The 142,797-nt window shown below is 48.5% G+C and overlaps 2 protein-coding genes and 1 long non-coding RNA gene across 4 annotated transcripts; 1 reads left to right on the top strand and 2 right to left on the bottom strand.

The window, feature by feature from the left end:
• Positions 1 to 29,643: 29,643 nt before the first annotated feature.
• Positions 29,644 to 31,481, bottom strand: FOXL3 (forkhead box L3). The gene is made up of 3 exons (XM_054212882.1): positions 31,367 to 31,481; positions 30,476 to 30,644; positions 29,644 to 30,123 (listed from the first exon to the last, which is right to left on the bottom strand). Exons 1-3 carry the CDS (start codon positions 31,471 to 31,473, stop codon positions 29,644 to 29,646), a joined length of 756 nt encoding a protein of 251 aa, XP_054068857.1. The 5' UTR covers positions 31,474 to 31,481.
• A 29,376-nt stretch (positions 31,482 to 60,857) lies between these two features.
• FAM20C (FAM20C golgi associated secretory pathway kinase) lies at positions 60,858 to 121,423 on the bottom strand. Its single transcript, XM_054212559.1, has 10 exons — positions 120,888 to 121,423; positions 118,825 to 118,997; positions 109,660 to 109,738; positions 75,745 to 75,837; positions 73,861 to 73,976; positions 65,329 to 65,509; positions 64,617 to 64,726; positions 62,970 to 63,051; positions 62,818 to 62,877; positions 60,858 to 62,010 (listed from the first exon to the last, which is right to left on the bottom strand). Exons 1-10 carry the CDS (start codon positions 121,406 to 121,408, stop codon positions 61,758 to 61,760), a joined length of 1,668 nt encoding a protein of 555 aa, XP_054068534.1. The 5' UTR covers positions 121,409 to 121,423; the 3' UTR covers positions 60,858 to 61,757.
• Positions 121,424 to 132,445: 11,022 nt separating this feature from the next.
• Positions 132,446 to 139,680, top strand: LOC128914266 (uncharacterized). 2 transcript variants are annotated; one of them, XR_008468226.1, is made up of 5 exons: positions 132,446 to 132,528; positions 132,750 to 132,833; positions 135,179 to 135,349; positions 135,449 to 136,108; positions 139,311 to 139,680. It is a non-coding gene; the product is annotated as an uncharacterized LOC128914266 (long non-coding RNA). The 2 variants fall into 2 exon arrangements; XR_008468225.1 differs by lacking the exon at positions 139,311 to 139,680 and having other exon boundaries at positions 135,449 to 137,778.
• Positions 139,681 to 142,797: the final 3,117 nt, after the last annotated feature.

The raw sequence follows: 142,797 nt of genomic DNA, 5'->3' as shown, positions 1-142,797 counted from the left end.
AGAGTTCATGAGGATTTTCAAATGAGCTCAGAGGAGCTTGTTCATGAGAATTTGAATCCTTGGCAAATAGCCCATAATAGCTGATATTTTTCCAGTTTATGGGGGAGAGTGTTTTCCAGCTATGTGTATTTTTTATCTCCCATAAGCAACACATTATTTTAATGCTAATTCTTCTGCATCCCCTTTGGAACCACGTGCACTCTTTGGAAGGACACATGCCCCTGTCTGAAAGTTTCATGGTCTTTTCACATGGGTGTCCTCTCAATCACTCCCATGTACGAAGTTTGGCTCCTGGGTAACCTAACTGGGTTGCATGGGAAGCGGAGCTGCCACAGGTTGGCAAAATAGAAGGGTGAAACCTCTAAGATGCGGGTTAATGATACGTTGAAGTTAATAGATGAAGGACCTGACATGCCCGATAAACAAAAATAACAAAAGAAGTGAGAGGAGGAAGAGGAAGCAAAATTCAGGCCCCTATCAGGCACGTGTTGACATTGGTCTCCTGACCAGTTGGCTGTAGATTCCATGAACCTACTGCCCCTCTGCATCCACACCTCAGTATCGCCCAGGCCGCATGGTGTTGTCTGAGTAAATCTTGTTTCTTTTGTCTTTTATAAACATTGGGGCTATTATCTGCAATATTCCGCTCTCATGTCATTGAAGAAGAATGTTCTGAAAATGACCCGCTGAAGACTATAGGCTTTATAAATACCAAGAGCCAAGAGTCAGCTCTCGCGTAAATCCATTGCCTTGGATAGAGTTACCGCAAGGGTGATGCCCCCCCACCCCATCTTAATCAGTACCATTTCACTCTAATTTCTGTAATAGTTTGGAAGTAGCGCTGGGAAAGGCTCTAGCTGCTTTTTTTTTTTTTTTTTTTTGGCAAAAACATGGATTCAGTAACATGAAAACGTTTTGTGAATTTGCCTCATTTCTGCTGAATTGTTCCTGCTGAGGCAAACAAACAAACATTCAGAAAAAGCATCCTTCAAAACAGAATGTTTTGATTTTCCAGTCAGAACAAATATCTTAACACTTGCCACCATCCTTAATGCCAATTAAAAAAATAAAATTTTAATGAAATTTCTCAAACTTGAAGGGAAACATAACATTTTGTCCCAGACAAGTTATTGTGTTGGTCTCAGAGCTAACTGTAAAATTTATTTGCTTTTTCAGCTGGCTAAAATATATAAATCTTTGTTTTCTGGGTTGAGCCATTAATTTCAATATTGTTTTATGAAATCATCAGAGGCACAAACCAAGAAATAATGACGAGCGAACAAAGAGTGATCTTGCCTGGCTCTACAGGGAAGGCTGGAATGAGCACCAATGAGTGGACTGAGTTCAGGTGGTGACTTACACCACTACAAACCCAGTGCACAACTGAGATGGGCAGATGAGACCTTCTGGTCCAAAGATGACCTTCGGCAATACACTGCCTTTACGGCGCTGCTTCAGCTTTTAGAATTCTCCGGTTGTGACAGGCATCAGAATTCACCTGTGCTATTTCAATATGCTGAATTTATACCTTCTCAGTTTGTGAAGGTTGCACCCAATCTCTGTGTCATTTCCTTTCAGCGTGAGCGATACGCAGAATTGTGTCGGCATGGTGTTTCCGCAAGCCTTGGTCTCGTCTCACTTTGCTGTCCTGAATCCTAACACGACCGCTATAACCAGGGTGGCTATTTAAAATAACCCCTGGGCAGTCATCTCTCTTCCAAATCCAGGGCTGAAAATTGAGCAGCAATCCCCTGATTTGGGAAAGGTTGCTTTTTCTTGGATTTCCTTGCATGCCAGGAACCAACTTGAAAGCCAAGACCTCGCCCTGACTTACACACACAGGTTGCTTTGTTAAACAATATCAAAGTTTCACTCCATTGCTTTTTCTTCCGGAAGCAATGAACCGACTACTTCAAGATGAAAAGTTGTACAAACTTGTACAAACAGCACAATTTACAGCACAATTTACAATGCTTTCGTTCAAAACCAAGGGTTTCCCCTCTGACTTCCCCTCTCCTTTAGTGTCTCTCCTCTGCGCCATTTCCTTGGCAGTTCCCACCAGTACACCTCGATGGAGAGGAATTTTCAAGATGATTCTCGACTGGTAGATCACAAAGTTTATATTAAGGGCTGAAAATACCATTACTCTGTAAAATGGTGGGCTACTATCTGCTTTTAGAAGAACACCTGGGTTTCCAGTCGGGCAGGTAAAATATTGGTCGAGTTGCAAGGACAATACACTCCCACGGCAGCTTCTTTCGCGGTTTCCTAGTTTCACATTCACTAGAAGAGCACGCTGGAGAGGAGCATGGCAAAGAGAACGTGTCTTTAGAGTCCGTAGCCCAGTGAAACTTGACATGGCTCTACCATTCCTCTATGGTCGATTTTGCACCAGAACAAAATGAGTCGATTTAACTCATTGAAGAGGTGCTGCTTTACATGTGGGACTAATTCAGAAACCAAGGGAGGGAGCTACTTGCTTGCTGTGAGAAAATAAAGCTCCATTCAAGTTAATGGAGTTACACTAATTCAATTCCATGGGGATTTGCTCCTTTCTCAGAAGGATCAGCTCACAGTAGTTAATGGCGGCTTTGGCATGGACTTGGGAAAGCCTGAGTATCGTCCCGGTTAGTAGGTGGTGATATTAAAAATAAAACCAGGATAACATTGAAGAGGTAAGCCATGATTTTAGTACTATTCAAGGCATGTAATCTGCAAGATAATTAGTTTATTAAAAATATACTAGAACTGGATATTCCGGGTACAGTCTGTGTTGTGTCAGCCTGATGACATCTAAGTGGGTTATGCACTTCATGACTTGTCAATCCATAGCCATTCTTCTGTTATAAAGCTCTAAAATTGATCCGGTTAACTTTATCATTATCTAAAGAAAGAACTCGAGTGGCTGAACAAAGTGCTCTGAACTCCATGGCTCCATCCATCATCTTGTCCTAAGGACCTTGCTGTCTTGCTTTCTTGGAACTGGCTCCTGTTCAGAAAGAGATTAAGCAGCAAGTCTTCAAAAGCGAGATAAAAAGCAGAACTACGGGCTGTGCTTGGCTTTGTTCAGCAGCTTCTACCTCCCTTCTTTGGGGCAAGGAGGGACGGGCGGAGAAGCCGGGCTCTGGAGCTGAACAAGGCGTGGGGCAGAAGAAATCACTGCGTCAGAGAGAATAGTATGCGCTGGCATGCGCTCAGTTACAACTGTGTTAACAAGCGGATGTTGTTCGGGGGGAACATGGTAATCGGGTTTATCTGCACACTGTCCCTGTTTAGGTTTCACAGCCGTGTCCCTTGTCCCTGCAGGAATTGGCTGAGACGCCAGCTACTAACAATGGGAATAACCGGGCGCCGCGCGCGCCTGGTGTCAGCCTGACCCTCTTTACTCTTTTATCGCTATGTTAACTAAACATATTTGCTGTAAGGAAGTTCTAATACACCTAAACGTTTCCTGCTGCCTGAAACACGTTCTGTCAAACACAGCTGAGACGAGAGCAAAACTAAGAGAAATGCCCAAGGAAATCAGGATTTTCTAATGCCCTATGTGATGGCCAAGCAGATAAGGTGTTCGTTAAGGGATATAACACTGAAGACTGTGACCCTCGTCGACTCTCTGTCGGGATGCAGAAACTGGGCGCACATTGCTGACACACAGCACTGGTGGACGCTGAAAGGACTGTGAGGCAAATGTTCCAGGCATATAAAGGCACTGCTGCTCCTACCAGCACCAGTTCAAGGCACAATATAATTCGATGCATTAAAAAAAAAAAAAAAAATAGTAGGCACAACAGCGAACCCTCAATTCCTCCTTACTGTCCACTTTTGGGGCTGAATTGTATCCAGCCCTCCCTGGAAAGGGAGAGGCAGCTCCTACTATGTCTGCCTGGTAAGCTGCTCCCCTTACCATTTGGGTTGCGACTGTTGACTAGTTTTCTCCTTGATGGATTTATAAGGGCTCCTACAGTAATGATTAAAGTGTCTGAGGAGGAAATGAGGATAAGCTCTACATCTTCCATGAATGTGTTGTTCAGTTAGCTAAATGACAAATAGACCATCAGACACCTGTTAAAGTGTGATAGAAGGTAATAGCCCACTAAATTGCCTTCCTGATTTCTTCTGCTAGTTGGAGACCATCCGTGTAAGCTCCCCAGGATGTTCACAGCCCTTGGAGAAGGAAAGGATTCATTTAAAGCACGAATACTAGATCAAGGGCACACAAAAAAGATGTGCCTGAGGGATTTGTTCTGTCCTGGTCAAGGACGAAAGACTCCAAAGCTCTGAAGCAAAGGATGTCTCCAGGGATGTCCAAGCCTAGTAGGATCTTACCCCTCCTTATTCAAAAAGCAGCCATAAAATCCTGAAGGCATACCCCAGAGTTTCAGCTCTTACAAATTATTTTCATGTGTCATAATTGTTAACCTGGTTAAACGAGGCAGTTTCGGTAGGAGGTTCCAGCGCTATTTCTTTCTGGTCCTTCCTGAGTGATTTATATTAATTGTTCAGGAAAACCAATATAAAAATACTGGTCCCTTGGGACTGCAGGCTTTGTGGCAGTCCCAAGCAGAGTACAAATGGCTGGTTGTGTACGGCTTAGCAGCGGGCACGCACTCTTATGCAATCCAAGTGGGCAGGAGCGGAGTATTTTACTCTTTCAGTTTAGGGCATCTATCCAGGAATTACATGTTAAAGGGTTGAGAAATGAAATCCACTGGAGTAACTGATGTGCTGTTGTTGTTGGACTCGCAGGGAAAGATTTCAGCCAAGATTCCTCCTCAGACACAGAGATCAATTTAACTGATGGCTCCTTTCTTGGAATCATGTTGCATCGAACATCTGAACTGCAAAGAGCTTTGCTGCTGACGGTGCTGGGGGACGGCGCGGGTGGCGCACGCGGGCACCGCTACTGCAGGGAAGGCTCCGCGCGGGACGCGGTCAGGGATGCTCGGACTAAGGGCTCAGCCGAGGCAAACTGGCACGGTCCTACTCGCTGCTGTGATGCGACTGCAGTTTTCAGGGGCTGTTCGACTTCTTCAGGGAGGAGAAGTGGCGGACAGTCACGGCAGAGTGATGTGCCGGGAGCTGCCCCAGATGGTGCGGTCGGGACTGGTGGCTCATGTGTTTGCCTCCAAGCAAAGGCAGCAGAGGTGTCAGCACGGAGACACCTGTCCTGGGTTTTATTCAAGGGCCATTTTTAAAAGCCTGACTCAGGTGACATCTTATTTCACCCAGCACCTGGGTTACCCCCAGAAGGTGATGGCAGGAAGAGGTGTGACAACCATATTCTGCCAGCCAGGATGTCCGTGGCCACCACCGAAACGGTGGCAAAAGAGACTGGGCAGCTGCCAGGTGGTCCCCGGTGATGTGGTGGAGGGTGCGACCCTCCCTGTCGGTGCAAAGGGGTGACAGCAGGGTTAAAGTCCTTTACTGGGGGCTTTCCTGCTAAACCTGCGCCCGTCTGCTTGCACACATCCACACGGCGGGTTGAGTGCCTGGGACATATAAATAAACCGCTTCCTGGCAGGTCATTCGAGATGGTGTAGGATGGTATGTTTTTATATCATTCTTTCCAGTCCGGGAGATATGAGCTGATCTAATCACCGAAGATAAGCAACATCAGGTCTGGTCAGTACGGAGATGAGAGACATCCAAGACAAACACAGGTGCTCCAGGAAATGCCGCCGCTGATCCGGCGCTGCAGACATCGCTGCACGGGGCTTCCGGAGCGTGGCCGCAGCGGCAGCAAATCCCCCGGGAGAGACATAAATCCCCGGCACGTCTCACGGGAACGGGGTGTTAACTCGCGCGTGTGTGCTGTCCTGTTGTCATTGCGGCACGAGAGCGAGCTCCTGCTCTCTGCTTCTTATCATGCAACGACCGACGCCCCGGCACGACTGCGATGGGCGCCCTCGGAGCCCTTGGCCGTGGCTGTAGAGTGGTTTTAAGGGGCACAAGTCTCTCAGACGAGCCACATATGCACAATTATTTGACTGGCTAAACCACGACCTGCACCCCGGCGTTCCTTCTGGCTTGTTTCCCCCCTGCAAAAGGTGCGCGCGGTGGCTGGTGCAAACCCGCCGCCCCCCTCCACCCCACAGCGGGGCGAGTGTCGGCACCGAATTTGTGTTTCTGCAGGATGAAGGATGATAGGAGTTTATTGTTACCTCTAGAAATGGTGTTGCAACATTGGTCAGTCACCACTAGCAACTGACTCCGCATTTATTCTCCTTTCTTGTTTTGGGAGGAATGGACGGCAAAGCAGCACTTTACAGATGAAGTCATACTTCATCTCCAAAATACTGTGTTTTCATACTGCTTGGTGGTTGGGGTTTTTTTGTTTGTTTTGGTTTTGTTTTGCTTAATTTTATTTTTTTTTTTTTTCATTTTATTTCTGCTGGCAATTAAACTGGTAGACAAATATCTGACCTTACTGGAAGATTTAGGCAACTTTTCTGTTTTGAAGTCTCCCTCATTTGCTAAAGAAAACTTGAATGTTGCAATTTTCCCAGTTCTGAGAATACAACCTTCTGTGAATTAACATTTCACAGAAGCTGCAATTATGTGTTTTGGAGGAGGAAAAGGTGGGAGGGAAAAAAAGAAGTGAGTAAGATACTGAAAGAAATCTGGGAATTGTCTGTAGTCCTCACCAGATGCGTGAGAAGGAGAAGTGTACACAAGTTCTGATACGGGAGCTGTGACAGTTGATTTCTCCGCACAGAAAAATAGAGCTGTATTATGCCACAAGGTAGACTGAACAGCAGCCCAGTTTACAGTTTAAGTGGCTTGGGAGCTTCCAGAAAAATCTTTTGCGTCAAACCTTTACTGCTATTGCCACCATGTGGTGAAACCCGACAAAAGGCTCCTGTAGCTGCCACAAAATCTGTTTGTTCAGTTTGATTTGTCTCATATCAACTGTATTCGGCGAGATTTAGAGACCGCTATATTTTTCATAATGACAGGAATTACAGTCTTTATTTTGGCTTCTCAGAGAAAGCCTTGCACGGGGTGCAGTAAGCTCCTCTGCGGTTTAAGTCACAGAATCTGTAGTAAAGTTACCCCAAAGGAGTTGGCATTTTCAGCTGGACCTGAGCTCTGGGGACGAGGGACCCTCCAGCTTTCCCGCAACATTCCCAGCCTCTTACCGAGTGCCTCAGGCTGTCGGTGATCCCCCTCTAACCAGCAATGTCATGGGTATTGCGACAAAAAACCCACGCGTTTCCATCCGGGAGAACTCCCCTAACCTACTTTCCCCGAAGGCGCAGACGGACACAGCGAGCAGCCGCTCCTCTGCTAAGCCCCTGGCACCCGTCGTGGGGACTCGCGACCGGGCGGGAGAATTTCAGCTGATGCCACAACCCCTATCACACACAACGCCGTGTTGTGCTGCTTGGATGAAAAGACATTGGATGAAAGGTAACCCGATGGGACCGGTACCGCAGGGCAACTCTGGTAGCTGTCTGCAGAGCTCTATGCAGCTTCCCCTTAAAATATGTCTAGTAGAGATTTTTCAGAGAGGAGAAGAGAACCCAGATGCCTTACTACTAATGCAAACCTACAGGGTTGTTTTTTTTTAAGGTCACAAAGCCTGTATTTTGGTTATTTCAGCAGTTTGCCTAATATTTTAAGCAGTGTTGGGGAATCCTCCTACAATGCATGTCCCAGTTGGGCTATCGTGTCCGGTTCCCCTCGGGTCTGGTTCCTCCACTGCTATTGAGCACATTTGAGCAGATAAAACAGGGGCCAAGCATTTGATCCATACCTATCCCCATGCCATTTTCCTTCCAGTTAACCCTGGCCTCTGTCCTGCCTTTTTTTTTTTCCTCAGTCATTTAAACCAGCCTGGTTTCAAACATTTAACATGGGGTACCAGTTTTGCCTTTCTCCCTTTCTCCTGTCCTGAGAGCAAGGGTAAGAGCAGGGATTGTGGCCAGTGTCCGTATTTTCCTGTGCTACGGGTTAGGTCTGAGAATACAACTACCATCTAACACGTCTGGTGCCCCTGTCCCTACCGGTGGTCTAATGCATCTACTGTTAGCCCCATTCACAATGCAGATTTATTTAGCCATTTCCAATTCAGGCTCTGTTTAATGATTCCTCACAGGGGGTTTTTGGGTGGGAACTAAATTCATCCCCATTTTGTGTCCACGGTTCAGTGTCTACGGTATTCACCCTACATCCTACATCCCTGCCACGGTCCGCTTATAGAAACGAGCGCTTACATTCATCTGACCCAACTGAGAAAGCTGCATCAACAGACACAAGTCATGCTTAGACAGCAATGAGTATCTTGACTATGTCTTGCTTGGTAGTGAAGGAAACCCAAAGGGCAATCTCCTATGTAGACACCACAGAGATGTGTGGCTCACCATATATATATATATATGTGCATCTGCATGCCGTCCACTGCAATGAGCCCCATCTCCAGTCAGCCTTCCCCTCCCCTCCTTTGCGAGGGACGTCACTAGAAATGTTGGCTGCTTCAACTTTGGCTTAACTCAGACCAGACCAGACCACGCTGGAGCTGCCTGTCCCTCTCCTGAACAAAGAGCTCCTCCGGGCATGGGCCAAGGGTGGCTCCTGGGCTGCCACGCTGCTGCCCGCCGTGGGAACAGCCCGTCCCCCTCGCCGCCAGGCAGCCCAGCCACGGCCCTCCTCCCGCTTCAGCGGCTCCCAGGCGGGAGAGGAGACCCTGACTGATAGACCTGCGCCACGAAGGACCTGGGGTGGTTCTGAGGCCAAACCGGGAAAAACCAAGCGAAGCCGAGGGAGAAGCCCGTTGAAGTGGAAGAGGCTTGTGGAAATTTTTGAATGAAATGAAGCAAAACACTCCCCCCTCCCCGAAATTTTTCATTTTGGTTAACCAGGCATGTTTTTGTCTGACTGAAAATGCAGCGTTGTCTTTCATTTTCAGGCTATTTATCCTTCACGAGGCTTGTGAAGTGATTTTTATGAGAAGAAAACCACTTTTTGCAAAACAAGAAATCAAAGAGTTCAGCTTTGGGAAGCATCAAAACATGAATTGCAAAGGTTTTCAGAATAAAACATCTCATATAAGAAACACTGAAAGAATCTATTTAATCAAAATTATTGCCTTGTCTTTATTCCTTGGGGTTGTTTTTTTTTCGTGACTGAAAATATTTCAGAACAGTTTTTGTCCTGTAGTTTATTTTTCGCTCATTGAAAAAATATTAACTGAGCTGTTTGAAAAATGACCAGATTGGGAGGGTCTAAACCCGCCCGTCCTTTATCCAGGCAGACGTCTGTGTCATAGCCCGTCAGAGGCGCAAAACAGCAGAAGAATCGGCTATGGGGAAAAGAAAACCTCCGCTGTCCTGGGTTTGTCTGTTGATGGGTGCTGTCATCCGTGCACCGTTGCTACTGGAACAACCTTTTTCTGTGCTGCCTCGTTCACCTGTTTCAGAGCTGCTGATCCCTTCTCAGCCGTAGCAGGTGGCTCCCCCGCGTCCTAACGCGCGGCCGTTTGGCCAGAACAGTTGCTCTGCTGCCCTCACCCTCCCTTGTCCACTGACTCCAGCGGTGCCTTTTTTATGACCCGTGTTGCGCTGCTACCTCTGCCCACCAGCAATCGCGCTTCTGCCCGCATCGGCTCCCCACCCCTAAAGCTTGGGGTGGGGGATGGATGTTTTCCCTCTCATTTTGTCAAATGTATCCATGGAACCCTCCGAGTACTTATAACAACCACAAAACCCCGTCAATTTACGGAGAAAGCCTGCCACAAGTCTCGTCAAAAGATAATAGGGCTTTAATCACAGCAAGACTCACCCTTTTGAACTCCGCTCTTGAGCAAAAAAAAAGTACATGAGGCAAACACAGTCTTTGGCACATCTACATGGAAAAACTTCAGAGCGCTCCACGGCTTGGCCTCCCGAGCGTGAGCCCCAGCTCTCGCTCTCTCAGGCTGGTGGGATTTTTTACTATAAGGGGTGTTTTTTTTTTTTGGTTGCTCCGTTGTTGGGAGAGATGGAATCTCTAGTCGCCAGATGCCAAACTGCGTATGATCTTATTGAGCAGCCAATGAAAAAACATATTTCCCTTCCTATCCGTGGTAATGAGAGCGCCGCTGCTTTCTCCAGGCTTTAGTCTTCTTTAGGCTGGATTTTTGGCAGGTTGTAATGACAGTCACTGAGGCTCATGATGGAAACTCAGGTCCAGTTTCCCAGTTAGAAAAAAGTTCCTTGCAATTCATTTTATCCCAGGATCTCAGAAGCATCGACCAGGCTAAAGATACTGTTCTCAGCACGGAAAGCTGCTAGTAGTGATTTTAGCAGCTATTCCAGCTGAAATAACATTAGGACTTTCTTTTTCCTCTTTACGAGCTGAACTTCAGCAGCGTGACTCCAGCATCTTCCCTTCCACTGTAATTCACCCTGTTTTTTCTGTAAATATCCGTACATATTAATATTAGAGACAAAAAGTATGTTAAACTAACATTAAGAGTTCAATGCCAGTAAAAGCAAAAAAAAAAAAAAAGAAAGAAAAAACAAACAGAAAAAAAAGCATTGAAACCACTGCTTGACTTTAAACTCGCTGTTTGTTTCTGGCAGGGTGCCATAGCACATGATTCCCAAGGTCACGCACTTTGATGAAGTTCCCTGGCACAGTGGGAGAGTTAAAATAATGTATCGTAGCTCCTTTTGCTGGGGGGTAATATTACAAACATTGTTTATTTGGTATCTCCCCTGCCTCCAGCCATCCCCACTTCGGGCTGGGAGGAAATCAGCTCGCACGAGGTAAACAGGGTCAAAGCTGGCGAGGTGTTGGGATGTGAACTGGGTGAATGTTCGTGGCCAAGTATTTCATTAGCAAAAAAAAGAAAAAAACGTGGATGCGAGTCCGTCTGACAGGCTTGTAAATTAAATCACATTTCTCAGGTGCTTCAGCCAAGAGAAGATGATAGCTAACACTAATTCAGAATAATAATTCAAAATGCTCTGATCTTCACTTTGCAAGGTTCTCAAGATGAAGCTTTTCTTCGCTTCGCTTCCAGCATTTTTGTTGGAACTTTTGTGTAGAGGTGGATCTAAACATGCTTGTGCTTCAAGGAGAGAGGAATAATGGAAATTGAATATTTTGTGGTTGATTTTTCCTTGGAATGTTTTGTTTGAGTGAAATTTAAGGTATTTTTTTCCAGTTCCAGATCGTGTATGTTAAAAAATCAGATGGAACATCAACTTGTAGGGCTGGTCCAAAAACTGAAGTCCCTTTCTACAACTTCGTATGGCAGTCCTGCTTCCCAGAGGGAATAGTCCTGGAGCTCTGGTAGGTGGGCGCTTTCCTTTGCATAATGTTGATTCTCTGCTTTGGGAAGTTACTCCCCGGCACCTCCCGTTCAAAGCTAAAAATAAGGTGCTCTTTGCTTGTAAATATTCGTCCCCTGGTACTTCTTGAGAAAGCACGTTTGCTAGCCAAGGACCAGCGCATGGGGGCTTCACAACATTTCACCGGTGCTTGTGGCATCCTCAGACCTTCCAGCTCTTTGGACCTTAATGCCAGTCTCATTGTAGTTGATGTATAAAAATGCCCCAGCTCCTGGAGCTGAGTCACCATGTGACAATTTCAGCTTTTCATTATGAGAACATCATCTTCAAACCTCTGGACTTATGGGGAACAAAACTTGCTCGATATGTCCCAAGTCACCCCTCGTTGTCAAAAGCTGAAAGGCAAATAGAGAAAAACCGAAATATGGAGAAGGTATTGACCAGGGGGGATGGGTTTGAGCAAAATTGCAGGTATTTTAAGCAATTTGGGGGTTTGATTCTTGAAGCGTTGGATGCTGTAAGGCAGGCAAGGCTCCATCCTTCCCCCGGCTATTCCCTGTGCGTTGTTCACTACACCTAATGAGGTACTGGTTTCTTGCCTGGAAGCAACAGCCTCACAGCACCCTTTCCTGGTTTTCTGGTTTGTTGAAAGGTGCTAGAATGTACCTCAGCACTGTTAATTTAGATTTGTTATTGTCTGTCATGGTAACTTTATTTATAGCTGATTAAAGCTCTTGGTTAGGGAGGCTGAATTCATACAAGCAACTCTTGGCTGCTCTACATTAAAACGAGGCCAATATTTATGGAAAACAGAATATGGCAGAAAACTTGGGGTTTTGTGGTTAGTAGAGAATATCCCCATTGTTTTCTGGTGTGCTTCCCTCACCGCTCGCCTTCAATGGCCAGGTTTGCTTTTGTTTCTTGACAGAATGGCTTGCCAAAACCATTGTTTTCTGATTAATATCACAGTCTGACAGCCCTTTGGATGGATAGATGGAGGAGATCTTCTCTCTGTTTCTTAAAAAGAAAACAGCCCTGAGATCCCCATGCTGATCCCTTTTAGGCGAATGGTGCTGCAAAACAGCCGGCTTTGCGTACAGTCAGAGTCAAACCCAAGAGCCTGGGAGGAGTAAGGAGCTTTCAGCCTCCCCAGGGGAATAAGACAGCACCCTCAAAGGTAGACTTCTCCCGGCTGGAGCATTGTCTTTCTTTGCATTTTCCCTTGCAGAGCTGTGGAGGAGCTGGGGATGGTGTTGCAGCTCCAGGAGGATCATGGAGGAGCTGGGGATGGTGTCCCAGCTCCAGGAGGATCATGGAGGAGATGGGTGCCTGTGAGGGCTTGAGGTGGGTTGTGGCCTCTGCCATTTCTCCATGTGTGAGTAAAGGACATGGTGGATGTCCTAGAGTGTCCCTCCCCAGAGACACTTTCCTTTGAGGACGATGGTGGGTTTTGCCCAGTTTCTGTTGATACACGGTTGGGATTTTCCACAGGCTCATGAGGGCGGTTGGGTGTGTGCACACCCATCACACACAGCATGGTCCTCTGGACACAGCCGTGTCCCCTTCCTCCAGCCTGCTCCCACCATTTGTGCCCTGCTCTGGCACCAAACCCAAATCCCTTTCTGCCCCACAGACCCCACCAGAATGACTCAAACCCCAAACTCAGCAAATGCAAACCAGCAATGCAGAGCGACCCTGAGAGCCCAAACCGGGGGCCCTGCTTTTAATCAGGGGATTAGTCTGAAGGAGGAGGAGGAGAGATCCTTGCAGCTCTCCTAATTTTAACCATAGTTAGCGCCTAATTAATGAAACATTTAACTTGTCTGGGACATGGGCTTGGTGGGGGGAGAGATACCTCAGGCCAATCAGCACTGATGTATTCTGTTTCTCTTGCACTGAGGCAGAGCATTTCTAAGTGATGTGTGTGTGATTGCTTCCAGATTTACGATTGCTTCCATCCTTTTAATGCAGGACTAAAAAAAAAAAAAAAAAAGTACTCCAAAGAAGTTGGTTTGGCATAATCTAATTTTCTCATGTGAAACAGTTTGTAGACCAGATGACCCCAAACAATGGGAGAGTTTGTCTCAGCCTGGCTGTTCTTGCTGCAGGCAACCTTCCTCTCTGCTGCCCTCCTGTAACCAAATGTGACAACTGTCCCTTATTTATACTCGTCAGCTCTGCTCGGGGACTTCAGCGCTGCTGCCCTAACCAGGTCGCAGTGCTGGCAAGTGACGAGATGTGTCTCCTGCCAAGGGGAGGACCAAAACCAGACTGAGTCAGAACTTTTTCCCCACTCAACAGCAGATTTTGGAAATCGTCTATGAGACTAGCCAGGGGTTAAGGGACAGGATCTTGGACCAGTTAAGATACAGATGAACTCAAGAGCTTTTCAAACTCATCCGGCTGAATTGTATCTTAAATAGCTCAGTTCAGACAGCTTCCCTCCGCCGTAAAACAGCGTTTCACCCAAGTTGTTGCTGCGAGGCTTCTATGAGGACTTCTTGGCTGGCGAGGAAAGTAAGGTCTTCAGTGCTTCAGGCTTGCGTGTGGGAAAAAAAAAAGCCTGAGGTGTGGGAAGGCTCCAGGAAGCTCTGCTTACACGCAAGACAAGCCCCTCTGCCGGGATGTCACCCTATTACTATATGGGAATTAGTCTAAAATGGGAGCTAAAACATTCCTAAGGCCGAAGGACTGCATACCTGCCCTGCCCTCTCCACATGTTTATTGTGCGCTCCGTGGTTTTCATGCAGCAGCTCTCACATCTAAAACCGGGCGAGGGACCCTGCTGCCCGCACTGAACTCGGACGTGGAGAAGGGGCTGGACCTCGGTGTTGTGGTGTCTTCTCACACCTGGCCTGGCTCTGGCCTTCGGTGCTGTAGATGCCATCAGCAGTACAGGGGAAACAACAGCTCAGAGAAAAGAATTAGCAAATAGAAGGGGAAAAAAAAAAAGATCCACCTTTGTTTTAATTCCTAATGAATAATTGAGATCCAATTCAACTCTTCTGTGACCAGGCTATAAAAAAGAAACGGGGAATTAGCAGTCCCCCAGCTCCTAGCTTCTGTGTCTGTGTGTTCTGTTCTCTTTCCTTTGTGGGTTTTTTATGTTTTTGGTTTTTTTTTTTTTTTTTTTTGCTCATTGATTTATTTAATATAGAAAATAATTCAGCTAGACAGAGGAATGCATGGTTTGTTCTAAAGGGAAAATGTTCTGGATATTTGTATTCAAGCATCCCAAGATGACAGCAGCAGGGCAAAGCCCAGTGTTACTCCTGTCTTCGCAGCCCGCTGATGCTGGTATTGCCACACCAGCGGGAACTTCAGACGGGGAGTTCTGCACATGATTGAACAGGGTCCCACCAGAGCAGGTTCAGCGAAGTAGGTGATATCATTCCTGGTGTCTAGCGTGAGATAGGAGGACTAGTCCAGGGATGAGTGTGTAATTTGTTGTATAGCTCCTTTTTCTTTACAAGCGGCCAGATGTAAGCAATGTACTGGGTACAGATCCCTACAGGAGGAACCTACGCTTTCTAGTCCTGAGATGGCAAGTCCAAGGGGTTGAATCAGTGCCAGAGAAATCAAGGAAACGATTTTCAAAAAAAAATTTAAAAAAAAAGAAAGCAAAGACGAGAAAAAGTCCGGTGACATTTGACTTGGAAAATCTCCCTGAAGCATTGCACTGATCAAAATGTTTCACCTGAGATGATCCAGGGGTGAAGGCGGAGCAGGAAGGAATTTTTCGTCACCTGCTGCTGACTGCTATGAAAGTCTGATGACCCCCAGCTGTGGCCGATCAAACTCGTCGCCATGGGTAGGGATGCAGCTCAGCTCCCAGCAGGTCACTCCTCTCCCCACCAGCAAGGGGACCTCAGCCTCTGCAGACTTTCTTGCCCTCTTTTTGTTTTCCTTGCCATTTGCACTGGCCCATGGGACAAGAATGTGGCCATGATAACTGGTAAGCGAGTTGGCCTCTGTATTTAATGTGAGTGATAGTTGGATAGTAGGAAGAATTCCCCAAAGTTGATGGTTTGAGAGGTCCTTCTCCATCCAACACTCTTTATTATTCCTGTCCTTGAGATTTACCATAGCCACGCATCTTTTTGTGTTTGTCTTTGTAGTTTATTCTGCAATCCTTCCTATTAGCATACAAGTGAATGACATTGTGAATATTAATATGATTTTCATTTATTTCCAGAGACAATAGCCATGTGAATCAGCAGGGCTCCATTAATCTACGCCAAAGATTTCAGAGTTGTTGAAGCTAGTTTAAAAGGCATGGGAACTAGTGTCTGTGGCGTAGTTCATTATACACTCATTACGATTCCATCCTTGAAGATGAGGAGTATTGAACGTTTGATTAGAGCACTGTATATAAATAGAGTAAATGTAGCTGAAAAAATCCGTAAATTGTAATCTTCCGTTAAGAGGAAAAGCCCGTAATAAAAGAAAGCCCCAGACAGAGTGTGGACAGAGAGACGGACTTATGTTAGCACAGAGATTTGCTCTTCCCAGCAAAATACATGGCAATGTTTGCCAGAATGCCTTTCCTGCGTGCAGATCTGTGGGTCATGTTCGACTGCATTGCTTCAGATTACAAAGACATTCTTCCGCTTCCTTCTGAGGACAAAACGCAGAGCCGTGGGAGTCAGTCGGAGGTCAGGGGTGGTCTTAATCTCCTTCTGCATCTTTCCTTCTCTGCCTTCTTCTGAGGACCTAATTTAGATAGCCACGGCAGACTGTCCCCAGGGCTTGGGGAATGCCAGCACCGTGCGGATCCCCCCCCTGCTTGCAGAGCGACGCTGGGGCACGTCACCCTCCGTCCCCACGCTCTCTGCCTTTCCCCAGCCCTTGTGGCCTCCACACGCTCCTCTGAGCTGCCATGGGAGGGCAGAAGCAGAAGGTGCAGCCAACTGAGCTTGAGGATATTGCCTTTATTTGCTGCCCTCTTACCTAGGTGTCTACCTGTGCCCACCACGGCCTCTGCCAGGAGCTGCAGAGAGGGATTCACGCGAGTCCGGGAATTTCCCTCCTAAAATTTCATATATAGGCCAAGACTTGTTGGAGGTAAGCCAACCGTTCCTGCAATGTCTCATTACATTCATGAGGCGTTTGCAAGCAAATATGAAATCCAGGTAAGGAAAGAAGGTGTTTTCTCTCATTGCAATCTGTGTGCACAGATGGAGGGAGACAGACAACAAAATCTCCTTTTTAAGGTTGATCAGGAGGTGGCTCAGGGCTTAGAGCCATGACGAGTTAACCGGCATGTCCACCCGGGAGGGTGCTGCCCGGCCCGTCTCCATTGGTGAAATACCCGCCTGCCTTTGCCAAGCTCCCAAGAGTCCCGTTACGGTGGAATGAAGAACTTTTGGGGCATTTTTAAATTGACCGAGTCTTGTGTCCTTATACGTCTTAATCTCACTAGAAGCATTCTGGATGCCTGTTTGGATCGATGCCCTTCAGGAATTCGGGGGAAAGCATTCACGCTGTTGGCTCTGCTCAATTAAGCAGAAGAAAATGATTGTGATCTTCTACCTGACTGCCTTTAAAATATTACTCCCACGGACTTCGCGCAGCGATTATCCTATTAAACTGTATCATTTGTGATTCTCTCTAAGAAAGACACGTGATGTAAAGATTGAGCCATGGACTCCGCAGTGTTTGGAAGCTTTGGCAGCTCCAGCACCCTGCCCACCCAGGTGACAGCCAGGGAAAAAGCCCGGTGGCTTCCATTTCTGGCTAACAGTGACCTGGGAGTGATGCTCCTGTTCTTGAGGACTTTCTTCTGCAATTTCCTTGGGTCTATGCAGCTCAGAAGGTTGGTGGTGTTTGTTTATACTCTGAGGCCTGCTGACCTGATTCTCCACTGCACCGAGTGAAGAATTCCCTGGCCTCACATTTCTTTCATGAAAAGTAGTGGAAAGAAACGTTTCCATGAACCACCGTAATGATCTTTGCCTTGCTGTTTTGGCGTCAGTTACTGCGTTCCATTCTGATCTAATTTGTGGCATTTCCCCCTCATATTTGTTGTTTTATATTACATATTTAAATATGAGGTATCCATAATATAGAAAATATGTTGTATACTTCTGAGCACATCTATACAAAGGCTAATTCTTAGGCTGTAATTTGAAAAACATGAATCGAAACCAAAAATTAAAAGGAACGACTGCCTTACGCGTATTTAAGGCAATGGCATACTTTCAGGAAACACAACAGCATATTCATTTTCATACCAAGTCAAACGTACCCTGGAAGAAGATCTGGGTATTAATATTCACTTTTTTTAAAATCGGTGATGTGTCGTAACTTAAACAGAATGAAGTAATCAATCTTTATATGGTTATATAAATAAAACAAACTACTTAATTTGTTTTAAGTTACAAAGACCAGGACTCCTAACGGGAATTGAGTGCATTTGTGAATTTATGTAACAAACATATCACTACCAACACCAAATTACATCTCAATCAATGTTAAAAGGCATCTGACATTTTCCTTTTGATTTATGGATTAACCTTTACAGTTAATACAGTCTAGCATTTATTGTTTTCATCAGTTCGGGGTTTGGTAGCAACCCCAGAGCTCATTGCAGGGAACTGACTAAATTAATAGCTTTTCCCACCATGATCAAACAACTAATGAAAAAGGTCTATTTGGCACAGCTGGTGGATGCTAATATTTAAACAAACAAAACAAACCTTTATGAAGGACAAATGAGTCTTGGGTCCTGATTCTGCTCAGTAAAGTTATTTATCTTGGGAAACCAAGGTGCACCTATTGACTGGGTTAAACCTGGCTAAAATGTAATGTATTAAAAGCAAAGTGACGTGAAAGCAATCCCAAAGGGGCAGCCAGAGGAATACATTTTATTTCAGGATCAGTTTGCAGGCAAAAAATAGCAAGTTTGCATACCTCATTGTCCGAGATGTCCTCTCTTTGGCATGGAAAAGATTGGGAAAAAAATATTACAGGTAGTTTTGCCAAGTTCTGCTCCCATTAATATCATTCAGATGCTGAGGGATTATGTATTAGAATGACAAAGCATTAAGCAATTATCTGCATCACTTTGTGGAAATAATTCAAATACAAAAGAGCTTTCTTGAAGAAAGCATCACACTGCCTTAAAATAACCCAGCCAGTCCTTCAAGTTACCCTGACTGAGGACTAATTATTTTAACAAGAAAAACATTATGCGACTTACACTGATTTTACTGATGAAAAGTCAGTTAATCGGGGACTTCTCGTTTCAAGCATCATTTTACACGCATTTAATCAACATGAAATTCCCATTAACTTTTGTATTGCAAGCAAAAAGGGATTAGCACCTGGTTGGGTATAACACAGTCTGGCTCCACACAAGCCATGGAGAAGGTATGACAGGCTTGTCCAACGGCCAGGTACTCTCCTCTTCCAGTTCGTCGTGAGCAAAGATAGACTGAGCTTAAGAGCTTTGAGAAAACTGACAGATTTGGTTACATTCGTACAACTCTTCTGATTTTCTCTTCTATTTGTCCTAAACACCTCATGGCAGTGGCGAAATTTCCACTCTGTCCCATCTGGAGGAAGGAAAAGTTCACCAAGAAAAGTCACTCTCATCGTATTTTGGTGTGTCTGCTTCCTCGCTCTCTTAATTATTCATTTTTCTTAAGGTTCACGGAAGGTTTCCAAGCCTTAAAAGTCAGGGTTCGTTATAGCTAAGCTTTCGTTTGAATTCCAAACACCTGGGCACTGCGAAGAGACAGAAAGTCCTACGCTGCATCTTCGTTACAGCTCCTAGTGGCCCCAACAGATGCTACGGTACACCTTCAGCAGCGCTCGCATGCGGAGGATTGCTGTAATTACGCTGCAGTTTTATCTGGTTTACTCACGCTCACAGCTAGTTTTTGCCGCGGCTTAGTCATACAGGCAATGCCCCAGATTGGCCTTCTGAAGGACAGAGGAGGGCAGAGCTCGTGAGTAAAAGCTCTTTTCTCACAACTCACACAGGCAAGTAAAAAAAAAAACCCACCAGTCAACTTTCCCACTTCTGCTGAACTTTCCTTCTGAAAAGGTTGGCCTGTCGAGAAGCCACGATCCGTGACAATCCACTTTTTCTCAGCCTCTGCGTAACGGATGGCCATGGATCATTACTTCAGGATGGCACCCAGGCTGGGTTGGTAGCAAATGCAAGTGACGAGCTTGTTTTGCCCTGGGAAATTTCTCTGAAGGAAAAAATCAAAACTCTCTTCTTGTCAAGCCTGTATAATTGGGATATTGGATACTCCCCCCTCTTATTCACAGGGCTGGGAATATCGCAAGAGCTAGGCTGGATTCGCCAGGAGGTTTTGCATCCAGGTAGCATCCACTGTGGCAAAATAGTTTTAAGGTCCTGCAGGGACTCCTCGGATTTGAACAAACGCCCTGGGAGTAGAGCAACCCTTTGGAGAGCGTGGTTCAATAGCCCGTTGCAATACCGTTGTCACCAGCGCTAGAGACTCCTCTTGAAATTACCGAAATTGTGTGCTCATTTTTACTGCACGAGTTTGTTTTGGGCACCTTTTTGGAAAGAACTGGGTGTAAAATGCTTCCACTTGCTCTACTGGCACGAGGTTTGCTAATGCCGCTGGCAGGGTGAGTTAACAGGCGGCGCAAGTTGGAAAGTTCCTTTCATTCAGCTGGAGACATGGGCAGGCGTTACCTCATCACGAAAACGAGGGGCAAGAAGGTTATTTTTAAAAAAGTAACATCACTTCCAAGCCTTGTGACCAGATCCCAGTTATCTTTGTATTTTTTTTATGTTTCCTAAAACTCCCGCTCCTGGAGTCATGTGAAAGTGGGAGAGCTGGTAGTTTTTACACAATTATGCATAACTCAGTCCTCTGCAAAACTCATCTGTGGCTACTGGCCAGTCCCAGGGTGGAGGACATGTCCAAGCCCTAGAGAAGATTAAAGCGGAGCCAGGAAAGGTGACAGCAAATGAAGAGAATGTAGGTGGTCAACAACATAAGCTTGCTGATATTGCATATTCCTAACAAAATGCTTTCCAAATGTGAACTCCCTCCGCTGCCTTGCAAACGGGGATGTGGAGGCACAGAGACATAAAATGACTCGGCCCAAGGCATTGCCCACATTGGAGACAAAATAGACCCAATCTCCAGAGCCAGAAGGTTTTCTTCTTAGGCTATTCCAGAGAAAAGGCTGAAACACGGAATCAAACAAAAATGTTTTCTTGGCTGTGGTTTAAAAAAGAAATATATAATTTCCTGCTATCTCGCACGAGTGCATTATAATCAGCGTATGGTTAAATCTAATACAGGAGTCCATGTGCCACCACCAGCAACGCTCCTTTTGTAATTGCCTCCAGCTATTGCTACTAGTAGTTCAGATTGCAATTTCCTTGTACCGTATGTCAATATTACTGGATCACAAGCGAGGGAACAGGAAGCCTGATAATCAATTTCGGTAGCTCTGCACTCATTTAGCTTGTGAGTTCGGCAGTTGGAAAAATTTTAAACTTCAGTTCCAGTAATTGCAACCCAGAATTAAGAGAGAGATATCCATTTCATATGTGCTGTACACGTGCCCACGTGCCTGTAGAGCCCAGTACACAGAAAACTCACTGGCTAATGGGAATTTTACTTACAGGAATAAATTGCAGTTGGGTTTGCAGCTCTCCAAATTCAGTTTATGCTGTTGTCTTGGTGTAAGTGATTCAGATTCAGCCAGGCTTGGGAGTAAAGAAAAAAGTTCCTATACATTAAGGTATATTCATTTCTTCTCTCTGAAACGAATGTCTGGTGTAGGGTAGTAAGCTACAGCTTTATGATGCTGTAGCACAGACCTGCCGTGGTTATTCATTTTGCGTTACAGAACATCCGCCAACCGGAGAACGGAGCCTCCTCTCAACTAAACGTCTGCCAAACAAGGAGTGTTTCAGGTGAGGGCACTTCGTTACCAAACCTCCTCTGCCAGTCACTGGCAGCGGACACGCTGGTGGCACCCACACGAGCTCCGCCACCTGTCCCCACCACGGGAGGGGACGGGGCATGGATACACAGCACGTGGGCAGAAAACATCCCAGGAGGAGGAGATCCTACACTGCTTTCAACCATGCCACATGTGCTACCAATTTTTCCCCGAGGAACTCAGACACAGGCACAAATTAGGTGGTGGTCTCCAGAGAGGAGGCGGTCTGCTCCTCACGTGTCTTCCCCAGCAGCCCCGTGTCCCTTCTGCTGTCACCTGATGGGGAGGGACGTGGGAGAGAGCAGGCTGCTGGGAGCGGGTATTGCCTAGGAGCGGCTCATCTGGCTTGTCCCCTCCATCCACCCCTGGGAGACAAGTCAGGTGAGACCGGGCTAAGGGATGGTCTTTGGGGTATACATGTCCTGGGTGGCAAAGATCATCCCAGGTGTCTTTATAAAACAGCACAGGAGACCATGTCTGTGGAAAATATGCGTTTCCCATCCCAGATATGAAGTTCCCTTAAAGGCAAGGGGGACCTTTTCTAGAAAATGGCGCCACCTCTGCCATGTCAAGTAAGCGTGCATCGGCAGAGGACAGAGATACTCTGCTATCAGTCCTTCCTTCGTGTAGCTGAGGTTGGAAATCCCCGAGCGACCTGCTGCCGTGGGGGCTCCTCGCCCTCCCGCTGTGGCCAGCCCTGATTCCAGCTCTTCCCCAGATGCTCCCCCAAGCGCAGGCAAGGACCAGCCCCGACGAACCACTTGAAGAAGGACCGAATCGGGCCCCTCTCTCTTCACCTGACCCTCCCGTCCCGGCCTGGCGCGGGAACAGGCTGCAACTGCCTTTGGGTCGGTTCTTCTCTGGTTGACCAGAAATGTGTCTTCTCTTCTCCCACCTCGGCAAACCTGTCTGGGAGCACGTGCCTGGCGGGGTGCTCTCCGCCCGGCCCAGGCTCGTCTCCGTTTCACACATCGGGAAGCAGAAAGAGCCCAGCTTCCTCTTGACTTCAGGACCGGCACCTAAACCGGATTAAAGTGTTGCTGCTTGAATTTTAAAATGTTGTTTTCCATGACATGATTATGTGACCTACCTTTGTTTATTATAAATCTAATACCACAAGTTACAGTTCAATGAATTCACATTTTATTTGAAATTTTTGTCTGAAGTAGCCTAAAGCTCTTCCAGAAACAATTGCACAAAACCATATGAGAGCTGCTAATTTATAATCTGCAGCATCACAGCACAACTAGCTTTTCATTTGGTTAAAAGGAAATGGTTACTTAGAACAACAAAGCAAACCATGTGTCCAGAGTTTATATTAAATGCCCTTGGTATTTATTAGGGATACACAATGTATCATCTTGAAAATATTTATTTTCCTGTAATTTCAACAACAGCAAAACAAAATAGAAAGTAATTCAGTGTCATCCCTTTGCCAAACTGTAGCAGATCTCGGGACGGTTTCCTGTTGAAAGAAAATGTGAGATCCCAAGTCCGGGTATTAGCTCAGCGTAACTCGTTTATTTGAGTGTGTACACCAGCCCCAGAAGAGAGGTGCTCTTAAAGAACACACAAACATCTTTGCACCAGGAATCTCACCCCAGATGCCAACATCTGGTTCTGCTGCGTTTGCTGTGTTCAGCCCTTGGGCTTTGGGGAACTTCTTCCCTATTTGGACACGTTTCCCATTGAATCCAGGAAGTATTTTGTCTGGCTGAAAGACAGAGCCAAAGAAACCTGTGGAAACAAGCTGCTATTTTGTCTCGAGAAGACACCAAATAACTGCTAGAAGGTATTTAATTTTCTCTGTGGTCCACATGGCCTTTAATCTGATTAATCTCTGGTCCTGGCAACAGAAGATGAAGTTTTGGTCCCTTGAACCCAATGGCAAAGCTCCCATTCATTTCATGAGAGTCAGGATTCAACCCATGGAGCCGGTCCCAGATGCTCCAACGCAGAACAATGTTATGGGCTGATTCGTACTGAAATGCCTCCCAGGGCTTGGTAATTGCTCATGGAGCCCTCAGCCTCGGAAAAGGATTAATCACAAAACGCAGCTCATTGCACCTGTTATTTTCCACATTCCATCCACTTTTATGGAAAGAGCTGGTTCTTTTCCCCACCCTCAGAGAGGCCATGCTGGAAGGAGAGGATGGCAGCCGGGGAGGCTGGCTGCAGTCAATATTAGCACAGCGTAACGCCTCCGGGCAAAGAGGGGAAGACGGGGAGCAATTTTGACGTAGGAATAAATATACGTGGCATGAAACCTCAAAAAGGATTTTCAGCTAGAGCAGATCTTGCTTGGGACAGATGGCTAATGGTCAGCGGAGCCTTTGGGCTCTAGAGGGAAGTTGATTCTATCCGAAATTTTTCCTGGACAAAAGAAAACGTGGCAGTGTTTCACCATTAGCAGCTATGGAAACTGCAGCTTCTGGGGGACAGTCAGAATAGTGCGCATGGGGCTGTAAGGCCAAGTGCTAGTGCTAGCAAAAGGTTTTAATGACCCAGGGAAAGAGTAGCATTGTTGTAGCTCTGCAAATTTCAGGATGTCTAATTTTTTTAACTAGAGCCACTGATATCAGTATGAAAGTTGAACAAACTTGCAAGCCTATTAAGTCTTCACCATGTCTTCAACAAAGACCTAATAGGGAGCCGCTTTTGTGCAGAACAATTATTTTTTGGAGCCGTAGCAACAAGAAAGCTGCGCTGAGCTGCGCCATCCAGGCTGACGAGTCAAAGAGCATTTTGGTACCTTATCTCCAACCTGCCCAGAGCAAGACAGGACAGTATGTGCCCAAGGTAAACGCTGATGATGGAGAACGACAGCTCAATCTTGAAGTGCAAAACTTTTTTCTGAAATACTCCAGCTGAACGACAACCCCCAAAAGATGAAAGGTTGTTCCCGTTGCCGCACGCTGCCGACCCCTGCTGTGAAGTGACAATGAACACACAGGGAAAGGCTCGTGACAAAAAGAGAGTTGGTGGGGCTCACTGCAACTTCTACTTTTCTTCTCTGATGGTACTCTGCAAGTGCTTATTTTCAGTTTCATAGTTATGGTGAGAAACATGGTGTGTTTTGATTCCTAATTTAGCCTGTTTATCCTGAGGGATTCCAGGATCTTCATTTGAAAGATAAATTCAAACCTTGTTTTTCCTTTGCAGCGCACATTCCATAACAAAAACATTGCATGCCATACTTCGTTACAGGGCTTGGAAGACCTTCATGACCATAAATTTAGGAACTTGTGGAACACAATGGACTTCAGGATGGAAACAAGCCAGTTGGCCTATCTGGTCAGGTCCATCCCTTCTGTTTGAATTAACAGCTGGATTTCACAGTGGGAGAAATCCGGCAGTTCTTTCTCAGGCAAAATTCTCACAGTTGGATTTGCCTCCAACCGTTGTAGCTAGGGTGGGAGGGAGCACAACTTACTTTGTTATTTTATGTTAGCTCTCTGGGTAAAAAAATTCCAGTGCAAGTTCCATAGGACTTGGACCTACCCTGGTCTTTAATTTCATGACCCTAAGTGCCATAAGAAAGACACTCCCAGTAAAACAGAGACAGAGGGTATGTACTAGGTTCTTTGTGCATTGCAGTGCATATGGTACCCACGTTCTGGAGAAAGCAATTAGAAGCTGGAGGCCGAGGCAAAATGGAAAGGCGGGACCTTTTGTCGCTGTGAGAATGCTACCTAGGAGATGAGTTGCTGGCACCGTTTGGCAGACTGTGTGAGTAGAGGCGTTGGGTATAATACGTGGAGCTCAGTTTCACACGTGCTATTTCAATTCCAAAAGCAATTGTACCAAAGTTAATGGATTTGCAAGGATTTACACCCCCACAGCTGGGAGGAGAACACGCCCCGGAGGAGCCCGAGAGGGGAGAGGCCAGATGGAATAAGCAGCGCAGGATTTCCACCTCTTGGGTTTGGGATCTGAAGTGCTGATCACGGACAGGGATTTGTGTTAATGCTGCCAGAGGCGAAGATTAAGGACCTGATTGCTTAGGGGCATGTGGGCTAGGTTCCCACTTCCTACCGAGCTTGAGTGTGGTGGGACGCTGGGGAGATGTCGCCCTCGATGTACGGTACGGAGACTTGATGCACAGCCCCAGGGGCCCAAGGACCCATTCACAGAGTCCCAACCAGCTCTCTACTACTAGAAGACGTGTAGCAGAGCTTTTTCCCCAAGGTTTGTCCCTCCGACCCCCTTCTCCTCCCGCTGTGTCCCTTCTATCAGTAGAGAGTGGAGAGGACACATAAGATTTGGACTGGAACAGGCAATTGCTACCCAAAAGGAAAACCCCCTGTGACCAGAAAATGGTGCAAAAATCTCAATTTTGCTTCAAGGGAGCATGCAGATTGCTCTGCAAGGCAGCAGGACCAACCTGCCGTGTGGTTGAGGAAGGTTCTGGCAGCCCAAGCAACAAGATGGAGCACAAGAAAGCAAAGGGGTGGGCAGAGTCAGCTCCCCAGTGTGGGTTGACCTCCAAATGCTCCTTGAACGCAGCTTCTGTTTAGATGGGTAGTTAATGGGTCTCAAGTAATAAGATCTATCTGATTGGCAGAAAAACAGGGGAACTTGGCTTTACTGACAAAGAAAAGGTTTGTTTTCGTCTATCCTGATTCGCATTAACGCTCCCATAATGAGGAGGGGGTTCTGCTGAGGGAGGGTTCCCGTGGTGAGGTCAGCCACTGGCCTGCATCGGGTGTTATCAGAGGCAGAGCACCGTCTTGCTGTGCAAAACCCACTCCTGCGACACCAATGGCAAAACCCGAAGAAATTAAATCATTAGACGTAAAATCGCTGCAGAATAACCTGGCGTAGCTCCATCCAAATCTTTGCTTTATCACGGGAAGCCTTCCTTTAAAAGGATAAACAAACAAAGCACCCCAGGGGCCCTCGGCGAGGCCGAGTCTAGCTTCTCCCCAGAAAGAAACCTTTCATCTTTCCTTTGCAAAGGTATTTATGGCGCTAACAGGAGAGGACAAAAGGCTCGCTGTCCCCTGGCCGCTGGACAGGCCGCGTCAGGCCCCTGAGGACGCAACTCTTTTGGGGTTGGGAAACCCATGGCTGGTTCTGGGTGTCACCTCGCAGTCAGGAAGACCCTCGAGGTGAGGAATTGAGCCAAACACCAGTACCTTTTCTGGCTTCGGGTGCTGTGCACAGCCCGGTGTGGCGCCGGTGGGCGCAGAGCCCTGCCCTGCCTTCAGCTCAGCCTTCCACCCGGGACCAAACCAGCCGCGTCGGGAGAACACTCACCTGCTTCACCACAGGGCAGAGAGGGTGTTCCTGTGAGATTCTCCTTTTTTCTTTCCTTACGGCTCTATGTGAGCGGCTGACAGGCTGTGATGGAGCTGAAGAAATAGCTCCTGACTCAAAGTGCAGGGATAAAAGGAAAAAAACACAGACTTTTTCCCCCCTTCCCTGAGAAAAGGTAATTTACGTAAATTTATCCACGACCAGCATACGGCAATAGCTCACAACTTTGTTAATGGAAACCTGGTGATCCATAACACTTGTGTGGGAGACATTTGCTCGGGGGTAATACAATATTAATGTTAATATCAATGATCGATCAGAGGATTTGCAAGAAAGGCATAAAGTATTTAATTATAATTACATTGGGAATGGCTTTGTAATGGCTACGACATTTGAATAAGGTCACGTCTAGCCCTCACCCCTGTTATGTTGTTCTATATTAAATGCCATTCACTTTAAGTGCTGGAAACCTTTCTGGAGTCGTCAGAATATAATATACTGGGTAAATTGAAATATGTCCCTTCATTTTTTGAAATATGATTGATATCCTTTGCAAAACAAATGTTAACACCTATTTGTACACAAATTTCTTTGATTATATGGTAGGAAAGCTCAAGTATGACAGTCTCTCCCAGCAGGCACTTTACTGTGAGCAAAGGACATGGCTATTTGTGAATATTAATTCCTCTCACTGAAAATGGTTTGGGATCTCTGCTGTAAATCCACCTGGGTGTATTTCTGCCTTTCCTAATACATTAATCCCATATCGCTTAGTAGCCATAATTGTATCTCCGCTGGTCTCGGCAGCCCGCCGTGGTCACCCGGGTAAGGGGTTCCTTAGGAGGAACTTTTGCTGTCACTGAGTTACCTTTTTGCTAACAGCATTAACGAAGAACACACAGTAAGAATCATATTCGCACATTTCACGGCAAAATATATATATATTTCAATATACTGCAGATGGGGACAATAGCTATCAGCCTAACAGCAGCATTGCCATGTTTAAAACAATCACGAAAAGAATCCGCGTATAAAGCATGAATATATAAATGCAGGCAGGACGCTGGAGGGGCACACATCCCAACCCACCAGGGAGCGCATGCACACATCGAAGGACTAAATGAGGACATGCCCTTCCCACATCTACGTACTACCATAAATACTAAAGGAGCAAATTCTCGTCCCTCTTCAAATGAGAATCCATCTGCCCAGTGACCCCAGAGGTTTTTCTGACGTCAATGTAAACAGCAGATGAATCAGGTCTAATGAGCCAAATTTTGCTTTCAGATTGTCGCCCAGAGTAACCACGGATTCACAGAAAGCTCCCGTTTGAAGGCAGAATCCGGTCACAAGAAATCATACCTTCAAAGTTTGGAAGACATGCAGCGATGTAACTGAGGGGATTTTCCATTTTTGTCTTTTCTGAAGAAGAAGCGCCGAGTTTTGCATGCTGTGGAAATGCCCGAAGATAGCAAGTTTTATAGTTTTCCAAAAAATGAGCATTTATTACCAATCAGTGTGAAATACCACTGATGGTAAATTTTAAGTATACGGCAGGAGTTTCAGCATCGTGACAACATACATCATGCAGTTTTACAACATATAAGTGCAGTGATATTGCTCCCTTTCTCAATAACATTATATAAGAATATATAGTATAAATGTACAGTATATATTAGACACAACGTAAAATAACTTAGTGAAATGTCAAAGCTTCTGCATAAAAATTCAAGTCATGCCTGAGCAATACCTCTAGCACAATTTTGCTTAGTCTTATCTCGTATACCTTCATTTACCTTTAGTTCATGTTGCAAAGATAATTTTATCTCTCTGTATATAATTGCTTAAAACCACCAGAATCCTTGTCTGTCTTCCTTTCATCCGCACGAGGCGAAGATTGTAGCTGCCAAGCCGAACCCAAGGCTTTGCGGAGTCTTTTCTAATGCTGCCGTTAGGTGCTGGGAAGCAATTCATCCTGAACGAGTTGTGTAAAAGCAAGTTCTTAAATGCTGGTTACAGTTCATCATTGTCCGTCAGGTTCCGTTCTGGAATACCACGGAAATGGTGACGAAATGAAAAGGCTTTCTACAGAAACGGGGCTCATGGTGTAACATCGCTGCCTGGAAATGATAAACCTCAGCAGCTTTGCTGCAATCGTATCAAGTATCACTTTGGTAATTGCTTGCAAGAAGGATCAGTAAAGATCTATTGAACAGGAACATACAACTTGTCTCAAAGCCGGGAGCTGGAATTTTAGCTTTGGTCAACACTGGATCCAGCTTCCTGCAAAGCCCGGTCTGCCCTCACGCTTGCTGAACGAAATACGTTCAGGGGCTTCCCTGCAGCATCCCAGGGAGCTTTACGGTAGCACAAGGGGAGAAGTTGGGGGTTTTTGTGTAAAGCCAAGGCAGGAGAAGCCCTACGCCTCTGTCACGTTTCCCACCGAAGTCTCCCCGAGTTCAGCAGCCCTGCAATTAGCTTTCTTGGCGTTATTTTGAATACGGCTTCACTTCAACAGTTTAAACAACTCTGCCCCGAATAGCAACAAAAATATACTTTAAACGCTTATTAACAACTATGTTTTCTAATTAATGATGAATTAAAGCTGCAAAACTGTTTGAAATATGATGTTAAAATAAAAAATAAGGGAAGACAGTGATTTTCTGTGATTCCTTTTAAGAAAACAAAGCCCCCCCCCCTTACATTCTCAGCCAGTGTAAATCGACAGAATTACACTGCTTTAGATCAGCTTAAGTTCTGACCTATATACTTCAGTGGAATTAATCCTAATTTCCACCAGTGAAAGTGGAATCAAATTCACTTTGTCTTTAACAAAGCAAGGGGTGATAAGTAAGTCTCTTTTCTGTCAGATTCTGCTTGAGAGAGGAAATTCCTTGTGGTGTTAAACGATGTCCACGACAGTTCAGCAAACAGAGCTAGAATTTCATGAAGTTCAGCGTAGTGAAAACCGATATTGGTAACTGTTATTTACGCTTCAATCTTGGCACAGTTCTTTGGGTACCGGCAGGGAACGAGCCGGAGAGTGGGTAACCCTTTCCGGGGGCTGCGTGGGGAGGAATGGGGGAGGCAGGCGGCTGGTGTCGGTGGCGTGAGGCTGCTGAACACGCTGCGACTCGGGCTTCGGCACCACCACCAAATACCATCACATTGTCCAGAACTGGAGATTAATTTGCTGAGCCTCCAGTAGGTGATATTTATTTTCTTGCACATTATACTGAGATCTCAGGACAGGCAAAGGGTCGGGGGCTGAAAGGATGTAATCGATGCTGAATTTGATTTCGGAATCCGATTTTGCTAAGGAGGAATTGCTCAGGCTCTGCCTGGGGGTCATGCTGCTCGGAGCAAACCCACGAGGCTCCAGTAGTCTCGGGCCCGACTCGATTCTTTCGTGTTTACTTTCAGAAGAGGAAATGTTCAAAGCAGAGTCCACAGAAGGCAGATTGGGGGATGAAGGACTTTTCCCTCTGCTTGGTCTCTGCTCCTTATGTTCCCTTTTCACGTTCCTCCTCCTCCGCCTTCGCCTGTAATTCCCATTTTCAAAGAGATCCAGCATGGATTCGCATCCCGTCGCAAAGCTCCAGTAGTTTCCTTTCCCCTTCTCATTCCCTTCTGTTCTGGGAACCTGCATTTATTTAAAGGCAGTTCAGCATTTGTATGTGTTACAGATGCTGCTGCTTCACATCTGCATTCATTTACATTCAGGAATGGTGTAAACACATATGACAAGACTTTTAAGCCTATTCTCTTTCATTATACGAATAGGATGTAAACTCCATCCTCTTCGATTTGCTATCTATTAGCACGCATCACACAAGGAGACACTCTTTATCTCTGTAATTGACAACTCAGAGAGATTTTAAGTGATTCCCAGCTCAGCTGTTTGTTTCCCTTCTTTCCTGGTGATGACATTATTCCTGCATACATTTTTTTAGCCATGCACAGTCTGTATGTAAATATACAGTTACTGATCTTACCTTTACAAAACAACTGTTAAGTGATAAGTTATGTCGGATGGAGTTCTGCCAGGCTCTTTGATTTGATCTGTAGTAAGGAAATTTCTTCATTATAAAGTCATAAATGCCAGAGAGGGTGACTTTATTTGAAGGACTTTGCTGGATGGCCATTGCAATTAAGGCAATGTAGCTGAAAAAAGGAAAACTTGCTGTTACACCGCTGCTTTACTCACATACTCGGTTTTTAGGACCACATGGGTACACGTGTGCCTGTACCCTGCTTCCGAAAGTTCTGCCGGTGGATCTGTGCCCTGACCCGAGACGTCCCAGGCACAACCCCGAGCCCCGGGGCCCCTCGGGGGCGTTAGGTCCAGGCAAAGGAGCCCCGACCCGGCTGCTTGTCCCGGCAGAGGGCTTAGATCCAGGGTTACAGAACCATCACCCACCTCTCGAACCCCACCAGGAAAGTTTCCCTGAGCTGGAAGGCTGCAGTGAGACAGACCAGGGTCAGAGGCGCTGTCACTGTCACTGCCTGCTCGTGGAGAGGACCTTAGTTGCCCCTGAGAACACCTACACCGCACGTCTCCCACCACCCCGGGACCGTCTGCATCCCCTTCGCCCATCGGCACGCTGCACATTTAATTCCACGTCTCCCGGGGCTCCTGGAGGTCGGAGGAGACCATCTGAGACCTGGTGGCTCAACAGCACGCCAGAGTTGCTGTGACCCCGCACGGGAGGGAACAAATCCCGAACTCTTCAAACGATGGGGGGGGGGGGGGGGGGGGGGCGACCTGCCCGCCGCAGTGGGCACACCTGGGAGAGGTGCCCCGCTCCCCGAGAGCTGTCATCCTGCCAGCCCAGAGCTCTGCCGCCTCCCCAGGGATGGGGGGACTTGGAAAAACTTCATCTTACCTGTACGCCGGTCTGGTGAATTTTTTCTCTTCGTCAGAACTACAGGTAGGATAATCGTCCCCATCGTAATTGAAGCAGTTATAGGGGTACTGCGTGTTGTCAAACATCGTCCTGCTCCTTGCTCAGCTCCTGTGGAGTGAGAGAGAGATGGAGTGATGTTCCTCAGCGCTTGGACTCCCTCCTCCCTTCTTCCCTCCCCTCTGTCTGTCTCGATCCTCTCTGCCCCCTCCTCACGCTCCCTCTCCTCCCCGCACACCCTCGCCGTGATGGGGTGGGGACTGGTTTTGCAATTCTCGCATCCCAGACAGCCCGTCTGTTAGGATATTATTTTTTCTTTGGGGGGGAGGGGGGTGTTGGTGGTGTTATTGTTGTTATTCCTCTTGGCTCGGACGGGGTGGGGGAGCCGGGGACGGAGGGAGGAGGAGAACTGGGGGTGAAGCCGTGGAGCGGGGTGTGCGCCGCCGGTAGCCGCGCTGCCTCGCTGGGTGGTCCGGGCTGGAGAGGGGCCAACGCTTCCCCCGCCACATCCACAACGTGACAAAAGCAAACAGCGTGATGTTAATAAATCATGCGGCAAGGTCTCTGCTTGGAAATTAAACTTCGAGAACAGAGCGCGGCTCCCCCCAGCCCCCGAGTCCTCCCCCTTCTTATTTTTCTCTCCCCAGCGAAGCCGGGTGGCTTTCTTATTTATTTATTTTTAGAAACCCGACGTACAATAAACAGACGTTCCAGGCAGTAATGCACGCTTGTCCTGATCTGCAATCTATAATACGGTATAATAGACATAAATTATATTTCCATGACTAAAGGAAAATGTGTACGTTCAAAGAAAGTAGAACAGAGGGATATGAGGGACTACTGTCAAGCAGGAAAGTAAAAGGAAAATAGCTGTAGGCAGGAGAGCTGCCTGTGTGGGCTTTGATCTGAAGGATGAATTAGACTAATAGCCCTGTGTGTTGGCATCCAATACTGTAACAATTTAATAGTTTTTCAATGCTTTGGAGTGTTTTCCAACAAGTGATGCAAACCAAAGGCATCGCGCGCCATTTCAGGGGGGACTGAAAAGGTGTATGCCACATGATAATTAAATTATTTGAAGACAGCTCTGTCCCAGGAGCTAGCCCCAGGAGGAAACGGGTATTGGAAAAGAGACAGCAAATTGGTGTGCAGGGAGATACCTGCATGGAAATACAAAAGCAGAACCACTAGCAGTGCAACTTCTGTTTTCTACAGCATCTTTCATACAAAGCGTGTCCCCAAACCCCTTTTGGAGTTAAAGGATACAGTTAGGGGAAAATTCCTCCGAGTGATAAAGAGCCCTTTAAAGTGACGCTTAAGTGGCTCCTAGAGTTTTGACAAAGATGGACATTTGGAAGCTTTTTCGGTGGAATATAGCAATACATTATAGCAGGGAGCAGGGGGAAATACGTGGCACAAAACAAAAAATAGATACAAGAGGTGTTTTCTTGGGAATATGGAGCCAGAGCAGACACCCAAAATAAAACATTGTCTCCGCTCTAAAATCCATCAGTAGGCACGTGCGTGAGGCACCCACGGCAGAGGAGGTCTTAACGGGAAGGGTCGGCTACTGCTGCCTACGGCGTTACCAGGGCTTTAGTATTGAGGGAGACAGAGCAGGATCGGTGGAGGAGAACGAAATAGATAATGCCTGATCTTCACTCACGCTCTGTCCAGCTGCACCGCGGAAGTTAAAAGTAAAGACAAAGCTGGGCCACAGACTTGGGAAGATTTTTCCCTCGCTAAAACCCACGATCCTTGAGACACGAGTAAAGGTCCACTTTGATTTTTAGCCGCGGTTCCTCTCTTTGGAGGTGTTTTACCTCACTGAAATTGCGGTAATTCAAAGAGTCTTCCTTCTGATTTATAACAATTTTTAAAAAGCAGAAGTGGGTTAGTGGACTCAGACTTTACACAATCTGTTCGCGCCTTTTTTACGGTTCTTCATACTCTATGAAAATTGGCTTGCTAAGGAAGGCAGACAATAGACTTTGACCAAAATCTTTACATATTTACTGACAGTATATAATAGGTAAAGTTTTCTGTAACGGGAATTAGAGCAGATGATTGTAGCGGCATAGTTTTGGCAAGGTGATTTCCCTCAGTTCCTGTATTTTCCTGCAGCGGGGAGTGCAATCAGCTCGCCCGTGTCCAGCACGTGCGTTCGGGCTGGTGGCCAGCTCTGCTCTCTGTGCTCGTGGCCGCTCTCTTCCGCGCCCGTTTCCGTGGAAAGCGACACTTAGATTCAATTCCCGCCTCAGCGGCTGGTTTGTGAGACTAAACCCAGCAAGAGGAGGTGGGTCATGACAACCAGCGCGGGTGTCCTTGAGCAAAACCTCAGGGGCGAGCGGGACCACGGGTGGGAGCAGGGGCAGCTTGGCGTGATGCGTAGGAAACGCCTGCCACTGCCACTTGTGTCACACGTAATCTGTGCATAAATATTATTATTTCCTGATAGCCAGCAGTGGGCTGGAGGATTTAGTTTCTGGCTCTGTAAATATCACTAAAATAAATATCACCTGCTAGAAATTCATACAGACCATAAGGAGAACGCAGGCCGGTTTTGAGTCCTACAGGATCAGAAACAAATGATATATTGTCTCTCGTAAACTCGCTTCTGAAATCCAGATATGCAAAACTAGCAGGTATTTTTTAAAGCCTGCACACTGATATTTTATCCCCAAGTGAATGTTTATGGTCCAATTATAATCCTTGAAAATAATATTCATAAAGCAAAGCTAACATGCTCTTACATGTACCGTGGTGGAGCCAGCAGGTGCCACGCTTACGGTGGCAAAACATGGTGTACAATAGCTTTTTCCCAGCATCTGTGCAGCCGTTATAGTTTAACTAGAGTAACTATAACTCATCCCTGTCATTATCATAAAAGCATAATTTTGCCAGGCTAGTGTTTTCTTACGTTGTATATTTTCAGAACACAGAGTTGTAAACCATTTCATTTGAGATTGTAAATAGGCCATAAAAATGCTGTGAAAGATTTGCCTACTTTTTTAACATTGATATTAAAAAGTTATTTGCAATTTTTGTAATTATGACACAGATTATGAAAATCGTGCATGAAATTCAGACCAGCCATAAATCCAGACAGGGCTGAGTGACTCATTATTACAGCTCCTCAGAACAACAGCAGGTACCTCGGTGTGTGGGACTGCACGCTGACGTCCCCGTCCTCTCACTGGTGTTTCCCAGCAGCACGGCTTCTCCTGCTCTCTCACTGACTTGGGAGCCAGAGCTGGTTGCAGTTTAGGACTTTATCCCAAAACTTTTACATTTATCATAGAACGGTTTGGGTTGTAGGGGACCTTGTAAAGATCATGCAGTCCAAATTCTGTCCCTTGCCCTGGGCAGGGACACCTCCCACCAGCCCAGGTCGCTTAATGCCTCATCCAGCCTGGCCTTGAACACCTCCAGGGATGGGGCAGCCACAATTTCACAGCAACATGTTCCAGTGTCGCGCTACCCTCATCATAAAGAACTTCTTCCTTGTGTTCAATCTAAACCTGCCCTCCTTCAGTCTGAATCAGCGGAAACAAGCGGTGACCTTCAGCAGGCTTTGGGTCACTCAACAGTAGTCTATACCGCCAGTAAACGACTTTATTTTTAGTACAAGATCTGTAGCTTTGGCAAACAAAGAAGAAGGTGGGGAAATCAAGGTGGTGGCAATCACTCTCCCAGTTGCTCTGGTATGAGAGAAGGAGAAGGAGAGTTCCCCAGACCTGGCTGGGTGCTTGGCTGCGATGGCACCTGATACCCGTATAAGAGACCTTCTGACATTCGACTCAGGGACCCTCATTTCTATGAAAGCAATGAGTCTTGCTACACTCTCCACCTCCATTTCATCCGAAATTGCTCTCTGCTTCACCCATGGCCACCTGTTGAATTGCTTTCCCTTCCGCTTTTCTTATGTGTTCATACATAGAACTTCACAGAAATACAATTTGCACCACAATTTGTGGTTTTCTGCTGCAGCTTAGTGAGAATTGTTTATAGTTCCTAGCAAGGGGGTTGTTTGGAGAGGCATTCCTCATCTGCATGCCTTCTAGCTGCAGTAGTGTAGAACTCATGCATAAAACACAGAACGGGTTTGTACCGAAACAGGAACGTGAATAAGAAACCTTCAATAACAATTCATCACATTAGAGGTGGTAATAAGAGAGCAACTACAGAAACTAGCTCAGATATATTATCCCTGCCCTAGCAAGATACGGAGATTCACAAGGCATATGTGAAAATCCATGTCTAGAGATGCTCAGTGTGTTTTGGTAGTGATAAATAGGAAAAGAAAGGTTTTCAGGGTGAAAAGCCATTTCTCCTACCTCCTCCTGGGACATGACTATCGGTCAAAAAAATGGTTTTGTCAGAAATTCCAGGCGGCCAAGCTGAGGGCTTTCCACACTCCTGTGAAGCCCTAGGGCCGTCTGAGGGTTGACTGTGAGTAATATCACACGACTCAGCACTACGATATATTATTTCTCCTTTGCTCCCATGGGGTCGTGGCTTCAAAGACAGTGGAGGGAGAACACGGGCAGGTCTCTAGCTTTTAGACATTTATTAAGCAAAATTCTTGATTTTTTTTTTTTTTTACTCATTTTTCTACTTAAAACTAAAAATGCTGGAAAGACAATTAAAAAGCTTTGCAAAGAATTAAAAAAAAATAAATCAGTTTAGGTTGGACAAAAAGGATTTCCAAAATTTTGCATTCTGTCCTTGGTTTGCCCAGCACCTTTCTGCAGGCGGGACGCCGGCAGGTAAAAAGCCACATCCCAGTTTCTCTGTTTGGCACAGATGCATGGGGCGGAGGTTCAGAGTTTGCCTGCTCGTGATTCGATATTTTTCTCCTTCTCAGTGGCACAAAATTAAATCCTCCTCTTTGACTTCGCAAACAGATGGGATGAAACACAGCAGGGATGCACAAGGTTGCACAGGAGACCTGGCCTTTGTGTTGGTGGGATTGTTCCTCCCCCAGCTGTGAAAGTGTCCGGAATCACTGACCCGTGAGGCTTTTGGAGACAAGTAGGAAGAGCCAGAGGGTTTGAAGAGGGGATAAATCGAGACGTGATGTCTGTTCTTTGCCACATAGTGGCACCCCTTGGACCAGCACAACAACCGTGCCTTGACTCAGTCCGCACTTGTTTACCAAAATCGGCCATTATCCTGGCACAGCTGCCATACCTCATCCATCTTTGGTCATTTCTCATTTCAGCTATGTACAAAATCATTTGGCTATAGGCCTCACTTCATACATTGTTTGAATTCTGCACCAGACACAGCTAATAGCTCAGGCCAGGAAACTTGTTCCAGATGTTAATTAACTCCCTCTGCATTAACTGGAATCACACAATTAAGGCCTGATTATTTATAAAACCATTTTGTCGAGAGAATTAAGAGAATGAACACAAACATCCTGGCTCACACTTTCACACAAATGCCCATGTGCTGTTAAATTGTGGAAACTGGCAGGAGTTGTCCCACACATTTATTTTCAGCCATCATAATTATTCCAGAGGAGAAAGGACAACAGTCAGGCAGGCGTGGAGGAGCAGCGCCGAAGGAGAGAAGCTAACTCCCAGCCGAGCTAAGGTCTACCATTGTGGCACCAACAGGCCTCAGAGACGCCTATCAAATATCCCACAGGCAACGTGGCTCTCCTACCGCCGTAAATCCAAACGACGGAGCGGCCTCATTTTACCCAGTCCCAAACTGCAGTATTTAGGAGTTTGGTAGCTACGCGGGGGCTGGAGGACCTGGCTGGTGTCTGTGGTGCTGTGTCTGCTCTCTAACCACACGTGTCTCAGTTTAAGGGACTTTGGGGGGGGGGTCACGCAAGCACTCGACAGATGCACGGCCCAGCAAATCCAAACCTGCCTCTCCCGTCTGCCTCGCACACAGCTCACAGTCAGCGAGTCGGGGACTTTTTACTATCTGATATGGCAAAATGGACAATTGCAAGGCAAGCAAATACAACGTGCAAGCAAGCTTTGCCCGGGCTGACCCCACACAAGTGGTCCCGTAAGGGCAAAGGGGATCACCCCATGGCGATGCAGGTCACTGGCTTCTTGGTGGACGAGGGGGTGGGCTCCGAGCTGCAGGAGCACACGCACAGCTTGTCTATGCCAACGGCGCCTCCAGCCACCAGCGACGGTCACCGTTAGAAGCCGTGACACCTCCAGGGACTGCGTGAATGCAGGACCCACAGCGGTGGGTGCAGGCAGGCTGAGCAGCTGAGGGCTCGCTCTGTGGTACGAAGATTGGTGCACCTTGAGCACCACAAATCCTGCGCCTCGGGAGAGCGGAGGGATAGGGAGAGGCAGCACTGTTATGTTTTGCTGATTTTATTTTCATTTGAAAGTAATAATTCATTCCAGTTCACTTACTCATAACTCACCCACGCAGAAGTTTTCTGGGAGCTGCATGAACAATCTCAAAACAGCGCGGATCAAACGGGCAGGACAACTGGGAACTGGGCTCTAAGTGAAGTGAAGAAGAGGATGGTAGGCAGGGACCCCCTGCTCCTCCCCAACCGAGCTGCAGGATTGGTCTCTGCAGGTCCTCCATCTACTGCTTTCCTTTCTGATTTCTCCATAAGGTGCAACTTGTGGCTGCGTTAACCTCCTAGGATATTCCAGCTTTCCGCAACACCCACCTTTAAAACAGGATCGCGCTTTGTAAGATGTTTCCTGCCTCTTAGTTACCAAATGGTAATAATATTTCGCCATTACCAGTATGATTTCTTTTTCCCACAACGCCCCGCTCCTAACTCATAGATCTGACTTGATGTATTTCTCCCAGTAAGCGAGTTCTATTGTCGAGGCTTTTTGTCATTCTGAAAAAAAATGTCATGTTTTGATAACGCCGGTTAAACTACTTGACTTCATTCCAGGATAAACGCTTGATGGTTAATGTGTCAGGGACATCCGATGACATTTTCCTCAATGCCAGACGTAAGCCTTCTTCTCTTCCTCTGAATTAGAATAATCACTCACAGCTCATCATTTATCATCCTTCAAGTATTTGGCTATCTATCACATGAAAGCAACTCAGCAGAGGAGGGTCAGCTAACGTCGTATTTTGAGATTTCTGAGCAAACTCCCTTCTTGCTTTTCCATCCTTTTCATCTCGGGAGAGGCTTCCCGATGCACGCAGCAGAGTCTGAAGGGGAATTAGCTTTGATCTCTGCCACCTGAAGCGCAGTCTCACCATTAGCAGTTTCAGGTGGACGTATCCGTAGTGTAATGCAGGTCCTCGGTTCCGCTGTCTTTAGGAAGGCTGGGAGCTTCGCTGCGTCTCTGTTTGTGGAGCCCTGTTTTCTGTTTGAACTGGGTAAGTGTGATAAAGAGAACCTATATAAAAATATAAACCAGCTTTTTCTCTGCTTCCTCCCATGAAGTTTTGACCTCGGATTATTTTCTTCACCAGCGTTGCTGTTTGAAATGTCTTTGGGGTGTCTTTTAAAGTGTCTAAAGCCAAATTGTAGTGCTAAAAGTTTCTCACTTTCCTCATGCTCAGCGTGTAGCTGCTCTCCTTCAGACAGCGGAATTTAGCACAGTGAAACCTTTCGGAAGCTGAGGATTTTAATGGAAGTTCAGCTTCTTCCCGCTTGTCTGGTGTACGGTGCTTTCAGATTGATATAGGTGAGTTTTCAGTAAGCTGCATATTTTGATTAAGGGTTAAGATTTCTGTATTTGAGAGCCGAAGCCCGTGTATTTACCGTCTAAGCTATTTCTGCAGCAGCCCGTCAGGCTGTGTGCGGGCACAGGGGTGGTTCCTTACAGGCGCACCTCGGTTGATGAGTATTCATGAGAGCAGTTTATTTTTCTTTAGTATGTTCCTTATTTACCGAGTTGTTCGTTAATTCCTATGAATAATTCTCAGGACTTTAGAATTTAGAAATATGGGTCCTAATTCTTGAGCTCTGGGTAAACACTTTTGGGGAAATAAGAGAAGATGACTTAGACGTACTTAACGGCTGGTGTGAATTTCTAGGCAAACAGCAATCTATGAAACTCGAAGGATTGAGGGACTCTGGTTTTGGCCGTGTGCTCAAAAGCTAACAAATAGGATCTCGGATATCACAGGGGAGCAAAGTCAGCGCTTTTACCATGCAAAAGATATTCCTAAATCCGACTGTCTATGTGCCCATCTGCTCCGACGGTGGTGAACAGTCCCCGAAGTGCACACAGCACAACCCCTCTCCTCGGAGCCGCAGCCCAGCCGCGCGGTGAAAATGGTGTTATATGGGGTATTTTGCGGCGTGAAGCTTCGCGGGCAGCAGGGCTGGGCTGGTGCCCGCACCCCCGTCCCCAGCCAGGACTGCAAGGCCACCCCAGCAGCCAACCTCCTCCTCGTGAAACGGAGCCACCAGCAAAGGGCCCGGGTCAGTCGGCAGCTGCTGGGGTGACGGGAGGAGGAGTGTGGGTGGTGGCAAAGGCAGTGACGTGACCCCGGAAACAACAAGGGATGCATCTATATTTAACTGCGGATCCTGCTGTTAACGACAGTCTCGAGTAGGAGCCTCAGTGTTACCATCTGTAGACTGGCCCGTGGAGGGGTGGTCAGTGGGTGGAGGTGAGACGCAGGGATCATTTCAACTCTTCTTCCTTTATAGCTGCCTCGGAGTCTTGGCAAATTGGGGTATTTTTGCTTTTTGTTCCTTCAATACAAGTCAATTTGGAAAAAAAGATAAGCGCAATCACAAAAAGGAATTTTAAATTCTCTGAGACTACCACGGAGTGTGCTGACCCTCCAAATCACGTACTGCTACTGCCCTACACACAGCATCGATCTGAAAGGAAGCGACAATACGAGGCAGTCCTGGGTATTTTGCTTCATGTCCCCAGCGTTAACCCAGCCGAGCAACACCCGGCACGTGCCAGAATGAGCCGCAGAAGCAGCCCCGGGTGCGAGCCCCCTTTTCCAGCGCGGTGTGCGACAGCAGGACAGCAGGCACGGCGCTTTGCTGGCTTAGCCGGGCCTGGTGGCTCCTGCTGGGGTTTATTCAGCATAATTGGGAAAGGCTTGGAGCAGCCTCTTACCTGCCATCGCGCCCTGCGCTGCTGAAGGCGATTCGTACTGCAGATGCAGCCTACGAACAGAAACAACCTCTCAAATGGCTGAGGTGTGGAGAGATGCGTCGGTATTGACAAAGGACGTTGGGGTGGAAGTAGGATTTCTAGGAAGCGGGATGCAAAGCAGCCGAATTATCCCTTAAAATAAGCAGGGAATCCTGTTCTGGCACAGGCTGCGGAGATGTCTGCTGGCAGCCGAGGAAACCGGAGCATGGGAGTTTTGTGGGTCATACAATGTGCTTTGGAATTATTCTGCAGTAACTGAGCTTGGGCAGAGAACACTTCTTTCCGTTCGTTTTATTTAATAAGTTAAAATCGGACACCGGGATGAGAGGATCATGGAAGGGCTGTCTGAACCATGAACTCTTATTTGCATTTTGAAGCAGAACGCAATAGAAATCTTGGATCCAAATATCTCTAAATTTGGAGCACAAAGAATTCATCTCAGCCTTTTTGTGGTTAAGGGTCTCTGCATCCCTTGCTAGCTTTTGTGGGGAAAACGTCTAAAAAAAGGCATCGCAACGATTTATGTTTGTTTGATACAGGGTTGAACAGCATCAAGTAGAGAGCCAGAGATGTATTTAGATCCATTCCCCTGGAATATGGGTGGGGATGGACATGTTCTTGATTAAAACTTGGAGTTTAGGAGATTGTTTCCCAAGGTTATTTTTGGTTGCTGGAGTCTGGGTCTGGAGCTTGTCGCCTGGCTCCAACCCCGATGCATTCGTATCTGATTTGGGCAATTTAGAGCTTAATCTTTATTTGGAAGTCAAGGAGAGCAACCATTCACAGATTTCAAGGGATGTCCCCAGTTTTCCTTAGGACAGGGTAAAACTGAGCAATCCCAGTCCTACAAATGCATCCGTCTCGAGCTCGTCGATGTATTTTGTGACCAGATGAGGGGTGGGTGGGGAAACCTCTGAGTGTCCTTGGGGCGTCTAAGGGAAGGACAACACCTTCGCGTAAGAGTACCCGTCTGAAAAGCCTTCTCATCCCGTCACCTGGCGCTGGCGTCGGCTCTCCCGTGCAAAGGTGCTCGATGGCATGAGCTGTGCCGTGACGGGAGAGGTGATGGGGGGGAAACGGTGACATGTTGGAACAGGAACGAGGGCTCACGGGGACGGATCCGGCAGCTTCACAAGAAGCAGCTCCTGCTGGCCTCCATCTGCAACGGGAAAGGCAATCCACAGGTCCTGCAGAAGGCGAGATATGACATTTATGAAGGATTAGCCATTCAAGGGTTATTTCACATGAAATCATTGTAAGACCTGTGTTACACGAGGTTATCAACAGCAATTTGACTTCAAGTTGTGCTATCAAAGTGCGTTCAGAAACTGGCAGTATTGCGATGCGGGAGCAGGTTGTCACCACGGTAATGTCCCCTGAAAGGGTTTGGCTGTATCCCAGCCCACGGCATCGGGATGCTGCCGGTGGAGCACCGGGATCTGGCAGGACACGGGGACCTGGCGGGGAAGCACCGCTGCGGCAGTGCCACTGCCCTCTGCCTCCCTGCCAGCTCTGTCACCCGCGCTTGTCGGGGGGACCCCAACAGCCTCATCCAATGTGAGTAAGGGGAGAGCACCGGGCATGGCGGGGAGAGCAGGAGTGGGGGCTCCCACGCCGTATATTCCTTCGGGGTCAGCTGCTGTTCACTGCTAAGGGTCAAACCCCCCTTAATCCCTTGGAGGGAAAGACCCCCGACGCTGCCTGCTTGGTTTCATTACGCCCTAAACCATTAGAGAGACCATTTCCAAGCACAGCTGCCTCAAAAACTTCACGGTCCATATTCACGCCTTTTCTCCCCCGGAAAGCCAAGCGGCAAGGACTTTTTGTGCAAAACACATTTAAAGACTTAACTCGGCTTCTGTGCTGTGCTCCCCGGGGAGAGGAGGAGGGTCAAGGTCCTGCAAAGGTGAGCGTGATGCTAAAAGTCATTAAACTGCAAAATGGGGGCGGCCCTCACTGTTCTGGCCCTGTAGGTTGTACATTTTCTTCCTAGTTGCCCAACCTCTTGCCGTTGGGCTGGTCGCATTAGAAATAACGCGGAGACGTTGTCTATGTGCAGATATTTGTACATCAGCCAGTTTCTTGCCTCAGTCTCTAGGCTTATTTCAAACAATTTTGTAGTAGTCCAGGATTTTTACTTAATTAATTTCATTAATGATTTATTTATTATCCGATGGGAAGTCTGAGCCTGGACTCATCTCTTGCCGGATGTCTGAGACATCACGTGGACCTGCGCTTTGGAGGCAGAAATCGGTGGCTCTGCCAAGCTCCTCCACTCCCTGAGTCATCCCCTGCCATTGGCAGCAGCGTCCCAGTGCTCCCCCAGCTGCGCAGCACCCGACGGCCATCGACTGGTAACGCAACAAGTCAATAAGAGAATTATTTTCCCACTCTCCCACTAGATGCCCGCCTTTCTAGCAAAGTGGTCCACGGACTGGGAACGGATTTTTTCCTCTTTGAAAGATAAACATTCTCCAGCTGTCACGGTGTTTAAGAGTGGGGTTTGCTTCATGGCTGACCAGCGCTAGCTAAGATTTCATGAATCACTACGTACCCTGGCAAAAACATTCACCCTCCTCTGAACAGTGCATCGATTAATACAGTAGTATGTGCTAATAACCTAATAAGAAACTGATTAATGGTTTGATCAGTCAGTTGTCACAAAGCAAGCCAGGAAATATTTGCCCGGCTGAATAAGAGGTCGCTCTCAAGCTTAATGTGAATTTAATAAGAGCCCACGTGCAACCGCTGGCTCCAGGTGGTGGTCTGCCCGGCTACAGCCGTGCGTGATCGCAGTCGGCTTTCATGCAGAGACGGGGAGGATATGCGTTTAAAAAAATAAATAAATAAATAAATATGTAAGCAGAAGAAATGAGAGAGGTCTGTATACATCGTACCGTGGAAAGGCTGATTCCCAGTGACCCCGGTAACAAAGGCTCGAAGGAAGAGCCTGGTGCCAAGGGGTGGGAAGCGTCGACCTCTCGGGTTACGGCTCTGGAAGGCTTCCCCCCCGCGGGACACGCAGCCCCTCGCTTTGGGCACCTCCACAGCAGTTCGCCCAGAGCCAGGGAAATCTTGCCCACAGCGCGGGTTCCTGCGGAGCCCCCGGCCGTGGCGAGGGGGCAGGGGGGAGGCGGGAACGTTTCCCGCGGGGCGGGAGCAGAACCGCCGCGGCCGCGCCGTGCCCCGGGCTGGGAGCTGGCGATGCCGCCGCCGCCCTCTAGATGGCGCGCTCTGATCACGCATTTGAGCGCGGGCTGGAATTCGCTGCGATCGGGGTTTCTCCCTTTTTCTGGGCAGAGATTTTTTCCTTAATGGCGTTTCCAGGGGGGCATATTGCCACCGACGGGGAGCTGGAGCAGCGCGCTGCTGGCACTTCCCTCCGGTGTTGGGAGGAGAGCCGGATCCAATACGGTATATGCACATTTCCTAAAACCCGGTGCACCGTACCGTGTTGTACCTTGAGCTATTTATTTGCACATTAAGTTCTAACTAAACCATTCTATTTGACTTTTAATTTTTTTTTTTTTTTTAACCCAGGCGTCTGTTTCAGGGAATGCACAGCGCTTTCGGGGTCGGGCCAGGGAATATCGCGGAGCTGAGGAGGAGACCTCGTTGGATGGTTGTGGGTATTTAGAGCTCAGAACCCCAGGTTGATGACTAAAAATTTTTAGCAAACAAAACCAGCCGCGTATACGCCGTGCTGCAAAGGAGATATTTCACAAAGCGGATCGCTGTCAAGTGGAACCGATTCAAAAAAGAAAAAAAAGGAGGAAAGAAAATGGGAGTAAAAACCTGCCAATTCTTAAAATGTGAAAACTCCACTTGAGGCAGAAGGCAGCAATCTGAGGTGAAAGCCCACTTTTGAGTCACTGATGAAACAAATGCTCCATCTAGAATGAAAAAAGCAGCACACCCCACCTGAGGAGGAGTGTGTGTGGGAATGGGCAGCAGCCGACACAAACTGGGGCTCATTTGGTCCAGAAAATGACTGTGAGGGGGAGATATAGATCCAAAAATCCCAAACAGGAAGGAAAATAAAAAAGATGTTTGGTTTTAAGCAAAAACATATCCTAGCAACACCACAGGCCTACTCTTAGGTGGAGACACTGAAGCTGACACAGCCATGGGAAAGGGAGAGGTATCCAACAGATCCCTTCTGGATTTGGGAAGCTCTCTTCTCACATGAGCTTGGCTGGCACCTCCTGGTCCACCAGCTGGGATGATGTTAGGCATCATCTGCTAGTGAAAAAATCAGACTTAATTATTCTCGCCACTAAGCATCCCAGAAGAATCGGCCAAGGAAGTCTCCTGCCTGTGAGAATTCATTTTTGGGCAGCTTGAATGTGGTACAATCCAGGACTAGAAGGATGGTACTGCTACATCGGCGTTTGGATGGGGCCAGCCATTCCCGCTGGTGGGACATCATGGGGACCAAGAGGTGGATAGTGAATCCTATGAAGGTAAAATGCATGGACATGACTATAATTAATGCTAAACAAATAGAAAACAGATTTTCTAGATAAGGTCTAAGTTATAAAGTTGATATTTGCCTAGATGTGGTCTGATTGCTGGACCGGAGAGTAGGTAGGTGGGAGAAGGTCGTTTTGGTTCTGCTCAAGCACCCGTGGTGCCAGTGACGGCTGTTCAGGTGTTGGAGGGTTTGGGAGTGCTGATGGGAGCTCGGAAGAGACTGGTGCTGCCGAAGGGAAAGAGCTTAGCTGAAGGGAAGGCTGCAAGGGAACGCGACTGCAGGATATATATAATATGGTGAAAAAGGACAGAGCAAAGTGAGACGCTCAGACTGGAGAGAAGGCGCCCACGTTAAGTGGAGGGCGACAGGAGAAGCTGGCAAGTGAAGCACGTCGCACTTCCTCGTGGCTTCAAATCACCTGTAGCTGCCTTTCAGGTAACTGCTTCGGTCAGATAATTCCTGGGCTCAGGCCGGGGATACTGGCGAAACGCTGACGTACGGAAGATCAGGTTGAGATCGGGTCTAAGGTTCCCTCCTGGCCTTTAACTCCGAAGTAATGAGAATTGTCTCTGGACAAGGGCCGGCAGAGCCAGTGCGTGAGAGGGAAGGACAAGCCGGGGGTTCTCTTCTCCCCCTTTCTCCACCTAACTTAAATTCAGTGGCGTCTTATCTCAAACTTGGTAGGTCTCTTACTCTGCAGAAGAAAATAAGAATGTTTGCAAAGCAGAGCCCTGAGACATTTTTTAGGCCACTCAGCACCCGTGAGTATTTGAGGACCTCCAGCGCTGGCACCGACCCAGCCACCGCCTGGGTCCACGCAGCTGTGTTGGCACAACCTCGCCCTGGGCTCCGAACCGCACCGAAAGGATCCTTCCCACACATTGCAGCAGCTCACCCTGTCCTCCGAGGGAACGCGTGTCCCCCAGCACCCCTCCAACAGGTCACCGTGCCACCGCTGGGCATGGGGACGTCAAACCTGCGGCGGTGCCCGGCTCTGGGGAGCTGGAGAGACGCCTGTGGACATCCCTTAGTGGGGTTGGGCACGGCCACACCAGCGCCCACCCTGCCCCGCAAAGCGTCACGATAAGAGCTCTGGTGCTGGAAATCCGTCTGTGTGAATTTTTGTGCTGTTGGTTTTTGGGTTTTGGGTTTTTTTTAATTTATTTTTTAATCTTTACATTTCCTTCCCGGCGTATAATTGCTACTTACAGTGAATTCCTCCTCTCCTGCCCTTTGACGTGGCCTTGCTCAGCCCTGCTGGCCTCTCCTCCGGGCTGCAGGGGAGACGGCACGACCGGAGCAGGTGGGAGCTCTTCGGAGCGGGGAGCGCGGTGGTGACGATACGGCTGGTCTTCGCGATAGACTGTAAGCTCCAGTCCAGTGGGTTTTTTAAAGCATTATCAGAAGTGAAAGGCTACATTTAAAAATGTATAAGCAGGGACTTTCAGCACTGCATGCCTTCATTCATAATTCACCAGTGCTCATTTCTAAAGAAGATTTGATATTTTTACAAGGTAAATGTACTTTAAAACCTTTCTTTACTTTGCAGTGAATGCGCGATTAAGTGAACTTACTGAAAAGGAGGAGAGGGGAGCAAGGTTTAGAATAGGTCGCCCAGACAGCCATGAATTGAGTGTAATTTTCTTCTAATTCAGCTGTGATTGGGAAATGTTGTTGCATTCCTGTTCGTAGCACAGCCGTGGGTTTGGTGCTGGTAGAGTGACTTTTCTGAAAAGACCTCCAGATTCGTGGCTGGTGACTAGTCATATCTGCGTCTTTATGCCCGAAGCCAAGGAGCTGCCTGGTGGCCGGGATGTCATTCTCATCTCTCCCTGATGTGCCAGGGACCCACATGGCTGAAACCAGTTCAGCAGACTGGTCTGGCCTGAAAGTCACCCCAGGGTGTCCTAACACCCAAACCAGCCCCAAAGACCTGTTGATACATAGGTGGGAGAGGGAGCTCTGCAGATGCTAAACTAGAACTGGCGTGAAGCAAATTGTCCACTGAGTATAAGGCCATTTTCTCAGCAGACCGAACCAAAAGGTGAATCTGGGTCCCTGCCTCCTGCCCACCACCATGAGGTCCCACTTTGCCCAGCTGTGGTGGTGTGTGCTCAGCCGGGGCTTGCTGAGTCCTGCAGGCTGAGGGAGAGGAACTTGTGCTGCTCCCTTTCCTCCCGTGGAGCCAGGATGCAGGCTGAAGTTGCCCGAGTTTGAAGTGATCTTCCAATGTGTTCCCTTGGAAGTAAAGACAAGGTTTCCCTGTAACTCACTGGGAAAGAGTTATGGCACATCGCAGGTCCCTGTAAGCCAGAAGCTGAGCAGACAAGCTTTTGAGAAGTTGGGGCATCAAGGCACAGCAGGTGAGTTGTGCAATGCAGCTGTTCATGCTTCAGCTGAGCTACCCCAAGACACAAGTATGTGAGTACTCGGTTTAGCTCTGCTGCAGACACACTAAAGGGACTTGTCCAAAGTCTCTGTCTGTGGCAGGATAGGGAATGGGACTGCAGTTCAGCCGCGAGCTGGGTCTGAAGTGAGATGTTCTAAGTGCTAATGCGTTACACCAATACGTAGAGCTCTCTGTAGCTCCAGGAAGGCTTGTGCTTGGCACGACAGATGCTGCCATACCTTGAGGATCAGCTCCAAAAAAGCTGGACTCTGGTCCATGAAGGCAGAAAGACTCTGGAGCAGGGCATGAGGTCCCCTGCGGCGAGAACGCTCAGCGCTGATGGCAGCACACAACTTTCCTCAAGTCCACGGTGCTCAGGCTCCTGCTGGCCCCAGCCAGCTGTACCTGCCGTGCTTCCTCCCGCCCGGCGTGGTCTGCTCGCCCCGGCCAGCCCTGGCGCTTGCATAGACCTCAGCTGGGAGAAGGACAGGGAAGATGTTTAGTGTAACGAGAGAGACCCACCGTTTCAGTCTCCACAGTAATTAGGAGCAAAGCGCTTTTAAAGCACCTTCCCCGCACCTATTATATAGGCACAGTGTGAGGCGCAGCCATTAATCAGACACGCTGCTGGAGATAACCGCTAATTGAGAGCAGCCTGGCTCCCTGAAGCTTCCCTCCCTCTTCCTACCCGTGCTGAAATAGGGAATCTCTCCGGTAGGCTGGTGTTCCAGAGCAGGCTGTGGCAGGTTGGGGTTTGTCACTTCCACTCCGCGGGAGACTGCAGGAGGGGATAAACGGTGTTTATACAATAATAAAGTGTGTGCGCTACGTCTCTGCCACGGTGTGGATGCTGCCTGTTCATATTCCAGACCTGCGGGAAGAGGTAAGAGCGGGGTGGCTGACAGGAAGCAATTGGAGAATCTCCATGGACATCTGGCTTTGAATGTCCGCATCAGTGTCCACCGGCTCACCAAAGCATGATCTTCTCCCTCCCCATCAAGATCACGCACAAAGGGCGCCGTTAAAAACTGCAGTAACTCAGAATAAACCGTGGAAGACTTCCGACGTGGCGTACCCCCCTTAGGCACTCGTGTCCCTCCTCTGCTGCTGGCTCAGGTGGGTGGCGAGAGGCACCAGCGACGTGGGCTCCTCTGTACAAAGGGGAGGGGACAGTGACCGTCCCCCGTGTGGGGTGGGAACCATCGCTGGTCCGACCCAAGACAACTCTTTGGCTGGGGTGTTCCTGCTTGGTTTTGTCCCCAGCACAGTTTTATTATCCAAAGGGAAGTCTTCCTGGGGAAAATGTAAGGTAAAAAGCCTCTCTCCCTGGCAAGGCCATTTGGGGACAGTCTCTGCTAAGCTTGTTCCCGTGTAATCCGCAACTGGATCTGCCTCTTTTTCTTTTCCCCTTTGCTGCTCAGTTCTTCATCCTTTAGGAGTTGCCTAGGACTTAGCGATGAAAGCCTGCCTCCTTCCCTCAAAGGATCAAACCCATTTGGCCTGTTTTCCAGCCTGATTGATGTTTATATCTATTAATTGTTTTCCCTCTTATTTTCTGATTTCCTACTGATATCACAGAAAGCCCTGAAGAAAACAATCTTTGATGGAGAATAACATATTTCAGAAGACAACTTCCCACCTCCAATGTTTGTGGATAATTAGAAGATTGAGTATAAATGACTTGCAAAGCTGCTCATTAATGTATTTTTCCTTCCATTACCTAAAATAGTTCATTTCTCTGTGCGTTTTAGACATCCCGGGCTCTTTTCCATGGAAAAGGCGGAGGTGACCTGCTCTACTCCTGTTGTCCGTGTCCTGCCAACTTTGATTTTAAGCAATATCAGATTTTTCACACCTACTGTGACATGGCTCCTGCCGTTTACGTACTGCTTTGTCTTCCACAGGCATTAGCAGGTGAGAACGCGCGCGCCTCCCGAGGCAGACAGGTCCTGCGAGTTTCCATAGATGGAAAAATCGAGGTGGAAAAATGCAGCGATGTCAGGGCATCACAGGAGGAATCAAGACGAATTCTGGAACTGGAGATTTTCCTACCCGGTAACTTTTGGCTCCGGATGAAGGTACACATTAGTCACGGGATGTGACCTGATCTGGGGCAGGTTAAGGTTTTCAACTTTTAACGAAGCCGGAGCTGGGAATTCAGGGAAGAAGCCTTTTGAGTCACAATATATGGCAAACTCCTATTCAGGACAGATGGTATTTTCTAAAAGTAGCTGTTTACTCCTAGAATTACTCTCCTTCCTTCCTGTGGCATTTCTTCCTCATTCTGTGGTGCTTCTGCCCACAAACTTGTCTTTTTCAGCATATTTCTGGTGGCAATTTTAACGATCTTTAAAAAAAAAAAAAAAAAGCTATAAAAAAACCCTCTCTCCCTGTCTTTGTCTTCTTACCTTCATGTTCCACTCTGGCGATATCCTGTCCTAATTATGGATAAAGGTACAATATTTAGTTACTTTGGAAAACGTCTTTTGTCTTCGTACGGGAGGTATAATTAGCAGCTTAGTTCATCTTGCTTTTTTCTTCAGCTAAATGTCACCCTCCCTATTTGTGTTGTTGCCTTTGTTTCCGTCTGAGGAAGGACAGCAAGAATAGATGGCCCAGGGAAATCTATCTTGTGTAGTTTTCTCTTAGAAAGCGGCTCTCAGCCGCGCTCTGCTCCCGTCCCCCGGCAGAGGAGGGCCGGCTGCTCCGGGCGCCTGCCGCCGTGACCTCTCCCGGCTGACAGACCCCTCCGCTCCCTCCGCCCCTGCGGACCAGGGCAGATGGGATTTGGCCCAGCAGACCCAAGGGGAGCCCCACGCGGGGCTTGGCCCCGATCCTTAGATCCCTTATGGGGCAGGACCAGGCCCAATTCACTGCCGTGAAGGTGCCGCTCCGTGTCAGCCTCGTAGCCCTGTGACAAGACTCGGCTTTTGTATTCCTCAGTCACAATCTTGAACGTTAGATTTTTTTGTGATTTAAGCCGTGTTTTCTTTCAGCTCGGACAACGATGACTTTCCACTGGCACCGTACTCATTAAACTGCCTCTAAGCCCGTAGCAGGATTCGGAAGTGTTGCTCATTAAACCGTGGAAGGCAGACAACCTTTCCTCTTGTAGGTTGGAGAGAATGAAAGCACTTGCAAAATTCCTCCTTATAGACATAAAAATAGTCCCAGAAGCACAGCATTTTTTTTTTTCTTACTATTCCACACAGGTTGCTCTGCTAATGATGGCAATTATGGTATTTCTGGTTATATTTACGATAACCCTAGAATAATTTATCAGGGATTCTTCTCTTCATATAATTAACTGGCATTCTTGCTCTGGTGTCTGACTGGTACCCATCACCCTGGATTCAACGCTCATTTCGGAAATCAAACTGGAGCCGCAGATGCTGGGTTTTGCACTCTTCACAATGCTGAATTCTGCTTTGTCTGCTTTCACGTTTTAACTCTACGCTTGTTATAAAATTAAAGATAGTCCAACTCTCAAATTATGAAGTTTCACTTATTTTAGGGATAGTGGAACGGCAAATGTAGTTATTAACTTGTTTGCGCACGACAGAGAGGAAAAAAATTAGAGAATTATTGTTGGTACTGCAAAAGAAATATGGGAAAAGCGCTGCCTTCGGATGAGACGTAGTACGTGTCTGAAAAAACAGAGCCAAGTGGGAACCTGCAGTGCCAAACTGTTTGCGATTAATCCCGGCTCACCAAAGCTGGAAAAGCGGATTTTCAGCTGATATCTATTACATGGCGCCCTGGAACGGGCGGGCAGCGCCTCCCTTCCTCCGGCACAAGCAGTCTGGAAGCGAAGAGCTCCTCTGTGCGGGAGCCAGAGGCTGCTCCCAGGCTCCAGGCCCCGCTCCTGCGGGACACGCGGCTGCGGGAACCCCCCGCTCCGCTTCCACCCTGGCCTGGAATTGTGGCTTCTCAGGCTCTGCCTTCTCCGGGAGTCACAGTGATGGGACCAGATAAATAGGGGGAAAAAAAAAAAAAACTAGACAAAATACATACGGCCACTTTTTAGGAAATAGTTGTGTTTATGAACATTTTCAGCATTTTCTTCTTGTTCTTGTTAATTTTCCCCGGCGAAAGAAAACCTCTTTTCCTTCCTATTCATTTGACTTTTGGTCTCTGGAGCGCTATTTTTTCATAACTACTTTGTTTAATTTTTCAAAAATGGTTATGCTTTCCCAGGTGGTGCAGGGGTTGGGATTTCGGGAGAACACAAATCCCACTTTTACTGTGAATTAAAAGGAATTTTGTATATATTGTAGGATACTCCTGCTGCTGAATTTCCAGTGGAAGACTTGGTCCATCGTCCTGGCCTGGGTGGGACCATTCTCCAGGTCTCTTCCCAGTGTCCCAGTCCTTGTTTGGGGATAGTCTTATATCTCCACCTGTATTTTATGTTGCTGAAGTGAAAGTGGATAAATTCTCTATGGAAGTAGTGGCCTTGGACTCAGCCAGGTTTTCACCACCGCAGCCGTTTAATAACCCTGGGCACGTAGAACTCCGACAGTCTTTAACGCTGCTTTAAGGACGGGAGAGAGCGGCTCCTCGCATTCGCAAGCACCAAGCACGTTGCCGAGGCACAGACCGATGGTCTCATGAGCAACGCTTATTTCCACTATTGTTCATGCTCATGCCAAAGATTAATCTCTTAGCCCGCAGCAGACTGCTCGTCTGATTTATTTCCCTCTCTGAAAGGGACTCTACCCAGGGCTCTGGCTCTGCGCAGTCGTTGCAAGGGCATCCAATTATCAGTTCATCATTTTAGGTTGATTAAGTGATAGTTATGATGAACAGCCCCACTTGCGTTGTGTCCTCTGCTCGTTTGTGTGGCCGTTAACACACGCTCAGCACCGGCTGCGCCAGAGACGGGCGCTTGCCTGGATGCAAAACCAGCTGCACTCGAAGAGGGCCTTTTTAGGGCCTTCGGGGACCCTGGGTGCAGCCTCTGCGGTGGCGTGTCGTAGGCTGGGAGTCAGAATAATTTGCTTTTTCAGTCACAGGAAACTCCACGCTTCTAGATACAACCAGCTCAAACAAATACATATTCAAAGGAGAGCGCACCATAGGTGGGAAGATAAATATAATTGCACCCAATTTTGCAGTTGCACTTGTCCTCTAGGAGCTAAAATGAGATTTTTAATATACTTCTTATAAATATGTGCATCTGCTCTGCCATTTTTGCATAATGAGCACATTCCTGATACTTAAAGAATTAGCTTCCCCTCTCTCTAAGAGATAGGCAAAACGAGGCATGCTGTTATTCACGTATATATTTATTCATTCATTATTTTTTTTGCCTGAAGCATACTGGGCAATCCATCTTGTTCGCAGGAAAGCCCCGGGGGCAGGCTCAGCATCCGGCTCTGAACTCAATTATCACAGATCTCATCCTATAAATTCGACCATGTTGCAGAGAAGGAATAAAACGCAGCTCCCCGCGGTACGTTCCCCGGAAGGCAGAGAGAGAGAGAAAAATGCTTTCGGACGGTTGCCTTGAGAAAGGCCGGGGAGGGGGTTTTCCAGTCTCCCCCCATCCGCGCTGCGGGAAGTCAAGGGGTTGCCGGCTCTACTCCAACACGCGTTTTGCCGCATCACGGTTTCATTCGCTGAGCAAAGACTGAGGCGGCGGCAATGAACGTGGACAACATACGTCGAGTATCTGGAACTCGGACGTGATCCTTCCCTGGAAGGAAAGCAACTTCTCTTGCTCGAGCGAATCATGTCATGAGCTTCTATTTCCCCCTCTGATGACTCAGAGGATAGTTCTAAAAATACATTCTTTTCCACAGCAATTTGGAGGCTGGGCAGCCCTCAGGAGATGCACCCGTAGCGGTTCAGGTGCTGGGCGGCCCTCAGGAGATGCACCTCTGGGTGTACCCCGGCAGAATGGCTCACGTCCGTCGTTAAGTGACACGTATTCCTTCCTCAGTCTGCCGAGACCTGCTCCACAGCGGCACGATGTGCCCCAGCACCTCCGACCGCTGCAAGGAGTCCAGTTTCCCAGGAAATATCACCGGCTCGGGAGTTTGGAAATGTTTGGCGGCACCAAAGTCCCCACTTGTTAACAGGTCGATAGAGCCGATATTTTCCTCCAAGCGGTGTTCGAAAGCAGACGTGATTCGTACCCAGGGTGGTGGTTGTAGTCCTCGTAATGGCATCGTTTACGGCAGAAGCTAGACCCCGCTCCTGCCTGGGAAGAGGGAACAGGGTGCGTGGGTTGTGCCGATGCAGCACAAAAGCTGTGGGAGCAGGAGCTGCTCTCCAAAACTGATAGCGGTGCATTGCCAAGCTCTTACCGACTTCGCTTTATTTAAATAGTGGTCCTATTTAAGCGTGTTTCCTTGTTTTATATAACTTTTTAAACTTATTTGGGTCCTGACTTAATCTGGACAACTGCAATGGTCCGTATTGCAGAGAGAGACCCCTGGTCCCGGTGCCTCCGCAGCTTTGCAATGAACGAGGGGGCTCAGGTGCCCAAATAGCACGGCAAAGCCAGCGCTCCGTGTTGTGCTGGTGTAGGTGTGTAGGTCTGAAGGCTGAGGAATGGCGAAGCAGCTGGTGGCCTGGCTGAAGTGGTGCCTGACCGCTCGGTTCACCCCCACCTCTGGCAGCAGCGGCTGCGAGGGACCTGCCAGTCGCCCGCGCTCCACGGCTGAGCCAGCCACTCTGGGTGCAAAGGGTGGAAAAGGAGGGTCTGAACCTCTTGAAATGCTAATTGGGCATGGCAGGCTTGAGGTAGGATGCTCTGGTAGGAGTGAGGACGTGTCTTATGAAGAAAGGCTGAGGGATTTGGGTCTCTTCACTCTGGAAAAAAGGGCTGAGGGGGGACCTTATCAACACTTATAAATACTGAAAGGGTGGGTGTCAGGAGGATGGGGCCGGGCTCTTTTCAGTGGTGGCCAGTGACAGGACAAGAGGTAACGGGCACAAACTTGACCATGGGAAGTTCCATCTCAACACGAGGAGTAACTTCTTTCCTTTGAGGGTGGCAGAGCCCTGGCACAGGCTGCCCAGAGAGGTGGGGGAGTCTCCGTCTCTGGAGACATTCCAAGCCCACCTGGACGCGTTCCTGTGCCACCTGCTCTGGGTGACCCTGCTCTGGCCGGGGGTTGGAGGAGATGATCTCCAGAGGGCCCTTCCCACCCCCGCCAGGCCGTGACTCTGTGAGATGCTCTCGTGCAGCGTTCTGCCAGCTGGTCTGTACCCTCTCGGCAGCCTGCGCAGGGCTGCACAGTCCCTACATTTTTCTTGCGGTTTCTCAGCCTCCCTCCTTGGTGGGGAGCATTTCTTTTCACCTGTTACAAAACTGAGCCCCGTGTAAATAGCGGAGGGGTTACTGTTTAACCAGGAGCCGCGGGTACCACCACCAAGTCAAATAAAACACCGGTACAACCACTAAGGTCTTTTAATTTTTAACATCCTTATTTCCAGGGTGTTTCTCAGAAGCCACGGCGGGCAGCTCTGCCCCTCTGCGGCTGCTCTGGGCTGGACGCAAAGAATCTTCAAAACACTGGGGAGGTTTCCATTAACTTCATGAGACGAGGTCCTCCAACAGGAACACTCTGATCATTTCTGGTGAGCGTGGAGGCGTCGTGGGGCGGCTCTGCCGTCGCCTATTTAAGAGGTGAAAAAAATCCGCCCTGGGGACCACACGTCCCGAGCACTGCAAAAACTGTTTTTCTATTGGACCTACGGTTCAAACACCTGAATCGTGACACAGGTTTCTCTAACCTTACTTTGGCTTCCTCAGAGAGAAGAGCTTCCGTCCACTTCTTGCACCAAGCCTGGAGAAAGCACCAGGCCCCTCGTGCTCGCCCTGCCCCGAGCAGCTGCCTTTGGGACAGCCAGCAATCAGGGGGACTCAGCCCAATTTCTAGTTACTTTGTTCACTTCGGCTGTTGACAACACGTGGAGGAAAAAGGCGTAACAGGTATCATGGCAGAACCACCCCCTCCAAACCCCTTGGTGTTGGAGCAAAGCTGAAGGACCAAACCCCAGGTTCAGTGCCTCTTTCAGGGCAACAGCTGAAGCCAGGGGGATCTGTAGGTGCTGAATCAATAAGGATTGGGGTTTTCTTACACCAGACAAGTGGGTTGCTTGTCCCAACACCACTTGCAGTCCCTCCTGATGAAGAAAGGAAGGGGGTTGCTATACGGAAGGTAAGGAGCAAAGTTCAGCAAGGCTTGTCTACATGTACAGAGGCAGGTCTTCATCTGCGCGGGTACAGAGACGTCCTCAAATACAGCCCTCAGAGGGACGACGAGGGTAAAGCACTTGGTCAGGCCCTTGTGAATGGGCTCGGGAGGAATGAGTGATTTCCCAGGAATTATTGCACAAGCTCCTATAGACGCCTGGCAGCTGTGTCACGAAGGGAGGGCCCTGCAGGGATGGCCAGCGTAAGGGAACGTGCTGCAAACGGTTGCGTCCAAAGGCCAGTGCCAGCATCGAAATGAAGCTCCAATTACAATGCGAAGACTTGGCTATAGATGCCTCAATTTATAAATAATTAATTCAGGGGTTTATTCAGGCTAAAAAAACATCCATTGAAAATGGAAATCCAGTGCAAATCAGTGAAGCAGACAGATAGCAATACACAGAAAAGATAAACAATGATAATAAATTATTCAAGCTTATAGCTAAGAAAGCCATGAGAAAGTCAGGGAGGCTCTTCATCTGTAAACGGGGCAGTGAGAGAAGATAACGGGCCTACATTCTGCTTCTGTAAAACTCTCACTGACTTCCCTGGTTAGGAAGGAGATGCTCAAAGATCAGCAGAGAGGGTTCCGATTTAGTCTGGAAAACGATGCGAACGTCCCTCAGTGGGCGAACCAGAAAAGCCTTTTAGCGTCACTGTCGATGGAGTGCTGCCTGCGGCAAAGGTTCCCGGTGCTTCTCTAGGAGGTTACGCAAATCGCTGTGGTGCAGGGCTAAGGTGGACATGCCAGGAGGAAAGCTGCTTGTGATTCTGGACAGCCTGATTTTCCTAGTTTACAAACCAGAAGAGCATTCGCCCTCCATTTCCAAAGCTCGGCCTGAGCTCCGAGCAGTAAGTGCTGCTCCTGGCTTGTGTCTCGGTGTCCGCGAGAAAGGATTTCACCATTGGCTTCCCTTTGACATTCTGGGTTTGTTTTTTGGCCCCGCTTGGGCTTCCTGAGCCGCATTGCGTGCATTTTGCTGACAGCTTTAACTTTCCTTTGTCGTCTGGCTGCACACGAGGATTCAGGAGATGCCTGTAGATCACAGTCCTTGCCTGGTTCATGGCCCTCCTGCAGGCACCCAGGTGCTCCAGCGACGTACAGGGATCCCTGTGTTTCCTCAGGCTCCAGCAGCACCTCTGGAGGAACCACGGCCGGGGTCAGTCCAGCACCAGCAGTTGGAGGGCGGAGGGTTTAAATTGTCCATCTTTGGGGTAGGATCTATCTTAAGTCACCCTGGGATGTGTATTGAAGCGATGCCAGGGTCGCCCGGAGCCTGCAGGTGGCTTTGTAGGTACGTCTGTCAACCAGAGAGCCCCTCGCTAGAAGAAGCGGCAGAGGGATTTAGGTGGGGGTCCCGAGGTCACTCATTGCGGTGGCCGGGGCACGGCGCGACCCAGATTCCCGCGGTCGCAGACGTGGCGAGTGCTCTGACCCGACACCCCCCGTTCGCAGCTGCTCTGCTGTGGCCCCAGCTGCCAGCTCCGTCCGCTGCTGGGGCTGGGCCCGCGTCTCAGCAAGGTCCAAGGCGTAACACGCGCTGCTTCCGAGGGGGACAGGGGCTGGTAAACCAGCGGCCAGCATGGATTCCAGCAGCTCGGAGACAATCTCTAGACACAGACTTTTGCTCTGACCTTTGCATTAGGGGAGGAGGTTCTGGTACCGCCAAACCCATACCCTCCTTTTCGCTTATTCCTCGTTTCCACCCATGACCAGCCCCGCTCTGACCTCGGTTCTCAGGTCTTTTCACCCACCAAATTGAAGCACTTTTAATTTTTTTCTAGACAGCCCCCAAAAGCGTTGGATTGGTACTTCCCTGATGCAAATGTAGAAGCAGCAGATAATTCAGTTTGATCTGGTCACAGACTGAGCTATGGCTGGAGGCTACCTATGAATCACTTTTAGCATAAAAAAATATTCTCAAGAAATCCAGCAGCTTCTGACTGGTAATAACTTGAAATTCTGTGTGAAAACTCGTCCCAGGCAACTCAACATTTCCCTCGAACACGCAATTTACAGTTTAAAAAGAATCTTCCTCTTGCATGTTCATTTCTGCATATTAAGCTGCAAATCTTTTTGTAAACAACCACAGGCAAGAAAGTCCATAGAAACACCCAATACCTGGAATAATTTCTGGAAAATGAATTTTGGGGTCCTACATTCAGTACTAGAAGAACGTTTGCTCCATCAGGATGCAAATCACCAAGGCCATGGTACAGGTCCAGCCCCAGGCTGGGAACTCAACGGGCGGAGGCTGGGGCCACAGAAGCCTTGGCAGAGCCTCCGGGTGGAGTTTGGGTGGTTAAGGGGACGATGCAGTTCTGCGGTAGCGGCGCGCAGGGCGTCCCCTCAGAGCTGTGGGTGCTGCCTACGGACCCGGCAGCAGGAACCAGGACGCCCTTTGGACGCTCCTCCCTTGTCCGCCCCGTAGGACCAGTTCGTCTCCAGTTCAGCGCCCGGAGGCGCCGGCCAGGCTGAAATCCCAGGTCCCTCCCACGCGACGCTTCTCGCTGTTGCTTCCATCGTGATCTCCTTCAAGCTTGTACAGCCACCACGGCTCTGCCCGGAGCCGCTGATCACGGCACTGGTACCTAATCCAAACAATGAGAGCTTTTTTTTATTATTATTATTATTATTATTTTTTAGTTTGTGTGAATTCCCTTTGATGCTTAAGTAACAGAAAAACAGCAAAACAAAATGAGGCGCTCATCTGAATCACTCAGGAGAATACAGTAAGCTATTCTAGGCTGTCAGATACAGTTGTAATTAGGTCTTTTGGAAGTATACTATTTTTATCTGTTATTTATTGTGCATGCTGTATTTACTGTGCTGAACACGGTATGCCCGGGTAGACGACTGCCGATTTCTCGGTACATTATTGCCTAGGTGCTGTTGCTACACCGATTTTTGGAGATAAACAGACAACCCGATGAGATTCTGCCGTTTATTTATCTTCTTAGAGTGAATCTTTCCGTCTGTTAGGTTTGTAGGGCTCCTAAAGAGATGTTCCACCGTGCCAGGCCAATCCTCCGTTCCTCATGCATTACTGACCTAACGCGCAGTGACAGCCCTTCCAGAGCCGCCGTCGCGCACCGCGGCGAGCAGCTGGACGCGTGCGTGCCGAAGAGCGGGACCAAACCCAACCGCCCCCCAGCCCCACGCTCTCCTCCCCACCAGAGACCCCAGAACAGGCTGGCCCTGCGCAAAGACACCCTCCAGTCGTCCCCGCGAGGCTCAGTGCCTGCAGAAGGATGGGTTTCCCCCCGGGAGAGCAACACCCATTCCCTAAAGGCCCTCAAAGCCCACGAGGGTTTGGGGAGGAGACGCTCAGTCCGGCTGCGAGCCCTGCCCTGGGCGATGCGGACGCACCCCCAGAGCAGAGCTTTGCCCCCCCCGGGCCGTACAGAGCCATTCTCGAGGCTGCATTAGCCCAGGAGCCGAAGGGCAGAGCCGCAGGTTGGCTCCCGGCACGTTTTCCGTCTGCGGTGCCCACTGCCCCCCGCCCATGGAGAAAAGAGTTATCGGAACAGGGCAATAATTCTTTTCCCTTCCCAAACCTGTAGAAAATGGAATACGAGTCAAAGCTCTGGCAGCGGGAAGGCAAACAGGGCAGGGCGTCCTGGGAGATACCGAGACACAGCCCCACCGCTTCTTTAATTCATCAGCCCTTCCACTTGTTGAAATTACCCCCCGATCGGGCCCGTGCCCCCCGCTGTCCCGGCCACACCGAGGGCCTGAACCCAGCTCTCGCCATTCCCTGCCCGAGCGCCCGGCCCCCGATTTGGGATCCCACTGCTCAGCGGGGGTGAATCCACCCCGGTTTCTCATCGGAGGCCAGAGGAAAGGAAACCTTGCCCAGTTCTTAGCTGCCATCTCCCTCCTCCCAAGGAGCTGGCATCTCTCATCCCAAAGAAAAGCCTCCCCTTCAGCATTTCTGCGTGTTTAATTGAGGACTGGAGAGAAGAATTTTTAGGCCTAGAAAGCTGCAGCACAGAGCGTGTGAGGGGAGGCACCAAAGCTCAGGAAAGGAACGAAACCAGAGACCCTCCATATGGCGAGGAGTGACCTCTGGTTAATTATTCCAGAGAAACACCACTAATCCCGCGTATAGAAATCCAGAATTGGGTTCGTAACAGTGAGTTTATATCCCCGCAGCCCCAGGCAGCCTTCTGCAGAGCCCCCCCAGCTGGAGCCACCCTGCCGGGAGCTCCCCACGCACCCCCCGGCGTCCCCGGAGCAGAGCCCCGCGCTGTCCCTGCCCCGCTCTCAGCCCAGCGCCGAGCGCCGCCACCGGGGCAGGCTCAGCCCCAGCGCCCCCAGGGTGATTTTATAGCCCCTGCCTGGACCCCAGCACAGTCTCCTCGTGAGGAAAGGCTGCACCCGCAGGAAAACCCCAGCCGGGCACTAAGGACAAGGCAAGGATAATAACACCCATTTCTTCACCTTTTAATAATCCTACGTTTTGGGGTTTTTGGCTAACAGAGAGCGAGCTGCGGTGCAAAAGCGCTGCGTTAGAGACAACACCCTCGCTACCACGCGTGGGGCTCGGAAAGGGAAAAAAAAAAAAAAACCAAGAAATTTTCCAAGGTCATGGACATCTGTATCATCTGAGGTGTTCTCTTGTCTTTGTGTGCCATGTATGTGAGAGCCATGGGAATTTGAAAGGGGCGGTGAAACAGTAAAAGACATGGTTTTTAGTGGTAATGCACCACCTACGAAGTGTATGAGACCATAGAGCAGCTCCTTCTCTCATTCCCAATTTCAATATGCTCAAATGCCTACATTTAGTCTATCTGGCTACAAGCTTTTAAAGTATATGTTTATAAATCCCTGAGAAGACAGACATGAAATGAAACAAATGACAGATGTGAATTATAGTTGTGATGAATATTGTCATAATAAACTCTCTCCTCACCCAAAAGAGCGATGAGGGATTCCTTCGGCACCACACCATGTTTTCGCAAGTCAAAACCAGCCACTTTTTCAATTTATAGCTTGCTTTTGGGCTGAAAGTCTCCACACACATTACATGAACTCAGCGGAACGTGATTCAAAACTATTTGGTGAAGAATAGGACGTTTCCAGACAATTTAGGCTGAGATTTTGTGGGTTGTGCAAGGGCTTTTGCTACCCCGGTCAGAGGAGCTGCTGGATGTACAGCGCGCGGAGGGTGCGTTAACCCCCACTCCCCGACCCCAGCTCCACTGGCTGTTGGTACACAAGGGAGAACAGCCTGAACAGCTCTGCCCGGAGCACGTGGCCCGTGTGCCCAGTTTCACACTTTCCAGTGAAAAACGAATCCGCTGAGACGCGACGGCTACACATTTTGCCATATCTTTATTGCACTTTTACCACGTTGCAAACAATTCCACAAAAATGCTGCAAAAGTAAGCCTAGAGCTGCTGAAAGCAGCTTTTTACCCATATATGTATATATTTACACAAAACTATCAAAAGCAAAGTTGAAAAGTAGCAGCTCAGCTATGAGAGTCTAGAAAGGTAAGAGCCGCCACCTCCTTATGGACAAATAGTACAACCTGGCATTTTACATCACTTTGTAAAACCAACATTCAAGTATTCCTGTCAATGCACAATTAGTGAAATTCCCTTCCGGCAACCACTGCTTATTATTATAATAATTATTATTTTTTGCCTTTAAAAGTTCATAATGCCTTAACCCTTTAAATGCTGAGTAGCTGGGGGAAAAAAAGCATTCAATTTAAATAAGATACAGTGGATTAGAGCACTTAAAGGGTTAACACAAAATACTAAGTGGACTGTCACCACAAATAAAGTGTGAGTCACAAAACTATGCCGTCCCTCTTAGTTAAATTTGGTAGGTAGGGCTGGGGTTTCATAGATATACCATATATAAATACAAAATATTAAGTAAAGGCCTCCTTTCTATACAAAAAGGACAGGAGGTGTTTGCTGTAAGACTGTTGTCTGTCAATGATCTGAGTATTTTCTGCATCTTCTCATAATCTCTCTTTAGGAACTAATGAAAAGCATCACATTATTTTTCTTAATGAACTAAGCCTTTGCAGAGTCTACACTTTACCTACTTTGGGAACAATTATATCTCATTTCTGAATTCACTGAATTCACAAAGTGGCGTATACAGTCTTTTGCAAGACTTTTTTTTTTCTTTTTTTTCCTTTTTTGAATCTTCTTTACTTGGCTGGTAAAAACGTAGTCTTGCGATTTCACTACCTCTCGGTCGTACCAGTGTTAACATCAGGGTTAAAGTCATTTTCAACCACGTTGTCATAACCATCCTTTTCTATGCAGTCACTGACAGCCTTGAGGACGATCCGCAGCCGCCTGTCCATCGCCTCCAAGTGAGGCTGGTAGAGAACGGGAGCTATTTTATCTTTTAGTAAAGATTCCTTCATCAAGAGACTGAGTTTGTATTCCTCCTTGGCTAACAACTGTAATCGCAGATAGGTAGACTTCCTTATTCTACGAGAAAAAGGAGAAAACCCACGCAAATCAGTATTTTCACCACTACTGGTCTCGACAGGGCTAAAAGGCTTGTAGCCAGCATGGCGAGAACAGCGTAAAAACCTCGTGCTCTGAAAGGCTGAGAAGCAGGGACTGCCACGGTGCGACGGAGCATCGTCCCCTGGCCGGCCTTTGGGAAGGGGGAGGGTTCGGAGCCCCGAGCAGCTGCCCCTGCTCCCGCTGCGGTGGGACCCGCTGCAGCTGGCGGAGGTGACGCGTGTCCCGGTTGCAGCCGGCGGGGGTGACGCGTGTCCCGGTTGCAGCCGGCGGGGGTGACGCGCGTCCCGGTGCTGACAGGCGCGGGGCAGGGGCCTGAGCTGGGCGAGGGCGGCAGCGGCGGTGGCCCCTGCTGGCCCGGACGCCCAGAGCCTGGCAGACATGGAGCTGGCTCTGGGTCCTAGCCGGGCAAAGCTGAACCTCTACATGTCATCTGTCCTCTGAAAATCCTGGGCCACGGGCACCCTGGCAAGCCCCTGTGAAGCACCCCAAGGAGCTGGGGACAGTTTTCCACTTGACTTGAGTGGGACATTTATGTTGTCCTAATAAAGCCTCTCCCACAGCAGCCCCCAGCCACGTTCCTGCAGGGCCCTGATCCCACCAAAGCACCAGCCGGGCAGTGCCAGCACTCGGGGCTCGCTGGGGTCGGGCTCGCCGGGCAGGATCCCAAACCTCCTCCTCTCACGTGCAATAAAAGATTCCCTTGAGCACGGCAGTCCTATTAATGGAAACAGCTGTATAAAATGGGAAACAACTCTGGAAACATACCTGCAGCACTGGTTTAAAGGCACCAATATGGAAAGTTCGTCATGGGAATATTTTCCAAACCTGTTAAAAGATAAAAGCCAGAACATGGCAAAGGCTGTCATAAAGACTAACTTCCCCCCCCCAACCCCCGAAAGATTATTAAAGGTATTTACCCTCTTCCATTATCTAAGTGGATAATAAATGTTTCATTTCCAAACTTCTCAAAGGTTTCGTAGTGATGTCGATCCATGTTACCTAAGGAATAAAGAGAAAAAAAGCCTGTTCTCGCCCTGGCTCGGTGCTGAGCCTGCGGGGCAGGGCGAGAGAAAAGCCACGGCTCAGCCAGGAGCCCAGCGCTGCCCAAACACGATGGCCACGCAGGGCAGAGAAAGCAACGGGTCCGCTGGGCTAGTTTGCTTCTGCTGCGGGAAGCCCAGCGTGGGGATGCTGGAAGGTGGGCTGTTACGCCGCTGGGAGCTTCTCACGCTCTCTGTAGCTTTTATACTTGAGCTCTAGGGGACTTATCGGGAGACAAAATGAGCCTTCCCCCCTTCCAGCAACCCCCTCCTGGGGTACGCCAAGGAAATCCCTCCCAAGTACGATGGCATCTCAACTGCTTCAGGAGCCTGGTCATCCGTGAGGTAGCCGCATCCTGAGCCAGCAGAGCTTCACCAGCGCGAACGAGCGCTGCTGCTCCAGCCCGGGTCAGCACGGCGTGCGAAGCAGCCAAGGGACACGTGCCGGGTGCGAGGGAGGGGAAAATGCATCCTCCAAGCAGGGATTTTAATCCACACGACTTTGCTAATATCATACTAAACTTTTTGAACCACAACCAAACATCCTGTTTTAGCTCAATTAAGAACTTTGTCCAAATTTTCTGGCTGCCTGGGAAGCCAAAGCGGTATCAGGGCTATCAGGGCTCTCGGATGGGGATGCTGAGGATGCTACTGCAGCCCTGCAGCTGAGCAGCTCTCCTTGGCCACCCGCCGCAGGCAGAGGTGTGATCTGCTTCTCAAGGTCAACGTGCAGAGCGTTGGTGCCAAGCTATGAATTTTGACTTCATGGCAGGGGTCTTGAGCCACTTAGAGATGCCACATACGGCCCCGGAGCTGTGACGCGGCCTTTCCTGCTGCAGCCTACTGCAGAAATCTCAGCAGTGGCAATGGCAGAGCATATGTCCGTGCTGGCACGTGTCCCAGCATCGAGTATGTGGATCCTTACAGGTATATCGGCTGCAGCAGAACAGGTTTCACCTGCGGACATCTCAGTGGTAGCCACTGAGTGGGCTTGGAATCGGTCACTACTACCTGCCTGTTAGCAATTGTTTTATTCCAAACAGGTTACATCAACAGAAAAAACTTCCGATACATACCACAGCTGCCTTTGTGACAAAGCAACACCTCTTTTTCCCCCCTCTGACGGTTTTTGGAGCAAGCAGCAGTGAGCACCACTGCAGGCTGAACGCAGCGTGCCGGTGATGAGCAGTCCCTGGCTGGGCGTGCAGGAGCCAGGGGCTGCAAGGGGGAGGCACCCACTAAAGCCAGCTGTGAAGCCCTTGGCCGCTGTGGAGGAGACCAGCCTGACCTGCATCCGTCACCGCTCTGCATTTCTCAGCATCCCCGTTCCTTTAATCTGCGCTGATGGAAATACGTAACCATGTAAATCTGCATTTTCTCATCATCATCCAGAACGGCACATACAGTAAATGCAGCTTCATCCACGCTTTAGCAAACTGCTGAGCTATGCAGAGCGGTGTAGAAAGGAACGGTTCTTATTCTAATCAAATGTTGCATTTAATTTTTGAAAGAGATGAAACATACCCATTAGGAAATCAAAAACTGTCATATCCATTATATCCAGAATTCTGGTCCCACTGTCATACGGAGGTGTTTGTTTAACCTCTTCACAATAATCTGGATCAACTTCCCATCTGGAAAAAACAATATTTTGATATTTTATGTGACGTACAAAGCTTGTTGAGTATTAAAAATAATAATGTTATTTTGCAAAGATCTAGTTGTATCATGTTTGATTGAGGGCAGGGTCAAGGTAGAGGCAGCAAATTCTTCCGGCTGCTTCCAGCAATGCAGGAACCCATAAAGATTGTGACTGATGAAGGAGGAAGAAAATGACAAGATTGAAAACTATCTGGCTAATAGCTCCAAGATTTAGGGGACCAGCTGCACCATCAGTCATACGACGAAAACATGCGAGACTCGCTGAGGGCTGCTGATGGCAGCGGATCTCTGCCTTCGACAAGACTCAGCCAGGTCGCCTTCCATCCTGTCAAAACCACCAGAGGTTCCTGTCCCACGAGGGAATTACGCCACTGAAGGTCCTTTCAGGTTCAGGACCATAAGCTGGAGCCCCTCAAAAGTGCTCCGTCCCCTCCCAGGAGCCGGCCCCGCTGAAGACAGGCAGATGCTCTCCTGAGCCTCAGTGCTCTATGTCAGGCCAGGGCAGTGACTCCAGCACCGTCCATCTTCCCTTCGCCCTTCGCAGCTGGCGAACCCTTCGCTCACCACTACTCACTCTGCTTTCTTGCGCTTGTGGTAGGAACGTCTCCAAGGGTTTCTCCAGGTTTTCCTTTTAGCTAAAGACAAATCAGGCAGGAAAGCGGCCAGAGACCCCTCGATCTGATCTGGTTTCCCACAGAGGGCGTGCTCTGTTGAGCAGTAGTAGGAGCATTCCCCATAGAAGCAGATGTTGTTGGCTGGCAAATAAAGGAAAAGAGTTTTACAGCCTACCCTTAAATTAGTGTTCAAGAATTCGTAAAAGCACTGATGTATGCATGAGCAGAAATAAATCTCAGACCCAAACCCCCGTAACCACACATAGTTTTCTTCCACTGAAACCACTCGAAAGACATTCATTTCAGCGGCTGGGATCACGCCCTGTGCTGGGCCCTCTGTGACTATTTCCAGTCTATTTATATTCCAAAAAAACAAATTAATTTTTGTTTCTAATCCTTTCCCTTCTCCTTTCATTTTGCCAGACTGATACAACCTTTGGGATCTATTTGTTGCCCCAGGCCGGAACCCCAAATCCCACAGCTGAACAAGTGGCACATGCCCCAAATTAAGTCACCTTTCAAAATCTTGGCTCGTTTCTTTAAGAACAGACAACATTTCATTCATTCATTTACTTGCTGGTAGGAGAAGAACTGGCAGTTTTCCTAAGGAGAGTTATTTACCACGCAGACTGCTGTGGGGGTGTGCGGAAGGTGGAAACGGCGCAGATGTAACCCTGTCAGCACACACCCCGAGCACAAATTTCTTCCTCCACACATCACGTTACTCCAACAGCCACAGAAAAAGAACCCGCAGGTGGTTTTGGAGCGTGCGTTACCTTAAAACCTCCCCAAAGCTGCCACCACGTATTTCTGTGCCAAGCGGAGCAGCCGGCTCTTTACCAGCACCCCCTTCCCAGGTGGATTCCCTGGAGGTGGGAGGGAGCAGCTCACCCCCAGCCCCCACCGGCGCTGGACTACGAACGGCAGCACAGTGCTCATCTTGTCAGCGTGCTACAACTCTTCCGACATTGCTTTATGCACATAAAATGTCATTAGAGGAAGACTGTGCCCTTTCCTTATGGTAATGCACGAAGGTGAGAAGTCACGTTGCCTCCTAATTCCCTACAAGGCCTCTAAATTCAAATCTTGCTTCTGAGCTCCTCTCCCTCTGGGCAGGATGCGGAGAAAGGAGGCAGGAAGGGCTGGAGAACAGGGGAGGTGATTTTCTGCCCGCCACAGAAGAGCGCGAGGCTGGGAAAGGTAAGCCGGTGGGTTTTCACGGCAGCAATGCCCCGCAGCACGCCGCCCCCACATCACCCATCACCGCGACGTGCCCCCGGTCCAGACCCGGCCTATGGCCGGCAAAGCGCCCGGCGGAGATGGCTCACTGCGGGTGGGCCACGGCAGGGAGACGGGGAGCCAAGAGCCCAGGCAGCAATACGGGTCCTGGAGACACCAGGAGGGAGGGACAAGGAGAGCAAGGGGCTGTGACCAGGGAAGGAGGAGTGGGGGAACGTGGAAGGGCAATAAGGTCTCGTGATGTTTTTGATTGTAGAAATTAACCATATTATCCGAGACCAACTGCTAACCTTGGAATTACAGCATACCATTGGACTAAAAGGCTGGTGTGTTACTACTTGACAGTGTCTCAGCTCTTCATTTCCAAGCCTCTATTGATGGCCACCAGGCTTGTCCATTAAGTCGTGGTTATTTCACTCTGGACACAGCCTTTTCGACGCCCTCTGCTGTGACTCCTCAGGGCCACCCATCTATCTGTGCTCAGGAACAACTCCAGCCCGAACTGCGTCTTTACATTCGCAGGGTTGTCTCATACCAGTTAAATACACCCTGACTCGGTCCAGAAATATTTACCCTGTGGTCAAAACCCTCGTTGACAATTACTGAAAGAAAAGTACTTCAGGGAACAGACAATGAAGAACAGAAATACAAAAGGAAGGAAGGCAGCACTCAGCAAGTCTATACTTTTAATTTTGTAATTTAAAGTGTCTTATCATGCCGAACGGTAAAATTTTCCTTTCTTAAAAATTATTTTAAAAGCTTTTTCTTAGATACAAGGCCTACTTAGTCCCTTAACATTTTAATTAAAGGAACAGTAATTTGGGGACTTCCCACGAGCTAAGAAGTGACGATGTCCTTGGCCACTAAGCCGCTCAACTTGGCTATTTCCTATGAACCCCAGCACGAACTTTGGTGCTGCTCATCACACAATATGTCTATTAACTTCTAAACGGAAACCCCACTCATTTTTCCTTCTAAGCAACTCAGTAATTATGACTCAGATCTCTCAGAATGAAATTTTGAAAACCTTTTTACAAATTGCATGTGAAAAGAGCCATCACGGTTAGGGACACTTGGCTTGGAAGGGTCTCTGGAGGCCTCTGGTCCAAGCTACACCTCCAGGCCAGCACTAACAGAAGAGCCAGAGCAGCGTTGCCTTCTCTTGTCCAGGTTAAACAAACCTGAAGCCCTCAGCTTCTCCTTGTACACCAGACGCACCAGCTCAGCGGCCCTCCTTTGGACTCACTCCTTTCATTAGTCTAAAATCAAGCGTGAAGTCAACATCCAAACAAACCCAACCTAAGGCAAGCCCCGGGCGCGCTGCCCCGCAGTCTGTAACCTCTCACCAGTTTCCTCTTCAAAAACGCTATTGCGGCGTGGACTTGGCATAGCTTTTGCAGGGCTAACACAGGTGCCCCAACTTCGCCTTTGATCATCCCGGCAAAACCAGGAGGCCTTCATGCCTTCCATAATTCGGGCTGCAGGGGAGGAGTTGTCCAAGCACCTGGGGGCAGTGCTGCCCGCTGCGGACAGCCTGCAAAGGGGGGGAACATACTGGGCCGTTGGGAAGGTTGGGATATTCTCGGCCAAGAAAAACCAGGGAAAAACAGCTGCGATTTATACCCTTAAAAAGAAATCACTGCAGACAAAATATTTCAAGGGGCTCCAAGCTGCCACAAGGGGTGATTTACAAGGAATCCCGTACGGATGCAGCTCGCTGCAGGGGAGCACAGAGCGTTGGGAGATGGAAAGAGCTCCCTTCTTCCCCGCGCCTGGGTGGGAAGGCAGAGCTCTCCCAGGCCACGGCCGGGGCTGGGAGCTGCCCTGCTCCCCTTCGGCCGGGTCAGCATCTCCTGCTCCTCCCTGGAGGCAGGGAGCCCAGGCGGGTTCCCCTTCATCGCCTCAGACAATTTACCTTCGCGGGTCTCTATGACCTGACCTCCAGCTGGCCCTGGGACGCCGATGCCAGGGTATCTGCCTCCGGAACGGTTCTGTACGGAGCAAAGGGCCCAGCTGCTGCTGCGTGAGATGTAAATCCATCCTTTCCAAAAAGGAACCATATTAAACACAGCATTTTGCATGGTGGGAAGATAAATACCGTGTTTAATCGTTTGCTTCTGAATTTAACTGCGGGAACAATGAAGCCCTGCTCCGTATTGCCAACGAGAGCAACTGGGACTAATCCTTTGCCAGTAATCGCACATTGGTACCCAGATAAACCCACAGGGAAGCCTGGGGGCGGTGGCAGCGGTGGCATTTGCTGCAGCCGCTTGCCGGCCGCTGGCCCCGCTCCTCCCCAGCTCCTCCCCATTGCCGTCCTCCCACCGAGCCCCATCGCCCGCCCCGGCAGCCCGTCCTCCCCGCGACCGCAGGACGCCTCTGGCATTCAGACAGCAAACTTGTGCTAAACCCACAAGCGTGTTTCTTGGTGAGAAGTGACTTTCAACAGCAAAGCTTCTTCTGTGGTACTTAATCTCCACGGCTCCTGTCTGAATTTTGGGGGTAGCGGAGGTGAAAGGATGCTGTATCTCAAATTACTATTAAAGAAATTAGCTGCTTTGATGGATACAGAATAGCCATCCCGATATGTCTACCCTAGTTCTTACATAGAAGTGAGATGAGCTCTTATTACAGGCGGTGAAATGAAGCAGCCCAAATTCTCTGGGGAAGCATTCATTTTTAAGGTTTCTTAAAAATGAAGAACAAAAAGAGGTATCCAATATAGAAAAAGACAGTTCTCATTTAAGACTTCAAGGTGCGGTAGGAAGCCTCTTTGAAACCTAAGTAGGTGACCCACATTCTGCACAGCGGGCTGGGGGGGAATTTCACGTGAGAGACACGAGCCCCATGCTTCGCCCACAATCCCACGCGCAGAGCAGGGTTTGGCCTTCCAAAGGCAAAAACCAGCGGGAAAGGGGAGAGGAAGTCCAACTGGAGTGTGTCCGTCTCCTCCCATTGAAACCGGCCAGCCCACAGGTCCCTCTCTGGCAAACCGGGAGGGGAGGGACGTTCATCCGCGCCGAAATGTTCAAACGCTGAGCATTTGCAACACGCAAACTCCCCCTTCATTAAAAACCCCAATTTTTTCCCCAAAGCGCTAGAGGCAAGAGAATCCCGGGCGGTGTCGCAAATGTCGGATTTTCACTATCCGAGGATGAACAGCCACAATTCGTAGTGAAATCCATGCAAAAATCATGGTCTGGTGATCGAAACTCCAACTAATTACAACAATTAAGAACCAGAGTGCCTGTGTGCTCATCTGCACATTTCCCGTGCGTCATCCCGAGAGCTGAACAATAATTCTTCTCAGGAAGAAAAGGAACAAGTGGAGATACCTTAAAGCAAATTGCTTGGCAGAGCAATTCTTTTATTGAGATTTGCATGACTGTTAATAGAGGACATTTAGCAAGCCTCTGCAATTGGAGTACTGGAAAGAATCCTGAATATTTACTAAAGCAATGCATGAAAAGATCTTTCTTTTACCTGCTCAAAATAATAGCTAATTCAGAATTGCTATTGTTTGCTGAGAGGGGAAAAAAAATCCATAATCCCTTGGAACTGGTTAATATGAACAAAACCATAATGCTTACTAGCTGTGTAACATTGATTTCTTTAAGCTGCTGCCTCAATTACTTCCAAAACGAAGGCTGACATCATTAATATGTCTCTTTTTTCCTAGCAAATTACCATTCATTTGTAAGAGTAGCAGGGCTACTGCAGTCTGCCCTGCTGCAAAGGATGTAAAATTAATTTAAATAATTACTGACCTAATTCCATTTCTCATGTTTAGTCCAAACTGCCTGGAAGTGCACTTCTCTGCAATCGGCTTTCTCTCCGAAGGCAGGGTAATGCAGGGGCTGACCTGTCCGCCTGCAGACATCTCCCCTTCCCGATGGAAAAGGGACACTGCTCTGCAGCCTGCTCTGAGCCTGCATCTGCCCACAGCTTCCTGGCAGTAAGAATCATGGAATCCCAGAATGGTTTGGGCTGGAAGGGACCTCAAAGCCCACCCAGTGGCACCCCCTGCCCTGGGCAGGGACACCTCCCACCAGCCCAGGTTGCTCCAAGCCCCGTCCAACCTGGCCTTGAACCCCTCCAGGGATGGGGCAGCCACAGCTTCTCTGGGCAGCCTGGGCCAGGGGCTCACCACCCTCAGAGGGAAAAATTTCATCCTGAGATCTCATCTAAATCTCCCCTCTTCCAGTTTGAAGCCATCACCCCTCGCCCTATCACTCCATGCCCTTGTGAAAACAAGGTGAGACACTTGTGAAAACTTGCTGAGACACTGGCACAGGTTGCCCAGAGAGGTGGTGGGAGCCCCATCCCTGGAAGTTTGTAAGGCCAGGCTGGACAGGGCTCTGAGCAACCTCATCTAGTGGGTGATGTCCCTGCCCAGGGCAGGGGGGTTGGAACTAGATGACCGTTAAGGTCCCTTCCAACCCTGACAATTCTGTGATTCTATGAAAAGAAGCCCTGATTTCCATGGGACAGGTGAGATGGGCCAGGCGTGGAGATGCAGTGAGGTTACTTCTGACCCATCCCCGCACCGTTCCAGGGAATAACACGGTGCATTGATGAGCATCATCAACATTTACCCCCTGAGGGTTTCCGCTGCAGACAGTGGTCTCCCAGCCCGAAGAGAAGAGCTGTGAATGAGATCAGTTACGTTTAGCACTCATTTAATTTTCAGAGATGTCTGTGGGTGCACGGGGAGGGATGCACTGCTCACAGCCACCGCGTGTCCCCGTGCCCCTCGTCGCCGAGCACGGCTGGGAGGGAGATGCAGAGACACAGGCGCCTCGACAGCGGAACGCGGCACAGGGACTGGCTCTTCAGGTACCCATATGGCACACCTCCATTTCTCACCTTTCTAACCCATTCTCCTGCAAAACCAAGCGGCTTTGGTGTCCCTCAGCTGCCAGAGGGGACAAGTCAGCCTCTGCCAGCCCTCCCCAGGCTCCCGGTCCCTCCCCAGGCTCAGCACCCTCCGCTTTTCCCTCTCCTGCCCTCAATCTGCTGCTCGAGCTGCCCGCTAGGTTTGTGAATTCGTTTCCAAATGCTTAATTTAGGACCTTTATTACTTTTTCATTAAGCATTAATTAATGCCTGCCTCTTAAGGTCAGTATGAAATACAAGACGGAGGCTGGGCGTATGTTAATGAGAATCCGACTAATTAAACTGGGGACTTGCGGGGAAGAACTCTGACAAGTAACCAACATGTTTTAAGCAAAGTATATTGATTTAGGAAATGTAAAATTGAAAGAAAAATTAATTGCTTAAGCATTTTATTCTCCAGAAAAGCCTGATTCATAGTTAATCAAATATTTTAATTGAATTTATCTGAGGCCTCTAAATAAATTTGAATAAAGGATTATGCTTGGATCATCCCTTGGATGTCTGGAATTTCATAATGACAAGATAAAGATCTTCATCCGAACCGGCAGGAAGCCTTAACTCTGCCTCGCCGTGCTCTGCCTGCTGTAAGCTGCTCAGGACTTGAGTACAGTTTTGTAATTCTCAGAAATCACTCGAGTTCGCCCCTAAGCCCTGACACACAACCTGGGACGACTGAAAAGCAAGCAAACCTACTAATCCGCATCTTACTTGCAAAAATGGGAATCAAACGGCTCATATTTCAAACGAGCCCAAGCACCTTGTGCACATAAACAGTCACAAGATGTTTTTGCCATCTTTTGGGTGTGATTGCTTGCCTACCAAAAAGTCAAGTAAAGAAAAGATGTAGCGAGAGAGAGCCAGAGGGTGAGAGGGCGCGCGAGCGGCCGAGGCAGCAGGGCCCAGCGCGCAGCAGTGTCTGCACATCAGCTCTGCCCAACGCTCCTGCCACGGACCGTCCCCACTGTCCCCACCACCGCACGTGTAACACCGCAGCGCTCATCACACGGGGTACGGTGAAACCTCCTGTAATCATGTCACGCATTTTACACGCGAAGTCACTGGAATAAATAACCGTCCGCTCAGCTGTGTGTCCTGCAGAGCTGAACACAAACATGAAGCTAAAAATAACAGCCATAATAATGACTTTACTGGTGATCGCAAAAGTGCGATAAACATTTTAAGAGAGAAAGCTCTGCAATGACAGAGCTCTGCTTTCTAGCTAACAGCAACAAATTACGGTTACGTCAGGAGAAACGGTAATTAAGTCTTCGGATCTTGACTTTAGGGATCCGGGATAAACAGCTTGTGGCCAATCACACCCCGAGCAAGGGCGAGCTCTCCGGAGATTTCTGCTCCAGATTGCCTGTTACACAAGGCACAGCCCGGCTTCAGCACAGCACATTTGCACACAGCCGAAATCATACGAGTTAAACTCGCTGGAACACAGCTACATGCTTTACATTGAACGTTTCCCTACATATTCTTTCTCTTAAGAACAAACTTAAGCATGTATTTTTGTGCCTTAACTCAGAGCCTTAATTTCTCCATCTCAACCGCCCAGATGCTAAACAGGGATGACGCCGCTTTCTCCCACCCTTTGCCCATCTCCACCTCTTCTAGGCGTATGTTCTGGGGAGCAGGGCATGGGTTTACCCTGTGTTTGTAAAATTCCCACCCCGTGGAGCTCCGTCCTTGGCTGGAGCCACCAGACGTTGCGAAAGAGCGAAGAGTAATGGAAACAGAGAGTGGTACGGGCTCCCGGGGTCAGCCCTCAAAGCAAGAACAAGGACCGGGGACAATTCAGGGCACTTCTGCTCTGGCCTCTGCCCGGGGGAGAACTGGAGCTGGAAGCAGGATGTGTTACACGTCTATCTGCTTGATTTTTTTTCAGACTCCTGTTGTAGCAAAAACTGAGGTTCACGACTCTGAGAAAATTAGGTTTTGGTCCTCCAGTCAAAACCGAGAAATAAATGCATCTGACCAACAGAAGTGACGGATCACACTGCAGCAGGAAAAAAAGTCTAAATAACTAATGGGCTAAGTAATAAGGTTTTCGGTAAACTGAGAGCAACAGAAGAAACTGCTTTAGAAATTGCTCTACATAACACATTTGTTGAATACGTTGCTTTTGTGATCATAAAAGCCTGTCTCTGCGGATAATTTGTCAAGGGGAAAAGGCACACAATTCAAAACAATAAAGTCTTCTTTGTAGGCTATGTCTCCACATTTATTTTTATTCAAAGGTCTGGAAGACAGTTCTATTAGAAATATCTGAGCAATTAAGCAATCTACACATTGTTCCCTTAAGTACGTGTTCGGCGGGATAGAAAAGAATACAGTGTTATTTCCAAGACTACCTGGTGAGATGAAAAACGTTCTCCACAGTTTCTTGTCACGAGTAACGTCTCGTATTTCTCGCGTCATGTTAACCAGTCTGCCCGCAACCGGCGGCACACGACGGAAATCCAGGATCCTGGAAGAGAAAGAAAAGAGATAGTTTATGTAAAGGATTAAAATATAATGATAGTGGTAGGTTTTAGGTAGGTTCATTACACTCTGAAGGCACATTTATCTGTGGTCTTTAAGGAGTAAAAAGCCCATCAACTTTAAACTGGATAATCCTTCATATAATGTATTACAAAATACGTCCTGAATATGATCAGCTCTGACTCGCCTACATAGTGTGGCACAGATGCAAAATACAGAAGAGTATGGAGACGCATTGTTCCACGAAAAAATGAGGATAGGTAGAATTCCAGAAATAAGAGACAGTAGAAACTTATTTTTGACTCTGTGCTACCTCAGGCTTGTTATACCATGCATTTTGCTCACCAATTCTTTAAGTGACTTGAGGAATGGGATTTCAACCTCTGCCTTTCATAAACACCATCTAATAGTAATTTTTTTTCTGACAGTCTTAGCATTTGTTTCTTTTCTTTGCCTCTGCTCCTCTCTGTTTTAATACCCTTGCACCAACCTAAACAGTCTCCCTGAGACTAAAAGGTTTCCCACGGGCAAAGGCTGGCTGAGGAGCCTTTCTCTGCCCCAACCCCCCCACCTTAGTAGATCATTAAAAACTCCCTATGAAGCACCGCTATTAGGTACAGCAGACGAGCAAAGTCCCCATAGAAAGCCTCCCCATAGGTGGAGGTTTCATGTCCGCTGGCTGCTGATAAGCTTTTCTACATTGGGTAGCAACTTCTTTTTCTGCTTAGTGTGTGGATATTTAACACGTCTCCCTGCAGGAACTCCATTCATGTTTTTTCCTACAGCACCATCTGCTTAAAACGGCAAAATAAAATATAAAGCAGAAGGGACCGACACCAAGGTCAACAACAACAAAATATAGAAGGTCCTTGAAGGATCTGAGCAGGACGGCTCTTAATGGCAAATCTACCCCGTGCCCCTCACTGGTACGTTCCCTCATCCCAACCATCAACCCAGAAGGCAGCAATACCACCCGTACCCCAGGAATTTGTGGCCCCAAAGCTTCAAGCGTTTGAAAGGCTGTTCTGTGGCACTTCGGGGTGTGAAAGACGCTTCAGTTCTAACTCAGCCTGCGAAAAGCCATGGTTTCTAGCCACACTGTTAATAATTCATCACTAATTGCTAACTCCCGCTCCTAATCTGGGCAGGCTGAGAGGGCTGCAGTCCCTTCCCAGTCCCGAGTATCCACCGTACCCCACACCAGCTCTGCCTGGGGGGACGTTTTCAGCTCTGAGGAGCAGGGGACGGCCACCACTGCCCTCTCCTCCCCACGGACTTGTGGCCTAAAGACGCTCCTGGGCCCGGAGCCCCACAGCTCCCTCCCCACCTCGGTGACTCCTCTCTGAATGCTCACACCATTCCCCACCTCTCCTTTGATTTGCGTGCCCTGGAGCTAATTGGGGTGAGCCAGACTGCCATCACACTTGTGCGACACATTCCCTTCCGGGGAGAGGGCCCTCTCCATACGCACTTCAGGATCACGGGGGAAATTCATTTCTCAGCTTCCCTTCGATATCATTTCTCTTTCTTTTTGAGAATTACTTATTGCCAGGTTTCTCATTCCCAGGGCAAGTCACATTTCCTAATTATTAATCTACCCTTTCATCACCTGCCGTTTCATTTATTCATGGCCTTTGCCCACCTTTGTTCCATTTTCCCCCTTTTTAAAAGTAATTCAGTTACAGGGCTGGCCAAGTGCAGCAACTTATCACAATATTTCCACTTTTCTTTTACTGCAAATCCATTTTACTTGCCTGTCCAAATGAAATGCTGCTATTTCTGCATTATGTCTTTCATAGTCTGAGAAATAAAAAAAGTCAGGCGGGGTTTCTTGTTCCCTGGTTTGTCTGCAAAGAAAAACAAGGAAAGTGTTTTAATGAAGGGTTAGCATTTCTAAAGAGCAGTACTCAGTCATCAGCATGTTATTCAGGAGTTCAGTATTGTTTGCTTAACGGCAGGCCTTTAAATACTTCATGTGTGCCTTATTTGCCAGGTAGCCTTCATTTTGTCTTCTTTTTTAAACTACTGTAACAAAAGAAATAGGAATTGGAGACTTGTGCATGCAGGCTGCTGTCACAAAGTTACTCCACTCAAGACTCTCGCTCTATTTAACAAGACCTGTTTTATCACTCCCAAACATTTCATTAGTGATAGCGGTGAAGACAATGCCACTTCAGTAAATTATCATTAACTGTAATTATGAAATTTCCAAAAGTAATAACATTTTTCTTTCATCTCCAGCAGCCATGCAGCTCCTATCTAAAATACGACTCTCCCTTTGTATTACTTAGAGCCCAAAGTGACATGTTTTTCTCATTTCAGAAGAAATGGGATCATTGCAGTTTGACGGCCACGACACATGTCATGTTTCAAAGAACATTAACAAGACTGTGCTCCAGAGAGGATGCAGAATTTGTTGTTTCTTCAGTTTAAGAACCAATAAAAAATGTCATTCTGATGGAAATAGAAAGGCTAAAGCTTCAACATCGAACTCCACGGAAAATAGAAAGCTCTCTGTAACAGAGGAGCAAATCTCGGTCCCACTTTAGGCAATTTCCAGGCCTGATGGCTTTTGGATGGAGCACAACACAGGCAGTTGACCAGTACAATGTCCGGGCCCCACCTCAACCTGCCTCATGCCCAATTTTGAAGCCTTAAACGGGAGATAAGCACGACAAAGCTGTTATGCAGAGCATCTGCAAGGGAGGACAGTTCCCCAGAAGAGGAAAACAAAGCTCTTTCTCGTTCCCCGCTGTCACAGGTGGCCAGCTGACAGCTCGTGCGTCACCCATGCTACACACTGCAATTAAAATACAGCTTCTCCACTGGCACCCTGTCGCATGAAAGGCTTCGGGGTGGTGCTGGTGTGGAGCTCAAACCTCCAGAGAATTTGCAACAAGTCCTAATTATGGGGCTTGTTGGGATGCCAAAGCCGTGCCCACCCACGCTCATTCCCACAAAGACCACCACGACTATCAGGACGGGTATCTGCCCGCGAGCCCGCCCGTATCCCGTTATCTTGACTGGGCAAACCAGATGAGTCTCCTGTTCTTTGACTGTATGAAGACTTCGCTCTGCAGCCAGCAGGCTCTGAAAGGCTGACATCCTTTCTCAGACATTCTTCTTTATATCAACATCTCGGCGAGTTACTGTCTCGCCCTAAATGATGAACTACTGCCATCATAGAGACAACATCAAGATATTTGAGTCGTGTCCAATCTAACTCAAGGTCAGAGGGGCCTCCAGCACCCCAGTGATGCTCTGGCCAAGACAGCACTGACCACTGTCACAGCAGTGGTCACGGAGGTGGCCAACACTTAGCAGAAGTCCTGCTAGGGTGCTGCTCTGGCTGCTAAGGCTTCCCAAGGAGACAAGTGAGCCTGACATAAAATAAAAAAATAATAATATTTTGCTTTGTCTCCATAATAAATGCAAAAGGGGAAGGAGCACACCCCCAAAGAGGAATACGGGAGCGCCAGAAACCTATGGCAGGTCACACAATAGCCCATGCCATCAAGACAAGAGCCAGGAGAGCTGCAACCTCGCTGTGCATATTCCTCTCCAAAATGAAGAAATGAGCCCTGAGCATAAATTCAAAGGAAAAGATTAACATATTTCTGTTGGGCAGAAAATGACACATTTGTACATAATTTTCCCTCCTCTCCAGATTTTAAAATAGTCCATTTCTTCAACAAATCAAAGAGAGAAAGATTTATCCCAAGCTTTTGCAAACTCCACACATATCAGCACAGCTGATAAGTTGCAGAAAATATTACTAATTAGCTAATCAATGCCATCTGCTTTTTATCTCCCAAAGACTTTCAACAAATCACGGCTGTTCCTTTACAAGAAAATCCTGCTCCAGCAAATCAGACTTAAATAGGGGCTAGATCTCAATCTTGCCGTACCCGCAGCCAGCTCCTGGGCGCTGCCTGCGCCACGCGGGCGGTCAGCACATCACCGCCGGGATGCTCCGGTCTCTCTAATTTCACTTTTCTCTTTGCTCCCTGCCACCCCCGGCAACGGCTGGGGATATTATTCACTTGTAAGTAAGTACAGCTGTCCTGCAGGCTTCGATTTGTTTGTACATATTTCTCTCCTGTCATAATGTATTACTAAGTGGCAGCGCACCCTCCTAGAAGATCATGAACTTGATTGTCCTAAAACCTTCAAAATTGGACACCAAACCCACACTGCAATCTAGACAATGGAAACACCGGTATGTTTTGAACCTGACTATATATCATGAAACAAACTCCCAAGTTTTTTCGGTGCTTCGGGTGCTTCCCTCTACTTATCTACAGAAAAACGCTCTCCAGCCACAGTCGCCATGCTCCATGCCCATGTCAAACAAGTGTGGTACCCACTTCTCTGTCTCTTGGAAATACTGGGTTGTTCTGGAAGACTGGAAGGTAGTCTACTGGGTAGACTGGAAGGTGGATTTATCAAACCCACAAGCTGCTTTACATTCCTTATGTTCCTCTGCAAAGCTCTGCAGAATGAAGATGCAGCAGATCCAAATGTGAAACCCCCTCCTGAAATAACCTTCAAAAATCCTTTCTGATTACTTGTTCCAGTATCCCATAGACCGAACAGGAACCTTGTTCCTTGGGTCTGACTTTAGCTGGCAAGCTTTTTATTCAAACATACGTTTACTGTGCACCTGAAGAGATTCACTGGTAACTCCTCAGCCGCAGCCAGCTGCTGTAGCACCAGCAAACGCCACCAGGCGTGATGGCCGTGCCTGCGGTACACAGCCGAGTTTAAAAAGCCACACGAGCCTAACACCGCTTTGAACAACTGCAATCAATGGACTGTCACGGGAAGGGCTTTAACAGTGTTAAAAGGGCACCTCCGTTATAATCTATATTTTTTACTTTATCCAAGTGTGTTTATACGTGCTTTTATTTTATCCACATTAAACAAGTTGCTATTTTTTAGTGGGCACAATCCAATCAGTGCGTTGCCTGGTTTGGTGCTAATTCTTCTAATGATCTGTCCTGATGTATGTAGGGAGTGGTGGAAGATTGAACTCTGCTCTCCGCCAGGTGGATGTGCGGTCAGCAAGTCCCAGCAGTTCCCCCGGCTCCGGACGGTGGTAACTGGCCCTTGGTCTGTGACAGGCTGGGAAAGGGCACACACCCCGAGCGAAGTATCTTAAAAACCAACACTGGAACCGATCCGTCCTGCACCATGCTTTAAATCAGAATTGTATCTGAAGGGGGGAAAAAAACAACCCTCAAGTTTTTTTGGGTTTTTTTTTTACCTGATGGCTATTGAAGGTTATTTTCAAATACAATGTCAGCGATAATGAGGTATGTGAGCAAACAGACCAATGTGCCGAACCCTGCGCGAAGGGCAGGCTTCTGAGGGCCAGTAACGGAGAGCACCGGGCAGAGCTGCTGGGTGCCAGCGGCACCGGCTCCCGGGGTGCGGGACACGGGCGCTGCACAGGCTGCGGACGGGGGAGAGGATTCTGGCGGCGGCTCTTATTTTGCAAACAGTTGGAATCTGGTGATCCTCTCTTTGGAGAAGGATTTGGCAGATATTTATGCCGGCAGGCTGCGAAGCTCTGGAGGAGAGACAGATGGAGGTCTGTTGATACTGCACACAGTTAAAAATTACACAGTGGCACCAGCCCAATTACAGCACGCGGAAGAGACAAATCAGCACGGTAATGCTCATAGAGGAGAAACAAGAACGAAGGGGAAATCGAAGCCCATGAAAATTTCCCCACTGTGACACAACTCGGAGAAAACACGGGAAGCAAAGAATGAGTTCAAACAGGCCGGGGCCGTGTTTGCGTTGACACAAGACGGGATGAGATGGGAACTTGTGGCTAGAAAAGCCAGACATGCTCGCGAAGAGAAGAGCTAAAGCTGCTCTGATGAATGAGGAGCCGTGAATAGATCTGGTGAGTCAGCTCCACTCCAGCGATGGTCGGGACCTGTTTTGGTGTTCAGTAGTATTTGGATAAACCAATGTAGTGATTTGTGTGCAGAAATAACTACAAAGCCTCAAGCTTTTCTTACATGTTTCTGTAAACATTTTTTGCCAATTACTTGATCCCCCAAACCCAAGATTAATGCTTTCTTGGTTTTTTTCTTTCTGCCGTTCATGAACCTCATCACCACAGCAGGACTGCAAATGCTCTGCCATTTCAGAAAATGCCATTTTAGAAACTAAATCTTTAACAGGTAAACCTATATTTAGTTTCCAGGACCCCTTGCATACACCTGCCTTAATTACAAGGGTTAATACCCACCAGGGCCATGTGTTACTCGAAAGAATCCTGCCTCGATGCCAGACTTCCTCCGCTCTGGAGGGGTCCTATTATCTGTACAGCAGCCAAAAAGCTAGAAAATAGGGCAAACAGCCCAATCTGAGTCAAGTGTTACCCTGACAGACACACACCGGCTTCCCGTGCCGCAGCCCAGAGCCATTTCAGAGCCACCCTGTGTGCCGGACCCGCCTGCCTCGACTAGGGCAAGGACGTGCCGCTTGACTGGTCCATGGGCTGCACTCCTGCCCCCCCGCAGTCGGGGGAATTGGGGATTAGGGACGATTACGGAGCCCAGCAGCGAGCTGTGCCGCAGCAGGCAGCGGGGCTGCGGGGCTTTGAGCATTTCGCAGACCCTGACCCTCCTCTGGCCGGGGAAATTCGGCAGCGGCAAAATCACTTAAGAGACAACAGCCCAACGGGGCACGGTAATCGCATTGGCAGGGACACCGCTAACATTGATAAGAGAGGAATTTGGCTATCGGAACAGATAACTGGAGACTATCTGGGTCCACCCACAGCTATAGGTCGCTCTTCTTCCCCTTTGGAAAGCAGCTTTCCTCTTGTCCCGTGTCCTGGAGCCGGGGTGCAGGCTCAACAGTTAACATACATACAGTGTTACCTAAATGATAAAATATAGTTAATACGAGACTAACAGGCTGCTGCTCAGCAGTTTGCTGCTGTTTCAATTACTTTGTGGCCTGGGAGGGATGTGGGGACCTTTTGCACTTGGAAGGCCCACGGTGGGGCTCTGCTGGCAGCCCCTGGCTCTGGCGAGCCCCTGTGGCGTGGATGCTCCACCGAGCCCGAGAGCCTTTCCTCCAGCACAGACAGGCGCTAAAATACCTCCCCAGCCCTCGCCGTCAACTTCTGCTCTGTGCTAGTGGAAAACTCGAAGTCCGGTGTCTGCTCGCAGGATTTTCTCCCTCCCCACCCCGGAACCCTTCTGTCAAATTGGATTGTGCAGCAGTGGGATGTAGAGTGCCCTGAGATAATCTAAAGCTTATTATTCTAAGTGAAGGAGGCAGCCCGTGGAAAAAAAACCCGTCTCTGCGGCAGCTGCAGTCCTTCGGAGGGTACTTAGGTTTTGCATAGAGTCCTATCATCCGGGAGGGCTTTCCAGGCGTTTGGCACCAGTTAGAACAGGTGGAAAAAATGCCACTTAATTTTATAACACATTTTAGTGGCTTAGTAAGTCCTTAGAAAGATAAACGATATTGCTAATGCGGCTACATCTACAGTAGCGAAGATATCTGGTGGCTGTTCCTGACTCCTTATGGAGCCTTGGCAGCCGATGGCTTTGGCTTTATCGCAGCGTTCTGCTACAAAGAGCACTCCCAGGAACGACACGAGCTGTTTACAGGAGCAGAATCCAGTCCAGAAAATGAGCGGCCGATCCAGGAATGCAAAGACATGCAATTTAAGTGGTACAGAAAGGATGCTTGGCCCATTTTATCGCTGTCATCCGAATGACAATATGGGCCTCTGCAGGATATTCAGGCTTCTCCCGTTTAACTAGCAGTTCTGCAGATAGAAAATATGGGAGACTATTTACTGTGGCAGAAAGACAGAAATTCGCACAGGGATGTGATAGCAATAGGAATAATTAGCAAACTGCCAAAAGGATAAATACCGAGATCATGCTATTGCACGCCAGCCCCGGAGTGCTTTTCTCCGGAGCAGATGAAGAGAGCTTGACAAGAGCACATGCTCAAGGACCAGTTAGCTTAATATAAATCATAAACTTCTGATGCAGAGAATGACAATAAGCTTCCCAAAGAGCATTTGTATATATAAATATCTTGTCACCTGGCACAGGAGGATAGTGGGGGGAAGAGGGAGAGAAAATCCACAGGGAAACAGTACATTAAGGTGGGTTTTCTTTCCATTTCCAGTTGTGGAGTCAAAGAAAAAAAGGCTCCGGAGGTCACCTCGCCCATCCCCTGGCCCCGGGCGAGATCAGCTGGAACTTAACCATTCTTGACAGACGTCGCTATAACGTGATCTTCAAAGCGTCCTTTCGCAATCCCACGGCTACAGCCCTCTCCTCCTTGTCCCCATGTGCCGGCCGTACTCCTCGGCTGATTCCCAGTCCGGCGTTTCCTCCTGGCCGCGGGATGAAGGCAAGCACAGCAGGGCAGGGCTCGCAGCAGCCGGTCCTCTCCCAGGGTGAACGCCCGCGGGACGTTCACCTCCCCAGGCCAGGACCTGGGAATTAAGCCTTAACGCCTTTGGACTGCAGATTCCTCAGCTCTGAGGCCCTTTCTTTACAGAGCACAATTCATTTTTTTTTAAATTGGTTAAAATCCCAACCAACCCAAAGCCCCGAGAGCCTGCCTTAGGCTTTCCCCTTCAAACCACCACCTTTTCTAGGAGACAATGAAGCAACCTCTGGCTCCTCTACATAGACCGGAGGGTTTGCGAAAAGGTGGTGCAAAACCAGTCCCTTGCTCGGAGCAGCACCAGTTATGGGTTCCTGCCATCCCCCACACAAGATGCAGATATATATATACACACACACACACACAAGCGGATTTTCACCTGAGCAAAACATGAGTTACCACTCCTGACTACGCAAGCAGATAGGATATGAAGTGATGAATAATCAGGGTAACTAATAGGATCCAAGAATATGAAAGATTCATTTTATTCTCCACTAAAATACAATAATAATAATAAAACCAGACATTTTCCTTTTCTTTGGGGCTTTTCTGTTCCTTCTAGTGATCTGGATTCGGTATTAGTATCTCAGAATGCACCCTCTCTATACCGTTGCCTTCACTGACATTGTGCTGACAGTAAAGTCAAGGCATAATCTCACCAATCATCATTTCATTGTCTACCAGCACAGAAGAACAGCTCTTTTTTTTCATTCATTCTTTTGTGCTTTCAGATACATAAGACATGAAGAGAATCTTTGATCAGCACAAAACACATAAGAGTTTGATCAACTGGGAAAATTTCCTTCAGCAATTCGGAATATTACTTCCAGCTCTGCCTAGTAAGTAGCTGCCTGTCACCATGGGAAAAGCAAATGGAAAAAAAAAATATTAGCGTAAGCACATTTGTCAGGATGTCTTCCCCCCCCCGCGTTCGTCGGTGCGACAGCCGGCGCTCCCGGGGAACGCAGAGAAAAAGAGGGGGTCCCTGTGCGGGGGCTGCACCCCCCGCCCGGCCAGACAGCAGAGTCACAGCCTCTTTGTTATTATTATCATACACAGATTCACAGGTTCTTTTATTATTATCACTATCATCATCATCATCACCACTACTATTACTATTACTATTTAGAAGATGGCTGAAAAGGCGGCAGAAGGAACTGCTGTTACAAAGCAGGTGAGCCACACAAAACCAGAGCGCCGAACTCCAGTGGTACCAAGCCCTAGAAGGATGTACGTGGGAGCACCTCACGTACAGCCCAACAGCTCCATCAGTAGCTAATCCCGCCTGCCGCGGTACCCGCCATGACGCGACCGCACAAGTAGGATCATTCTTTATAGTATTCTCCTGTAGTTCCCCTGCATCGCAAAACCATCTCAAATTCACGAGGCAGGCACAGCGTTAGAGAGCCAGCAAGTTTAAAATCCTGTAGGTGAGGTGAGTGTTCCCAACACTCCGGCACAGAGGCCGGTCTCGGTTATTTCTGAAAAGCAGCACCACCGGCTGCTGGGGGCAGAGAAATAAAGCTGCTTTTCACCACCACTTTCGCAAGCCGCGGACGGGGCTGCTTCTGCTGTAAGTAACGACACGCACGGCTGCTTTCTGGTCAGTAGTGGGGATTGACGGGTGTATTTCCCAAATGAGAAGCTCAGGGCTTCATACCTTGATGTGAAGGAGCCTGCCCCCTGCGCAGGAGCGCGGCGGGGGGATACAATCCCTGCTGCCTGTGTGGGAGGCAGCACACGCACCCAGACACCGCCGGTGGTCACACGTGTGGGACGCGCTGCACATTCACCTTCGTCTCCCTCTCTCGGGCTGCCGGTGGGACGGAGAGGAGATGAACACTGACGCCACGGTGGCTAACTGGCAGGGCCTGTTGGCTAGGATTTTTTTTCCATCCTCCAGGAAAAGCAGGGCTTGTACAGAAAAACAAATGAGTCACGGTGCGAAGAGAAAGGCAAGCTCTGGGAAGCTCCTGCCACTAATTTACTTTGCAGATAAAAGAATTCTTAACCCAGAAATAAGGCTTGGTTCATCTCTGAGATAGAAACCTGACTTGACATACAGGGGTTGAAAGACGAAGAGGGACTTGACAGCACAACAAAAGAGTTCCCAGTGCCAAGGTTATATGGCCAATGCTGTTGCCAGGGCAAGAACAAAAAAAGCCTCACAGCAATTAAACAAGGAGGAGACATCACTAATGAGGTGCTACAATGATATTCTGTGCCTTTCTTTAAGGCATCTTCATTAAGAAACTGTATCACTATCAACATTTTCTGCCCCCGTATGGCTTGGATTCCTTCGTGCTCCGAAACAAGCGGTGTGAGCGTTTCTGCCATGCCGAGCCCACGCTCTCTGCCGTCCTTCCCCGCCATGTATCCCTCCCAGGCTCTGGTGTACATTGTCCGCTGGCCACAAATTGCAAACGTGAAAAATGATACAGCTGCAAAAACTATTTTTGAAAAGCAGGCAGTGCAAAGCAGAGCTCCGTGTGAGCCCAGGTACCTTCAGCCTTTCTTCGGGAAAAAGACTGCAAAATATTTTCTACAGAGGCTTTTGAACATATATAACGTTTGTAGAGCTCTGAGAGCACAGGAGGAAAAGCACGTGCAAAATTAGAAGTCTGAACATTTCTTCAGCCCTAAGAACGTTATTTAATATGTCTGGGGTCATTAAGGGTCGGGATTTAAAGGAACAATAACATTAAACATATTAGAAGCATAGCAGAGCTCAAATTTCTTTCGGCTTTCGGATCTTTTCTTTTCACTGTACGTGACGTATGTGCCATTGAAATTCAAGGGTTCACAATAGGTTCCAGTTCAAAATAGGTTGGAAAAAGTAATTACTGTGAATCTGATGTATTGATACATAACTTCTTCCTTTTTATTCATGAGTTTCCTTGCCATTATTATGAGGACCGTGAATGCTAGTAAGCCTGTCCTCAAAATGTCCCAGGAAGCAGGAAAAAATTAGCCCCGTTTTTCAGCAAAAGCTGCAAAACATGGAGCTATTAAGGATTCAGCTCTGCCCTAAGCGAAGCACTTGAGCCTCATTAAGCACATGCTTTACTTTGGGCACACATATAGCCAGTGAACTATGCGTGTCCTTGACAGTCAAGCATAGACTGAATACCTCCTCCCAGCTCTTTTGTGCTCGGCGCTTTGCAAGAACAAGCCAGGGAGAAGCACCAGACCCCGCAGCAGCTCCAGCCGCTTGCCCCGGCTGCTTCCAGACTCACAGTTGGGATTTTTAATTCTTCTTCCACCCATGACAACAACTACTTTGGGGAAAAAATGTGTCATTCTGCCAAAAGTCCAAGTCAGTTTGGCCATGGGCTTTGGTAGAGCCCAGGTGTCACCTTTCAGGTTGACACCTGCAGGTCCTAGGGGTGCTCAAGGCTCCTTGGACCCCATCACGCAAAGCACTGCAATGCCTCCAAACAAAAAAATTATTACTTTTCTTACTTGTCTCACCAGAATAACCAGAAATAAGGCTCAAATTCAACGTGTCTCCTGCTCCACACAGGGAAAATCCCCACACAGGGATGGGGCTTTGAGCAACCTCTTCTAGTGGCAGGTGTCCCTGCCCACAGCAGGGGCTTAGAACTGGATGGGCGTTAAGGTCCCTTCCAACACTAACCATTCTGTGATTCTATAAATACCAATGGATCTAGTAAAGCTCAGACAACTTTTATGGGCTCGCATGTTCCAGAAAAGCCGTTTGAGCTGTACCAGGTAGGGGCTGAAGGGCCACGGCGGTACGTGTGAGTGGTACAGACCCAACGGCTTCCTCTCCAGCCCGAGGGGAAGCAGTGTCTGGACTGAATATTGACACAACTGGAAGCACCGCAGCGTTTGCTCTCTGGTACCGCCTCCCTCCTGCAGTTTGCAGTTCAGAGTCTGCATTTCTCCTCTCTCTCTCTCAAACGAAATGTTCGCAGTTCTTAAGATCGCATAATAGGGATAAAGCCTAATACAATCACACCTCTCTATTAGCCATACAATGACGCTGTCATTTTATCGTGGCTTGGAAGAATAAGTAAAAGGATGCTCAGCCTCCAGCTATGGAAGTGGAAAATCCTTTGAAATGTCACTGTTTTGTGCCATGGGTGACCTATTTCTGTGTTTGTACAGGGGAGCTCCACTCTCCCAAGGACCCCCGAAGGAGAAACCATGCAAACTTTTGGCACGCTCCCTGCTCCCTTCCCACCTACCCATGCAGCAATCAAACACTTTTGGCTATTTACGGTTTACCACTCAACAGCTACTGGATACGGAATTACACTGAGTTAAGTGCCCGGGACTTTGCAGATAAATAATTATTGTCAAAGTCATTAATAGGCCAGCGCCTACATGGTATGCATGTGTAGACCGATACATAAAAAAAGAGCATGAAATTCTCATTTGAGCAGTGAGCTGCTTTTCTCGGCGCTGGATCTCAAAGCCTGGATACTGTTCTCCCATCCAGCACAGAAGGAGAAAGTGGGGGGCAGAAGAGCGAAGCACCTCGTGCGCTTTCCTCCTTCAAACCCTAGATCTTCTCCTGCGTGCCAAGAGACGGTCACCACACACCAGTGTCCCCACAGGGGGGGCCGGGGGACACACTGGTGCCCAGTCCTCGGGCAGGTCACAGAACTGCCAGTTTTGCTTTTCAAGCTTGTTTCCATCCCAAATCCTGAGAATCTTCCCTCATTATGCCACTGAGGACCGCCGGCATGTCGTTACTGGGAGATGATCGCTGCCCAGGGCTGTGTTTCTGATCCCCGAGGTGTGGTGATTTCCCAGTAAAGCCCTTGCACCCCTGGCCCCGCCGTGCCACCACTATTAACGATCCCTAATGAGTGGCAAAGGGCAGCGTGCCTCTCTGAGCTGGAAAGAAGAAGTAATTGCCTGTTTCAGACTACTTTGTGCTTACAAAAGAAATGAGAATTGCTTTGATATGGTGTGGTATTTTATTGCTCTAATAAAGCAAACTACACAACCCCTCCCTTTTTTCATTTATTTTAGTTTTACTCCTGTCTCTTTACTACTCCTGTCAGCAACACGGTCTCCATGAGGGGTGTCCAATTTATTCTTTGCCCTAAGGTGGTGACATGGTTCATGGGTAAACTTCCATTTTAGATAATCATAGACTCATAGAATCGCCTGGGTTGGAAGGGACCTTTCAGATCATTGAGTCCAACCACAAAGCTAACTCTGACAAAAACCACCACCACCCCATGTCCCTCAGCACCACGTCTGCCCGGCTTTTAAATACCTCCAGGGACGGTGACTCCACCACGTCCCTGGGCAGCCTGTTCCAATGTTTGATAACCCTTTCAGTGTAGAAATTGTTCCTAATATCCAATATAAACCTCCCCTGGCGCAACTTGAGGACATTTCCTCTTGTCCTATTGCCTATCACTTGGGAGAAGAGACAGACCCCCATCCCTCTACACCCTCCTTTCAGGCAGTTGTAGAACGAGAAGGTCTCCCCTCAGCCTCCTCTTCTCCAGGCTGAACAACCCCAGACACATTTTTACCCCCAACACATTTTTAATGTGTTTTCTTCCCAAGCAGAGTTTTGCCTGAGGAAGGACTAGAGGACAGCCCTTGGCTGCTGGCTGTCCCTTGGTGTGCACGGCTGGCTCCAAAACCCACTGGCCCATCAGCCCAGCTTGGAAGCTGACGTTTCCTTGTGTCCCACCTGGGTTGTTCCTGTCCCCAAAGCCATACACGTTTGGGAATGTGCTGACATGGCCACTTTGCCATTTTGAGCATTTCTCGGGCAGTTCCTTGCTGCCCGCAGCTGCCAAGGTGGCTGACAAGCACCGATACTCCAGGGTGCCCCCGAACCCTCGAGCACCAGGGAACCGCCTGTCTCAGCCTCGGCCGGAAGATGCCCGAACTTCTCAAGAAGAAAGAAAATCCATGGATCGTCTTAGTACTAACCCCAACGTTTCACTCCCTGGCTAAATTTGAATTAACTAACCGTATCCTTCTCAACCCTGGTTGTTCATTTATTGCATGAGTAAGAGTGCACTGGCTTGGGAGCCCTTTTTTTTGTAGACATTTCACAGATTAATTGTGCTGCCTTACAAAACTATAAAAAAACTTCACTTTCTCTCTAAACTTCTCCTCTTCCAGGCTGGAAACCCCCACTGCTAATCCGCGCTTTATATGAAGGGCACCACAGGAGTCACAAATTACACTGGGAATTACACATCAGGGTCCTTTTAGCTTGCAAGCACCTGGCTGAAGGGTGGGTTAACGCTCCACAGCCCACGGGGCGTCACTGTGCTACCCCCAGGGACGAATCAAGACCCATTAGCGTCTCTTCCCTCTTCGACATCTCCACCGAGGAGGAGGATTTTAACCTCCCTGCCTCCAAACGGGCCCTACCGCAGGGGCTCTCTGCAGAGCATCATCCCTCTCCTCCTTCAATCCTAAAGACACAGCATTTTAGGAAAATACTGGGGGTGAAGGTTTTGAGGAGCATCACTTACAAGGACAGTAGATGCAGGATTTCAGAAGGACTCCATATTGGCCTAATCTGCTCCTCTTAAGTAAAAAAACCCTAGTGAAATCTCTGAAGAATACCCGATATGGAAGAATGAAGAGCAGGAGGAGGTCAGGGGAGCGGCTGCGCAGCGCTGCAAGGGCAGGAGGGCTCTGGCCGGTCGGGCTGCTCGGGGCAATCGCTGCTTTATTTAAACATCCCCCGTTGAGTGCAATGCGGTGGGTGAACTCCCGTGCTCGAGGTGCAGAGAAACATTCACGCTCCGTGGATCCCCAAAATGCACCCGCCCAACGCTGGGGTCTTCGCTGTGAACCTGCTGTGCTCCTCTAGGCAAGACGTAGAAATTAGTTTCGGCTAATTTAAACTTAAAAGCCTACCTATGTTGGGGTTGCTTGGTAAGATAAGGGGAGATTAAAATAAAGTATGCAAGGGTTGATAATAAAAGCAGAGCTTAGAAAAAACAGCCCAAGAAAAAAGAGACAAGAGCAGAGGACAAGAGAAGGGAGGACAAATCTGCAAAGGATGTGCAGTAAAACCTTTAGTGAAATCATATTGTTGCCAAATTTTTTTTTTTATGGAGCTGATTTATGACGTGCAGCTGCTTTTCCCTAACAGTGCATGTCTGGCCACTTCGCCTTGAATTTTTAACTGCGTTTAAATGTCTACAAAATATGAAGCTTATCTATTGTGCAGCGCGATAGATATGTGTGCGTAGCCCACAGGAGTCCTGGGGGAGTCTGGTTTCAAAGAGGGGACTGTGTTTTTCCTAAAGCCAAGGACGCTTGTACCTCGGTTTTCCTACCTTTTAATATGAACTGTGAGGACAAGTATATGGCGGAGCAAAGCGATCGTGTGATTTAAACTTTGAACGTCACCCTCCCACTCCTCCAGCACTTACTGTTTTTCTCTGGGTCTGATCCAACCTTCCTTCTACTCGGGGAAAGGTCTCCCATTGAGTTCAAGGTGAACTGGATCAGGAAGGACAGAACCAGTTCATAAACTGGGACCAGACCTGCCCCTACCCAAACTCAGAGAACCAGGGAAGTCACGGGAAAAGCCTCCCGTTGCCTTCAGCGGAGTGTGGAGCAGAAGCGGATTAAAGTGAGGGACTAAATGAGCCACCCGTGACAGCAAACACCCCGCTCTTCTCCATGCCTGGATGTGGGGGACAGAAGCCATACCCTCTGGTTTCAGTGTTTAGTTTAAATACGTCCATGACATCTTCCACAGCTCTTGCAAATATCAAGGCAGATATTGCAGGATTAAGAAAGAGCAGGAGTAGAAGGGTCTTAAATTAATATTGGAATGTCATCTCTGTCCAAAGCACACTGTGTGTCCGACACTTTCAGGACTGAGATCTTGGATAATAAGGAATACACGAGCCATCTTCTGGTGTTTTATTACAGGTCCCTCGAATTCCCTCCTTAGCAATCTCCAGTAGGCTGCTATTACAAATGCCTGAGTAAATTCCAATAAAGTTGAGTGAAGATCTTCATTTTATCACAAATATTGGTAAGAATGAAACCTGTGGGGGTTTTTTTCCTGGGCACTGTTTTCCAGGCAGCTCACAGGCAATGGCCGTATTGACAGAAATGCTCAACAGCACTATGAATGTCAAGGAAGCATTATAGGATTAGTTACAGAGAGCCAGACTATTTCTGACTGAATCGGCTTATTGGTTGAAACAGGTAGGAGAGGAAAACAAAGGAAACAAATAAAGTGGGTTCACTGCTCGCCTACAGGAATACCTGAAAAATGACCCAAAGGTGCAAAGCAGGGTTAAATTTGCCATTGCGGATTTTACGTGTAAGATAGATTTTTTTTTTAGGCAAATCTTTAAAAATATTAGGGCTGGAGCCCCTCTGCTGTGAGGACAGGCTGAGAGAGCTGGGGGGGTTCAGCCTGGAGAAGAGAAGGCTCCGGGGAGACCTGCCAGCCCCTTCCAGTCCCTAAAGGGGCTCCAGGAAAGCTGGGAGGGGGGACTCTGGAGCAGGGAGGGGAGCCATGGGACAAGGGGGAAGGGTTTTACACTGAAAGAGGGGAGATTTAGATTGGGTATCAGGAAGAAAGTCTTTGCTGTGAGGGCAGTGAGTCCCTGGCCCAGGTTGCCCAGAGAAGCTGTGGCTGCCCCATCCCTGGAGGGGTTCAAGGCCAGGTTGGACGGGGCTTGGAGCAACCTGGGCTGGTGGGAGGTGTCCCTGCCCAGGGCAGGGGGTGGCACTGGGTGGGCCTTAAGGTCCCTTCCCACCCAAACCATTCTGTGATTCCATGACTAGGTTCACCCTTTGATTTCCAGCCTTGCATAGAGTGGTTCCACACCATCACATCAATCACATTCTGTAAATGAAGGATTTCACCTACATAACGACTGTGCAGTCTGACAGTGGGAGAACTGCCCTGGGAATCTCGGGGCATGGCCACCTCCTGCGCCCCCCACCCGGCTCCGGTCCACCTCCACTAACAGGGCGCAGAGGACAGAGCAGTGCGAACATCAAAAACAAAAAAAAAACCTTTAGTAAAGTCCTGGGAAAATTAAACACTCAATTGTTCTTAATCTTTTGCACCCTGAGGAGAGAAGAAGAGGAGAAGCAGACATTATTCTCTGGCTCAGTGCTACTGGAAGGCCCCGGAGCCCTGCGCAGGCTGGACTGGGCAGTCCCGGGGGGCTGGGGAACCCGGGCTCGTGGGGGAGGACGGGGAGCCGTGGGGCCAGTCGGTCTCCAGGAAATCGCATTCAGCACAGGCTAAATTCGCATTCTTCCCCACTTTAAAGTGCACCAGGTGAGCGCATTCATCCCCACTAAAAACCCACTTCATCCCCACCTCACGCTCCTCATAGGACACTGCCTGTGAAGTCAAGTTTTTTCAGCTATCTTTCCAGATACACCTTTTCCTCCCCCAACACACAGTAAGCCTGTAAACTACACCCTAAAGGCGACTGCCCTTGCAGCAGGCCAGAAACACTGTGGCCAAACAGCGGATCTATTCTTGGTATGTCCTTAATAGTTAAATCCTGCCATTAGGGACATGCACACCGCTCCCGGGGACATAGCAGGACTTCCCTCGCATCCTCCACTGCTGGTTTTGCTGATGATTAATGATCGGTTTTGTAAGTTTAATGAAGACATTGTTTCCACTGATCTACAGGTCAGATGGCAATTGCAAAACAACTTACTTGCTCGATGGCTGCGGATTCCTTGCCGATACGTCTGATTATTTATGCACAATGTGCATTTCCAAGTAGATGACCATATTAAATTATCTGCTTCTGCCTTATTATTTCATGAGTTTTAATGGTTTTCCATTCCTTTTTTATTAGAAAGAAGGAACAGTCTCTCATGCTAATGGCGTGCTGTAGATACGGTTTTTTGCATCTCTGAAGTTATTGGAACTTCTTTCTAAAGGCGTATCAAAGAGCAACTGCCTGAAATTGTTGATTTTTATCATGAAAATAAAGAAAAGAAAGTGGATTGAGGCTTTCTTTTTTTCAAATACAGTGCGATGTTTCGGCTTTTTGAACGATCCAGCCAAGACTTCCCGCGCAGGAGCCTGGTGCCCAGCCGAACCCCTCCCGCACAAAGTCCCTTTGCACCGCTGCAAGCCAACTCCCGCCCTGGAAACAGACCTCTTCCGAGAGCCCCGGGCGAACACACGCATTCCCACGGGTGCCACCTCAGAGGGATGGGAAACCTCTGCTGGGATGCCAGGGAGCAGCCGTGGTCCCTTCCAGCCCACAGCGGTGTCTCCCCACGCGGGACACAGCCCCGTGGCCGCACAGCCCCGCTCCACGGCAGCTCCACGTCCTCCCATCCGCAGCAATTCCGGGCGGCCCCACGGCATCAGGGACGCAGCTCCTGCCCCGGGGCAGCCAGCGCGGGCACGGGAAGGTTTGAAATCAAACCCAGCAGCAGGAAAGCTCTGCGAATTGCAGGAGAAACTTCTCGCTTCTTTACAAACGCAACTACTACCGCGGCATTATTTCACTAAAAATAACCACGTCAGTTCCAGCTCCAAATGGGATCAGCCCATAAATAGTTAGATAAACTCCTTCCAGGCACATCCTGTACTTGATTTCCATTTGCAACACGTACTAAAGCTCTGCTTATGCATAAGTAATGCCAACGAACGGGGGACGGTAAATTTTTCCTCTTAAACATACAAAACACTCCCACCTTCCCCAGCAAAGGGGCACGACTGTGCTGGTACGCACCGCCGATCTCTGCGCCTCAACGCTGCAAGAGCCACTGCTATTTTTCGCAGGAGAAATATTTTAACACCGGAATAGCAGATTTCAAATAGCAACATGCGCTCTCAAACAAAAACAAATATCCGAAGAATTTTGTCGGGACCTTTTACTTCCAAAACTGCTCAAAGGAAGCTTCATTTTCATTGGGGTTAGGGACTGTGCGTGTCTGGGGTGCTCCAGAGCTCTTCGCTTCACCTTATTTTCACCTTAACCCCGGGTTACGAGCTCAGAGCCCACTTTGATGGATGGTAGTTTGACTGCCGTGATATTAAGTTAAACAACAGTCTCCCTCCACGCTATAATTACTGCAAACAATTTCCCCGGCCGCGGTGTGCGTTGCGGGGTTATGTATTCGCTGATGCTGCTTCTGTCACTGTTCCTCCCATGAATATTCTCTTTACCTGCTGTGTCTGTGTGTGCCTGAAAGAACTGTGGCATTTTTAATGGCATAATTTTCTGGGATGAACTGAAAAGCAGCACAGCATGGGCTGCATTATTTATACACCGAGTCCTACAAATGGCAAGGAAAATACTGTAGATTTCCTGGAAATAAATATATTCATTATACTGAAACCTTGTGCACAATAGACTGCGTGTCACTGAAAGAATTTAATTACTACCTCAAACGTACCTTCATTTTGCTAGATTTGTAAGAAAAACAGAGTGTCTAGACACATTTTAATTCAAAGACAAAAGACTCCTTACCCACCCAAAATACCCCATGTTGATAAACCTAGAAACATGCCCTAATGTTGCTGCTAATCAGTAGAAAATTCTAAGCATTTTTACAGCATGAAATAAATAGTAGATCGAGCCCATTGGGAATACTAATGAAAGAAGACATAAAATATTTTGTAACATCAATTAGGACTGAAGGAAAAGGACTTGCACCACAGATCAGCAGAATACCTTACAACCGTGCTTTCTGGGAGCTGATTTGCTGGGAAGGATGCTGGGGAATCTGTAACGTGCAGCTCCGCCACGGTGGTGCTCCGGCAGCTCCGCCTGGCTGGAGGACGCGGGGCCATCGGTCCTACCTGAGAAACCTCCCGGCCCGAGCCGAGTCCTCCAAATCATAGCGGGATCAATAACAAATAACCCGATTTGGGATAAAACATTAAAATGGTAGGTTAGGTTCTGTCCAGACCTAAAAAGTGAACTGAGAACTAACAAAATCCTCTTTTAAAGCTTAGATTTGTTTTTACATGTTCCTTATTGCTACGCACAGACCACCCCCCTGACCATGCTCAACGGTCAGATTCCGGGGAAATGCCTATTTTTGCCTTCTGCCACGCAGGATTATCGGAGGAGGCCACTACTTTCTGCTTTACACACTATAATATACAGTAAAATTAATTTCAAGTCCTCATTGTAATTTCACCATCTTGTTTTTAAAAACGTGCTTACGATGGGTCCTTCAACCCTGCCGGAATTGCCGTTTTAAAACTAGAGGATAACAAGAGGAATAAACCGAAACGGGGCTGTGACAAGGGGAAAAGTTACAGGGAAGAAAGCAAAATCCGAGCTTGTATTTCCTTCCCTTCCCTCTTCCCCATCACACAAAATTTATCCCCTTGCCCCCAGATAAAGAAATCAGTGGATTCTGAAACAACCTATTTGAAAAAGCCCGTTTTCATCCTGATGCCGAACACACTTCCAATAGCTTTACACACCGGGAAAATCATTTCCCACCCAGACACGGCTCGTATTCCCCCCAGGAGACGTGCTGCAGCTCCCCACTGAAGACAGGCAACGCTTGGTCACAAGGTGGTTAAATCAAATCTCGCCTCGCCACAGAGGAGTTAGCCATGTTCAGCCTACAGTGTTCCAGCCAAATAATGCTTCGCTAATGATGTCTGCAGTTAGATGACAAATCAGGCTATTTAAATTGCTTCGGCACATCCATCCTTTACAGGCAGGGTATCCAGGTAACCAGTCGAGCGGGGCTGCGAGGTGGGAGGGAGAAAGCAATAGCTAATTTCTTCAGCTAGGTGGAAAATTAATCCTGAAGAGATTGGTCTGGATTGTTATGGTCAATTTGAAGAAAAACAATTTAAAAATAATTATTTTTAAATGTATTTTAAAATGCGTAGTTATGCAAGAAAGGACAAAATAATTGTCCTTCAAAAACACAGTAATGGCTAGGTTTATTTCTGAAAATAATTAAAAATATTTTGAAGCCCTCACTAGGAAGGTTTTCTGTACTTTAATACAGGTTAGCATCAAAATACTTCAAACAACATGAAATTATCAGTTCAGAGTTTCAGGTGCCGCCACCAAGCACCTTTTTTTAAATTTAATGCTAACTAAATATCAAAAACTCGATTGTCTTTTTTTTCCTCCCTAAAACAAGCTCAATAATCATTTTAAAATCTGGCTAAGGAAATGCTGCTGCTGACCAGTACGGGATGCTATTGTGGCTCCACTTGTGATGCCTGCTGTGTCCTTGAGAGCCGGGGGACAGGTTTAGCTCTGTTGGGATGGGGGTTTGGGGGAGATGGGGATATGGGGCCGTTCTCCTGCCCTGGCCGGGCCGAGGCTTGTTCAGGGTCTCAGAAAGGGGGTGTCTGGCGAGGAGCCCCATGGGGCGGCGGGGATGGGACACTGCCCAGCTCCTCTGCGGTCCCCTCTTTGGGGGCCCTCAATTTCTCCTTGTCTGTGATTGCTCCTCAGGCACTCTCGGGTCAGGGGATTCCTCCAGCTGACCACAAACAACTGCTGAGACAGGACAAGGCCAGGTGTGGTTCCTTCTGAACCGATCCTTTCCACGGTGCCCACCAAGCCCTGAGAGCCCCCGACCACCACGAAGCCTCGTGTCCCCAGTTACCGTCCCCGGGGGGGAGAGCCCCCTGCTCTGCCCGCCAGCCTGCCCAGGATGGCACACACAGGGACTCTGACACCCTACGTCCCAGCGAGATGCCGGTCTCCATCCCTGCAGCAGCCCAAGGACAGCCACAGCATCCCACCGGGGGACAGCGAGGGGACCCTCGCCGCCTGCCCGTCCCTGGGGTACAGTCCCCCTCCACTGGTGCCCCTCTTGCCACGCAGAGGATTTTCAAGTATTCCCCACATCTATTAAACAGGAAAATACAAACAACTTCTGATATCCCTTTCCTTAAAAACTATTTTGGAAAATGTGACTCATTTACTTCTCTACTGAACAGAAGTAATATTTTCCAGCACTCCCTGCGGCTGCATTTAACCAGAAGCTAAGCCAGATGTAGAAACGTTTGCAGAGGTTTTCGTTCCTTTCATAAAAAGAAGAGAAAAAAAGAAAAAAGAAAACTGTAAAGCAAGAGACAAGGTATTATTGGGTTTTAAAGCACTGTTGGCCTTTTGATTACCCTCAAAATCAGATCAGATCACAGAGAAAACACAGCATATCACCAGCTAGAGAAGGTCACATTGCAAAAGAATGCAGGTGGTCTCATTTTTTAACAGCTAGCGCAATAGAAGCGCAAATCTTCCAGCCACCAAAGAGCCTCCCCTGGTTTGGCAATTGCCACGTATAATATCTGATGAACTCCGGTGTCTCACCGCTCAAGGATAAAATCCCAGCAGGCAGGGGCTGGAGGAACAGCAACACGGGCAGAGGGAAAAAATCTCGTATTATTACAGCAGCCACGTATTTTATTTGCCAGAATTAAAACCTCTTCACAGATAAAAGTGGGGATTTTTTTCCGTCCCACAAAGCAATTTTAGATTTCTATAGAATCATTCAAAAGCAATTAAAATCCTGCTCCCGTTGATGGATTTGTATTCGTTGCTCGCAGTGATGTCAGGCTTTGAAACTCAGGGCTGTTGAGGGTAATTCTTTGGGGCTTTGGAGTCATTGCTGAGCGCCAGAAAATACCTTCCCTAAGTTCACAGATATTAAATGTCTTTGGTAACACCAAAACAGTTTCAAGGCCTGTAGCTATTAAAATCTAGAAGATATTGCAATAAAGAATGGGTGCAATATCAGGCAATCCAATACACCACAATTTCACCCTTTATAGGGAGTGAATTTTTAGGGGAAGGGAGAGGAGAGAGAATCCAATAATCTAATAACAGTACAGTTAGATAAGAGGGACCAGGGAGCTTTTCCAAACTGTCCTACTGCAACCAGAGTGATAGACTTACACTGCCAGGGAAATTAAAAAAAAGAACAAAATCCTTCACAAAGAAGCAAGTAAACAACCCACAACCAGGACCTGCACAGAAACGATTCATAGCCCTCGTCCACTTAAAGGTCTGTGTTATTTAAACCAGAAAGTGAGCCTCTAATACCACTGTTTGTTTTGGCTTGGTTTTATATAACAAAGGAAATTGTTGTTAAAAATGTAATTCAGATGTCAGCAACGCGAGGCCGCTCCCAAGTGCAGAGATGCAGACTGGCAGGATTATACCGCTGAGCCTGAAATGGCACGGGAGGGAGCAACCCTGGGACACTGCGCCCAACAGAAGGAGCGAGCCGTGCCAAAGAGAATGGCTGTTCGGCACCTGCTGCGACACAGGCCCCGTTCTCGTCCCTGAGAAGGTCCTTCCCCTGCCAAAAGATGCAGCACATAATAGGAAAAGCGTAGGGTCAACAATATTGGACACAAAACCTTGCCAAACCATCAGCAAAACACTGATCAGTGATTAGGACTATTGGCTTATCAGCACCACTGAAGTCTTATCGAGACTGGCATCACCCCAAGAATCTGGTGTTTGTGGATAAACAGGACAACTTCTTTTCTTAGGCCACATTTAGTCTACAGAATTGCTGCATTGTTGCTCCTTGAAAGGCATATGCAGACAAAAGAAGATAAATAAAGCTATAATCATGCTGCTGCCTGACACGGGAGATTGTTAGAGGCCACCAGGCAGAACTGGCAGAAGACATGGGCTGCCTCAAAATGGTTAGAGCAAAATAAAGTCTTCAAGGACACCAGCAAAGCCCAGCTGAAGTCAGCACGGGAAGAGTTTGTCCCTTTTGCTGTTGCTCTGGGCGCAGCTCGGCACTTGAGCACGGCCTGGGTGATGCAGTGCAGCGGGGAGGTCGTCACGCTGGAGCTCAAAGAGAGGCAAGAATGGCCTTCTGTCCTGACTTGGGGCTTTGTGACACGGCCAGCCTAAAAGGGGCGCGTGACCATCCAAAGAATCATAGAATCATAGAATGGTTAGAGTTGGAAGGAACCTTAGTTCCAACCCCCCTGCCCTGGGCAGGGACACCTCCCACCAGCCCAGGTTGCTCCAAGCCCCGTCCAACCTGGCCTTGAACCCCTCCAGGGATGGGGCAGCCATAGCTTCTCTGGGCAACCTGGGCCAGGGGCTCACCGCCCTCACAGCCAAGAATTTCTTCCTGATATCCAATCTAAATCTCCCCTCTTTCAGTGTAAAACCCTTCCCCCTCGTCCCACGGCTCCCCTCCCTGCTCCAGAGTCCCCCCTCCCAGCTTTCCTGGAGCCCCTTTAGGGACTGGCAGGGGCTGGAAGGTCTCCCCGGAGCCTTCTCTTCTCCAGGCTGAACCCCCCCAGCTCTCTCAGCCTGTCCTCACAGCAGAGGGGCTCCAGCCCTCCCAGCAGCTCCGGGGCCTCCTCTGGCCCTGCTCCAACAGCTCCAAAGAAAGTACCCAGTAGCCAGCTGCCCACGCTGCTGGGGATGCAGCCCGGGCTGCGGGGGGGTTCTGGGCTGCCGGCGCACATTGACAGTTCGTGTTGAGCTTCTCATCCACCAACACCCCCAAGTGCTTCTCCTCAGGGCTGCTCTCCAGCCGTTCCCTGCCCAGCCTGGATTTGTCTCTGCACGTACCCACACACAGGGCCAGCGACACCTCACAGACAGATCCCGTATCCTTCCCACCATCCTGTCCTACACAGCCGGCAACGAGGGAAGGCTGAAAGGCAGCAACCGATTTTAGTTTTTTTCACATTTCTTTTCCTCTAAACTCAGAGTAACAGCTACAAACGGTGTCGCTCCTGCAAACCATGCTTGAGCTGTGGCTGTCAGGAAATGAAGGCCGTCGAAGGGGGGCTGTAAAAGGCTGCTCATTAGTCCTGCCTTCGTCAGGAGCTTCTTCGGTCCCAAAGACAGACGGGTCTGGGAGTGCCGCAGATCAGGGGACTCTGTGCTCAAAGAAATGATGGGATCCAGGCCTGCAAGGAATTCCTCCCCCCATCCCTTCAGATTATGGGGTTAATTAATAACAGTTAATTAACGATGTGTCAATCATCATGAAATGCATGCCTATGTGAGAAAAGCTGCCCCTCGGGGCGCTAAGAATTGAGGCCTTCCCTGGAGGGATGTTTTAAAGAAAGCCCTTGCGACAATTTCTGCGAAGCCTGGAAGAGGATGGTTTAATCCTTTTATCTCAGGATTCACTCCTGGCAAGAGCCAGCCCCTCCCAGGGGCCGGCCCAGCAGAGGCAGCTCAAAAAGAGAATCGCTGCACTATTGCCTTCCCGGTGCCCCTCTGGAGGACACGTGTCCCCAGACGAACGGGGAGCTGGGGCTGAACGCAGCTCAGAAACTACCGTGTCCTCGGTCAGAAACTACCGTGCACTCGGTGATGGGGCAGCAGGAGCCAGGGGGAGGATGTGGGGGCACCACCTCTGCTGTGAAACACCCCCGGACAAACCAGCCACCCCGTCGCCGTGCCCGCTCTCCCCACGGTGGCTTCAGGAGGGACGGGCACTGGGACACCAGCACCGAGGAGCGCTGCTCTCCCGCCCCTCTGCCAGATGATCATCCCCGGCTCTTGGCTGCCGGGACACTCAGCCCCATCTGCTCGCATGGCAATGTGCCCGCTCACAAGTTGTCAGACAATTTCACGGGTGCCAAAAGAGCCTGGATTTGAATAGGTGGCCTGGATATACTGCAAAAACCCATCTCTTCTGCATGGCCTGGCCGATCACTAACGGAGCAGGACCTGTCTGCGCTCACACTGCTCACACTGCCCCGGGTACCGCAGCACGGGAGCCGAGGCACCGGGCGAAGCGTTAGTGCCCTGGGTGCTACAGAGGCACAGAAAAAGCAGCTTCTGTACCAAAATACCCAGTGCACGCCAAGGTAACTTCAAGGGACGGAGACAGGATCAGCAGCACGGACGCCCGACTACCCAGAGCAGAGGCACGGGAGGAGCAGGAGCCCCGCGGCTCCCACGGGCAGCCACATGCAGGGCGGGCGCAGCAAAAATGGGCATGTTTGGGGTCAAATTCCCAGTTACCCAGCGCTTGTACCTGGGGTCAGGAGGCTGCTATAAAAAGGCGGTGGGGAAAGCAGGCTCTGCCATGCTTGGGCACCCCGTTTGCAGGTGTCAGAGCCCAGAGACCTCAGGTTGCTGCTGCTGTGGGTGGGGGCACACGCGGTGGCACTGGGTCCATGCCAAAGGGGACAGCTGCCGTCCCCACCTTGCCCAGGGCTGGCACGAGCCCTCCCTATTGCACCCCATCCTTCTCCACCTCATGGAGGAAAACCAAGGTTTTGCTGGAAGCCGTGTGTGCCACGGCCAGCCCCTGGTGGCAGAGCTGCCGTTCCAACCGCAGCACCGCTCTCCCGCCTCCCGGCTGAGCATCACTCAGGGCCCTGACACAGAACCTTGCGACATGAAAGGCTCAAAAACCTCTGGGTTTTACGCCCCAGGAATCACATTTTCTGCTTAATAAACCCCTAAAGAATCAGATGCAAAGGAGGTTTGTTTGAAAATTTTGGCTGCATTATCATATCATGGCGATTCAAGCAAGCACAAAACACAGGGAAACACAAACATGCTGGGTCAAAATTCTCTTCTTGTGTGTCAGGAGATAGAATCAAACAAAATACAAGTCAGACACTGAAAACTAAAGAAAATAATAACAATCATTGCTAGATTTCCCCCTAAATCTACAGATTAATTTAACGCTTTCATTTCGTTTGCTGCTTCATGCCAGCTCATGAAAGCAGCTCAAAATCCACGTACAGACTGTGTATCTGCAGCTTACGGGCAATATTCCTGGGAACTACCAGAGGTCTCCGTGCACGGCCACGGCGTTGTTTGGCCTCTGGCTGGGAGCACCCCTGCAGGAAGAACCCGGACCCCCGATTAGCAAGGTTTACCAAAGGGCTGGAAGCACTAACAGGATCAGCTGGATGCTGCTGCTGAGAACAGGATCTGGCTTACGTGCTGGCTTGGGGTGTTTTATTATCCACAGCGCATAATCCAGCACTTTAAATCGCTTCTATTTACAACAGTTTCGCTGTCCCCCCACTCCCCAGCTCCCACACATTTGCAGACACTATTGACTCTGGGTTTTTGCTACTTCTTCACATGCAAATGAGCCTTTCAGGCTTTCTCCCTTCTATTTACCCACACGCAGAACCTTACAGCAGGGTGGAAAATTGTAAGTTAACAAGAAAAGTACAAACACTATTGAACCAGACACTGAAAATGAAAAAAAAAGTCAGAGATGTCCAGCGTGTCCTAAAGCTGTGTTATTAACAGCTATTATAGCTATTTTAAACACACTTTTTTTTTGTTTGTTTACAGCAGTGAGTCACCAATAGCACCGTGCCAAGGGCGTCATTTGGACGCTCTCTCGGCTTTGCCAAAACCTTCCTGCCTCGACCTGCCAGACGCTGTCACTTTGGTTGCGGGTCCCTCCCCAGTGCCACCCCGCTTTCCCACCGTCACTGACCACGGGACCGCGTCGCCTGGACCAGTGACCTCTGGCAAAGTTGGATGCGGGTCCTCAGCCACAAGCCGTTCCATCAGACCCACTTCCCTGCTTCCCCTTCAGCAGCCCTGACTCCAGAAGCCTGCAGGAATGCTGAGGAGCATCTGATGCAGCTGGAATGCTGGGGGCTCAAATGAGCTGGATGGTAGAAGAGCAAACGCTTCAAACAAACCTTGGCACGAGCAGCCAAACCCCCACCTGCATCCTTGAAAGCGGTGGGGATCCCCAGAGCTAACCCTGCATGAGATACGGACCAGGGGCAGAGGGGGAGCAATTTACCTCCATAAAACCTCCAAAAATATCTCGTCCCAGTGGGGGAGATGAGCACGGCGCAACTTGTTTCCAGGATAAAGCCGTCCGTGCGGCTCCAGAGAGAAAACGGCTTCAGCCTCTGCTTTACGCCACAAGTCTCGCACAAATCATTCTCCCTCCCTGAATTTCAGTCTCTTGAGCCTAGTTTAAGGATTATAAACTGTAGAGAAACGGAGACAAATTCCCGTGAAATATTCCTTGGTAGCAATATCTGCATATCGCACCGAAACCATTTTGGACAGATTTTTTTTGCTTAGATTTACTAAGGACATCTGAGCCCACTGCTCCACCACCGAGTGCCCCGTGTGCCAGGCCCTGGCACTTGGCAGTCAATTACAGGTTACGCATTTCATGCCAGCTCTTCCCTCGATAACGTTTCCTGCTTTTCTGCACTGCTGATACAGGGCAGAACGTGTGAAATAAGAAACTGAGGAACTGAAAGTGGGCGTCTGATTAAAAGACAAATCCACAGGACCGCATTTCTCGGTATGCAGAAAATTAAAATGAAGAAGTAGCTTGATTAAAATCAGACACTGAAGATGTTTCTTTCCTAATACACTGTGGTAACATGTAGAAAAAAATGTCAGCTGCTGCAATAACTGGCTTTTAAAGAAAAAACACCAGCATGTCTTTGTTCCCAAAGACTAATTAGCAAGATTCTCTAAGCACTTAGATCGAAGGCGGCTAATCAAGCAGAGACACTTCACTAGTGTAACATATGACTGCCCACTCGGCTCCCCCTCAAAAAAGCACAAAGGGGCAGGTACAGTCAGTACCTGTGGCCTTTTGTGTCCGTGCAAGGCAAGAACAAAAATAGATATTGAGCATCACGTTATCATCTGCCAGAGAAACCCCAGCAAATGAGCTGGATTAAAAAGCAAGGCTTGAATTTGTACAAAAAGCCCCAGGCGCAGAGACCGTGGGGCTGATGTTCCTGTGAGCTGCGGAGCAGAGTCTTCCCCTCCTGCCAGGAGCTGGAGATGCCACAGGGAAGTCAGGGGAGAGGGGTTTTGGAGAGGACTCGGCCGTGGTGGTGGGTGGCAGCTTCCCAGGGCCAGGGAGCGGGATGGCGCTGAGCCCACAGACACGGTGATGTCCAGCAGAACAGCCCTGCTTTGCTGGAGGAAGGTCTGCTCCCCCCTCACAGGGACTCACACCGTTCCGTCCCAGCTCCGAGCAGCTCCTGCCCAGCTCCAGGGGCAAAAACCTGGGGAGAACCCAGGGATAACACAGGGCAGCTTGGCTTGGGGCAGAGAGAGAGGGAAAGAGGTTTGTCTTCCCCTTGCTGGCTGCCAGCATGGTGAGACGCTGCTACCATGCGTCCCTGCAGATCCCAACGGGGATGGACAACCTTTGAGCTACCCGGACTTTGCAGACTTTGACTGGTGTCACTTCACAAACATGCTTGCAGAATTTGAGAACAAATTTCTCCTGGTGAACATCTCAGCCAGCAGCTGCTGAGCTGTGGCAGAGGGAAGCGCAGCGCTCAGTGACAGGGAGAAGGTTTCAGCCCGGGTTCCATCCCTGTCCCGGGCCAGCAGCCAGCTTCCGCCTGCATCCACAAATCACTGCAGATCTTCCAATCTGCGTAAAAAGATTTGGACCAGAGGCACTGCTGAGTGCTAAAACACGATTTGCACTGAGATACTGACGAAGCATGATCTGAACAGGATTAGTTATAAATGAGAAAAACAGTTCATGCGTGATATATCAGAAATTAAAGAACTAAAATACTACATGGCAACCTCTACTGTCTTTATGTGAGTCCACATTCGGATCTCACATACTTTAAATATCAAGTGACACAATTCATCCAGTTTACTCTAGATTTATTCCTGATGTAAGTACAACCAAACGCGCCTGTCAGTCTCACTCAGGTAAACGTTTCAGCAGGGATCTGGCAGGTAAGGATTGGGATGCCCTTAAAAAGCCCAAAACGCCACGGATGAGGTCCACAGAATATCCAATTACTGACTGTTTTGTCCAGCAGCGAAGAAAGCATTTCTTCTTCGTGAGGTAAGCACTCCTTGCAATTTTTAAATACACCTATATAAAGTGAATGCTGGGATTACCAGCTTCAACCTTTCAGGCCAGTTTATTCAGCATTAGGTCTCCAGGATCATCCCTCGCGCAGTGCCAGGGTTCTCCGGGGTCCAGGCAGCACTGGGTTCGGTCGCACATTCCATCCTGCCAGAGCGTTAATCCCGGAGGGATTCTGCCCAGCAGCCGCTGTGTGCGGATCCCACTGCTCTAGCTGCTCAGAGAAAACATCGCAATTTGATTTAATTGCTATGTTGACTTATAACAGTATGTTTATACTGGATGTCTGCCAGCTGAAATGCAACAGGTTCGCAAAATGTATTTCCTCAAAACAGCATGAGATATGCCGTGTAATAAGGAAAGCAATCTCCCAGTGGCCCCGATTCTGAAGTTCACTTCGACTCCTCTGACTTGGAAGCAATGCTAGCAGTTCGGAAGAATTACACCAGCCTAATTGGTATGATAATCAGGCCTGGAGGCTGCCTTTCGCAGGTACAACACTCACGCTGCAGCTTCAGGAAGGGAATATTACTGTAGGAAATGAAAGCGATTAACAGTTGTTTGTGTTATGGGGATTGTTTGGTCTGTTTAATATCCCTACCAAAAGATGCATTATTTGTTGAGCAACCCAAAAAGGAAATCAAAGAGAAACTTAAAGAACACTGCTAATCCTTTGTCACTATAAGTATGACATTTAAAAGCCACCAAAAAACTGCGCTTTGCCAATCGAAACAAAAATATTCTCTTCCCCGTGACCCTGGCTGCTCGATTTCAGCCCAGCTGACAGCGCCTACATCTCCGAGCCCAAAGACACGCTACAGGAACCCTGCAGAGCACGACAGACAGGTGTGCTGGTTTTAACCCTGCAGAGCACCAGCTCCGCACCAGAGCGTGGCCACCAGCCGACCCGGTGGCCGGCCGCGCGCTGGGCCGTGTCCCCAGGGCTGCAGGACCAGGAGATGCTCCCCATGGGCACCATCACTTCTGCAGCAGCGAGCGTTGGGAGGGACAGCAGGGGAAGAGCGACAGACAGCATGGTCACCAGTGTTTGACCAGTTAATCACAGAATTGTCTAGACTGGAAGGGACCTTTAAGGTCACCGAGTCCAACCATTAACGCAACACTGCCAAAGCCACCACTAAGCCATGTCCCTCAGCACCACATCTGCCCAGCTTTTAAATACCTCCAGGGACGGTGACTCAACCAAGGAACAGGATTTCACGAGATGATCACCTGTGATTCACGGAGACTGGATTTTGCGACCCTAAAAGTCTCTTCTGGCCTGGTATCACCCTGACGCTAATTGGTTCTGCTTTATTAAAAACTTTAACCACAAACTTCAGCTGCTGAAAGAAACAGCCACGCGGCTCTTACCAACCCTCTGCTGTGACTTGTAAAAACAGAAGAAAAGAAAAAAGATGTTAAAAATATCAAGCAAAATCTAAAGCTGGAACAGAACGGGCTTTTATCTGTTTCAGTCAAAAGTGGGTTCACTAGATACAGTAGTACTTCTTTGAATGGAACAAATAAACCTCAAAGATTTTATAATGAATACCCTTTCTACACATTTCTACAAAGCACCCCATAAAACTGGGAATGAGAGATGTCACTCTTAAACACATACCACAGGACACTTTTCTCACGACTCCAATAACAAGGTATCATTTTCTATTCGATCCTATTCGGCTTTCCCATGAGGAACTATAAAAACCTCTCTCAAAATCCTGGCACCAGCGTATGCGATAGGAATCCCAACACTGACTCTGCTGGAGCAGAATCTCCCCCTTCAAGAATAAAGCCTTGGGAGGAAAAAAAATAAGCGTGTTGGTTTTGTTGCTGAGCCAGCTATTTAACTCCACCAGCTAGCAGAAACAAAGGGAAAACAAATAAAACTATAAAGCGCATGTTCCTTTTGGACAAATAAGCCAAAACCCTTTGAAATTTATGGCTCTACACCATCCCTACCTGATAAGTCATATAGAAAGCTGCAACCGCAGATATCAGCGATCACGTAAATAAATTTTATTATGCTGTACAATACTAGTACAGTTAGACACACTAATCATGGGAGAAGGGGAGGTTGCTATTTTTTTCCTGTCCCATATGGTAATAATTTTGTATGATTGAACTGTTATGAGCTAAATAAAACTACACATTAACTGTAAGATACATTGCAAAAACATTAAATCTTCCCTGGAGTTTCAGCAAATACTTGCTTTTTCTATGATGCATTTGGAATTAGCAAAGGAATCTACATTGGGCCATAGGATTTATAAATAGATTTGGCTCCCTCTGCAATACTTTATGGGCAATTATTTCAGAAATGAAGATGCAGAGCCACAAATAAATAAAATAATTGCAGCTGATCAGGCTTTATTTACGGCTATCACGTTTCCCTGACTGTCAAGCTTCCCTCCTCTCGTCTGCTCCGCTGGCCTGAACCAACGGCCAGGTAAAGTGTCATCAGTTAATGTCAAACACTGAGCACAAAAGGTGCCAGAGGCAGATTCTGGTTTCCCCATCTCCAAATCCCACCTGGGCCTGCCTGGAGCTGGCTTGTGCCCTGGATAAATTCCACATGGAACTGGGAGGCTGGGAAAAGGCAGAGAAGTCCAACGGTTCTGCAGGGTTCCAGCAGTGTGCCTGGAAGTCCCTGCCAAGCTCTGGAGACCTCCCCTTCCCCTTGCAAATGCCCGGCTGCATCAGGGGAGGGTTTGCATGGTCTCCCCCATCTGCCACAATCCTGCCCAAACAGGCAGGAATTAAGTTTGGAAGATGCCAACTACAGCTATGTACAGCAAAACCAGCTTTCCAGGTAGTTCAACTGAACCAAACCCGATCAGAGACTGGCCTCACACCTACATCTCACCCGCCATGGACCTCACACCATTTCGCTTCAGTACTTCGAATCCCAGAAAGGGTGGGAAACTCAGGATGACCAATGTTCCTTTCTGCTGCTTTGAAAAGCCATGGAGCGGGGAACACAGTAACAACTGAAACACACAGGATGCACCACATGGACATGTCCTGACTGTCCACCAAGGGCCTCCTTCAGTGAAGTGATCTCAAAAGTAGCCACCACGATGATATTTTATGGTCCTCAAATTAAGCTATTTAGAAAAAAAATGTCCTTTACACTGCCGGTTCTGATGACCAGCGATGTCTGCCCCTGATCTGCGAGCTCCCAGAACTCTCCCAACCTGGGAAGGCATAGCCAGCTTTGTGAAGCCTGGATCAGAAGGGTACCCTGCAAAAAAGAGGGAGCACCAGAAACAGCCTGGAGGGTGCCTAGGGCCTGAAGAAGGTCCTAGAAGAAGAAATTTAAAAGCCTTTTCTTGGCTTTTTCTGTAGTTCCAGGCTGCTTATTTTTGTATAAAGCAACATATAAAGATGCTGCAAACCTCTCCAAGAACTTCATCATCAACAGTCCACGAGCTAGTGAGAGAGGCCAGTGGGACCAGATGCCAAAAGAACTAGGAAGATTTACACGAGACGAGCATCTGTCTCCTTGTTCACTGTTATCAGAATGAAGACAAATGCTTGCAAACATGCTTATTCAAAATCACTAATGTGTTCGGCGATGCTCAGCAGCCACATTGCTCCTGTAAGGCGTGGTGCCTGCGAACACAGTGCTGAACGCTCTAACGCTGCTCATTCCAGGGGCGTATGTAACGCCGCGAGAAAATAGGGTGCTGCTGCCCTTGAAATCAAGCAAAGGGAATGATTAAGACATCATCATTTTCTGTTATTGTTCTAGTGGATGCTAGTAATTGCCTCTACACAGGAACGTGGCTACACCTCTGCTGTCATCCATCATCTTGCCAAGGCTGTGTATGTACAGTAGGAATGGTAAACTTTTGATTTGCCCTCATTAGCATTCCCAGAATTACAATGTCACACCAATGATAAAGACTGAGATTATCTGCGTCTCAGCAAATGGGGAAGAAACAAACCACACACCGCGTGAAAAGCCAACAGCACAACCACGATTCCGCTGAACAGTTAAAGGCGGCTCGAACCCGCCTGGTTCTTGATTTTGCATGTGGGACGGGACACAATTAAGAATTGTGCCTATATGTATCGAACTTGCAGATACAGGGGATGGACCCATGCATTGATGACCTGATGACCTGAGCATTCGGGGAGAGAGCAGAGAGGGGAAGGGAAGCTGTTGGAGCAGGTGCTCTCTGAGACCGCCTTCCCTCTGCCTTGCCACTATTATCTGTGCTTCCTCTCACCGCTCCCAGGCAACCAGTGATCCACCAGAAACAGGCAGAAATTTGTGTGCAATTTGGGAAACAACACAGAGGCATTTGGCCTTAGCACAAATGCCATGGGCTGCCTGGAAGCTGATAGGATTTCCTTGTGATTCCCAGGACAAATGCACACAGGGAGGGTTCCCGCTCAAACGGGACTTGAAGGAAAGTGGGACCCTTCTGGCAGGCAAATAAGATCAAGTCAAATCCATGCTTGTCTGAGGCCAGTCTATAGCAAAATCTACAGCAAAACAGGGAATTTCTTTGTCTCCAGCTCACCCCTGAGCTGTGCTCCCCGCTACGGCTGTAACACAATGCCAACACGTACTCCACGCCACTTGTTCTCGGTTACTTTAGCCTTTTATGGACCATCTTAGAGGAAATTAACCGAACTTCCCTACAGTGGGAACAAAAGAAGGAAATGAATTTATTATTCCAGCGGTGCCCTTGACACAGATACTGAGTAGCTTCATTAAACATTTTGCAGCCCCGAGTGTCTTTGCTAAACCCTCTACGACAGGCGCAGAGCCATTTTCACTATTACAACACAAACATACAGGTCAGGATTCAGACCTCATTTACATCTGCTTTGTATCTGAATAACTTCCCTCATCTCAATGGGATCCGGGCAGGCACAAACCAAGGCTGCACCATCCCAGTCCTTCCCTTTCTCTCTAGATTCATTACCTTGCAGGACCACTCTCGGATAAACTCATTTTCACAGAGTCAGCATAGCCACAGCCAAATGACTAATACAACCCTTTAATACAAACAACAATAAATCAACGGATTAAATTATAATTTATCAGACAAACACTATTTAGCTCTTCCCAAAGCTGTTCTGAAGGATCTCTCCTGTCTGGCCATATTCCAGAGGAGCACTGACACTAGATAAAGCTCAGACCTGGGGAGTAAGTTTACATACGAAAGAAATGCTGAAAACATCCTGTATTTATGAAGGGAGATCTCACAGGGATCAGACTGAATAACATTCCTGAGAAGCCTGTAATGTATCTGAAGCCCTCAGTGTCCCTACCAAAGCCCACAAGTCTTCAACAGCCCCGAAGCTCCACCTTCAGCAACAGCCTGGGGAATCAGGCACTCGAACCTCGAGAGACACTGCACCAAACTTTTAACCGCTTCAAAAATGGCAACAGACTATTCCACCACAATTTCACTCTACAACAGACTTCTTGTACTTACTTCATGGGTTTGAACAATGCTTGTCCATAGTTCTGGAACGTCATGATCAGCTTCAGCTGGGTGCCTCCTGATTTCATCGCTGTGGGGAAAAAACAAAGCCGCTTTAAAATGCTGCATGTGGATCTGCTTACATTCAGCTTGCTCGAAACAAAATCATTTATCTTTTGCTCTGTATTAGATTCAGCACTGCGGTACCTGAGCAGCAAGCAGGGTAATCCTAACTGGACAACAGATCTTTCAGCGTGGGCAGAGCACCGGGGAGGGCTTTGGGCTGCCGACCAGGACTGGAGAGGGACTGTATCCCTGATGTGTCTTTGTCTTCTTCAATTGGCCACAGGCAGGACCAGTATGGGCTCCATAAACACCCAACTGAGCAGCATGTATAGGAACAGACCCTTGCCATCCTGTTTTCTCCATCTTCAGTCACTTCTGGAGTTCTGTTAACAGGGACCCACATCGGGAAGGCAGATGGGGTGCTTTGGAAGACAACTGTGGCTGGGATGTACAGTCCAACACACAGCAGACATCTCCTTAGTTAAAAGTATGAGCAGATACCATAGCCATCTCTGATCTCTGCTGTGCGTTTAATACTTGCTGCTGAGCAGTAGGGATGTGCAAGTTCACCTCCTCTATGCCCAACAGACATACAGCCAAGCCCATCCATTCACTTGCAGGGACCCCGGTGGCCCGTGCAGGAGATCAGAGCTGGCCCTGCCGGGGGGGCAGGACTGGGGTCCCCGCTGCGCACCCGGGGACAGCTCTGCCCAGACATCGAACGCGCTCACTTCCCAGCTGAGAGCTGATGGGAATCCAAGATGGACCTTCACTCATATCAGTCTGAACAATTTGGACAGTATCATGTTAACAGCCAGATTATAGCCATTCTAAAGTCAAAGAGAACTTTTTTTTATATAAGAATTCAGAAAAAATGCATTTTACTTGATGATAAGGTTACTTAAAAAGAGATAAATATATACCTTGGCAAACCAGCTGCTTTTCTCTATCAAAAGTGCTCTCGGTAAGTGAAATGACCTACACCCTGACTCCTTAATTCCCTGCTGTGTTCGGGGAGGCAGGCCACAGCAGTCGTGTCTGTGTGGATGAGTCAGTCCTTTAAAAATGCTTCCTAGGAATGATCAGATAATCAATCCCTTTCTCTACAGTTCTGACAAAACCCGTGTCAACTGGAGAACTACATAAATGTCAAGTTACCTTGCTCTGTAAATTTTGGCTTAGAGCTGCCCTCGTTCCACCTATATAGCTTGTACATTTTTTTCTCTAACCAATGCCATTAGCTGCACACCCTTTTAATTACTCATCTCTGTGCCTTATTACTGATAGGTCATCAGCTCTCTTTCAGCGCTTGTAATCTATATTTTTGCAACAAAATGCTATGCAAATCTGGTCAGTGTAATTACACTTCCCCTAGAATAAAATCCCTCCTGCCTTGCTGTTTTGCTGACCCCAGCCTTCTCTTGCATTTGCAGTTTATCCCAAAGGAACAAACAAATAATTAGAAATTAGAGGGCATTAAACAGCTTGCACTGAACAGGTAAAGCAGAAGCACGTGGCTTTCACAAATTAAACTCCCCCCCTGGTGCAGAACGGTCCGGAAGAACGGGAAGAAGGAGCAGTAGGAGCTTCCATCGCTCGCCCAGAGCCTGAAGGCCAGGAGAAGCAGCAACCCTCCAGCCAAAGGCCCACGTGTGCTTCCCTGGGACTCCCACAGCCTGGGGACCCCCACGGCCTGGCTCTGTGCTGGGGACCCTGGTTAGTCTGGCCACCAGACAGGGACACATGGCCACCAGCCCCGCCGCCTGCCCTGCCCCGATGCAGCCTGGGGCGTGGGGGTTGCCCGGCTCGTTAAGGCCTGGCCTGTGATTTGCCTGGGCTGTCTCCGTACAGCTCAGTGACACCAGCCTCGGCAGGGCAAAACTGCCTCCGTCCTCTCAGGAATAACTCTCTCCAGCCCAGCAACCTCAACACAGCTGGTTCCAGACTGCTTTTCTCTAAACTTTCTCTAAAATTCATGTAATTTATGCTGCTTCATTCAATTCTGAGGAATTCAGGGCTTAGCGATTGGCTCCCTCTCCTCCGTGACACATGTACGTCCAAAATATAGCCAAGATCCCGTAAACCCGTCAGAGAAAAGGGAAGGATAGAGTTTATTTTGAGGTCCGGCTGGGAAGCCAAGCGTTTGGGAAATCACATCAATGCAAAGAAGAAGAAAAAAACATATTCCCGCATGCCCTTTTCTAGGCATGAAGTTTCAGATACACTAAGAGGCCTGGCTTCTCAACAAATTGAAGCCACTCGACAGATAATGATTTTGTTAGCAGCCGAACTCAACAATGAGTGTGTCATCACCAAGCAGGGAAATGTATGAAGAAGATTAACAATTCAGAATAATTCTTCCATGAGACACAAAGGCCTGGTTTCCTGTCAGAAGGAATTGAGCTGAAGTAAGACAAAAGCATCTCCCTGGTCTTTTTAGATCCATCTTATTGTATTGCCTTAATTGGTTGCAATAGGAGTCTCAACCAAACACAAGTTTTGCTGGCACATTGTCCCCCCACTGCTGTTGGGAGAAAAGTTTGGACACTGGTGGGAAGGGTGTCCCATGGTGCCTTACGGCAGGGCACGCTGGAAGCTACGTGCGTGGTGGATGGCAGCCTGTGCCCAAGCTCCATGTTGGTGTCCCCCCACATCACCCGGGCCCACGAGCAGACATGCCCGCTGTGGCTGCTCGCCCAGTGCCGCAGAGGAGCCGGCCAGGTGGGATGGGATTCAAAGCCACCCTCCAAGCCCACACTAGGTAGAGTCTAACACCATAATCCCTGCAGAGAGGGAAACACTCGAGCTTAGACTGCCCTTTCGGACTCAACAAAACCCTCCGTGCACCTCTAAACTAGGCAGACTTGGGAGCAGCCCAGGGTGCCCAAGTCTTGGGGGTGGCAATTCCAGAAAAGAGCAGGCCCCACTGGAGATGATTCCCTCAGAGCTCGAGGTCAGACTGCTTCCCTTGGCCTAACTTAGCGTTACATCTGCCTACTGGCTTCCCTCTCATTTTCTGAGCTGTATTCCTCCAGGAGCTTCCTCTTTTGCTCAAACCTCCACTAAACACGTCCCTCAGGCCATTATGGCCAAAGAGTGGGAGCCCCATCATCTTCCAGGAGCTTATCCTCAACAAACATCGTTTGCTTATCTGGACGTGCCCTTGTCCCTTCACCCACTGCCCACAGGAACCTTTCTCAAGAATTTCTAATACTCAGAAGCAGCATATACAATTTTCCAAGAAAGTGGAGAATGCTACACCATTGTAGTCTGTCACGATCAGCAGGCTGAGGGATTTTTAAGAAGGCCTTGCAGCCTAAGGCTGCACTGACTCCAAGGGAAACTCTGGTCGCACTCTGAATTCACCTTTTTTTTAAGCTTTCTGAATATACTGTAACATCAGAGGTCATGAACAGCTCTGTAAAAGGCTTTATAAACCTGCTAGCTCCCAGCAGGTACCTCAAATCAAGTCTCATACAGCTCCTGGACGTACTGGCACAGTGTTAAAAACAAATCCCAACACAATCATTACTTTTTATCTTCAGGCAACTCAAAGTCTCTCTTTTACCCCTGAAACAGAAGGGAACGAAAAGCAGCGTTAACCTTCCCTGTTAACCCAGTGCAGAGGCTTTCGGGCATGAACAGAAATCTTCCTAATTTTAGGCGGCTTTGCAAAAAATTCCCTGAGATGTCCTTTAGCTTGAGTGTCTGTGGGATTAGAGTCTTGTCTAAAAAACAGTGCAACTGGTGGGATTCCTTCTGTTTTCTCTGATGGACTTTGGACCAAGCCTCCAAAGATCCCTGCTCCACCTCCACCACGGAGCCTGCTGTCAGGACCACGTGCCATGTCTGCTACGTCCCCACCTTGTCCCCTCACCAATACAAGACATGAATTTCCCCCCGATCCACAGACACCATCCAATACAAAGGATGCGCTACCTGTCATCTCTCAATCATCATTTTAGAACTGCGTTCTGCAGGATTTCTGACTCTCTCTTCTAAAGCCTCTGGTACCAACCACTCCTAGAGAGCCAATGTTGCCCAAAGGGCTTTGACCCAGAAAAATTTGGAATGTGAACTGGTCTGGCTTTCCAGATCCTCTGTTTTGCTACCCTCATCCTACTGGCCTGTCTGGACTGTGTGGTCTTCTGATGGAGAGCGAGAGTCCCAACAGGACCTCTGAACCTGGCTTTCGGTCAGAATCCAACAAACATTTTAAAATGTCTTTAATTATGCAAAGCTAATGCCTGAGAAATGAGATCCAGTCAAAGCCTGGGATGCAGCAACATCTGAAACAGAGGATGTTCAGATCCATTTTGGATTCCTATTTATAGATCAAGCTTAAATCTAACATAAACATGTTGATTGGCTTTAACTAGTAATACTCTGCCCCAGGCTAGAAACATGGCCCTGTTCAAGTCGTAAAGAACAAATTTCAAAACAAATTCAAGGCCTCATCATCTCTTAATTTGTTCTTGTTCAGCCAATTCTGCTAACTTGTTTTTAAAGGCCTTTCTTAGTTTAGCCAAGAGAGTAAAAGACCTGTGGAGGGGAAGAGATCTGTGAAATCATTCAGAGGCTTTGTTGTACATTTTAAGTCCCCTCCTTTCATCTGGAATTGCAAATCAATCTGTTGACTCTTGGCAGATTCATTGTTTTCTTATACAGTAAATCAATGGTGCTGCATTTCATTATGTTTTTCACACGTTCCCAACAGCACATTTTCCCTTCCTTTGGATGAGATTTTTATAATTTCCTTTAGCACCAGAATTTAGGTTCAATATTAGGCGTCTTGTCTTTTTCTTTTTTTTTTCCTGACTTGAAGCAGAGCCCACCTGAGCTAATTGCAGCATTTATTCACTGCATGAGTAATCTTGCGTGCTTGTTTTCTAATTACTGCCTGTACAAACTGAAGGCATCGCAGGTTCCAAAATGAACTCAGTCAGGTAATGTTTCCAAACCTTTCCAATGAAAGAATTTAAAGAATCAAAAAATAAACCGCAACTAAAGACAGGACTCGGAAAGCCCCCAGCACAGCCCCTCGGACAGCAGGACGAGCAGGATCGAGCCCACGCTGCCTCGACAACCCACCGGGCCATATTTGTCGTTAAACTGCTGACAGTGCTGCCGCAATTATGCACAGACGTCCTGTAAATATGCAAGAAAACAGCTAACTATGGTTATTTATGCATGCAATAAACAGTTATGAAAGGCAAAGGAAATGTGCAATTGCCTGTGCATGTGCTGCTTGTGAAAACTGGGTTTCAGTGCTCAGTGGAAAAACAATTCTCTCTAGGCTCCTATTTATGGCAAGAGGAAATTTTCAGTGAATTAAATCAAATTAAGAGCTATCCCTTTATGCTGAACAAAATGAATAGGCGATACATATATTGATGCAGGGCAGAGAACACACCCTCAGCTCGAAAGCCCTGGCTAACGCTGCCCTTTTCAAGGCCAGCTCTAGGTGTCACTGTGGGAGCTGAGTGTGACGCTCCTTCCCGTCCCTGGATTTGTTCCATTTAAACTTTAACATCAAGAAAATGTCACCTTGGTGCTCTCTGCTCTGGGGAATTGCTTCTGTCACCGTTTTCATTTTAAAATAACACTGCACGTTAGAGAGTCGTGTGAGCGGGTCTGATAGATGGCGAGGATCAGGCTGGTCACCGCTCTCCCCCATAAATAATGCAGGCTGTGAACAGAAATTACAGCGGGGCTAAGAAAGCTGTTTAGCTGCAGTTTGGGTCTAATTACTGTAGGTATCGAGAACCCAGACAGCAAATCACCTAATTCTATTAGAGCCAAAGCAAATCTGAATGCTGGGAAGAAACTGGATAAAGCAATATCCCATTTCATCTAATGCATGTAAGCCTGTGTATTTGATTGTCCTGCTTGCAAAAAGAAGCCTGAAGATCGGGCATTATGAAGGTTTCCATTTATTTTATACTTCTAACCTGACATCTTTGCAGCAACAAAATGCAAAAGAACAAAAAATGACCATAAGGAAAAAAAACCCCAGACAAATTAGAAGATATGCATGAATATGCAAAAGAATGGAACAGCCCTATAAATGTCCTTTGGTCAAATCTACTGCTCTTTATTAATCAGCTTACACGCTTTTGAATCTCTGCTGCTGCTCTGCAGCAAAGCTGAAAACTGGCAGGTATTATTTTAACGCATATATTTTTAAACATCCAAAGAATATGGAACATAAAATTAGAGATGCTGCCCTGTGTGATTAAAAAAAAAAGTATATTGTTTTTACTTTTATTTATGTAATTATTGTTAATACAATATGCTCTTTCTTGCTTTGCAACCTGACAAAGCTCCTGAATCCCATCAGGGGCGGGCAGCGGAAGTTACCAGCAAAATTCAGATCCTGGCATCTCTACGCTGCCGAAAGCCCCCTTCCATTTCCATACGCTTGATTTTAGATTGGGATTTATGTGTAGGAATCATTCCCTGTCAGCTCCCACAGCGACTGATACCAATATCAAATGCACCTCATGTTTTAATTGATGGGAATTATCCTGAACCATCACTAGAACCCATGGCTCTGTTTTTGTTAGGGGCAAAAGGGGCCCTACCGTGCTCTGAAGAGCCTTGTTCAAACATTAACAGAGAGACAATCCCGTAGGAAATCGCTAATAACAACCATAAATCTTCCTCTGTGGTCCCGTGGCCCTTTTCCCCCATCGATCTGAAAGCTCTATCAAAACCATAATTAATGGAAACCTCACAACACATGTATATGACACATTAGGTGAAATCATGGCCCCAGGGAAGTAAATGGCAAAACTTCGACTTACGTCACCAGGATCAGGATTTCACTCCTATTTTTCATGATAACCACTTTGCTGCTAGGTTAACTGCAGCATAAAGAGGTTAAGCAACATGCCCAGACGCACAAGTGAAGATCAAGACCAGAAGATCAAGTGAAGAGTGAGTACTCAGCTACTATTTCTTATTCCTGCTTCCCTCCTTCTTCCACCCTCTTCTACGTCCCTATATCAACCTTAACCATCCCACTGCTCTGCAGAAGTGACAGATGTCACGGCTCGAACGCTGCCGAGTTTGCTGCAAACCCTGCTCTCCTCCTGCATAGACAACACGGCTGAGCTCGAAAGCGTTGAAGAGGCCAGTATCACAGAGTGGTTTGGGTTGGAAGGGATCTTAAAGCCCATCTGGTTGCACCCCCCTGCCCTGGGCAGGGACACTTCCCACCAGCCCAGGTTGCTCCAAGCCCCGTCCAACCTGGCCTTGAACCCCTCCAGGGATGGGGCAGCCACAGCTTCTCTGGGCAGCCTGGGCCAGGGGCTCGCCACCGGCACAGTATCAATGCACCCAGCAGCCATGCACTACAAAACGCCACTGCGGCCAAGGCATTTTGTGTAAACCTCAGCAGATGAGCCAGGAGATGGTTTGGTTGAGCACCATCCCTGCACAGAGCTGGGGACAGCGTGGGCACTGCCTGGGGCACCGCCACTCTGTGAGGACAGGGAAGGGCTACGTCGAGGAGATGATCAGCTGGGCCATGTCCCTCGTCACCCTCCAGCGCAGACCAGAGGAGCATGGGCAGAGCCTGCTGCTACCTGCGGTGTCACCGCTGAGCCAGAGAAGGGACAATACATAGAATCATAGAATGTCAAGGTTGGAAATGACCTTTAAGATCATGGAGTCCAACCATCAGCCTAACTCTGACAAAATCACCAGTACCCCATGTCCCTCAGCACCATGTCTGCCCAGCTTTTAAATACCTCCAGGGATGGTGACTCCACCACGTCCCTGGGCAGCCTGTTCCAATGCTTGATAACCCTTTCAGTGAAGAAAACTTTCCTAATATCCAATCGAAACTTCCCTTTCACAACTTGAGGCTTAATTGTCAAACCCAAGCTCCTTAATGAATCACTCCTATCCAGAGTTTTAGGGACAGAAAACCCAGGTTAATAAACAAGCTCACGTCTGTCGTCTTTCAGGAGCTACGTCTCTGCTGGACCCTGGGATCCATCACGTGGGATGGTGCCCCAGTACCACACACTGCTATACCCCGAGGCCACCCCAGAGCAGAACTGTGTGCCCAGTACAGCACCGGCAGCTCCATCCCAGCAGGAGCAGCTCTCCCCTGGCATCCTGATTTCCCACCCACTCCATCCCATCAGCCACATCATTGAGGAGAGCCCCACTCTCCTCATTCCTGCTCAGCAGCCGCTGTGATTCACACGACGGACAACGGGAACCTCGGGGCTGCTCGTGCTGTTCCCGCAGCCCGTTTCCTGCTGAAGCCAGAGGAATTTTTGCCTCGCGGGGTTAAAGCCCTGCTGAGCTCATCCTGCGGTGCCAGCACACCATCGGCACTTGTACACAGCTCCGGCTACTCCAGCCCTCGGAAACCACCTTAGCAAGTGTGTGGTCAGCGCAAATAACTCCATTTTCTGTGCGGCCGGCAGAATCAGCTGGCTGTGCTGCAGCTCCCGGGCTCTGAGACCCCGCGGTGCATTGGCTCAGAGTCCCAGGGCTTTCCCCAGGGGTTGTGGGTTTTTTCCCCTGCGCAGATAAATTCAAGGAGACACACGTTGCCATCAAATGGCCCTGGGGAAAAGCCCCAAACTGTGTCACCTTGTTTAAGCACAGCCACAGGCCAAGACGGCACATCCTGTGGAGGATTCCCAAGCGGAACAGCGGGAGCCGCGCTCTGCCCGGGGCTCCCTGCGCAACACCGGGAGCTGCAGCTCCGCAGAGCCCGGCACTGCCTTTAAATAATCATCAGCCACTAACACAAATCCAGCTCGAGCAAGATGCTATCTGCTTTTTGCCATCCTTTTTTTTAATTATAGTATTTATTTTAAAGAACCAAATAGGGCACTTTCAGCCTGACCGTGACTAAAATATCTCCAAAATGACTGGAGCTTGCCTTGCTGGCAGACTTTTCAATTATTCAGGTAATACAGAGCCGGCAATATCTCTTTAACAGGGAAAACGAGTGCGGAAGTTGGGAAGCAATGTTGTAGGCACACAGGGGAGAAGCCATGCAAAATATTCATTAATAATCAAACAGCAATGAGATCCTGAACAATGGGCAAATAATCATAAAAAATGAGATATATCCAAACATACCAACACTGGTTATCTTTTGGGTGACCAGGTCTTGTAGTAAAGCCTCAATTGCAGGATTATGTCTGGAGTACAGCTCGTACCGATTAATGCCAATGTGGAATTTTAACCAGTTTGGGTAGGAGTCTATGGAGGTCTCTCCAGTTGGCAAAAATTCTTCATTATCTTCATTTTGCCTATAACGAAAGAAAAAAAAAAGAACACAACAAAACCCAAAAATGAGGGGAAGGAAATAACACCACAGTTTGTAACAGGCATCAAGACAGAGGGGCTTCGGAATGTGACACCGTGGAGAGGCAGGACCGAGGAGGGAGAAGTTCCCACTTGTCCCGGCGCCCACCTGGGCCCAGGGGAGCCGCATTCCCCCCTCCACTCGTCACGCTGGATTTAAAGCCCCTGGAAGTCGGGAGCCAAACTCAGCGTGACATCTGCGAGTGTCAGCAGGGGCCCTTACAGAGCAGAACCACCAGCTGCATGCTTTGTGTGGTTTTTAGGCTGAATTATGTCGCACACATCTTTGACCCAAGGGACAGCATCACCCTGCACCTTCATCTATGGGGTCCTGGGGCTGGGAGCCCAGCGGTCCCCTGTCGCCTGTGCCAAACGTCCCACTCTCGGGTTTAAATCGAGAGGATGAGAAGAACCTGGCTGCTGAAGACTCGCTCTGGGTGGGTTTGCCTTTTCTCTAGCAGTAGGATAAGAGAAAAATTTTTAAAATGACATTTAACTGCTAAATTTCATGTTAGTTCGGTGAACTTTGGCTGCAGTCATTCAGGAAAATACCTACAAGAGGCAGCTGCACTATGGGCATCGGTGGTGATTTCACTCTTCACCTACTGAATACGCTATCACAGATCTTCGATCCCAAAGTCCTCCGTGCTTTTAGTCACCTCCACATGTCCACACATTTGTGACTCCTTTTTTTTCTTTTTTTTTTTTTTTTCCTCTCAGAGAAACTAGAACTTTTTCAGGTTATTTCACTCAACAGTTCTGACTGTTAGATGGAAGGGGCCTGGAAAATTCACATGCTCGAGGGGCGGAAATCAGAAATATTTATCCCCTCTTTCTAGAGGTTTAGATCACGCTGGCAGCTCTGCGGCTCGACAGAGCCCTTGCTCGGTACAATGCAGCTGTTTAAACATCACAGTGTCAGTGTTGGGAAGAGGGTGCTGTTGGATTAGACAAGCCTTTTGATTTTTCAGGCAGTGCAATTTCTCAGCATTTCGTACAAGCCGCGAGGGCAGAGGATTCGCAGGGGCGACTGCTGCTCCGATGGCCGCAGAGGTGCGAGGGTGCAGGGATTAATTGAGGGTGCCAAATGCAGCCCAGCACAGATCCCGATGGCAGAAATCCCTGCGGGGATGAACGCCCCTGGGACACCAGACCCTGCTTTTGAGGGAAGTTAACGCCTAACTGGGTGCCCGCTCAGTCCCTGCACCCTGCGGTGGGCTGGGAGCGCGGGGGGCTCGCCCTGCGCTGGCCACCTCTGGCACCCCTCTTCTGGTGGCACCCACCTCTGGCTGCGGCCAGAGAGGGGACATTTGCCCTCGGGACTCTGGCCTTCTCGCCCTCCTGTGCTTATTCTGTATTTCATGGCTTTTTTTGAATTTTTTTTGAAGGAACACAACCAGCCAGACCTGTGTCCCCGATTCCTCTTTTCCCCGGTGACACCCAATCGCTGGGTTTCACCCTCTGCCAGCCCCAAGCCAGCCGTGACACCCGTTCCCGGGGGGAAACCCACATTACCAGATGGAAGACGGAAGGCAGCGACCCGGGGTGCCACGTTTCCACCCCCCCAACGCTCCCCGGGGGCCACACCACGACGGGTCCCCGTTTCCCGTGTCCCCCCCCAGGGCCACACCGGGCCGGGTCCCCACTACCGGGCCGAGTCCCCGGGCCTCCCCCACCGGAGCCACACCGGGCCGGGTCCCCGCGTGTCCCACACCGGGGCCACACCGAGCCCCCGTGTCCCCCCCGCCACCGGCGCCACATCGGGCCGGGCCCCCGGCTCCCCCCGCCCCCGGGGCCACCCCGGGCCGTGTCCCCGCGTCCCCCCCGTCACTCACCACTCGGGCTGCTCGGCCGCCCGGGGGTTGAACCTGATGTCGCTGTTGACATTGAAGAGCCGGTCGCCGTCGGCCAGCGGTGGCCGCGCGGCGCGGTAGAGCGGGTGCTGGAAGAGGGCGGCCAGCGGGGCGGCGGCGGCGGGGGGCGGCGGGCGCGGTGGCCCGGGGGCGATCAGCCGCCTCCCCCGCCCCGCCGCCGCCCCCCCGCCGCCGCCGTCCCCCCCGCCGCCGCCGCCGCCGCCCGCCGCCCGCTCCGCCGCCTCCCGCGACTGGGAGGAGAGGTTGGAGGCCGGCTCGGCGCTGAAGTCCTGCAGGATGCGCAGGGTGTGCTTGCCCGGCCAGCGCGGCGCCGAGCGCGGCGGCGCGGCGGCGGGCGGCGGGCAGGAGCAGCCCGGGCGGGGGGCGGGCGGCCCCCGCCGCTCCAGCCGCGGCAGCAGGTCGATCATGATGTGCATGGTGCAGGCGACGAGGAAGACCATCAGGATGAGCACCCGGAACTTGCGGACCAGCAGCATTTTCATGGCCGGGGCGGGCGGTCAGCGGGGGAGGGGGCGGGCGGGGGTCTGGCTGCCCCCCCCCGGGGGCTCGGCGCTCTGCCTCCGCGGCGGGCAGCGGGCGGTCAAGTCCGTAAAGTTATCTCCATAGGCGCCGAGAAACACACGGGCTAGAAACAATAGGTCCTCATGCCTCAGTACCATCAAGAACTCAGGAGGGGGAGGGAAAAAAATAAATTAAAAAAAAAGGGGGAAAAAAAAAACAACAACAAAAAGAGCACCGGACCGAGCCTTTAAAATCAATAGGAAAACAACGCCAGCGGCACGGCAGCGTATAAAGCCATCTGCTCACGGCTTCTCCCTGGTTGTATTGCAGGGATCACAACAAACAGGGGAAGAGGGTTCTTGAAGAGAAACCGGCATCAGAGGCAAGCTCTGATTAAATAAAATTAAAAACCAAAAAAGCACAAAAAAATACGGGGGGGGGGGGGGAGAGAATAATATTAGGAAAACCTGTACGGAAAGGCGACAGAAGAAAAAAAATCATCCACAATATTTGGCTGTGCTGGAAACGCTGACTCCCTTCCTTCGGGTCTGGGCAGTGATGCAGCAGAAGCTCCGCGCCCGCTCGCGCTCCCTCTCTTCTCTCAGGCCGCTCGAGAACATGGGCTGGAAAATCATTTTCTTAGAGCGGTTGCAGTTTCTTCATCCATCGCGTCCAGTGCTTGCGGGAGATTAATACGTTCAACTGAGATCAAGTCTGGGTGGCTGCTGTATCCGAGCTGGGCTTTCGCTTTGGCTTGGCTTGGGGTTTTTTTGGCTGCAAAACTGTCTGATGGCACAACTGCAACATAAAGGTTAAATATGGCACAGAAAAAAAAAGGAGGGGGGGGAGAAGGATTAGAGGAAAGAAACTAATATAAATCAGTAGAGGTTCTTTTTAGCAAAGAGGTCCCGTCTTTGATCTCTGCTGGGTCTTACAGATCTGCCTTTTAGAGGGAGAGAGGAAGGAGGAGAGAGGGGGGAGAGCAGGGGAGGGGGGGAGAGATCTTTGGCAGGTGCAGAGTGAAAACCTCTTTCAGCTACGCTGAATTCGGGAGACTGGTTGGACTAGTAGCTCTGCAGCTCCAGCTTTCAGTGGGTGTGTTAAATATTATGAGCGAGCCATGATTCCTGCCTTCCTCACGTCATAGTTAGGAGATTGGCTAAATAAACGCTACAGTGATAGTAACAGGAAAACCTCAACCAAAAGCGTTTTTTTTTTCCCCTCCTCTCCTCCCTCCCTCCTTCCCACCCCCCTTTTCATTCTACTGCAGCTCCAACTGGGGCAAGGAGAGGGCGTCTGTTCCACAAAGGTTTGCAAAATAAAAAAAGGAAAAAAAAAAAAACAGAAAAATAATAAAGTGGCAGTGGAGAGGGGAATCTGCGCTAATAGCGTTGCAACGCCTGAGCGCGGTCGGTGTGCCAGGCTGGGAGCAGCGATTCTGCCCTGTCATTGGTGTGCCTGGCCGGGAAGCAGCTGGCCACTGGCCACCGGCTGCCCCTCGTCCCCCGGCTGGAGCAAGGTCAGGAGGGAGAGCTGTGTGCTCCGCTTCCTCCTGAGGAACAGGCTTTGGTTTTAATCCGAGATCCTGTGGGCTGTGATAATCCGGGAGTGTGCTGGGGGGTAATCTGCCCTCCCTTCTGCTGCCCTTGGCTGCGCAGGTGGCTCTGCGGCGGGGTGGCCTAATGGCTAATGCAGCTGGTGGTCCGGGGGCCGGGGTCTAAGGTTGAGGGCAGTCTGGAGGAAGGGACAAGCCACTCCAGTGGTCTTCAGGCGATGAGGCAGGGATGCTCTGGGCTGCTGATTTTGTCTCTGGGCAGGGGGTCCCTGGTCCTCAGCGGGGCTCAGGCAGCCCTGGAGCGGGGCTTGCAGCAGAAGCAGGACGGGCAACGTGCTGAGGGGGTCCAAGGCCAGGGAAGGCTGCCATATGAGGAAAGGCTGAGAGAACCGCGTTTGTTCAGCCTTGAGAAAAGAAGGCTTCGGGGAGACCTTATCACCACATTCCAGTATTTAAAGGGTGGCTACAAAGAAGATGGAAACTCCCTTTTTACAAGGAGTCACACAGAAAAGACGAGGGGTGATGGGTACAAGTTACTCCTGGGGAGATTCCTATTGGACACAAGAGGAAAAATTTTCATAGTGAGAACAATCAGCCATTGGAGTAATCTCCCCAGGGAAGTGGTGGATTCCCCAGCACTGGACACTTTTAAGATTTGGCTGGACAGGGTGCTGGGCCGTCTTGTCCAGACCGTGCTTTTGCCAGGAAAGGTTGGACCAGCTGATCCTTGAGCTCCCTTCCAACCGGGGATTCTATAATTCAGTGGTTCTGCCTACCACCACCACCACCACCTTTCCACGGACTTATCTCAATGGTGACGGTGCTGTCCCATTTTTCCCTGGATTAAGCAACATTAAAGTATTTGCTTCCCCAAAAAAGTACTTTTTCCCCCAGGTTCCGCCTGGCGCTGTTCCTTTGCTGGGCGCTTCTGCAGGGCCATGTGCTCTGCACTCCCCTGAAGCACGTCCATGCCCTCTTACAGTGTCACCACGTTTTGTACAAGGGAGGTCACTGCTTTTCCAACAGGAAAAAAAGATTGATGAAGAAAAATAGCTGACAGGGCCATGATCCTATGGACTGCTCTGCACATTTATGGAGGAACAAGACTTGCCGCCCTCGGGGGACCTCTTAGTGCCAGGGTCCAGAGGTACAGCTCACTGTAGATGCAGCACTTTGATTCCCATGGAAGCCATTGTATCACCCTGGATCCTTCAAGTTCAGGGGTACTTAGTCATAGCAAAACATTGTGCTATGGAGCCAGGCTTTCCATCTCTTTCTGCTTTTTCAGCAAGATCAGCTCAGTCAAAGGATGTCTGGTCAGCTGGCTGCGAGGACAGGAGCTCCGGCTCCTCATCTGCCATTGCCTCCGACCACTGCTCAACAGCAGGTCTGTGTGGTTCTGCTTGGGAAATTGAGTTCGGTTCATAAGTAAACTCTCTCTCTGTGCAGTGAGATAAACTTCAGCTTAATTTAACCTAGTTTAGCAAGTTGGCATTTTAGGTCCATCAGGAAGAGCCTTGCAGTTTTGGTTCAGCTGGGGAACCCACCACTGCTGGAAGGGGAGATGGTATGGGACAGGGTGGAGCACCAACGGCACGCGGAAGACTATCTGTTTGGGTCTGGATGCCTTTTTTATTGCCTGCCTGTGGCTGCAGCCTTTCCCCTGCTGAGCTTCTGGTGCTGCCTCTCGGGGCATCAGCTGGGCTGGATTAGCCATCAAGGCCGAGGAGACAAAAGGAGGCAGGTGGGAGCTGGAGTCTGTGCCCCAGGGAGTGGTTGAAGTGGGAGAGCGGTTGAAGCTGGTGCTCCAGGAGGGGTGAGTGTGGGGTACACGGTTCCGGGGGTGTCACTTCTGTTCCCTTTGTTGTGGCTTTTTTAAGGGGTTCCGAGTGAGCTGCTTGTAGCACTTCATGTGAGGGTAGGTAAGATGAGGCATTACCTGGTTTAGTGTGCCACAACCGGGTTTGTAGCTTACAGCTTGTAGCTACAGGGTTGGTTTTTTCTTGGTGTCTGACCTGCTAAAGCTGAAAGCTACAAGGGGGTGAGCCTTAATGGCTATGATGGTGAGGCAGTTGAAAGTTACTTAAATGTGTTCTTTAACTTAAAGTTGTTTGAATATACCTACTACTTCAGTGACAGAACATTGTGTCAAATGTGCTGTACCTGCAAGAGTTACCTAATGAAAGTGGGATTAGCTTTGAAATGTAACGTAAGCAACTAAATGTAATGAATTGTGTGGCTTTCAAAAGGTGAAATAGCAGTAGCATGAAGAAGTAACTGGTTCCTTGAAACTGCATTTTTTTGGTTCTCATCAATATGACCTTTGGTGCATTTTGGCTATCTGGTTAAGTGTGGTTTTGTCTAAATTGTGCCTGCCTGTGAGCGGAATCTCCCTGACTCTCTTCCATGAGCTCTTTGTTGCTTGATCCTTTCTAATGTTTGAGTTTTGTCTGGAGGTGGGAGACTGGGGGATGTACCCTGTTGCCCTCTGTAACTGACCTCTGTGGACAAGTTGTGCTAGGAGCAAAGTTCCTTAGAGATGTTGTTGGAGAGCTGCCTTCCCGCACTTTCCTTCTTTTCTGTGGGATTCAGAAGAATCACAGAATCTTCATGGTTGGAAAGGACCCTTAAGATCATTGAGTCCAACCAAACAACCTCCAGTCTCTGCCCTTCAGAGCATGCCCTGAAGTGCCAAATCTAGACGTTTCTTAAACACCTCTAGGGATGGTGACTCAACCCCCTCCCTGGGCAGGCTGTTCCAGTGCCTGACCACTCTGTCAGTAAAGTAATTCTTCCTAATATCTAATCTAAACCTCCCCTGCCGCAAGTTCAGGCCATTTCCTCTGGTCCTGCCATTATTCACTTGGGAGAAGAGGCCAACACCCACCTCTCTCCACCCTCCTTTCAGGGAGTTGTGGAGGGCAATGAGGTCTCCCCTCAGCCTCCTCTTCTCCAAGCTGAACATGCCCAGCTCCCTCAGCCTCTCCTCGTATGCCCTGGTCTCCAGACCCCTCGCCAGCCTGGTCGCTCTCCTCTGGACACGCTCCAGCACCTCAATGTCCCTCTTGTACAGAGGGGCCCAGAACTGGACACAGCACTCGAGGGGAGGCCTCACCAGTGCCAAGTACAGAGGCGTCTCACGTTTGAAACATTATACTTGCTACTTTAGGGGAGCTTTTCTGTAGTGCAAAGAGCACCTGTATGCTAGCGAAGTCAAGGTGTTGAAACAGCACGTGTCCCTAGCTGGAGAACCTGCTGTGATGATGTGGAGTTAGGGCTCTACTGGCCTGCAGCTAACTGCTTTGAGGTGCCCACCAAGGGCAAGTCCCTCACCCCGGTTTCCTAAATAAGCAGTAACACCTGCTTTTAGCAAGTCTGATTGAAAAAAAAAAAAAGACCCATGGGGTCCTTCAATGCACTGTTCTCAAGTACCCCTCATCCTCCTGTGATTTAGGATGAAGAGTGATGGTAACCCAGATGTGGGCAGCTCCTGCTGGGATCCTCCCTTCTACCTGCTCTGTGTCACTTGGGCTGGTGCCATTCTTGCATGGAGCAGAGGATGTCTCTCAGCTCTGGTCCCAGCCCCCTCAAAGTCTTGGGAAATATCTTACAAACTGGTTAATTTGGGCTGCCTTCAGTGTGAAGTTCTCTGTTCCTGTTGACAGTCTGCAGGTATGTTTTTCCTTAAATTGCCTGATATCTTTCAGGCTTCAGTCTTTCCCAGCAGGGATGAGCAGATGCTGTTACTTGAATCAGGGTTTTCTTTTGTCTTCTTATTCAATGCAGTAAAACAAGCTTTAAAGGAAAATAACATCAGATAATTATTTGCTTCTCAACTTCGGTATCTACAAATGCCTTTGACCATCGATGTGGTCATCTGTGAAATAAGATGCACTGTCTCCGTGGCAAACGCTAGCAGAGAGCGAGCTTGCGGCTTTGCTTTGGACGAAGGGGCAATGTGTAATTCTGTTTCCTGAGCCTTTCTTCCTCCATCCTGGAGACTGTCTGTTAGTGATCAGCACCAGCAGTATCTTACAGCCCCTCTGTGCCTCTAAGCTGTGCTGATGGGTGAAACAAGGGAATGAAGCCAAGACATGTTTAGCTTCCCCCTCCTGTGTGGGCTCCATCTCTAGCCTGTCTCCGCACAAGGAGGATGCCAGCCTGCCTGCTTTCCCATTGATTTTTCCCATGAATAGGTGCAAGAATGCACCCCCACTCTTGTTTTGGAGCTGCTGTGCCTTGAGTGTGAGTGAAGGGGCTGCTCCTGCCTCTTTAATCATCTGTTTGGGACCACAGAGTAAGTGACGTTCTTGCGTTTGCATTCCTGTTGGTGGCCCCATGGGCTGGCAGGGAGCCTGGGGCTTGGGCCGGCTGGAGGTGGGAAGCCTGAATATCTGCTGGGTTGGGAGGGCTGAGGTGGCTTGTGGTCAGGAAGCCACAGATTGTAGGTGTCCGAAGCCATTGAGATAAATCAGGAGCTGCAGGTCAGGATAGCCTGGAAATTGGGCAGCGGGTACAAAATCGGGAGCAGGCAGGGCAGGCAGGCTGCAGGACCAGATCTAAGGGCTGCCAAGGCTGGTGCAGCCTCCCAGGACAACCCCTCGCTGACTCCGGGCAGCGTGAGCCTGGTGCGGGAGAGCTCTTGTGCTGGGACCTGGGCTGTGTGTGGCCCACCCCCAGTAAGGAATGGGTGGAAATGGGGATACGTGTCCAACCAGCTGGGATTTGAACACTTGCCTTCAAGATGTGGGGTTGATGGGAAAAGAAAAATGTTGGTAACTGCTGACTGTCGTTCAGCTCTTTCTTAGCACAAGCTTTTAACCGCGGAACTGGTGTGCAGAGAGCCGTGGGGTCTCTGTAATAATGCCTGATTTGGGTAGTTTCAGAAGTTAGTTGTTTATTATTTTACTTTCCAAGGTCTTGAGCTCAGTAAGAAAAATGTAAATATTTCTCCTTATCTAAACTCTGTCTTCATATGGAATTCCAGTACGTGGCCAACAGCTTTTAATTTCTGCTGTGCTGTGTGTTGGACCAGTGTTACCCCTGTAATTGCTAGCATTATGTAAACAAGGGAATAATAAGTTCTTAATGGAATATTTTGACACTAATAAGTTATTGCGTACAGCTCATTTCAATGATTTCACTGAAATCAAGTCCCTTACATCAACTCTTTATTTTGTTCTTTGGCCCCTGAATTAAAACATCTTTTCTCTGTTTTCTTGGAAGTATTTGAATGTTATTGGAAATTTCACATTGAATTACTACAATCACAAGCCAAGATTGCTTTGGATCTAACAGGCTTTTTAATTTGATATTGCGAACTAACACTAAGCACTCTTTTTTGCATGGGCCTTTGCTTTTATTTAATAATACAATCAAGAATTCAGGAGTGGTTATTGTCGTATATCCTGGCATTTCTTCATTGTTCTGTGCGTGAATTAATAGCTTATCTGCTGGTGAAATCTGTGTAGAGGTTTATTTTCCCCATTTTTGTCTGCTTGCCTCGCTGAGCAGTGACAATGGTCAGTGTACGTGATAATGTATTCAGGTAAATAAATGAAGCATGGTTTTGGGTGAGTAAACATACCCAGCTATTATTTTCTGTTATAACGGTTTACAGCCTTCTGATGGAAAGCCTGAATGCAGCGGGGCAAACTGTAAGTCAGGCCTGATTGCACACTTTCAATCAACATAATATTTTTATTGTTACTTCTAATGGAAAAATGGATTTTCCTTTCTGAGGAGCGCGCTCTCTGATGCTAGAAGTCCCGAGGGCACCACATGCTGTGCCTGGCCCTGCGGCGGTGCTGCCCGGGGTGCCCTGCTCTCCCCTTTCCTCCCTCTGCGAAGATTCGTGTGCTGACCCAATTTATTGCTGCTTTGCCTTAAACACAGATCTCGCCGGCCACCTGATGGGTACTGCATGGGAACCTCCCACACTCTGAAAATCACCTTTATTGCGAAGGAGTACGCTTGGCACCGAACAGAAGGCAGTTCCATAAGCTTGGCTTCATAGTCAGCTTCTTGTTGATGTATGAAGGATCAGCGATACCTGCTTAAAGTGGTGTGTTAATATATGTTTTTAAAAAAAAAAGGCAAACCAAAGCTGTCTTGGTTACCTTCCAGCCCAGGATTTTGTTAGCTGTGTGATATTTTTTGCATCAGTTTTGACCAAATCTCCTCCCCCAAACCGAAGAGGTGGTGTGCCCAGCCTGTAGAGGTTTTGCTAAGGTTGACTGGAGGGGTCTCTCAGCTGCGGGCCTGAGCTACGCAGTGGTGACAGGAGGGACCTGCGGTTGGCTTCCCCTGTCACCAGCAGAGCTGGCTGGTACTGTCACACCATCACTGCCGGGCAAAGGGCAGCTCAGCCTGGAAACGCATCACCAGCCTCAACCGATCCTGCGAAGCGAAAGCTTCCAGCTTCAGCCTTTTGCTTTGAGTCTTCCAGTCTTTAATTTGGGGTACAATATTCTGGGTGATCCAGAAGCCCAGGGATTGCTTCAGAAACCTGTTGAGAGCAGAGAACTCATTATTATATTAAGGCAATGAAACAGAAGGCTTCTCCCTGCCTGTTTATTACTCCTCAGCTGTTGCTGCTGCAGATCAAGGGTGAGCTCCTCAGCTGGTATCAGCTGGCCTCGATGGCAATGAAATGCCATCTAATTATATCAGCTGAGGATCTGGACCACAATGCTCAATTCTTCCATTGGCCGGAACAAAGAACCGCCTGGCAATGCAAGAACAAACCCTGTCATTGTTGCCGCTGGAGCCATGGGATTGGCCTGTGGAGGGATCGCATTTGCTTTAGTCATTCAAGCGGAGTAGGAATCTTGCGTATAGCGACGTTACACAGGGCTGAAAAATTGCCTTCTTAAGTGGTAGGATGTCATAAAGAAAATTAGCTGTTGGGAGGTTGCGTTCTCATCTAAAAGTGATTATTTAAACTAAGTCAAAACAAATTATCTTGATGTGCATGACATAAGAGCATGTGCTACTTGAGTTATTGTAATTTTATCTTCCTATAATAACTGATTCCTTTAAAAAGAATTGTGATCAAATAACCGGGATTCCTTGTGGACTTCCTGAGTTCAGGTAATAGTGCATGAATCTTTTTAAAGTGTATAAAAAAAAATGGCTTGCTAAATTACACATAAAATCGCTTTGCAGATTCATTGTAATCGATGGAGCTACATGATTTATGCCTGGAGAAAATGTGTCCTGATGCTTAAACACGCTGGAGTCCCATATGCACGTAGGAGGCTTCACGCTGCAGTAGGCAGTCATGCACAGAGCACTGGGTGCGTGTGGAGACGTGAATGGATGCACACACGAACAGTTTAATTGTACACTGAAGAAGCTCTTCTGGGAATTCTTTTTTTGTTGCCTTCTAATTTTGATTTGTATGGATGTTTTGACTTCTTCACTTGAGCTTTTTTTCCTCTTGGCTGGCTAAATTTTCAATCAGATAATTTAAAAAAAAAAAAACCAAACCTGAGGAAGTAAGAGCAAACCACAAAGACATTTTAAGCATGCCACAGCCTGAAATAGGAATTAAAATACTAATAAAAAAACCCCTCATGGGAGCATCTTACAACTAGGCAGTGTAACCTAAGAGGCCGCGAACGGCTGTGCCCCCAGGAGACACCAGGGCTCTCCCCAGCTTGGATGCTCCCTGGCTGCGCGCTGCTGGGAGGCTGCTTCAGTGCTGTTTCCTCATCTGGTAGGAAGGATACCCTAGAGCATTTTGAGATCTATTAATAAAAGGCACTACGGGAGAGAGAAAATGATGATATTTTAGGTCTCACTTTTTTGGAGAATAAGTCATACCCCAGAAGGAACTCAAACTCTTAAGCATGTTCTATATAGGAAGGTCTGAAGCGCCGCGACTTCAGGTGGGTCCGGAGTCACAAAACCCCGCAAACATAGTCGCATCCTCGGGGACATGCGACTGCTGATGCCCATAAGGACAGCACGATGTGACTGGAAGTGCAAGGCACAGTGGTCTCTCTAAGGAGAGAGGGGCTTGGGAGACCCCCCCCCCTTGCACCTCCTCGTTTCCCTGCACCCTGTCCTTAAAGTGTTTTCCTGAGCACTGTTTGGACCCAATCTCGGATCCACTTCTGGTGATTTGAGATTAAAAACACTGAAAACTTTGACCGTGGAGGATTCCTGTACAATAGTTGTCACTTAAAGAAAATTAAATCCCTCTGTTCCCAACAGTTGATGATGCTTTTGTTGTCTAACCAAGCCTTGCCACAAAACTCGCCGCAGGCTTGGAGAGAAGCGTGGAAAGGCAGGCGCTTACAAAGGGTGCTTGAGCTTCCAGCAGCCCTTCTGCTTTCCCACCTCATGAATTGTTGCTCGGTAGGTCGTAGTGAAAACATAATTTTGTGAAAATTTGAACTTAAAAAATGTATCCTCTCTGTGTTCCTAGTCCCTAACAAATACACATATTTTTAAAAATTTAATGGCTTAGTGTGAGATTCCTTTCTAATGAACTGCTGCTTGCCCCGTGGTTTTCCTGGTGCCTCTGTGGCCGTGCGGATCCCAGCCGGCCCAGTCCCTGCTGCACACCCTTGATGAGAACGGAACCGTTCCAGCCTGAGCTGAGGTGGCCCCAGGGCTGACGTGGCCTGTCCCTGATGGAGCTGTGGGGACCCCGCTGGTGGCTTGCCCAGGGCAGTGGTGAGGGTCTCGGTGCCTCTCCCTCCCCATCGGCAGGATGGGGTTTCCTGGAACCGTTTTGTTGTTGTCAGTGACTTCCACTCTTTTGGTTCTAAATTTGTCTTTGTTTCCCTGAGGGTTTTTCACGCTGTCTCACTTCCTTGGGTGGTTCTATTGATATGTTCAATAGTAAACTCTAGCGAGTAGCTGGGGTTATTTTGCATTTGCTGTGGAAGGTGGGAGGATGTGTGTCGCCCTTGTGGTAAAGCATCCGTGCCGTTACGAGGGAGGGATGATCTATGAGTATGGAAGTGGGTGAGGGTGCTGGGGGCAGGTTTGTTTTCTGGCTCTCTTATTTCTTGTCAGGTCTTGGGCTTCTTCAAGGGATGGGCTCAAACACTTGAGGCAGCTTCGGGACCTGAGCTGGAAGCACAACTGCCACAGACTCCCTTGCAAGTCAGACCTAATTGCCTTTGGGGTTGTCACTTAGTTGAGAGAGACCAACGCGGCTTTCCACGTGTAGGCTGGAGTAATAAAACTTGATTTATCTGCTCTGTCTTTTCAGAGGGGGAATGCTTTGAGGCAGGGCCCATCCTTTATTCTGTGTTTGTACAGCACCTACAGCAAGAGCGCGGTGTCCTCGGGTGGAAGGCAGGTTCGAAGGAGGATGGGGATAAGATACACGCACGGTGCCTGTAATCCAGTGGTGAAAGCAGTTGCTCACTTACCTTCTCTGCTGGAAGATAAAAACTTTGGGCAGTTGCCAAGAAATGTGTCAAGGTTATAACTCTCGGGTGGGCTGCAAGCACCAACGTCAGGCACGCAAAGCGAAAGTGGTTTGGAGTGTAGGCTTTTTCCTTCCCTGCTTCTTTGAAGATTGAGGTAACTTAAAAAGGTGGAGAGGGGAAAAAAAAAAAGGTTTCCATGGAAATTTTTGAAACCAAAGGAGTGAATATTAGTGTGTGCTTTGTTCTGTGTTCTTCACAGCTGATAGAAGTCGCAGTGTAAATGGACCTAACTGCTGAGTGACCTTTGACAAAACCAGATAGGAAGTCTTTGTTGTTGTTGTCAGTGATGGTGATTTCTTTTTTTTTTTTTTCAAGGTAAGAAGTCTTTTTCAGTGAAGCGATTCACTGGTTTTAACTGAAACTTTGAGATGGGGACATGGTGACAAGGTAGAGATTGCGGTGAGTAACGAGGCTCAGTCAATTATTGACTAGCCCATCTCGGCACCTTTGTTTTCTTTGCTGACAAAATATCGTGACCCTTGTGTACAGAGCTGAGCCTGCAGGAGCCAAGCATTGACCGTTCTGGGTGTCGCTGTGAGAAATGAATGTTTTTCTTGTTATAAAGTGAATTGAATTCTCTCCTTGCAAAGCTTTTCCTATTATCTTTTAGATTAGTGTTCTGTACATGGCTGTCTGCTCCGATTTCTGTCCTTTCTCATAGGAAAACATGCAGAATAGGTGCAAGCCTGTGCAGTAGCTGTTGTCTTGTAAAATATTTCAGAAACGCAAGTACCGCTGGCTAGAGCAGGGCTCGTGCGGCCCCCGCCTCAGCTGGGGCCCCTTAGACAAGGCTGTCGTATGTACGAATGCTGATGTGGTGACTCATAGAAACATGGATTCTTCTTCAAATGGCATATCTGCTATTTCTGCTGGAGTTAATAGTTTCAAGAGCGTAAGGGGGTTGTAGTAAGTGGCTGCAGAGATCTGCTGCGCTCATGTCTTGCTGCGTGAAGGTATGCAGCTCCCTCTCCTTTCCAGCTGCCTTCAAATATAGACCGTGCCCTTCTGTCAGGGTTAGTCAGGGCACGGGGACTGGACTTCTCTGCCTTTTGCGTAGTTGTTGCTCCTTCCAGCACTGAAGTAGCCAGAAAACTCTGAAAATGGCCCAATACTTGAGATCCCCACAGAGGCAGTGCTGTGCCCCTGGAGCTCCTTGCCTTGAAGTGACGAGGAAGGCCCACATTTAAATTATTGAAGACATTCATATAATGTAAGGCCAGAAAGGTTTTTTGCCTTTTATCCATAAGGTCCACTTTAGAATTCCAGTCTACAAACGGAAATGAGGTAGGTAAGTCAAGTGCTAGCGGTAATAAAGTGAAAATTAAACTTAATATTTGTATTTAGTTAAAGATGTGGAGTGATGCAATAAGGTTCCCAGTATCTGATTGCTTCTGTGCCAACACACATAACAAATAAGCCAGCAAGAAAAATAAAAATTGCATGAAGAGCAAAGAAGTAGCAAATCTGAAAATGCTTCAAAGACAGCGCATGAAACTGGTAGAGTTTAAAAAAAAAAAAGCTTTTGGAAAGAAACATTAAAAGGATAAACATCAAAGGAAGAACGAAAGGAAATAGGGACAAATAAACTAAAGAACAAAATTATGAAGCAAAAGAACAAAATGTCTTATACGGAAGGACTGAAAATGAAGGACATGAAGAAGTAATGAAACAAGGGAATAAAGAAGAGCATGAGATGCAGCTTTGAGTATCACTTGTGTAGGTGCTCACACTCCAATATGAACACTAGTTTTATACTTCCTATTTTCTTTTCTTCCATTTGCTTTATTGTTCCTTAAGCCAGAGAAGATAATTATAGGTTCCCTCTAATAATAATTACAAGTAGGCTGTGCCTCCTACCTCTGGTCCTGGGGACAGCACAGGATGCAGTGTGGTGGTCGGGAGCCATATGGATGCTTTCTCTGTACCCCGGGCAGGGGGGGCTGCAAAGGGCACGAGGGTGTGCTCGGGTTTGGGCACACACTCGGGTGTGCGTAACGGTGGGGTGGAGGCTGCTTTCCCTGGGGAGCCTTCGGTGGAGGTCTGACAACGTGTGACTTGTCCCATCTGCCACCTACGGAGAGGTGCAGAAGACGACACCAGCTGGGGCTGCCGATGCACTCCATAGGGTCAGCTTCTGCGCTAAGGAGGGTGCTGTTTCCCAGACTCTTGGCGTGTAGCTGTTGCTGGAAAACTGGCTGTGGAGATCAGCATATAAATTGGGGCCACCAGGTCCTGCTGTGCAGCTGCTCCGTTGCCCGAGGCAGAGGGACGCGAGCCCTGGGGCGAGGGCCGGGGCCGGCTGCGGGTGCACAGCAGATGCCCAAGCACACTCCGGGGTGAACCCATTACAGAGGCAGCACAGAAGTCACAGAACTTAATCGCTCTATTTCCCACCTGGTTTTGTGTTATAAACCTGTGGCAAAATGGGAGTGAAATGGGCAATGGATCTCCTGAGCCCGGCCAGACCCAAACTGCTTCCCTCGTAAAGGACTTCAAAGAACCCAGCTGCACTCCCGCCGTACCTGCTCTGGCATCTTGGTTTATGCTCGGAACGGAGACGTTGGCATCGCTGTGAAATGGTTCAGGAGGAGTAGGGATGCTGGGAGGCACTGAAATACAAATAGCCTTACCCTGGCGGGAAATATTGGCGGTTTGTGTGCCCCTGTAGCCTCTTCTCTGCCATTAAATTTATAGAAGCTGTGTTCCGATGCAGCAGCGCTTTCTCATCTGCTCCTTCACTGCAGTGGCAGCAAGAGATGGGTGACGACTGCAGACGCGCTCCTGTTTGTACCCTGCAGTAAGTGCCATCTGAAGTAATTTAGTTCTTCGCTTGCTGGCCCCTGACAGCCAGGAGGGCCGAGAGACAGACAGCAGAGAAGGAGCGCGAGGAGGAAAAAGGACGGAGGCATGGAGAGGTGAGAGACGCAGCAGTGGCAATCGCTTCTCAAGTCTTTTAATAGAAAGGTCTGTGGAAAATGATTTTTTTTTTTTTTTTCCTTTTCTTTGCTCTGGAGACCCCAGCGCTGGAAGGGCAGGCGACGACTCCGACGGCTGCCAGCCCCATCCTCCAGGAGTGCTGCTCTTTCGACCTGGGTCTGGCTAATGCCAGTAGTGGGAAAACTTGCCCTGGGTGCTGAATATGCACATTTGCATTCTTGAAACCCAAGCTGAACTTTTATTCAGTCTTTCTGAGTCATGATTCAAAAAAAAAAAAAAATGCAGGAATCACAGTTGTGGACAAAAGCAGCAGAAACATCTTTCTGGCACAAACATATGCAAGCCATATTTCTCCAACAATCATTTCCCATGGAAGTTTAACCTCTCAAGGACACTGAAGTTAAACTGAACTGTAGGTTTTGTAACATAAGATGGTATTGTCAGCCTGACAGTCACAGAGCAGTAACACAATACGAAGGAAATGGTACACCCATATTTAGGGCAAAAACCAAGGAGCTTCCCAGAGTCGGCATGAATGCTGCCGTGCCCGTGTGACTACGGCCATGTCATCTAGTTTCATTGCATCATCTGAAAATGGGTGTGAAATTCGTACCATATGCAGCCGGCGTATAAAGGCCAGGGGAATAAATCATAGTGAGAGAAGATCACATTGTCCCTCAAGAGGAAGAACTTGAGACTCTGCACATCTGAAACAACTGTACTTTCTGATCTGCCTGGTGAGTGGGGTGGGCGCTTGCTCTGCTTGGGGTGAGGGGACCCGGTGGCATCTCTGTGGCATCCGCCACAGAAGGCGGATGAGCCTCGTTGCTCGCCCTGTTGAAGACTGTCCCCGATGGCAGTGGGCTGGGACCGACATGTGCTGGGGGCTGTGGCGGGGCTGGGCTGGCCAGATGTGCCTCTGCTAATAACAACGGGAATTGCCTTTCGAGCAAAGCTCCATCTGGGCCGCTTGCGTAAGCCGCGGGGTATCGGCTCCTCTCCTCCTGGACAGGTTGTGTAATCGCATCAGGAATCAAACACACAATTCGGATTTCACCTTTTTCTGAACATCTGGCTGTTAGCGTTCTAGGCCTGCTGATTTTATAAGGGTCCTGGTTAGAAATAGGTCTCTGCACAAGTGGGCATGGAAAAAAACATGCTGAAAGATTGCCGAGACAATGACCTTGGAATTCATTTTCAAATGAATATCACTATATTTTTCTCCACTCAGCTCAAAGTTTCAGTAAGAGCAGTGCTGTGGGGTGTTGACCTCTCTAGCCCTGATTCGGCGCCTATTTGAAGGGGTGACTCTTTGTGCACTCAGCAGAGAGGAGGCACTGGAGCCCTGCAAGGAGCTGGGATGTCACCTGGAGCTGCTGGCATCTGCAGAAAGAGGCCAGTTGACTTCAGGGAGCTGGTAAAAGGCTGCTGGCAAGGCACTCTGGTGCCCTTGCAGCACTTTAATTTCCTCCCTTTGCTGGTCTCAGGCGGTCTGAACCCCCTGACCGTCGGTGCATGCTGATCTGCTGCTGGTTTTCACCGGGGAACCAAAACCCAGGACAAGTTTTGCTGGAGAATTGTCAGAGAAGTGATTGCAGCTTTTAATTTGCTCGGCTTGCTGGCCCAGGTCCATCTTGGCAGATAGTTCGGTAGCTCGTTACTGTCGGAGGCTTTTCTTGACGTGTGTTCTTTAAAGCGATGTTGAAGGTACCTGGTGGAGCCTGGTCGGTCCCTGCTGCAGCCAGCTCACGAGCCCCTTCCCAGGGAAGCGAAGTCAATGGGATGTAAACATAAAGAAAGGTTTCATGGTCTTGTTCTTAATGTTTTTAAGCCCAGGGACTTCGAGGAAATGAGAAGATAAGTATGATAGTCTGTTCCTTCAAAGCGCCCCCCCCCTTTTTAACTGCGTTTCTAATTATCGTAGCAGATAATAAATACAATACATGCACCCGTGCACAAAAAACAGCATTATTTTGTGCTTAGTCCGTGTGTTTCATGCAGCAATCTGGATGAGAGCCAGATCAGTAAATGACTCTGATTTTTAATGGAAATCAAAACCACAACAGATGTACTGTATACTGAAAAGAGTTAAAAATAACTGTTTGCAGTCTCTGTGCTTGCCTTTAAACAAAATACATGACATACAGAGCAGTGGTTGTTTAGCATATGGAGACTTTAACGTTAAGAATTGCCTCCACTGTTTCTGGGAGTTTGCCAGGTTTATGCGGGGGGGCCTTGAAGTTAATGACAAGTTTCAGAGACAGGATTTCTGCTAACATTTTAAGCACTCTCTCCATGTTCAAACCCTCCAACTGCTATGGGCTGTGAAAATCTTTATGACCACTTGCATGTTACAGTAACTGTTGTGAAAAGATGGACAAATGCCTAATAGAAGTTATTTCCCATCCCTGCCCTGCTGGGGAACGGGATGGTTTTATTTGGTTTGTATCTGGGCACAGCAAGAACTTAATTCTGGGTCACAGAACAAACTTTTTTAATGCTGGTGCATCTTTCTTATGACCAGTACCAGTTCTTTCTCATTACAAATTAGAATAACTAGTTCAGCATTACATGGAGGATTGGCTGCATCTGGCAAAACTGGATTAATTCCAAGCTGCTGCATAGCTCCAGCCTGACTGCAATCCTTGGGAGAAAAGGATTTGTCTCCAAGAGTCAATTTAAGTGCTATCCCAACCTGTACATCTTTCAGCGTGCTTGGCCTCATGGCAGCTGTCAAATGACTGGGGAGCCTTTATGTAAATCACTTTGACAATACACATTTGTGAGCTGGTGTAAAGAAAACATATTCTTCCTTTATGAATGTTATGTAGTGGAGGAGCTTCATCTCCACATCACGCTTATGCTTTAATGCACAGCAGTTTTAAATAGTGTCCGTGTAAGATAGCCTGTGTAGACTCAGAAATAAGCTTTAGGGAACCAAACTGCCTCAAAGGCTGACTTTTTTTAAAGAGAAACTTTACCTATTTCTGCCATCTTCCATACAGTACATTTTTTGATTCAATATGTTGCTCTTATTTTAAAAAAAAAACAACCTTGTTTACTTACTGTGCTAAAAAAAGACCTTTGAAACGCCATGAGGCTATAGTGATGAGTTATGCTGGAGAAACCAATATTATCTCTTTCATCATTTGTCTGGTGTCCTTGCCAAACTTCTAATTTAGCAGCGCACAGTAGTGCACCGAAGTGAGTCATGAATTCTTCAGTATAATTACCACGCAGTGCAAAACCCAGGCTACAGAAGTCTGAACCTTTTCCTGTCTGTCCTTTTTCCCTTCTACTTGCGTTTCAAATACCATATGCTTAGCACAAAGCTGTGCATTGCATCACAGCTTCAACCCTGTTCTGAGCAGATATGATTAAAAGCTGCATTTTGAGTTAATAAGTAAAAGCCCTTTTCTGTGGGACAGGCACAAAAGAGAAAAATGTGTTTGGACTTCTCTTTTTTTTTTTTTTTTTTTTTGCAGCTAGAATGTGTGTTTTAGGGGAAAAGCCCTGGTAGAAACAGCCACTGTAGAGTTGTAGGACTTGATATGAGATCTGAGAAAAGGCTGAGAGATTCTTGTTGATGTTTAAAAATTAATTTTTCCTTGAATTCATATTTTTTTTTAATCCTCCTATTTGTCTTGCCCATGCATTTTTGGGAATTGATCCTTTCGCAAAGGGCAGTTGGGAAGCTCGTGCACTCACTCAGGGTCCGACCCCATGAATAACTCGATCGCAGAAGCTCCCAGTGCCTGTGTGTATTATTGGTGAGGTGTGATGTGCACCTGCAAGCTGGAGCTTCAAAATGGCTACGGTAGCCAAATTCACGCGCCTTTAAGTGTGTCCATCAAGAATCCCTAATTTTTACCTGTTTTGTAAGTACATACGAGGCCTCGAATTCTAAAAGGTCATTACAAAAGACAAAATTCTTTATAGAGTTGCTGACAAGCGAGGTCTGTCTTCAGAAAGAGCTGTTCCAAGTTGGTTTTGAAGTTTCACATCTCCCAAGTTGCTGCACACGACTGTTACTTCCAACAGGAGTCTGGAGTGGGCAGGAGCATCGAAGTTCAACTTCTCCAAAACAGGGGAGACTGGGGTTTCTTCAGGCTGTGCAAGAAGCTGAATCCTGTTTGCAAACATGCCAACTTAAGTGTGTTAATATGCTAAGTATTACCTCTGTATTTGAACTATTGCTGCCTCCCCGTCTGCGTTACGGCACGAGAGCAGCACAGGTACTGCCAGGGCACAAGGAGGTGGGATGTTACAGCTCTGGGGGTCTCAGTTCCTTCAGCGGCTGTGGGGGTGGCCAACGCTCAGTGGCACGTGGTGTGAAAAACGGCTTCCCAAGCTCGTAGCGGAACAAATTTGCTTCCTGCAGAAGACAGGAAAATGTGGTTGCCTTGCTGAAGGCACAGTTACATTTCAGAGCTACTGCAGAAATACTGCCACTGCAAGGTCCAACTGCGTGACCCTCCCCACCTCCTCCGTCATATTTCCCTGTTTGGTAGGGAAATGTGCCCTTTGGACACTGGTCTAATCAGCAGCTATAGATGAAAGGTGATTATTTTCTGTCTGTGACCATGGGAAAATACAATGACAAAAGACATTACAAACTGCACTTGTGTTTCTGGAAACTTCTTCCCCTCTTTCCCGGTCGCTGTTTTGGTTGCCATGTCTTGTTTCTGGGCTGTGGCTCAGCCCCGCTCGAGGTCTGTGCCTGGATAAAGGCAACTGAAGCGAAGGGCTCGCTCATGTGCGCGGGGTCGTACCGCTGCCGGAACGCTTGCGCTTTGCTGTCACCGCGCTCTGCTACCAGAGCCCTCCACCACCCTTTCTCAGTAACTGCACTAACTAAGCTCAACAGTCTGACAAACCCCCAGATGTGTCACTTCTTGCCCTTTCATCACTGTGTTTATAGGAATACGCTGTGGTGAGAAGTTAGTTCCACATCCATGCTGTGTTAGATGTTTTGGGGTTTTTTGCTGAAACAGGCCGTCTCAAAACTGCGGTGTTGCTGTTGTAGGAGCTTACACAGAGGTGAGACTGCCTGAGCTAATGGGTCGTTACGTACACACTATTCCTTTGCTTGGAAGTTGAATAATAAGGTAGATAGCTAAGGAGTATTGTTCTTCAGGTTATGGGGATGTTAGGCTTGTCCACTGTGCCATCTGCTCTCTGCAGTCGCTCCAGCATCAATAGTGTTCCTCCCAGTTAATTTCTTTGTAGTCTCACAGATGCGTGAAGAGTTTCAAAGCACAAGTAGAAACACTTTCTAAAAGAGTCCACAGCCCAAGCCTGAGTGTAGGTCTAGAGGAGATAACAGCAAATGATAGATCATACTGACTATGAAAGACAACTTAATTATGTGAGAGGCTAGCGTAATCATCTGGGGTGGGTAGCAATCAGTTGTTTTGATGAGAGCATGTTGGATGGGAAACTTAGACGAGAGTTTCTGAGAAAGGGCTTATACCAGAGACGAGGCCTGGTCGATAACATCCAAGAGGACGCTTCAGGCGCTGGGACAGCACAGACAGACCCTGTCCTGCTCGCTGTGGACAATAAAAATAGTCCACGTAGTAATAGCTGCCTTGGAGAGGGGCTCAGGCTGAATGCTGCAGTACTTTGATTTTTGTCAATTAAAGTCTGATGCAATTAGTTGAAGCCCTCGCTCTGCGTACTTGACACTGCAAGATGCTGAGGGGGCTGGCCCTGATCCAACAAAGCACTTAAGTGATTCCATTAGCCTAAATGGCACTACCTGCATGCTTAAAATTAAGCATGCACTTAAGTGCTTTGCTGGGCCGATGCCAGCGTGTGCGATGGGTGGCGAGATGAGAGTCGTGGTGATCACCGGAGTCTTGCTTTGGCTCTTGCATGCAGGAGGGTTCATTTATTGCCTCTTCAGACCCACTCTTCAAGTTGTGGTTTTGATCAAAATAAGTGGGGACGCTAAATAAATCGCCCCTCTGAAAGTGCTTCTCTCCCAGAATTTTTACAGTGCAGGCTATCAGAAAGTGCTCACCCGGAGTAATGGCAAACGGAGCCCTTCCAGGTACCGCTGAAGTGCTGGAGGCAGTTCAGTACAGGCCGATGCCTCCCAACCTCTGAATGCTCTTTGGGAGCAGCTGAAGGATGGTATTTGAAATGGCTGATTGAAGGCCGCATAGCCAGATGCCTAATGACATTCTTGGATTAAATGGAGCTGTAGTCTGTGTATAATTGTGGTAAAACTGTATCATAAAATACTATAATTATTATTTTTCGTTTATATACTGTTCTTAAAAAACCCAAAGGCACTGTTAGTTCAGAAGTAGGCACATCCACTAAGTCTGGAAAGTTAGAGGTCGTACAGGTGCAAGAGTCTATGGAGAAATTTGAAATGATTTAACCTAAATTAAAGAAAATGGGCTTGGAAGGGACCTCAGGAGGTCATTTAGTTCATCTGTCTCTTTAAACCACCAGCACCATATATTCCCCAGTCTCCCTGAGCTATCTGTTCCTGGGGCATAACAGTCTTTACCATTAGAAAGTATTTCCTGATGTCCGAATTGAATTTCCCTAGCTGTAATTTTATCTCATTGTTTCTTGTCTAACCTACCACGCACAGGAAGAATAGACTATTCCCTTCCCATCTGCAGCATCCTCTTACGGCGGTCTCAGGGCAGCGCTGAGCTACTGGTGCTCCCCGTGAGGCTCCCTTACTGCCTATTTCTTGTGAATTTTCACACTTCCCTCATTTCCATCCCTCTGGGATCTTGCTCCAGACAACCACCTGCGAGGGACTAAGGAGGGAGCGGGGACCATGCTCCCAGGGTTTGGGGCAACAAGAAAGGCTGGTGGGTGGTAGAAATTCTGCGTCTCTGCCTTCCGTATCTCATCCCAGGGTGTCAGAGTGCCCGGTCCCAGTACAGCAGCCTGTGCGTGTGACTTCATCGAGATGGGGTTTTATATTAAAGAAATACTTAATTCTCAAACTGCTGATTTCTTTTACTCAGCAGTGAGCGACAGAGGAGAGAAAGCTGTGGTCAGACAGGGCTGTTGCTGGCGGGTCTGTGCTTTCCCGGGCGGTGACGGCTGTCCCTGCTCCGTGCGTGTGGCTCAGTCCTGGTGCCGAGGGTCGGGTCTGTTGGGCGGCAGACAAAAGGCTGGTGCGTTTCACGAGCCACGCTGTGATTTCTGCAGGCCTTGGCTGTGCAGCCCTTCAGGAGAGACCCGAAAGCTTGAGAGGGGTATGAAACAGAAGAGGAGAAGGAGAAGGGAGGTGGCTGGTGAAGTCCTCTGCGCTGCTTCGGATCAAATCCATGACACAGCCCATTTCGGGCTTGGGATCCTTTCACTTACATTCCAGTGGCTGATTTTTATTTTTCTATTAAAGATCAGTTTTTTAACAGCTTGGCACGCTTGACAGCCCTGTCTCAGTGTC

Source organism: Rissa tridactyla, chromosome 8 (genome assembly GCF_028500815.1).
Source record: "Rissa tridactyla isolate bRisTri1 chromosome 8, bRisTri1.patW.cur.20221130, whole genome shotgun sequence".
Lineage (NCBI taxonomy): Eukaryota > Metazoa > Chordata > Aves > Charadriiformes > Laridae > Rissa > Rissa tridactyla.
Note: the sequence above shows the minus strand (reverse complement) of the source record. Positions and strands in the feature narration are given on the sequence as shown.

Excerpts from the sequence above, each read along its gene's own strand:
- FOXL3 (XM_054212882.1), bottom strand. The coding sequence starts at position 31,473 with ATGTTTGACAACACGCAGTACCCCTATAACTGCTTCAATTACGATGGG. Across the intron at positions 30,645-31,366 it reads TTCACCAGACCGGCGTACAG|CTACATTGCCTTAATTGCAA; the intron begins GTAAGATGAAGT and ends TCCTTTTTTCAG. Across the intron at positions 30,124-30,475 it reads TTAACAGTTGTTTTGTAAAG|GTTCCCAGAACAGAAGGGAA; the intron begins GTAAGATCAGTA and ends AAATAAATGCAG.
- FAM20C (XM_054212559.1), bottom strand. The coding sequence starts at position 121,408 with ATGAAAATGCTGCTGGTCCGCAAGTTCCGGGTGCTCATCCTGATGGTC. Across the intron at positions 63,052-64,616 it reads AGTTTTTGATTTCCTAATGG|GTAACATGGATCGACATCAC; the intron begins GTATGTTTCATC and ends TTTATTCCTTAG. Across the intron at positions 62,011-62,817 it reads CCTTTAAACCAGTGCTGCAG|AATAAGGAAGTCTACCTATC; the intron begins GTATGTTTCCAG and ends TTTTTCTCGTAG.